The sequence below is a fragment of the Paroedura picta genome, chromosome 2, assembly GCF_049243985.1.
Source record: "Paroedura picta isolate Pp20150507F chromosome 2, Ppicta_v3.0, whole genome shotgun sequence".
Classification (NCBI taxonomy): Eukaryota; Metazoa; Chordata; class Lepidosauria; order Squamata; family Gekkonidae; genus Paroedura; species Paroedura picta.
The window spans coordinates 182,167,758-182,279,338 of record NC_135370.1 but is presented as its reverse complement, the minus strand read 5'-3'; the positions used below and the strand labels follow the sequence as shown (position 1 = coordinate 182,279,338).

The 111,581-nt window shown below is 51.4% G+C and overlaps 4 protein-coding genes and 1 long non-coding RNA gene across 6 annotated transcripts; 3 read left to right on the top strand and 2 right to left on the bottom strand.

Moving 5' to 3' along the window:
* Positions 1–4,611: 4,611 nt before the first annotated feature.
* On the top strand, positions 4,612–17,272 carry GNPNAT1 (glucosamine-phosphate N-acetyltransferase 1). Of its 2 annotated transcripts, none has more exons than XM_077324063.1 (6): positions 4,612–4,776; positions 9,303–9,501; positions 11,031–11,093; positions 13,004–13,131; positions 13,830–13,891; positions 16,035–17,272. In XM_077324063.1, exons 2-6 carry the CDS (start codon positions 9,330–9,332, stop codon positions 16,180–16,182), a joined length of 573 nt encoding a protein of 190 aa, XP_077180178.1. In that variant the 5' UTR covers positions 4,612–4,776; positions 9,303–9,329; the 3' UTR covers positions 16,183–17,272. The 2 variants fall into 2 exon arrangements, with proteins under 2 accessions (XP_077180178.1, XP_077180179.1); XM_077324064.1 differs by lacking the exon at positions 4,612–4,776 and adding an exon at positions 4,783–4,893.
* Positions 17,273–20,576: 3,304 nt separating this feature from the next.
* On the bottom strand, positions 20,577–42,802 carry STYX (serine/threonine/tyrosine interacting protein). The gene is made up of 11 exons (XM_077324062.1): positions 42,369–42,802; positions 33,863–33,895; positions 31,545–31,598; positions 30,726–30,823; positions 28,637–28,697; positions 26,930–26,966; positions 26,305–26,344; positions 26,170–26,220; positions 25,201–25,273; positions 23,660–23,744; positions 20,577–21,095 (listed from the first exon to the last, which is right to left on the bottom strand). Exons 1-11 carry the CDS (start codon positions 42,423–42,425, stop codon positions 21,025–21,027), a joined length of 660 nt encoding a protein of 219 aa, XP_077180177.1. The 5' UTR covers positions 42,426–42,802; the 3' UTR covers positions 20,577–21,024.
* A 309-nt stretch (positions 42,803–43,111) lies between these two features.
* LOC143828864 (uncharacterized) lies at positions 43,112–50,036 on the top strand. Its single transcript, XR_013227945.1, has 3 exons — positions 43,112–43,277; positions 43,652–43,733; positions 49,822–50,036. It is a non-coding gene; the product is annotated as an uncharacterized LOC143828864 (long non-coding RNA).
* Positions 50,037–52,408: 2,372 nt separating this feature from the next.
* PSMC6 (proteasome 26S subunit, ATPase 6) lies at positions 52,409–72,215 on the bottom strand. Its single transcript, XM_077324061.1, has 14 exons — positions 71,992–72,215; positions 69,125–69,204; positions 68,507–68,546; positions 67,940–67,992; positions 66,792–66,859; positions 64,225–64,339; positions 62,761–62,848; positions 61,850–61,911; positions 60,591–60,714; positions 59,808–59,869; positions 58,224–58,344; positions 58,049–58,129; positions 54,559–54,630; positions 52,409–52,920 (listed from the first exon to the last, which is right to left on the bottom strand). The coding sequence occupies exons 1-14, from the start codon at positions 72,074–72,076 to the stop codon at positions 52,802–52,804; spliced, it is 1,170 nt and encodes a 389-aa protein (XP_077180176.1). The 5' UTR covers positions 72,077–72,215; the 3' UTR covers positions 52,409–52,801.
* Positions 72,216–77,251: 5,036 nt separating this feature from the next.
* Positions 77,252–107,320, top strand: ERO1A (endoplasmic reticulum oxidoreductase 1 alpha). The gene is made up of 16 exons (XM_077324060.1): positions 77,252–77,474; positions 84,614–84,733; positions 86,313–86,396; positions 87,578–87,616; positions 94,895–94,971; positions 95,296–95,369; positions 96,538–96,658; positions 97,334–97,380; positions 98,521–98,532; positions 98,852–98,878; positions 100,002–100,094; positions 100,788–101,034; positions 102,084–102,153; positions 103,453–103,539; positions 104,983–105,116; positions 106,835–107,320. The coding sequence occupies exons 1-16, from the start codon at positions 77,370–77,372 to the stop codon at positions 106,893–106,895; spliced, it is 1,398 nt and encodes a 465-aa protein (XP_077180175.1). The 5' UTR covers positions 77,252–77,369; the 3' UTR covers positions 106,896–107,320.
* The last annotated feature ends 4,261 nt before the right edge of the window (positions 107,321–111,581 follow it).

Here is a 111,581-nt window from a genome sequence, read left to right as displayed (position 1 = left end):
GCTTAAAAATCTCCAAAGATGGAGAACCCACCACCTCCCGAGGAAGCCTGTTCCACTGAGAAACCACTCTAACTTTCAGGAACTTCTTCCAGAGGTTTAGATGGAATTTAGAATCATAGAATCATAGAGTTGGAAGGGACCTCCTGGGTCATCTAGTCCAACCCCCTGCACTATGCAGGACACCCACAACCCTCTCACTCCTCCACTGTCACCTGCCACCCCCTTAAACCTTCACAGAATCAGCCTCTCCATCAGATAGCTCTCTTGCCTCTGCTTAAAAATCTCCAAAGATGGAGAACCCACCACCTCCCGAGGAAGCCTGTTCCACTGAGAAACTACTCTAACTTTTAGGAATTTCTTCCGGAGGTTTAGACGGAATTTCTTTTGAATTAATTTCATCCCATTGGTTCTGGTCTTGTCCCTCCAGAATAAATTTTTGTTATATTTGGCCAGGTGTCATGTACACAGGCTGATAGAATTGTAGAGCCGGATCCACAATTCAAACAAAGGGGATTCTTAATATTATTGCTCAGCTTGCAGGAAACGTCCTGCCATCGGACCCATTGAAACGGGCCGATCAGTTCATACCTGAGGAAGTCACGCAGGCCAATCACGGGTTTTGGATGCAATAAGTACCTAGGTTTGGTTGGTGGGCCACGGGGTTCAGTTCCGTGGTTAGGTGTCCTTGCTAAAGAGCTGATGATTCTCGCAGCGAGCGACCCGTGCCTTATTGAACCCACTTTTCGACACCGGGGGAATCATCCTTCAAGCAGAAATGAAACATAATGTTGTTAGTGGGTTGCAGAATAGGAAAAGAGCTGCAGAAGAGGAGGAGAAAATGTACATGTGGAAATGTTTGCTTTTCAAGTTCAAGGCTCACGTTCTAGCGTCCAAACATTTGGGATGATTAATCTTTGCTATCTGTAGCATGTTTTTTTAAATGTTTAAACACTGATTTCCTTGGAGGTACCGATAAATATGTTTAACTTTATCGATATTTTGCGTTTTTATTCCTACAAGGGGTTGGCACAGCTTTACCGGGAGGGCTATCGTGCTGTTAAGGTGGCCGTGTTTGTCGGAAGAGCTGCACGGAAATGTGAGTGAATCTGCACGGTGGAGAAGAATCTGAACAGAAATAAAGGAAGGCTTGAAACCAGAAGGGATCCACGATTTCTGCAAATGCTTTTGCAGAAATCTCGCTGTGAAAATTCACGCGGCGAGATTGAAGTTTTGCAATTTCAAAATATGTGCAAACACAGCCAAACGGAGCCACAGAGTATTCACAAGAGGATCCTCAAAGCCGGTCTCCAAAACAGAACATAAACAGAAAAGGGGGGGACGATTTCCCCTTTGCCTTCAGAAACAGGCCAAGTGAGGCAAATGCTGAGGTCAGTCAAGGAGGGGGGCGTAACTGCCACGGTTGCCAACCGGCCTGGAGAAGAGCACAAGTTCCTGTATAGAAATGGGCAGCCATGAATGTAAATAACAACATCTGCTTGGCAAATCTCTGTAAAAGGGACAGGGCGTTCTTCTCCAGGCCTGTTGGCACCATTTGCAATTGTCTGTCCTCCCTTTCCTCCGGTCATCATGTCCGATGACTCAGGAGCAGGAGACGCCCAGCGGCCAACCAGCCTCCTCCCATGAAGATACTCTTTTAGGTTGCTTAGAGAAAAAGGCCCTTGAATGGAGGGGTTTCATCTCATAGGAATCGCGAGTTGACGCTTTCCATTGCAGAGATGTCAATAACATCCCATGCGGACACAGGAAGCTGCCTACTTCTGAGTCAGGCCACGGGTCCCTCTGGATCAATATTGACTTCACAGACTGGCAGCCACTCTCCAAGGTCTCGTGCGCTCTCAGGGTCTTTCACCAAGCAGCTAAAGATCTCTGGTTCCAAGGAAACAGCCCTGGCCCGTCTGGTGGAATGAAAAGAAAAATAGGATCATAGAATCCCAGAGTGGGAAGGGGCCATGGAGGCCATCCAGTCCCACCCCCTGCTCAGTGCAGGGTCAGCCTCCAGCATCCAGGAGAAGGATCTGTCCAGCCGCTGCTTGAAGACGGCCAGTGAGGGGGAGCTCCCCACCTCCTTAGGCAGCCCCTTCCTCTGCTGAACTAGACTCCTAGAATCCTAGAGTGGGAAGGGGCCATGCAGGCCATCCAGTCCCACCCCCTGCTCAGTGCAGGATCAGCCTCAAGCATCCAGGAGAAGGATCTGTCCAGCCACTGCTTGAAGACGGCCAGTGAGGGGGAGCTCCCCACCTCCTTAGGCAGCCCCTTCCACTGCTGAACTAGACTCCCAGAATCCTAGAGTGGGAAGGGGCCATGCAGGCCATGTAGTCCCACCCACTGCTCAGTGCAGGATCAGCCTCCAGCATCCAGGAGAAGGATCTGTCCAGCTGCTGCTTGAAGACGGCCAGTGAGGGGGAGCTCCAACCTCCTTAGGCAGCCTATCCTACTGCTGAACTAGACTCATAGGAAGGGGCCATGCAGGCCATCTAGTCCCACCCCCTGCTCAGTGCGGGATCAGCCTTAAGTATCCCATGAAATCTTCAAAATCCTCCCTTCCATATTGGGATGGGAAACAAGGTTTTGGACCAGGGTATCAGAAGAACTCTGGTGGACTTAAAGCTGTTCCGGGACTCCACCTTTGTTCAACCACTGCATGGGTTCTTTCCCCCCCTCTGGGTCTACTCTGGTGACAGCCCGAGGGAACCCCTGCGCTCTGCAGCTGACTGATGGCCCTTCTAAGGAGGGAGAATTCCTGACGTGGGTGCCAACCAGAGAGAAACCAGAGAGGGCTTCAAGGACACCATCACCAACGTGACTCTCTGGGTGCGACCAGGATAAATAGTCAGTGTTTGGCCTAACAGTCTGATTTCTCCAGAGCCTCCCCCACGCGTATTAGGTTGTCTGCATTCGAATCTGAGTCATTTTGGTCGTTTCCACAGCGACGGTAGATGAGTCATCAAAGAGAAGGAAAATACTAGAAAGGGAGAAACCGAGCCAAAGACGAATCCTAGATGAGAACAGCATCCGCTTTTCGATTTGGCAGCCGTCTCCGTCTCCGAGCAACTGGATTGTGGTCTGTGAAGAAGAGTTGGTTATATATACCGCTTTTCTCTAACCCAAAGGAGTCTCAAAGCGGCTTTCATTTGCCTTCCCTTTCCCCTCCCTACAACAGACACCCTGTGAGGGAGGGGAGGCTGAGAGAGCCCTGAGATTACTGAAGAAGAAGAAGAGTTGGTTCTTATTTGCTGCTTTTCTTTACCAGAAGGAGTCTCAAAGTGGCTAACATTTGCCTTCCCTTTCCTCTCCCCACAACAGACACCCTGTGAGGAGGGTGAGGCTGAGAGAGCCCTGAGATTACCGAAGAAGAAGGTTGGTTCTTAGATGCCGCTTTTCTCTACCGGAAGGAGTCTCAAAGTGGCTTCCAATCGCCTTCCCTTTCCTCTCCCCACAACAGACACCCTGAGAGGGAGGGGAGGCTGAGAGAGCCCTGAGATTACTGAAGAAGAAGAGTTGGATCTTATATGCCGCTTTTCTCTACCCGAAGGAGTCTCAAAGTGGCTTCCAATCGCCTTCCCTTTCCTCTCCCCACAACAGACTCCCTGTGAGGGAGGGGAGGCTGAGAGAGCCTTGAGATTACTGCTCACCCCCCCCCCCCCCCCGTGAAGTGGTGAGAGCTCAAAAGGCCATGATCCACCGGAAGGGGTCTAAAGGCATCCCACTGAAATGGGTGTGGTGCCTGTGGTTGGCTCCACATTCATTCAACAGGATTTATTTCTATTTATGAATACATTTATGTAGAGGAAGATGTCTTAGCAGAAGGTGCGTGATATGACAAATCTTCCTTCATACTCTCCCAGGTGGAGGGGGCTCCATGCCGTCTACTCAGTCTACTTTGTTGTAAGGACGAGCGTGGGGTAAAATCCTGCTTCCCCTTGACGTGCCCATCCCAGGCCAGGGGGATTAAGTCGGAGGCCGCCCACCTTTTCTGAGCCTGCAGGCCCCTTAGGACCCCTGACACGCCCTGGTGCGTGCGGCCACAAAATGGCTGCCACAAGGCGGTGGAGCCAGCATGCAACTATCAGTTATTATTACAACCATCAGTTATTAATATTATTGTATGGTTATTCATATGTTATAGTTTCATGTATTGTTCATTCGCTGGCAGGGGCTCATGGGACTTGTAGTCCATGGACATCTGGAGGGCCGCAGATTGACTACCCCTGCCTTATACAGTTTGGTGGCCAAATTGGGGCTCTGTAATCCATGGACATCTGGACAAACCCATTTTGGGCACTTGTAGTCCATGAACATCTGGAGAGCCACCGTCTGGCCGCCCTGTTTAGAGAAACCCTGGGGTAAAGAGATAGAAAGAAGCAGCAAACACGCTGCCCACCCGTGGGAAATAAAAGGCACGTGGGAACGGGGCAACAGGTACCTAAGCAGGCACGGCAAGCGAGTGCGCACGCGCACCCACGGCCCAGCTCTTCTCCGGTTGAAGGCGAGCGCAGGCGCGTTGTCGACCAAGGTCGGCCGTTCCTCGGCCGGAGCGGTGGGCGTGGCCGGGAAGAGTGGGCGGTTCCCCTCCGTCTGCATCCCGCGGCCTGCGTGAATGGCCGCGAGGCAACGCCCCCTTCGGACCGGCCACGTCGGTCATGCCGGGCGCATGCGCGGTCGACGCTGCCTCGGGACCGACCGGCGTCGCGAGGGAGAAGCGTTGGGCGTTCGAGCGTGCGCGCGCGCGGGGCCGTGGAAACGCGACCGTTAACGGTGAGTGGCGGGGGGGGGGGGGCGCGCCTCTGAGAAGGGTGCCTCTGAGCATGTGCGGAGCCCCTCGCCGTATCCCAGGCTGCGCCGTTCGTGCCCGCGGCACAACAGCCCTGCCAGGTGGGCTGGCGTGGTTCTCACCGCCTTTTTGCAGCGGGGAGGCTGAGCGCTGCATGTCGGCCTTTGCAGGCGGCAGGAGGAAGAGCTGGTCCGGTTGAGCATCAGGAGAGGTCCGGTTGAGCATCAGGATCAGGCCCAGGCGTGGCCAGACTGTGGCTCTCCAGGGGTCCGGGGACTACAATTCCCATGAGCCCCTGCCAGCACATGCCGGCAGGGGCTCATGGGAATTGTAGTCCCCGGACCCCTGGAGAGCCACAGTCTGGCTGCATCCCTTCTCAAGTTCCTCGGGAGAGCCTTCCCCTGTTGCTGCCTCCTGGCTCTGGGATCCAAAGGTTGACTGCCCCTGAATGTGGAGGTTCTCCTCCTGCACCGTGGCTACTGATCTGCTTTAACCGTGACTCTCTCAAGCGCCCTGGCCACTGCAACAGCCTCTGGCAGAGAAGTCTGTAGTGCAACCACGCTCTGTGTAAAGAAGTTTTCCCTTTTGCCCATCCTGAGCCTGCTGCCCTTCAGCTTCACGGCATGCCCTCGAGTGACCGCATTTTGGAAGAAGGCGAGAAAGTTCTCTGGGTCAGCTCTCTCCGTCCCGCGCATCGTTTTGTAAACCTCTCCCCCCTCCATCGTCTCTTCTCTCCACAGAAAAATCCCAGCGTCTTCCGCCTTTCCTCATGGGGAAGGTGTCCTAACCGCCTCAGCACCTGGGTCGCCCTCCTCCCTTCTTTCCCCAGCTCCGGAGATACGGCGGCCAGAACGGTACCCGGCATGCCAACGGAGGCCGCCCCGCAGGTCTATAGAGGAGGGCACCACAATATCAGCTGTTTCATTCTCCGTCCCTTTCCTAATAACCCCCAGCACAGAGTTTGCCTTTCTCTCTGCTGCAGCACGCTGGGTCGACGCTTTCCTTGGGCTCTCCGCTGTGACCCCAAGATCTCTTCCCCTCTCAGTCTCTGCAGCTTCAGACCCCAGCCCTTGAAGATGGGATTTTTTTGATTCTGTGATGTGCCTTACGTTGCGCATGCCCACAGTGAACTTCGTTTGCCACATTGGTGCCCATTCACCCACTGCCGTTTGGGTGGGGGTCTTGGGACTGGGAGCAGCCTGGCTGCCCACCCGCTTGGCTCTTTCTTCCACACCCACAAGGCTGTGAGGGGAAGCCTGGTGGTTGCCAGACAGAAGGAAAATGCCATTAATCTATCTCAACAAGGGTTCCAAGAGTGCTACAGACCACCGCTGTCTCACAAATGTAATAGAGAATAGTTGTGACTAAGGTGAGATGAGAGGAAGACCAGATAGGAGATGGATGGACTCGAGCAAGGAAGCCACAGTCCTCTGTTTGCAAGATTTCGGAGGATGTTCTGGAGGTCCTGAATCCACAGGGTCACCATAAGTCCAAGCAACTTAACACATGCAATGTTTGACCTGTTAACTGCAGTACGTCTGATTAACTGCAGTACGTTAGCGAGAGCCAGTTTGGTGTAGTGGTTAGGAGTGCGGACTTCTAATCTGGCATGCCGGGTTCGATTCTGCGCTCCCCCACATGCAGCCAGCTGGGTGACCTTGGGCTCGCCACGGTGCTGATAAAACTGTTCTGACCGAGCAGCGATATCAGGGCTCTCTCAGCCTCACCCACCTCACAGGGTGTCTGTTGTGGGGAGAGGAAAGGGAAGGCGACTGTAGGCTGCTTAGAGCCTCCTTTGGGTAGGGAAAAGCGGCATATAAGAACCAACTCTTCTTCTTCAGTAATATCAGGGCTCTCTCAGCCTCACCCATCCCACAGGGTGTCTGTTGTGGGGAGAGGAAAGGGGGTAGGGAAAAGCGGCATATAAGAACCAACTCTTCTTCTCTCTTCTTCTCCTCATTGGAATTTCTTATTCCACTTTATCAAATCCCCTGCTAACTATGTGATCTCAGCTACTGGTAATGGATGTTATCGACATGCATATCCCACTTTTCCGCCTGATGTCTCCAAAGTGGCTTACAAGTAACATTTAAAAATGATGAGGAAGTAGTGTGTCTGGCTCCTGCCTGGTGGAATGAGATCCCGGAAGAACTAAAGGCCCTGACGGAACTTACACAGTTCCGCAGTGCCTGCAAGATGGAGCTCTTCCACCAGGCGTACGGTTGAGGAAGATCTGCTAAGTACCAACTTCTGGCACCAACCCCAAGAAGCACGCCGACTGTAGGGCTTCTGCAGTGGACGGGTGGATTGGTTTGAACTGTTTTAGATGGTTGTGTTTTAACCTTGTGGTTAATTCCTGTGGAATACCTGGCCCAAGAGTGGCGGACTATAAATATCTAAACTTAGGCAGCAGAATTGCTATGCGACGCTAAAAGCAGGGAAATGAAACATCAGTCGAACAATCCATTGGGCAGCAGTCTTAAGGGACTGAAATTGTGAGGATATTAAATGATTACTATTTCTTAAATTTCTGTACCATCCTCCCAAAGAAAGCTTCCATCTGGCGCCTAAAATCTTAGCCAACCGCAGAGGGCATTTCTCTGTAGGACATCATCGCCAGCGCAAATGGTCCTTACTCTCGATGCCACCTGCTTAACTTTGGCAGGCAGGCGGGCACTTAGGCAAGTTTCGGAAGCCTGTATCCCTCTGGCATGAGTGAGGCTCATTTCCGCCCTCATAAAGCGTTATCAGTTGTCTGAATCGGGATTTGGAGGCGGGAGCGAGAAGGACGTGGCCTCCAGCACAGCGGGGAGAGATCCAAGGCACGGTCTAGATCGTTGGCCTTTGCAGCTGGCTAAGCCGGCTGCTTCCTTGTCCGGTTTCTCCACCTCTCCGGGCAAACTGTGCCTCTGGGTTTGTTTGCTCCTGGATTGACTGGCACACTGAGCTTGGCCGTGTGTCAGACAGGAACAGAGAGGCTGGCACCCCAGAGGTAGTATTGTGCGCAGGAGCAATGCAGCATCTCCTGTCCAGTCTCTGGCAGAAGTCCATAGGATGTGACCCGGAGCACATTTTTAGCAAGGGTCACGACAACATCTTGCTTCCCCATATATTGGGTTGAATGCAGAGAGCTTTTGAGGCAAGAGGGTTTGGCCTGCAGAAGGTAAGCTGTGCTGCTCCCCCCTGTGGGGAAGGATTATGCCCCATAGAGAATTTATTTACTTCATTGGTACCCGCCTTTCTCCCTCGTGGGCACCCAACCTGGCCTCTACCATTCTCCTGGCCTCCATTTTGTCTTCACAGATACCTTATGAGGCAGGTCAGGCTGAAAGGGTCACCCCAAAAGCTTCCATAGGCAGACTAAGGCTTCAGACCTAGGCCTCCCAGAGGCCAGATTGACATGCTTAACCACTGCACAACACTGCCTCTCAGTTGGGGAGAGGTCTGAGAAACGGTGGGGAGTGCAGAAGGCTGTGCCAGAGCCGGGTGGAGTGCCACAGAATGACTAGCCAAGGGGCTCGGCAGAAGAGTGGACCAGGGTCTGACTCCAAAGTATGCACCAGTCAATCAATGAAGAGCAAACAATCCCGGAGGCCCTGTTTGCTGTGAGAGGTGGAGAAACCGGACAAGGAAGCAGCCAGCTTAGCACTCCGGTGCCCAAGATCCTAGATGTGCCCATTTGGGGGGATTTAGACTGAGCAGAGAAAATATGCCTGGAAATACATCCCTTCACGAACTCACACCAGCCTCCACAAAGAGCTGGACAGTTCACACTGGATGACCTGCCATCAACTTGACTTCGCCAGCCGCCAACATGGACAAAAGTTCGTCATGAACTTTCATTTGTGAGCCAGATTGTATCCGTCCCTAGTAGGAATACGGGTGTAACTATTAAACTGTGCCAGTTTCATGCTTTCATTGCAGAAACCATGTGTCTGCAATCTTTTGGGGCCTGCAGACACCTTTGGAATTTGGAGAAGGGGTTGAGAAAGTGTACCCCATTTTGTACCCCAAAATGACCATTAGAGGTGGAACCAAATGGAATACCTCCCTCCTGACACCTCCTGGGAAGGAAAAAGGGGAGAGGGCAGAATTGGAGTCACAGGCTAAGGAAAGCCCAGGGACTAACCAGTCCTCTCAATCCTCCAGTGGAAAGCCTTTTCATTTGAATGTGGGCAGCCAATAACGAGCCCTGCCTACTTTCTGGAAAGCTTGGCAGGTCCCAAAGAAAGTACTGATGAGCCCATGTTGCCCACGGGCTCCACTTTGGGGAACTATGATGTAAACTTTTGATTCTGAATGGTGTTCATATATGTTAATGAATTCTCGCATTAGGCCCACAAGCCATTGTGCTTTATGGATTGTTTTACTGAGAATAAAACTTTCTAGTTTTTCCCCCAAAGCAGAGAACAGCATGGTGGATTCAAAAGAAGACAAGCGAGGAAGAATTAATCCTCACAGCATTTCTTGGCGCCAGCCCTTTGACCAAAGATGTGTCCTTGTATTTCAGGAGGCCTCTTGTAGGTGTCCTGCGGCCATGATGCCTGCAGCCCACATCAAGGCGGACAGGGTGCCCCTCTATGACCCCCACCTTCTTCATGAGCTGGACTGGAGCCAGAATATCGTGACGTTCTCTCCTGCCATTTCCCCAGCAGACCCCGGTGATGGTTTGGTTTTGAGACCTCTCTGCTTGGGTGACATCAACCGAGGTATCGTTCCCTTCGAGTTCATTTTCTTTTCCTTGATCAGGTGAACTGAATGAAAACACAGAGACCTGTCGGGCTCTACACGAGGAATTATAGGCCTTCTATGGTAAAAATTCTCCCTGTTGAAACATCAGGAGAGCCCTGCTGGGTCAGACCAGTCGTCCATCTAGCACAGCATCCTGTCTCACACGCCAACCACTTCCTCTGGAGGGCCAATCACAGAGCAGAGAGCCTGAGGCCTGCATTAGAGCATGAGAAGAACTCTGGTGGACCAGACCAGTGGTCCATCTAGGCCAGCCTCCTGCCTCTCACAATGGCAAAAATTCCTCTGAAGATCCAGGAAGAAGGCACAGCGGCCTCATATGGTGAACAACCAGTTCCTTCAGAGGTCCAACAACAGGACATATCAGCCACAGTATTCCCTTGATGTTGCTTCCTTGTCCTGTCATTCAGAGTTTACTGCTTCTGAATGTGGAGGTTCCCATTAGTTACCATGGCTAGGGGACACTTATAGACTTCCTCCAGAAGAAGAAGAGTTGTTTTTTATACCCCTCTTTTCTCTACCAGAAGGAATCTCAAAGTGGCTCACAACTGCCTTCCCTTCCTCTTCTCGCAACAGACACCCTGTGAGGTAGGTGGGGCTGAGAGAGCTCTGACAGGGCTGCTCTGTGAGAACAACACTATCAGGACTGTGGCTAGCCTAAAGTCACCCAGCTGGCAGCATGTGGGGGAGCGGGGAATCAAACCTGACTCACCAGATCAGAAGCTGCCACTCTTAACCAGAACACCACGCTGGCTTTCCCAAGAAACCTTTCCTGTTCCTGTTAGGCAGACATGAGCTAGAAAAAGGGGAATAGGATCCAAAGATGCCATTTCAAGGGGGAGGTCAACATGATCATATGTGATCATATCACGCAATAAATGTTTAACAAATTTAAACAATAGATGATTAATTAATTATATTACACTGTTCAGGAGACCGTTCCAGGGCAGTATAAATGAGATATTGAGCCTTTCTACAGTTCTACACCAGCTTGGTGTAGTGGTTAGGAGTGTGGCCTTCTAATCTGGCAAGCTGCTGGGTGATATTGGGCTATTCACAGCACTGATAAAGCTGTTCTGACCGAGCAGGAATATCAGGGCTCTCTCAGCCTCACCCACTTCACAGGGTGTCTGTTGTGGGGAGAGGAAAGGGAAGGTGACTATAACATGCTTTGTGCCTCCTTCGGGTAGAGAAAAGCGGCATATAAGAATCAACTCTTATTCTTTGGGGAAATGCTTGGAGCTTATGTGGAGGGTGGGCCTTGTGGCTGAAGGGAGGGTGAGTTTCCTCATTGTGCGTGGGGGTCTCATCCCCTTTGCAAGTCCTGGTGGGAATGGCAGGGTCTCCTGGGTCCTCTTCACAAGTCCCTCAATGCACATGCTGCTTCAGACATGCGTCAGAACCCATCCCCGCAACGCTCATGTCCTGGAGTTTGATGCTGACCCCTGTTTGCTAAGGAGGTCTATTAAAAAGTCTTATTCTGTTGCAGGGTTCTTAAAAGTCCTGGGTCAGCTGACAGACACTGGAGTCGTCAGCCTGGAGCAGTTCACCAGTAAGTTGCATTTTGTCTTTTGCTAACTGGGAGGAAGGGAGAGAAAAGCCATGGTGGATTCCACAGGTTCTTCTGGGTTATTCTTATTGCTGCCTGAGTGATGCGAGAGTCTTGTGCCACCTTCCCAACTGTCAGGAACGTCCTCCAGAGAATCCTAGAGTTGGAAGGGACCTCCTGGGTCATCTAGTCCAACCCCCTGCACTGTGCAGGACACTCACAACCCTCTCGCTCACCCACTGTCACCTGCCACCCCCCTGAGCCTTCACAGAATCAGCCTCTCTGAGAGATGGCTCTCCAGCCTCTGCTTAAAAATCTCCAGAGATGGAGAACCCACCACCTCCCGAGGAAGCCTGTCCCACTGAGGAACTGCTCTCTTTTCTGGAGATTTGGATGTAATTTTATTTAAATGTTGCACACCACCCTGAGCTGGCTTTGCAGGGAGGATGGTAAGGTAAAGGTATAAAAGGTAAAGGTATCCCCTGTGCAAGCACCGAGTCATGTCTGACCTTTGGGGTGACGCCCTCTAGCGTTTTCATGGCAGACTCAATACGGGGTGGTTTGCCAGTGCCTTCCCCAGTCATGACCGTTTACCCCCCAGCAAGCAAGCTGGGTACTCATTTTACCAACCTCGGAAGGATGGAAGGCTGAGTCAACCTTGAGCCGGCTGCTGGGATCGAACTCCCAACCTCATGGGCAGACAGATTCAGACAGCATATCGCTGCCTTACCACTCTGCGCCACAAGAGGCTCTGTATGGTATAGAAAACAAATTAATAATACTACTATAATAAGAATAAAACTGCCCTCAATGACAGCCAGGGCCTTCTCCACCGTGGCCCTGGCATGAGTGAGAGCAGAAGCACTGAAGGAAAACACGAAAACAATATAGCAAAGCAAAAGAAACAACAAATTGTGTGTCCCGACTACATCTTAGAATCTGAAGGACAGATGTGCTGCAGGCTGCAGTGCCTCAATCGGATGACTCAAGCAAGACGAGCTAAAACAGCCTCTTTGAGCTGGGCTCCTCCTTGAAGCTGCTTTCTACGCTGTGTAGCCTTTGGCTGCTGCTGCAGTACAATTGAAACAAGGAAAAACTTCTTTACACAGAGCATTCTGCTCAGCTTTCGCCAATAACTCTCATCATTATTCAAAGGAAACACAATCAAGAGGCTACATTTTCATACTTTCTTAATTGCACTCCTAAGGTACAGTCGGCCACATGAATTGCAGTTTCTGTTGCTTTGCTGAGTGAAATCAGGGCATGGTGGGATTTAAAACAGTTTCGCGGGGCCTGTAAGAGAGAGCTGTTCTGCCAGGCCTGTGGCCGAGGCCCATAGAAACATCAACAATAACTACACAGACCAGCCTTTCTCAACCGTTTTACCCCTGAAATGGTCTTCAGGCTTTGAGGAACCCTAGATGTGACGTAACCATGCAGAATATGGTTGGGAAGCAGAGCTGTGGACACGCCCACCTGGGACACCTCCCCTTCCCACCCCCTCCAGGCCCATCATTGGCCATTTTGGGAAAGGGGGAGTTGACTTGTTCATATGTGGTCATATCACCCAATAAAATTAACTCGCACCCATTCAGGAAACCCCTCCAGGGCCATCAAGAAATGTAGACAATAACATCCGGATGCTAATTCCAACTGGATATTTTATTCCCCTCCCTGCCACCAGAGGGAAGGTGGGGAGACAGGAGGCTGGACTGGATGGACCACCGGCCTGACCCAGCAGGGCTCTACTTCTGTTCTTCTGTAAGCTGCATTCCCCAGTTGCTTCATAAGGGCTGTCCGTATCCTTCTGAATTGCAGTGAGAGACCCTCCGACTAGCCAAAGGTGGGTAGGGCTGCCGGGAGGAAGGATGCTGTGCACGTTACCCAGGTTGCCCCTGCCTCTGTTTCCACAGAAACCTTTGAGCACATGAAGAGCTCTGGGGACTACTATGTGACCGTGGTGGAAGACACAAACCTAGGGCAGATTGTGGCTACTGCAACTTTAGTTATAGAGCATAAATTCACCCATTCGTGCGCAAAGGTATGTGTCCATTGGGACGGAAGACAGCTGTTATTGTAAAGGCACTCTGGGACTTACTCTGTGGACTTGAGTTTACAGTGACTTTATGAATGAATGTCCTCTGAAACATCCTGTCCTTGCTCAGGTCTTCCAAACGGAGAGCCGCAGCTTCTTTCATTGAGTCCCTCCATCTCCCTGTTGGGCTGCCTTCCTCTTTTCCAGGGAGTCTTGTCTTCTCATAATGTGAACAGACTTCAACAGTCCCCGTGTAGCCATTTTAGCTTCTAGGGAGAGTTCGATGGGCTCCAGAGCCTGCTGGTGTGTTGTTTTGGCAGTCCACAGTATGCATCAAACTCCCCTCCAATGCTCAGTACTAGACCTAACCAATTTTATGAACTAATGCAAATCAGCTAATGCAATTAACTGCAGTCCTCCACCACCCAGGCAAGGAACAGGCAAAAAACACCACCACTCAAAGAGCCCCCACTCTCCTGCAACCTGCATATCCTCACACATTGTAAGAAAGAAAGCAACATTCACCAGTAGCTCCTGAGCTGGCTCCTCCTCCTTCTCCCTGACCAGCTGCTTGTGCTGGAGTGTATCAGGGAGTGCTGCACACATTGACTCTGAAAAGTGCCCTGAGGTCCATGGAGTGCGGCCACCTTAGGTTTGCTCTTACCGAATGCTGGCTGATGAGAATTTGTTGCCCCTTTCCGCAGAGGGGAAGAATAGAAGACGTGGTTGTGAGCGGGGAATGTCGAGGCAAGCAGCTCGGGAAACTGTAAGTACCTCCTGACAGCTTTCGTTGCTGATCCCCAGGGAGCTCAAGGCCCAGGGGGGCAAATTAAAAGTGGGCTTCTTGGTTCAGAGAACCATTTCACTGCCAGTTTCTCACCCCCAAATAGAATAAATGTTCTTTATGCTTTGCGTGGATGGCCCAAGCGAGCCCCATCTCATGAGATCCCCAAAAGCTAAGCAGCGTCAGCCCCGGTCAGTGCTTGGGAGACCCCCCAGGGGGTCCAGGGTCGCTCTGCAGAGGCAGGCAATGGACAGCCAATTCTGTGTGAGTGCCTGCCCTGACCCAGCCCTGACCATGGGAGCCCCCCGAGGGAGAGCCAGGCAGTGGCAAGCAGCCTGCGTTTGTCTCTTGCTTTACACCACCACCTCCGCTTGGCCCCTCCACATTAACATCTTCCCTCACCTCTGATTTGCTGCTGCAAGCCCTGCACAGGCCATTGGGAGGTCTATGGAACTCCAATTCCAAACAGGATCCCTGTGCAGAGGTGGTCAGGGACAGGCCACTCCGAAGGTTATGTTGGCTGCTGCTTGATGGCCCGCCAATCATGTCTGGCCCTGGCTTGGACAGCCCAGGCTAGCCCAATCCCATCAGTTCTCAGAATCTCAGCACAGCCAGCTCTGCTTCGGACTTGGATGGGAGACCACCCAGGACTGCAGAGGCAGGCACCAGCAAACCAGCTCTATTCCTCTCTTGCCTTGAAAATCCTACGGGTTTGCCATGAGGAGGGGGGCTGGTTTTTTTGGCCAGTTTTTCACTGCTTGAAGGAGTCTCAGAGTGGCTTACTAGCACCTTCCCCTTCCTCTCCCCACAACAGATGTCCTGTGAGGCAGGTGGGGCTGAGAGAGCTCTAAGAGAACTGCTCTGCAAAAACAGCTCTATGAGAAGTATGACAGGCCTGAGGTCCCCCAGGTGGCTGCATGTGGAGGACTGGGGAATCAAACCCGACTCTCCAGATGAGAGGCCACTGCCCTTTAACCCCTCGGCCACGCTGGCTCTTAAGTAGGTTGTGTTTCGTTGTTCTCAGTGCCCCCACCCGCACAGAAACAAGAGGGGTGGTTCCCATTCTATGCTAGGCTTGCTGGTTGTCCGGCTTGTGCCTTTGCTGGTTTCGTGGCAGAAGGGAGGATAGGCTGCTCCCACGTCAGCCTCCTCAAGGCAGGTCTCTGAACACATTTTCAAAGTAAATAAAACCTCACGGTGGCTTCAGGCCAAAATGCTACTCTTGAGCTCCTGAGGCTTACCTGTGTGTCCCTTGGATGGAAGGCAAATTTAAATGGGCATTTCTGCTTTGTGGCCGTTCTGCTGGCAGGGAACCTTCCAGCCCTTTTCAGGGGTCTCCCGCTTGCTTCAGAGTCTTGATCCCCTTCCTGTGCCTGATGGTGTGGATGCCTCTCCAGGGGCTATCGCCACCCCCTTCTCCCTCTCCAGCCACCCACACCTGCCTTCTTGCTGCTCTCCACCTTCCTCAAAGGCAGGTGGGAAACCGAGGGTGTCCCCTCCCCTTCTCCAGCTGAATCAGAAGTATGCCCATTTGGTCAGGTGGCAGAGCTCTCGGCGGGCTCCGGCAATTGGGTGGAGGCCAGATACCTGACAGCAGATCTGACTCGCCTCTCCGCCCACCCGTCAAACTATACTCCTTGACTGGGAATTATAATTCAAATTAGAGATCAGTTTTGCAGTTCGGAACCTCTGTGATTTTACTTGTGCCACCCTGGATAAAAGTTAAATAAAGAAATAAAAAATGAGTACTGTGGGTTCTCCAGGCAACTGAGATTGCTTCCCCTGGAGAAGATGGCTGCCTTGGAGGGTGGAATACGGGTGTGGCCAAACGCTGTGTGGGCCAGTGGTGGCCGCATGGTGACATGCTGGCAGGGGCTCATGGGACTTGCAGTCAGTGGACATCTGGAGAGCCGCTGTTTGGTCACCCCTGGTGTGTGCTTTACAACCCACTCAGATCTGCAGGAGTTTCCCAAATCAGCGTTATAACCTACTGAGGATGGTGCTACAGAGCCGAGAGGCAGAGAGACTGTGGTTTTGCGGCTCCTACCATAAGCCCCTCACAGCCCTCTGGCCAGACGTCCTTTTTCGAGGCCCTAACTCTCTTTTTCCCCCCTCCTCCCTTTAGATTGACATCGACTCTTACACTGCTGAGCAAGCAACTGAATTGTTACAAAATCACGCTGGAGTGTCTCCCCAAAAACGTAGCGTTTTATAAGAAATTTGGCTATTCAGTGTCGGAAGAGAACTACATGTATCAAAGGTTCTTCAACTGAAGGCCTGCCGGCTTTCATCTCTTGCGACAGACTGCTTGGTGGCGGTGGGAGCTCTGCGAGGGTCTTTATTCTCTACAGGAAATATTTGTTATCTACAATCCCCTCCGGAAACGGGACGATGAATATTTAAATGCTGCAAACGGTGAAACCTATTTTTCCTACTGTTCATATTATGTGTTGTTGTTGTTAAAGGGGAATGGAAAAATATTGTGAACGGAGCGGGTTTTCTAAACCAAAGGGTCTATCTATTTTTACCTGATGCATTTTCTTGCCTCGTATTTTTCTAAAGTTCGGTGCCGCTTGTTCTCGGTAGCCAATTAGTTTTGACGGGTTTGGACCGACTTCTGCAGTTTCCCCATTTGCTTAGGAACAGGGAGCACATGTATGGTCACGACTGGTCTCATGAACGTACCTCAACATTTCATGTGCCCCAGAAGAGTCCCAGGGCAACAGCCCAGCTGGGGGAGCTTGTGCAGCTGACTCTGTTTCGGTCAAAAGGAACAGAAATTAGGATACTTGCTCAACACCTCCGGTGACCCCACAGCTGCTGCCGCCAACAGGATGCAGCAACTCTTCTCCCTTCTGGGGAGAGGCCTCCGTGCACCTGTACACACCTGACTTTCGTGAACTCAGTGGAGCTGGTTTGTGGGCGGCCGGATTCTGCCACGGTCCGCACATGGTACATCTCCAAAATCTTGTTCTCAGGGCTTGGTGGGCTCAGGCACTTTACACGCATCATCTTAGCACTTTCTCAGTCATTAGTCAACCGTAAACATATGGCCAGTCCGGCTGCCGTACTGAGTTCAGGGCATTGTGGGTAAGCAAAGGCTTTTGGAGAAACGTTACCGAATTTCATGGAAACACCCAGAGGGCTATTCTGAGCCAGGAGGGTTGTTCCATTTCACTGTGGTACCTTTTCACTTTCTATTTATTCAGTTTAAAAGTCTCGTCAAGCTCAAGGATAGGGACTTAATAAATTTTGTTTTGAATCTGATCGTTGTCACCTCTGTGCGTAAAACGTGCCATGGTGATGCGAGGGTGTTGCTGTTCACTGGGGGAGCTGTGATTAAAGCTACGCTGTTCATTTTAATTCATTTGTATTTCTTTATCTGCTGCCCCTCCCTGTGACGTCTCAGCTTTGTTGGGGTGCCTGCTGTACACTTTGACATGGTCGTTGTAAGCCGTCTCCAAGCCATTCGCTGAAAAGGCCTTTTTGGGTTTACGCCGGTGTTCCCCTTCAAAGGAGTTTATGAAATCTAGCCCATAAAGCTGCTGCACGTAAGGCAGGCTGTCGTTCCAGCACGGTCAGTATTGTCTGCTCGGACTGGAAGGGGCTTTCCAGGGTCACAGGTCTTTCAGGTCACCTGCTGCCCAGTCCTTTTAACTGAAGATGCTGGGATCGAACCTGGGACCCTCTGCAGGTTAAGCAGATGCCCTACCGGTGAACCAGCGACCGCCTCATCTGCTGTTCCTTCTTCAGCCCATAATACTCTTAACTCCGATAGGCTACTAAGATGACATGTCGGCAGAGTTTGCATATGCAGAGGGAGTAGAGCACCAGCCTGCTGGTTAAAGACTAAAATAGAAGCAACTCTGTATAGAGAGAGAGACCTAGCTAGCTAGCTGCAGTCATTCTTCTGTTATTTGACAACTGTTCTGGAGGCAAACAGGGAGGACGCACTCTCAAAATGAAGGAAGCCTCCTGTTGTCCTCATGAGGGCACAGGAGGAGATAATTTGAGAATCATCGGGAAGTTCCTCTCCTATCTTATTAAGTCTATTTATACTGATTTGTTGGCTGCCGCTTTCGACCAGGCCAGCTTGCGGTGGACTACAATCAGCTATGCTAAATATACACTGTCTCCAGTGCCCCCTGCAGGACACGCTTTATATTCTGCTCAATTCTTGCATATTACAACAATATTCACTAGGCTGGAGGTGGGGGGGTGGGTGACTTCTTCCCCGGGCTGCCGTCATTCACCCCAACACCTTCTTTCCAGGCCACAGAGGTCATGGCAGCACCAGATAACAGCTGCCTGTGTCCTCTCCCCTGGCTCAAAGGCTTCCTGTCCTGCCGCTTCTTCCTGCATGCCACCAAGTAAAAGGCTGACTTTTTGGCACAGAGGAAGGACAACGGATGTCGGCGTAGGAAAGCCGCCTGGCAGAGTCTCTCTCCCTAAAGGAAGGCTGGACGGAACAGCAGCAGCTCCTGTTCAGCCGAATCACAGCATACGCCTCTTCTGCATGGGCCTTCCCACTGCCTGCGCCGCATAGCTGAGCAGCATTCAAAACAGAGGTGAATCGCTTAAGGCAGGGGTAGCCAAACTGGCTCTCCAGATGCCCATGGACTACAATTCCCATGGGCCCCTGGCAGGGTCTTGTGGGAATTGTGGTCCATGGACAACTGGTTTGGCCACCCCTGCCTTAAGGGGACTCGTGTGCTTGAACACAGCCTCCCCTGGGGAGCCAATTCCAGGGCAGGCAGAATCATAGAGTTGGAAGGGTGATATGACCCATCATTGGCCATGGGGAGGGGGCAAGTCAACATGACCATACATGGTCATATCACCAGAGAAGAACAAGAAACATGAGTTTTCACAAAACCCTGGTTGAGAAAGCCTGGTCTATTCAGATGAATTCTTTTCACTGCATTCTAGTATTATGAGTCAGAAAGAAAAAGAATTACCTCTTCAGTGTATTGTCAAAGGCTTTTGTGAACATAATCAACTGACATTTGTAGTTTTTCCGGTTGTGGGGCCGTATTCTGGTAGCTTTTTCTCCGGATGTGGTCTGCATCTGAGGCTGGCATCTTCACCGGTCTGTCAGCAAGATGCCACGGAGAAGTGCACATCTTGCTGTGACAGATCTCTGGAGGTGCCAGCCACACATGCAGGAGAAACGTTAGGAGCAAAAACTACCCAAATGTGGCCCCACAGTCTGAGAAAACTACAAAAGCCAGAATTACCTCTTCATTTCCTCTGTCCGCGTGCATAGACTATATCGGGTCTTCCCTCATGATAGCCCTCTTTAAGTATTTGAAAGGTTGTCACTTGGAGGAGGGCAGGATGCTGTTTCTGCTGGCTGCAGAGGAGAGGACACGCAGTAATGGGTTTAAACTTCAAGTACAACGATATAGGCTAGAGATCAGGAAAAAGTTCTTCACAGTCAGAGTAGTTCAGCAGTGGAATAGGCTGCCTAAGGAGGTGGTGAGCTCCCCCTCACTGGCAATCTTCAAGCAAAGGTTGGAGACACACTTTTCTTGGATGCTTTAGGATGCCTTCGGCTGATCCTGCGTTGAGCAGGGGGTTGGACTAGATGGCCTCTATGGCCCCTTCCAACTCTGTGATTTTATGATTTATGATTCATTCATCCTTCCTCAAAACTTTACGGTCCCCAACTCCTTAGGGGAAAGCTCTTCTCAGTGACATGGGCTTCCCCTTTCTTCCCCATTTCTTCCTCCAGGAAGTCATTTCTTTCGAGGCAGGGTGATTAGAACTCACCCCACATTCCAAAGGAAGGACCCATTATACATCTGCACAGCTCCAATACTGAGTCTTATTTTCAGTTCCCGGCATGGAGTTTGCAGCTCATTATGTTGAATTACAACCCCAAGCTCTTTCCCTCACAGCTTTGGTCATCTCTCTCTCACACACACACACACATTTTTAAAAGCGAGGCTCATAAAACCTGATCCCTTCTTGCCACTACGCTCTCCCCCAACTTAGGAGAAAGCAGTTCTTGGATTCTGTCAAAGTCGGTCATATTTTCCTTGTTTGAGGGTCCTTGTTTGAGTGTCTCCTCGCATTCCTATGCCAGTTCTGGTGTGAGGCATTAGGGCCAAATACAAGGTATGATGACCCCCCCCCCCCAACTCCCATGGTGGCCATGGAAATGAGTGGCAGAACTTGCAGAAACTGGATTTCAGGTGAGTAGCTGGGTCGGTCTGAAGCAGCAGGACACAGGTTGAGTCATGGGGCACCTTCAAGACCCACGAAGTTGTATTCCAGGGATGCATTTCTGTGCCTGTGCACACAAAAGCTTATACCTTGAGCCACGCTTATGGGGAAAAAGCAAATGGGAAAGGTGAAGTGGAAAGATCAGGACATATTCTGGTCTGGGTCAAAGATAGCATTCCATGCCAGGAAGAAAGAATGCAGCTACGGGGTCGATTCAGGCCTGAAGTGGGGTCTGTGTTGGTCTGAAGCAGGAGAACGGGGTTGGAGTCCAGGAGCACCTTGAAGACCAACGAAGTCTTTGTGGCTGGCTGGTACCCATCTTGACTGCAAGGTGCCCCAGTTCTTGCAGAAACGGTTTCCCTACTTTTCTGACTCCGGAAAAAGAAATCTTCAGAAGTAAAGCACCATACAAACCACAGTGAATTTTAAGAAGCCGTCGGGATTTTCCATTTGTTTTTTTTTTACTAAAGGCTCTTGTTATAAATTACACAAATAACTTTATAAACAAATCCTCCCCACCCACACTCGCATTTTGTTTAAAGTAATAAGTTTATCAATACAAATAAAGAAATTTCAAGTATGAAAAGTGCATTATTGCAATAATACCTCTTTGCAAGTCCAAAAAGTTCTTGGTTTAGGGTAAAACTATAAAGTGTAAAAAAAAGGAAAGGAAAAAAAAGGAGTAAAACAATCAGTGCCATCTCATTAGTCCAGGAGTCCAATACCTTAAAATCCTGCTCCATGTGCTACTGGAGGGGCAGGTATGCACCAGGAAGTCGGGCCTCGTGTCTCTCCCTCCCCCCAAATATCGGTCCGTCCAACCTGCAGAAATTAGCAGCTGCCGTGAATAGAAATCCCTCGCCCAAAATTCCACAGGGCCCTCGGCGTCAACCGTTCTGTGCCGCTGTTTGCATATTGCCGACTTCTTCATCCTCTTCGTGGGTCCGTTTCAAACTTCCTGTAACAAAAGGCAGATTCGGTTGGGAAACCTGGGTGAGAAGACGCAGAGAAGGTATAACACACTGGAAAGGCCTTGTTGTTGTTGTTAGGTGCGAAGTCATAAGTCCGACCCATTGCGACCCCATGGACAATGATCCTCCAGGCCAGTGGTCCCCAACCCCCGGTCCGGGGACCGGTCCCGGTCCGTGGATCATTTGGTACCAGGCCGAGACTCCTCCTCGTCCTCCTCCCCGGCTGCTGCCTCAGGGGCTGCCCTGCTACTCTGCCACCGGCTCACTTTTGGTGCTCTCCAGTGGCTGCCATGGCCGGGGCTCCCCCTCGGCGTGGCACTGCGCATCTGCTACTGGCAGCGCCCCCCAGCAGGCGGCGGGAAGTCTTGGGCGCTGGCGGGAAAGCAAGTGGAGCAGGGGCTCAGGCGGCGTCCCTCGGCAAAAGACTACCCCCCCACCGGGCCTCATTGTCAAGCGTTGACTGGTCCCGGTGATAGAAAGGTTGGGGACCACTGCTCCAGGCCTTCCTGTCCTCTACCATTCCCCGGAGTCCATTTAAGTTAGCACTGACTGCTTCAGTGACTCCATCCAGCCACCTCATTCTCTGTCGTCCCCTTCTTCTTTTGCCCTCGATCGCTCCCAGCATTAGGCTCTTCTCCAGGGAGTCCTTCCTTCTCATGAGGTGGCCAAAGTATTTGAGTTTCATCTTCAGGATCTGGCCTTCTAAAGGGCACTCAGGGCTGAAAGGCCTCAGGGACAAGCTAATTGTGATAAACAGTCAGGACAAATCAAGATGGGCAGCAGTAGAAAAGAGCGCTATCAAGACTAACACCATTTGTGCCAGGGGATGAGCTTTTGGGAGTCACTGGGTTTTATACTCCACTTTATTCAACACTAAGCAGTCTCCAGGCGCCTTACAATTGCCTTTACCTTCTTCTCCTTGCAACAGGCCCCTTGTGAGGCAGGTCAGGCTGAGAGTTTGGAGAAAACGGTACCTGGCTCAAGGTCATCCAGCGAATTTCAGGTAGAGGAGAAATGGGGGATCCCTCCAGACGAGGGTCCACCGCTCTTAACTAACAACCACGCTGGCTCTGGGGCAGGTGGGAATCACTGGGAAATGAAGATGAGCCTCAAACTCGACCAACTTCAAGGCAATCGTGGCAGTGCAGTGCCAGAGATGAAGGGAATCAGGAAATCCTTTGGCCATTAGAAATGGAAGCAAAGACTGACAGGTCAAGGCAGCACGGACTGGGAGGGCAGAAAACGTTCCTTCCATGACAAAGCAAAAGATGCTTAACAGCTTTCCGGACTTAACAGAGCCAAGATGGTACAGTGGCTTGTTTGCCTGGGCTTTTTCAACTGGGGTTTCTTGACGGCCCTGGAAGGGGTTCGGCAATTGGGTGGAAGTCTATTAAATTTTAATATATTTTTCAATTTATAAAAATATATATTGGTTCCTGTCAACCCCCCACCCCCCAACCAATGATGGGCCTGGAGGGGGTGGGAAAGGGAGGCTCTGGCCATACAAATCCTTGCTGGCCGAGGTTCAACACATGTGGTAGCAACTGGAGTCCAGAGAGGTAAGTACTCCCATTTATAAATGCTGGGAGCAGGGGGAGGGAGCAGCATAGGCCTGCTCCAGCCCCATTTCTGGCATGGGGCGGGGGAGGGACAGAGTGGCACAGGCCTGCCCCAACCTGGATTCTGCCACTGGGTGGGGGAGGGGGATGGTTTCTGTGGGCTCCCACTGCAGGCTCCCTTGGGTGAAGCAGAGCCAACTGGTGGCCAGCCCAGAGAGGAGGGATGGTTCTGTTCAGAATTATTCTGAAAACATTTCTGTGCCATCTCCTCCTGTGCAGTGGGAGTGGCCTGGTGATGTCACATCCGGAGGGAGTGTCTGGGTGATGACACTTCTGGTGACATGTGAATTTCGGGGGCGTGGCAGGAAGCTGTGGCCTGCTGACATCACTTCTGGGGTTTTTGGAAGAGAATGTTTCAGGGGTTTCTCAATGGTAGAAAGGCTGGACTAGTATGTATGACACCCAGGTTCGAATTCCACTTGTGCTAGAGATGCCTGCTGGGAAATCGTGGGCCAGTACACCTTCTTCCCCTCCCCTACCATGCTGAGTAGTTGCTAGGACAGGATCATTTTGTCAGCTCTTTGGGTCCATATTGGGGAGAAAGGCAGCAGAGATGAGGAGGGTCAAAAATGTCCTCTCCTTTACGAAATGAAGCAGAGAGGCAGAGCTTCACCGAGCTACCAAAGAAGGATGGTCAAGCTCCAAGCCTGAACCTGAATGGTGAGTGGACCTCCCATCCAGCACAAGCCACTTCACATTTCTGCTTGAATCCCAGGGGCTGAGATTTTCGCCTTGTCCGGGTTACGCTTCAGTTCAAAATGGCCTGAGCAGTCTCGGGATCCTGTGGCCGGGAGGGCAAAGCTCTCCGCTTAGAACAAATGGAGGTGTGAGCCCTCCTTTCCGTGGAAGTAACCGCAGTGAGTTAAAGCCCCGCCCTGCTAGGATTTCCTTGTGGGGGGTGGGCGGAGGTAGAGCCGCTTGGGAGATCTCACCTGTAGCAACAGACAGCGACCGCTCCAGCTGCCGAGGCGACATCATCTGGATGGTCAGCTTGGCAAGATAGATGGCTTCGTATTCCTACAAAAGGGAGCAGAGGGACCAGTTGTGCAGATGGGGCAGAGTGGGGGGGGGAAAGGGACCCACGACAGGAAGGCTTGAAAGTGCCAGGGACAGCAGTGGATCCCCCTGTGCAGTTATAGAACTATGGGCTCCAGTGTGCCTCTGTGCCCTAGAATACAATTGTGCAGCATTCACACTGTTCTGGCAGCCCTTTGATACATCTGTGAGAGGCAGAACGTGGTCCAGAGACATCACAGCAAGAGAGAATGGGAGCGCGGGAACTGGGGCAATAAGTGGATGCTACTGCCTCACGGCCAGTTGCAAGCTAAGCCACAGGAAGTGCTCGGTGATCCCCAGGAGTTCTAGGTCAAGACCCCGACATCCCGGGCATGTCCACATCACTTCCTGTTAGGTCCGACTGCAAGGCTTAAGGCTCTGCAGACTTGGGGGGGGGGGGGGGGGGCTTGTCTCCAGTTCCTGCTTGGCAAATGCTGGATGCTTGAGGCAGTAAGACTTCCCTGGTAGCTGCCAAGCTTTCCAGATAGGCTTGCAATGGACCCTGTCTCCTGCGACAGCCATTTTAGTATTTGGTTCCAACTCCTGCAGCGGCCCTTTTGGGGTGGTGCTCTCTACTCCCGCTCCAAATGTCTTAGGTACCCACAGGCCCCCAAACCTTGTGCCCCCCCCCCCCTGCAAGCCACTGACTTTCAATGTGTAGCAAGCAGGAATGGTACAAGGCTGATTCTGTGAAGGTTCAAGGGGGTGGTAGGTTACACTGGATGTTATTCTATGATTCTAAATTCCGTCTAAACCGTTCATGACTAGGGTTGTGCGATTCGGCTGGATCGGCGGCCGTTCCCTCCGGGCGCAGCCAGCGCCACTCCGCGCGGGGGGGAGGGCGGTGCCGGCAGCGGCGTGACAGCGGGCGCAACCACACAGCGTGGTTGCGCCCGCTGTCACGCCGCTGCCGGCACCGCCCTCCCCCCCGCGCGGAGTGGCGCTGGCTGCGCCCGGAGGGAACGGCCGCCGAACCAGCCGAATCGCACAACCCTATTCATGACAGTTAGAGTGGTTCCTCAGTAGAACAGGCTTCCTTGGGAGGTGGTGGGTTCTCCATCTTCGGAGATTTTTTAACAGAGGCTGGAGAGCCATCTGACGGAGAGGCTGATTCTGGGAAGGCTCAAGGGGGTGGCAGGTGACAGTGGGTGAGCGAGAGGGCTGGGATGTCCTGCATAGTACAGGGGGTTGGACTAGATGACCCAGGAGGTCCCTTCAAGCTCTATGATTCTAAGGCCCATCACCAAAACTGATAGGAAAAAGGCCAGATTGCAGCACTGTCCCCGTCAACAGCTAAGCCATGGTCAGACAATTAGCAAGGCAAAGGATGAAGGTCTCCATTTGCATTACCAACAAGCAACCCATCTTGGACGTCTGATGGACCGCCCAGACCTCCATTTCTCTCACTCACGCCTACCTGAAGTTGATGAACAAATCCAGCATTGGGATTTATACAGAACCTTCTTTCTTGCACGTATGTGAATGCATCCCTGCGCGAGAAAGAAGACACGTCGTTGGCATTCACTTCCTTACAAGCACTCTCAGCAAGTTCTTTAATTCGGTGGCCGTGCTGCTTGGCATTGCAGCCACCAGGGAAACTCCTGCTGGGCTGATGGCCTCGGGCAGGGGTAGTCCACCTGTGGTCCTCCAGATGTCCATGGACTACAATTCCCATGAGCCCATGCCAGCATTTGCTGGCAGAGGCTCATGGGAATTGTAGTCCATGGACATCTGGAGGACCACAGGTTGACTACCCCTGGCCTGGGGGGCCACTTCTCATAAGCTGGCCAGCAGCAGCCCAGCGAAACTCAACCCCCATTGCTTGCTGGGATGCTGTTCATGGCACTCCTTGGAGGGGCACTCGAGTCAGTCTGTCACTCAGACCAGAACGGGGACACCATTCAGAATTAAGTGCTGTTCTTTGGGCTTCCATGCTCCTCTCCTTTTTCCCGCCCCCCTCCCCCCAGCAGGAGCAGGTCTCAAATTCAACCCTGGTGCCTCGCAGGATCTGGCAGGATCTCAGGCAGCAGGAAAGCAAGGTGGGGGAGCCATCGCCAGCCATGGTGGAGAGCTAGGGCTCTGCTTTGTGTTGGGGAAGAGACAGCAGGCCTGGAACTTCAAAGATCGCTTCTTTGGCTACTGGGGAGCAGCCTGACATTGTGGGGGCCGCCAGTCCAAACGCTGGAGGTGCTGCCGCAGAGGGGCCAAGGAGGGAGCAGGAACAGAAGATCCCTGTCCCTCCCCAAACATCACAAAAGCTCTGGCAAAGGGGGAAATGTGGCTCGTTCGTGAGCCTGGCAATGGTAAGGGATCTCTTGGAAAACCCACGTGGACCACATCATGCTCAGTAGCCCAAGGGAGGAGGCAGCATCAGACAGGCCCCTACCTGTACTTCACCCCAAACGTTTCCATAATATACGCAATCACTAAGGCAGCGCTGCAAGGAGACAGAAAAGGAATAAGATCAGGGGTCCAGCGGCCGCACTTTGGGAATGCTAAAATAAAGAGAAACCGTTGTTACCTTCTGGAAATCCCTGCGTTCCCATGGACAAGAACCTTTCCTGAGAACGGAAATAGTTACTTTACACAAGCGGGCTAGAATCCCGCCCTCCCGCCCCCCAACCCCAGCGGCTTGTCTTGAAGATTGAACAGACGCACTAGAAGAGGCTTCCCACAGGGCAGGAACACGACCGGGACTAGCAGCAAGCCAGCAGGACAAATGGAAGAATCTAATGCACCTTTGAGCAAAAGGTCACAGGGTGTGCACAAGCCCTGGGGTCTGGCCAAGGCAGCTTTGACTCTCAAAAAGGTACTCCTTGGAAACCTGCTCCATCCCCTACTGTGCTCCCGGAAGCAAATTTAATGGTTCCTCATTTCTCTTTGGGCCTCCATGCTTCATGGCAATCGATAACCCAAGGGGTGAAGCCGGGACACAAAGTCTCCCCCAGAAGGCACTATTCACTGAGAACAGCTGCCCTGCAAGCAGGATGGCTCACCTGGTTTGGAAAACACCCATTTGGCCTTGAATCTATTGCTAGTGCCCCCTCCCCAAAAGGCCAAAGTGTGTCACAATGGCAACCACCTATTCAATACTCACTTATATCTGACTAGGGCAAATTAGGCAGGCAAAGAGAAAAACAACATACCTCCAGTTTGTAAACTGCCATCAATAAACTCCTTAGTCTAAAGGGGAAAACACACAGAAATTCCACTCCTATTACAGTCAGCTCAGAAATTCTGACACCCACGGACAGCCCCACATTCTAAAATACCAGAAACATCAGAGAATTCTAAAGCCCTTGCACTCTAGAACAGTGGTCCCCAACCTGCGGGCCGTGGCCCAGTGCCGGGCCGCGAAGGCCATGGTGCCGGGCCACGGCTCCCTCTCCCCGCCCCCCCCCGCAGTAAAAAACTTCCCAGGCCGCAAGCTTATGGCCCGGGAAGCTTCTTACTGAGGGAGGGCGGGGAGAGGGAATCACGGCTGCACCCGTAAAAGTGCCACGCATGCACGATTTTGGCCGCGCATGTGCGATGCGCGGGCAGGGCAGTTACCCTGCCAGTCCCCAGCCTCAGAAAGGTTGGGGACCACTGCTCTAGAAGAGAGACAGCATGGTGGAGTGGTTAGGAGGGCGGACTCCTAATCTGGCAGGCTGGGTTTGATTCCCCACTCCTCCTCCACAACTGCCTACCCACAACAGACACCTTATGTGGTAGGGGAGGCTGAGAGCTCTGTGAAAACAGCTCTAACAGGACTGTGACTGACCCAAGGTCAGTCAGCTGGCTGCATGTGGAAGAAGAGTGGGGGATCAAACCCAGATTAGAGGCGACACTCATACCACTACATCAAGCTGGCTCACTCACTACAGCTATGCAGCAGCAAGATGAGGCAAGAAACCTGTGGCTCCACCCCAGTACTTTTTGAAACACCTGGTACCAGGACCTCTGCACAATATTTAAGGCAGGGGTGGCCAAACTGTGGTTCTCCAGATGTCCATGAACTACAATTCCCACAAAGGGGCTCATTCATTGCATTAAGGTAAGCCAGAGGTCTGGGAAAACCACCCTCCTTGGAGCCACTGGACACCCAGCAGACAGATGCCATGTGACTAAAAAGTGACTCCAAATGTTGTTTAGAATCAAGAGGAGCATGCCCACTGAGGAGACAACAATCACCATACTGTGTGATTTGACCCCATCTAAGAATATGCACAATCCACCAGGAAGGTCTCCTGCACAAACTGCCTCAAAAGCAGCACTCTGGGCATTGTGCTCCATAAGCTGCCCTGAGCTTAGGAGAAAGATGGGCAGCAACATCTCAAAACAAACCAATCGTGGCACAGCTGCCACCGGCACAGGACCTAGTTAGGCTCCTTCCCTGTTGTGAGTGTCCTGCACAGTGCCGGGGGTTGGACTAGATGACCCTGGAGGTCCCTTCCAACTCTAGGATTCTTCTATGCTTCTAAGGAGGGAGGGTCTTTGTGCCAAAAATACAAGCTCAGAAGGTTCTGAATGCCAGTGCAAAACACAAAGCAATACCTTCCCGGGGATGGGCAACCCTTGTCAAGCAGCAATACTAACAGCCAGCGGGAGAATTCAGAAAACTGTAGCTGCACAAATGGCATAGGATTTCATGGTTAAGGGACCTTTCCATGTCAAAAAAGCCTTGCAAGTTGGCCCAGAAAAATGCTTTGTGGGGCGTCAGTGACTGTCACTGCCGGGATCACCACGAGAGAGAGAAAAAGCAACTGAAGAGCTTCTTGCTCTCACGCAATCCCTGAGCCGCATTAACGCAAGTGCAGCACTGCTCCAGAACTGTTTAAGCATGAAACTCACAAGCCAAGATAAACACTTACCATAGGGAAAAATCTTATTATATTTTCAATGGGATTATCTGCAATATCCAAGACTAAATACCTACAATTAAAACAAGCGTGTTAAATTCACAGCCAGGATCGCTCGTCTTGCAGAATGCAAACATTCAGCTTGGAAATAATCAGAAACAGAGATAAAGAAGGCTAGTTAAAATGCAGATGGTGCGGCAGTGGTGTACAATCACAGTCCAACGGCCCGTGGGTAGCCAGCTGCCTTTGGGGCGAGCCCTTTGCAGTGCCAGCCCCGTTCTGCCCCGACCTCCCCCTCCCCGGCTGCCTTTAGTCTCCCCACGGTTCAAACCATGTTCACCTGGCAAACCAGGCCTGGAATCTAATGGGTGCTGGGAAGCTGCAGGGGTCCCCAACAATGTTGAGCCTGTGGGCACCTTTAGAATTCTGACACACTGTGTTGGCCACCAGTGGTGGAGACAGCATACCCCGGCTGCTGCAGGAGGCAGAGTCAACTGCAAAGGGGCTGCCGTGGCTTACGTTCGGTCACAGTGAAAATCCTTGCACTGGGGTGGCAGCTTCTGCTGAAGCAGCGTTTTTTTTAAAAAAATCTGCATTGCCAATTAAATCTCCAGTGGCCAATCAGAAGCCTTGGTGGGCAAAAGCTCCACCAGGCCTGCCCACTTAAATCCAGTTATCCTTAAGTGAAGGCACGGTTCCAAATAATGCTTAGAGGTCTCCCCACCACTTTAGTATGCCCTCCCCCCAAAAGGAAGGACTCTGGGAAGGTCAACACGAAATAGAATAGTTATGAGACGTCGAGGAACTCTCATCATCTCCACATTAAGCCCTTTTGAAGAATGGTTCTTTGAGCATGGGGACTAAACCTATGAACTTCAAAATGTAGCTAGAAATAAACCTGTGCCCTGGCTGTTTGTTTACTGGATTTTTAGACCTCCCTCCCAGCAAACTGGCTGAGGGTGGTATATCCTTATCCATGGTTGCTCTATATACTTATGAAATAGCCTTGGGGGTGGAACGGTCTGGCTGCCGCTACAGCTCCTACCCTCCCTCATCGAGCCCTCACTCCTCGCCTCACAGACGTGCCTGGATGCTACACCCAGCATGTCTGTGAGTCTCTGCACTCCAGGACTCCAGGTAAGAGGCCGCAGGGGGGAGGGAGGGAAGCTGCGGTGTCACAAGGGGGAGGAAGGGGTCGAGCCTCGCCCCCTTGTGGCGGCAGGGGGGTCCTCCCAAAGCCCATTCTTATGAACGGGCTTTGAAGCTAGTAAAGACATAAATAATACACAATAACAGCAGATAAAATTACATTTAAATTTGATTTAAGTGAACAATGACAAGTTAAAACACGAACGATACTGCTGTGAAATATATACTCTGAGCATTGAATTCTCCCAGAAATTCAAGATGATATGGGAGTGGTCAAAACATAAACAGATGGACCGCTGAGTGGGTGGGGCCATAAATAGGTAGGCGGGTAGTAATTAGCTAACCAAGGCAACCCACATGGTCACAAACCCTTTGAAGAAATCATGGCTTCTTATCCACAAGGAGGGGCAGAGACTTGCCTGCTCTGACAGGCTAGGCGTGAAAACCTGCCCTTGTGTTATCCGGAGTGACAAAATAGAAGCCCTTGTCCCTTCAGCATCCTTCTGGGAGCAAACATGGTCTCTGGAAAGCAGCAGAGAGGCCAGTCTGGAGCCACACTGCTGGAGAAAAGCCTGTTTTGATGGGGCTGACCAAAGAGGTGGTCCCCAAACGCAGCACTTGGGCTACATCATAATTGAACCATGGTGCTCTTTCTCTGGCAATCATAATGCAAATGACGAAGAGGCCAATAAACAGGAAGAAACTCCTGCCTCTGCCCTTCCAGCCCTCTGACTGAATCCTGTTCGTCAGTCCCTGTACCTTGGCCCAAGGGTCTGTCCCCTGAGGCCCAACGGGAAAGGCTGCTCCTTGTAAGAAGACCCAATCCAACACTCCCGCCAACTTTTTTTATTTGAGGGACCATCGAAAGAGTCCCATCCTGAGGAATCAACAGAAAAAGCTGCTAATACAGCCACCCTGAACAAATCAGGGCCACGTTGGTCGTGGTGCTTACCTAAACAATTGCTGGAAGTTTGGTTTAATAAAGTTTGCTTCAATATTTTGCCGTATGCATATTACATGGGTAATCCCATGTTTCTGAAGTATAGGTAGCTGCAAGACAAAATGTTGGAAGAGAATGAATGTCCTTTTCAGTTAGCCCGGTCAAAGTAACATTCACTTTTTTTTTGCATTCCCAATAATTAACTAATAGGCATAACATTCAATATTTAGTTCCTTATATTTCAAAGTTCAGCAGGCCCGAGATGGCCCCATACTCTGCTGACCGGCTTATCTACCCATGACTGTATCTAACAGAAATGCGGCCGGTCTTTACGTCGACAACAACTAAAGCCAAACTTGACCACCCAAGATAAGACCAACGTTTGAATAAACACAGGGAACTCCATCCCCAGGGTGTGTGGAAAATATGTTTGTGAATCAATCAAAAAGGGAAAGGAAACTCTCAAAAGTCACCCAATGAGGAATGATCCTGCTCTAGAAAGGGCCATGTGAACAGCAGCTGGGAGTGGCAGAGGTCATCAGCTCAAGGCACCCCTTGGTGCTTGTACAGAAATAACCAGACTCTTGTACAAGTCACAGGGTGTGCGTCAAAAAATCGTCAAATATTGCTGGAGTGAGTCAGTTCTGGACCAACTGGACTTTGGTGGACTTTATTTCAAACAATAAGATGGACCATTAAGCTATGCAATGGGTGCAGTTTTAATTAGCAAATCAAAAGGTGTGCAATTATTATTTTGTGTTCAATAACTGCTACTGCTTGTATAACTCATGTTAATTTACAACATAAAAAGTTGTAAAAAGACCGGCATACCTTGCTTTTCATAGCTGAAGAATATGGGCCTAGGAACAACCCAGGTAAAATTTCCTAAAATGGGAGGGAGAGAAAACAAAACTTCCAATCATATACAAAATTCAGTCTTCCAGATCGTACGTTACAGAAAGAAACAGATTATATGCATTTTAACTGTTCAAGTCTAATGAGCATCTCAGAAGAAGAAAAGTTGTTTTTATACCCCACTTTTCACTATCCGAAGGAGTCTCAAAGTGGCTTCCAGTCACTCCCCCCCCCCCATTCCTCTCCGCACAACAGATACCTTGTGAAGGAGGCCAAGCTGAGAACTCTCTATAAGAACAGCTCTAGCAGAACTGTGAGGAACCCAAGGTCACCCAGCGAGCTGCATGTGGAGGAGTGGAGAATCAAATCTGGCTCACCAGATTACAAGCTGCCATTCTTAACTGCTACACCAAGCTGGCTCTCAATTGCCCAAGTTGGGGAAGGAGGATCTTTGGCCTCAGGATTGTTCGTCACCCCACAAGACATGTCCAAAACCAAAACCCCAAATAAGTTCATACAGTAGCACATGAGCAACACAGTCAACTCAACTGCTGCACTACAGGCACCGTTATTATTGGTGTAGCAACACTAAGAACAGCCACATGCTAGGAAGGTTAAGAACTTATGAAGAGCTCTGCAATCAGACCAGGCAAAACCAACCCTACTCTCATTATCTAACACATTTCAAACCTGCATTAGATGGCATAATGTGGGACCTGGCCAACTACTGCCCAGTCTCACATATTGCGTTTCTGGGTAAGGTGTTTCATGTATTGTTTATATGTTTTATGTAAACCACCCTGAGCCTCCGGGGAGGGCGGTATATAAATATATAATAATAATAATAAATAAAGGGCCACTGCAGACCAGCTCCTGGCATTCTTGGCAGAAACTATGGCGCCTGACCTATATCAGTCGGGCTTCCGTCCTGGCCATGGTGTGGAAACAGTGTTGATTGCCTTGATGGATGATCTCCGTCGCCAGCCGAATCAAAGAAGTTTGGCTATCCTCGTGATGCTCAATCTGTTTCTCCGGCACCGGACACAGAGGGTGGCTGTGGGGGTGGAGTTATCATGGCCCCACCAACTCCCTTGTGGAGTTTCTCAGGGGACGGTCCTCTCTCCCATGCTGTTCAACAACTTTATGTGCCCCCTGGAGAGGCTTGTCCCACATTATGGGCTGGGTTGTCACCAGTATGCGGATGACAGTTCTATCTTCTGATGGACGGCCGCCCGGACTCCCCCGCAGATACATGTGCCAGTTGTTCGGAAGCTGTGGCTGGACGGTTAGAGCAGAGTTGCCTGAAACTCAACCCCTCCAAGACAGAGGTCCTGTGGCTGGGCAAGAAGGCAACAAATCTGGAAGTGCACCTACCCACCCTGGCTGGGGTGCAATTTGCCCTCTCGCCCTTGGCCAGGATTAATCCTAAATGCCTCCCTGTCTATGGAGGCCCAGGAGAGCCGAGAACCCTGATGAAGCTTTTACAGTTCTGCAGGGCCTGTAAAATGGAGCTCTTCCGCCAGGTGCTTGGTTGAGGCCAGGACAAGTTAAATCTGGGTCCCTCCATGAAGCCGGGTCATCAGGCTCCCCATATGCCCTGAGGCGCCAGTCTGAAGCTTGCGGAGCAGGGGTAGGGTTATTGTCATTGCCGTGGGTGAGTGAATTGGCTATCTTAAGGGACTATAAGGGGATACTATTATGGGTTTTTTTCTGGATTGTTAACTGAGCCACTGTGTGGAAGTGGCAGGCTATAAATGAAAAGAATAAATGAATACAATAAAGGTCACTCTTGCTAAATGGAGAATTATGGATGAATGGCCTTGGGCTAGGAGCTGCCTGCAAATCCATAGGTTTGAAAAGAATCAGAGAGGCAAAGCAACCTTCTGGGGTTGTGTCCCTTGGCATGGCAGCGAGAATGCCTAGCTAAATCCAGAAACAAGCTGTGTTGTGTTGCTAGGGCCCTGTCTCTCAAAAACACCACTGCAGCCGCCATTTCTAGGGTGGGAGAGCACTGTGCTTTTTTAATGCACTGACTGGGCAATCGCAACAAATCCAATGAGCTTGGAAACAACACAGATCCAGCAGGGTGGCAGCTCCACTCTACTCACCCGCCCCTTACCCCAGACTTAGCCTTCTTCGGATCAGGGCCCCCCCTAGATAAAGGAGGCTTCCAAACCCTCATCCCTCATTTACCCCTGTAGCACCTCATAGCATCTTAGGGTTCATGAGGATTTTCCTGAGCAGCACCAAGGAGCTAATTAACAACCAGGTTTGATGGGAAGAAAAATCTGTACCTGCATCTCTCTTCTCATTGGATATGTCCAGTCCTGAAGGAGAAAAACAAAAGAAAAACCATTTACACACAATAAAAAACAATTTAGCCAACATAACATTCTTCAGAAATCTGGAAGGCAGGAGGCTGGAAAGAGAACAACTCTGCTCCATTTTGTTGTTGTTAGGTGCGAAGTTGTGTCCGACCCATCGCGACCCCATGGACAATGATCCTCCAGGCCTTCCTGTCCTCTACCATTCTCCGGAGTCCACTTAAGTTTGTACTGACTTCTTCAGTGACTCCATCCAGCCACCTCATTCTCTGTCATTCCCCCTATCATCTGCTCCATATGGCAGCCTTTTAAATACCTGGAAGATGGCTATCAGATCCCCCCCCTCAGTTGTCTCCCCTCCAGGCTAAACAGTCCAAGCTCCTGGCATTTCACCAGTAGCTACGGTTGGCATCCTCAGAAGAAGGACACGGCAAGATGGGAACCTCTCTGTACCAAAGCCCCGTCTAGCCGTGTCCTACCTCTGAAGATGCCACCCACAGTTACTGGTGAAATGTCAGGGATTCAAACTACAGGACCACAGCCACACAGCTCGGAAAACTCACAGAGGCCAGTACAGCGGAGCTGTTTAGGAGGGAATAGGATTGCAGCAAGATGGAATTTCCTATGGAAGTGATATGGGGCATTTTTATAAAGTGAACATATTGAGTGATAAGGATGCTGGCTGAGGTCACTTTTATTATGGCTGAATTTCTGACTTCAGTTTTTTAATTCAAATTGACTGGTGTATCATGACTATTTCGGTTTTCCTTGCTCCTAACTTGTGCTACGCCAATAATGGTATTGTGTATTGTGATAAAGTGAACAAAATTCTGATTTTGATGCCGCAGACTTTCCTGCTCTACATGATGCCTTTTGTACTGGGTTGCCTGCCTTCTTGTTCTGTAATTCAGTTTGCATCTCAATGCAACAAACACCCGATGCTTAGAGAAGGCATTCTGGATGCAGCCTCACGATTCCTTTAATGGATTTCAGTGAGCAGGTGTCGCCTTAGATCAGTTCCCCAGAGGTATGTTTCTTGCCTTTCTTTGGGGCAAGGTGGTTAAAGAGTCCTGCATTTCAAAGACTAAGAGAGCTAGTCCACAAAAGATGGAACATTTGTCAGTCTTTAAGGTGTCACTAGAGGGGTTATTTCACATTTTATCACAGCTTTTTTCCTCCCAAGCCAACAAGTGCCTCCAGCCAGACCAAGATGTGCACTTTGTGAATAAAGTCACAGAATCACAGAATCATAGAGTTGGAAGGGGCCATACAGGCCATCTAGCCCAACCCCCTGCTCAACGCAGGATCAGCCCTACGCATCCTGAAGCATCCAGGAAAAGTGTGTCTCCAACTTTTGCTTGAAGACTGCCAGTGAGTCCAGGGGCTCTAGTGTGTGAAATAAACATATCCTTTCAAAGTGCCACACTCTGCAGTTTTTCTGTAGCAGACTAATACAGTCACCCTTCTGGAACTGGTGACAGAGCATTTACTCCCTAGTGACTGTTCTCCACCTACCTAAGGAAATAAAACAAACCAAGGAGCAGCCCAGGTGTTCATTTCCCTTGATGCTTAAATCTGTTCCACTATATATTTTGGGTAAAGCCTTGGAGGAGGAGCATGTCTCATGGCTTAAGTGCCACTCAGTGCTTAATACCCACTCAGAGCAACTGTCCCGCCCCCGAGTGCCTCCTCCTCCAACTGGCTTGCCTCTCTATCCAGCAACCAGACAACCATCTTCCATCCCCCACCCCTGACCACCCACTCCTACTTCCACTTCCCTCTGAAGCTTGGAGGCTGCAGATCCCTGCCGCTTGAGAGCTGCTCCTGTCAGTGACTTTCCTAACAGCTGCCTGCAGCCTTTCCAGATCCTGGGGAGAGGGGGAGGCCATCTGCAGAGTTCTTCCACCCCACCCTCCTAATCTAGTGCCCACTGTATTCCTGAATGCAACGGGCTTGGCCCCTAGTCATGTATATTACACACTGGAGTCATCACCTACTAAAGTTATTGTTTACAGTGTTGGGGATATAAAACTCCATTCGCTATTCAATCTTTAAATGCCCACTGCGCTTCCAACATACACTAAAGTGTAGTTCATGGACATGATGTGACAAATAAAACAAGCTTGAGGCAGTTTACAGCCTGTTAAAATTCAGTAAAAACAATAAATATGCCGAATGCTCCGTTGTCCTGCGACTTCTCCACGTACTCACGACATGTTTTCACTGGCAACGAACTAATTATTGTTTTCCTAGAGATCCTGATACCTTTTTTTGTTCTTCTGGATTCAAATTTCTCATGGCAAAAGGGGCTTTTTTTTTTTTTAGAGCACAGCTGCATACAACCCATTTCCAACCCTTAAGGAAGTTCAAGTCCTATACTAGCCTGAGTTTCCTTTGAGCGACTGTGTGATCTATTTGGACACTCTCACACACGGAAGTAAGCTCCACAGCAAGTATCAGACTGACTTTTTCCCTAGTAAAAAACGATCAACAGCTAACAGGTATGATCTTTATAGTGTGCATGAATAGGTCTTCAAGCTCCACCATCTATGCTGGACTGGGCGTTTTGGGGCTCAAGCACACCTGAGATATATTCCTCAGGCACCAATGCAGCTCTTTGGTAGGAACAGTATTTGAAGCCCCCCCTCCCCCGCTTTGCCGTGCAAATTTCTTCCACTGTAACTTCTGAATGGCACAACAAGATACACACACTTGCTTGCTTCTGTTATACAATTTTAAATGAACCCTTAAAACCGGCTGAGTGATGCATCAAGATAAGCCATTTGTAATGTACGCAACCGTTGCAACCCATGTGGTCACAAACTGGCAATTTACGAAGCATTTCAAACCATACAACATGAGCCAAAAACTTAAGCATTCCTGAATACGAACAATCCCCACACTGTGACAGCCCAGAAGTGTCTTGCAAATGACTATATTTATGTGCATCAACAAAAAACAAGTCGTTATCCAGTTAATTTCAGAGCCCAGACAGACCCCCAGATCCAAACACAGGAGTATCAACTAGTCCAAAAGATTTACCTATTGATTTCAGTGGAACTGGGTGATAAGAGCGGGTCCTTCCCCATCCTTGTATGATCTGGACCCCTGGAAGGGGGCTCACTATGGCCCCCAGTTTACAATTAATTGTCACAGCTGGGAACAGAAGTCTGGAGTCTAGGGGCCTAATATGGGGTTATGTGTTCACCATCCATGCTGTTTATCTGTTTAATTGCATTTTATAGGTTTTATATTTTATATTTTGTGAGCCGCCATGAGCCAGCTTGTCTGGGAGTGGCGGGGTAAAAGTCTAAACAATCAATCAAGCAATAAGTGTGCTCAAAATCATAGCCTTAAAGCAGACCACCCATTTGCTGAATAACTAGTCACGGGTGTTACTATGCAAAGCAAACAGATTTATTTAAAACTGAAAATGGTTTTCTGAAAGCCCTGTTGCTGCTTTTGATGTTTTTAACAGTGATTTTAGTTTACTGCCATTCACATTTTAACTTCCATATTACTTCACTGTATGGCAGCTTAGAATGGCAAAGGAGCTGCTAGACGCATAGGAAATATTTAATATTTAATATTAGGCTTATCTGAACTTCAGATACTGAGATTTGTTTAACCTGTTTGCAGCCTGAAAGGCAGAAATACATCCACGGCAATACACTTTTCTACAAAACAAAACAAAAAAGATGCTTTCTCAGCTTTGCAAACAGAGCTTAATTATTTGTTTCAATTTTAATATCAACATGACTTCTGCAGTCAGACGTTGATCGAGGATGTCTTGTACCTGTAAAATGTGTGAATCCTACAGCTTCCACAATTGCAGAAGAAAGGAGCAAGAGACACGTGGCACCTTAAAGACTAACAAAATGTAGCAGGGGTGGAACTGCTGTGAGTCACTGAACCTCAAAAAAGAGAATATAGCAATGAAAAAAGCATACAAAAACTCAACTAAAATGATTAAGGGGATGGCACATGAAGAAAGTTTAAAGAGGTTAGGCCTCTTTAGTTTGGAGAAACGACAACCGAGGGAATGACAGAATAGAGAATTACAAATTTGGCACAAGACAGAGAAGGCAAAGAAGTACTTCTCTCCTTTTCTTGCAGTACAAGAACTCATGGGCATGTTGAACAGTAAATGGCTTTTCTAATGAAATTAATCAATAGTAGACTTAGAACAGGTAAAAGGAAGTACTTTTTCACCTAGAGAGTCATTAACACATGGAATTAACTGCTGCATGAAGTGGTGGTGGCTACGAGCATAGACAGCTTCAAGAGGGAACAAGAGAAACATGGAGCATAAGACCATCAGTGGCTATTAGTTACAAGGTATAGATGGAACAGTGATGCTCTGCATTCTGGGTGCTTGGGAGGGCTTCTGGAGTTCTGGCCCTGCTTGGTGGATCTCCTGATGGCACTTGTGTTTTGGTCACTGTGTGACACAGTGTTGGACTGGATTGGTTTGATCTAACATGGCTTCTCTTGAGTTCTTATCTGGGGCAATGATGCACCAGATTGGTATAGTGGTTTATAGTAGTGGCCTCTTATTTGGTGAGCCGTGTTTGATTCCCTGCTCCCCCACATGCAGCCAGCTGGGTGACCTTGGCACTGATAGAGCTGTTCTGACCAAGCAGTAATATCAGGGCTCTCTCAGCCTCCCCCGCCTCAACAGGTGTCTGTTGTGGGGAGAGGAAAGGGAAGGTGATTGGAAGCCGCTTTGAGACTCCTGGTAGAGAAAATTAGCATATAAAAACCAACTCTTCTTCTTGGTGCTTGGGAGGCAACAGTGGGAGGGCTTCTGGAGTTCTGGCTCCACTGGTGGACTTCCTGACGACACCTGGGTTTTGGCCACTGTGTGACAGAGAGCATTGGATTGGTTGAGTCACTGGTCTTATCCAACACAGTATTTCTTATGCTCTTAAGCATGAATGCATGATCTTTGTCAAAGCTACAGCATATTATGATGGGCAGCATAAGGTAAAGGAATAAGTTGGACTGCACAAAATGCATGGTGTCCTAAAAGATACTGTGCAGGATAGCATAGCATTATATTCTAGGTATAATGCGTAATACACTGGGCAGCATAAGGCAGCACAAATTGGCATGATACATTGGAGAGCGTATTGGCAGTATGAGGTGGCCTAATGTGCTGGAAGCATCAGGGGCAAGGTAGAATTCAAGGAGCAGAGGTAAGAAGCAGGCTGCAGTGAAGTTGAGAGGATTCCAGAGAAAACAGAGGCAAGAAGCCTGAAATGTCTGGACTACAGACAGTTTACCAATTATTAATTGACAAGACAATTCTCACAGTGCAATCCCATGCAAAGATACTCCAGCCTCTAAGGCAGGGGTAGTCAATCTGTGGTCCTCCAGATGTCCATGGACTACAATTCCCATGAGCCCCTGCCAGCTGTTGCTTGCAGGGGCTCATGGGAACTGTAGTCCATGAACATATGGAGGACCACAGGTTGACTACCCCTGCTCTAAGGGAGCTACAAGAGACCATGTCTGTGTAGGTCTCTGGTACCCGTGCAAGCAATTCAGCTGCCAAAGTGTCACTGTCTCCAGCCACTCTATCCATGTTGTCAGAGGTTCGGGGACCTAGGCTGATCTGATTTAACAAAGGAAAACTTAGATGCCGTACTTTTAAGGAATGGGCAGCTTAGGTGAAGCTTAACAGGAGATGCGATGCAGCTGTAGCAAAGGCATTCTAATGGACCCTGAGCCAGAAAGGGATAACCTCTCTTAGATGCGTCGGTTAAAACTGTCACTATACAGTGAAACCTTTACTATGTCTCAACATAAATCTCAAGAGGTGCAGTGCACTTCACTTCATGCAGATACTGTACAAGCTACCAAACATTCAGCGGGATAAGGACAAACTTCCAAAAAACATGGGGAGAGAGGGCAAGATTTGAAGCTTGGCTTGTCACGCTTCGGGAGAAAGGCTGCCCACAACCTAGAAATGCCAAAATCAGGACCATGCTCAAGATTACTACAGACTCTGACAGGAAATGGTGAAGCTAAATATAGTAACAAAGTAAATGGAACCAGAGATGGAGGGGGAAAGATATGAAGTGGGGGCATACATAGCAAGACCTTAACAGACATGCAGGAGAGAAGGGTCTAAGAGAGTGAAAAGGAGGCAGTCAAAGATAACTTTTGCCATCAAGCTTGCAAGAGAGCAGACAGAAGTGTTCTTAACGATTGACGTCCAAGGGAAGAATTTTTACCTGGAGATACACCAAAGCTAGGAGCAAACAGTGAAAGATTTTTAACGGTTTCATTGCACTGGGTATGTTTGACTGCGAAAGCTACAAATCAGTAGGGAAGTACCCAGAGGGTATACCCTGGGATGAACTATTATGGCAATATTTACACCTCTACATGATTCAACAGCCAATCCTGCTTGCAGGCAGGTCTGGGATGTGCGAATGGAGAAAGTAGGTGACAGAATGGGTCTATTTTACTGCCATCAATTCCTCAGCATCCTATGCCTGATAAATTGGGTTCCCATGGAAGTAGGGAAGGCTGATAGGACAAGAAAGAGACATATAATACAAGACAGAGGGCGGGAGGAGTGGTAGCTCAGTGGAAGAGCTCCAGTTAAAGGATCTGGCAGTAGGTGATGTGAATGACCTTTCACTGCCTCAGACCCTGGGGACCTGCTGCCAGTCTGCGTAGACAATATGGGCCTTGATGGACCAAAGGTCTTATTCGGTATAAGGCAGTTTCATTTGCTCATGGTACGGCAGGGAGCCAAAGCAGGACACCGAGCAAAATCCCTTTAGCTGAAGTAGGGACAACCAAGATTCTCAGCAGGGTGCACGAAAACTTAACCCACAGTCATTGGTAAGGGAAGGGCTTGATAAGAACAAATCCTGTAACTGTGAACAGGAAAAGGGGACTGAGGATGCCAGGAATGCTGGGAGACACAGTGTGATGCAGTGGTGAGACATGGCAGACTGGCACCCCCACTTGAGCCATGGAAGCTCACTGGGTGACCTAGGGCTAGTCACATGCTCTCAGCTTAATCTAGCTTGCAGGGCTGTTGCGAGGATTGAACTGAGGAGAGCAATGTAAGCCGCTTGGGAAACCCCTTGGGGAGAAAGGTGGCATATAAATGAAGGAAATAAAATCTGCATTTATTTGGACTTCCACTGCTCCAGAGTTCTGCGGAAGCCAAATTCCGACATTCACCCATGCTGACTGAGACTTCGCTGGTGTGCTTTGCCCACACCCAGTGTTGCTTCTCCTTCAGGGAATAGGCAGGTATCTTCTTCCCCCTGCAGCTATTTATGGAGACCCACTAACGCACCACCAAGAAGAACCAACCCCGTTCCCGACAGCTTCCTTCCAGTGTCAGACTTCAGAGGCTGCTTATAAGAAAAACATGAACACTTCCAAGGATCGGTTGTGGAACGGGCACGACATGTGATGCTTTCCGTCAGCCTAACCTACCTACCTCACAGAGCAGTTGTGAGGGCAAAAGGGAGAATGATACAAGCTGCTTCGGGCCACTAATATGGAAGACAAGCGGGGTACAAATTCAACATATCAGCAATAATGCCAAGGAACCTATGTTGGATAGATGGAGGCTGGAGGGCAAAGGGAGCTATGACAGCGGAGCTTAATTACGTAAATGGAAGACCCGTTGAAGAGGGGGACAATTTGCTCCCTGCATCTTTTGAGACCAGGACTAGGGGCAACAGGTTCAAATGATGGGAAAGGAGGTCCCACTTCAATATTAGAAAGCACTTTCTCACAACGAGCTATTCACAGATGGGGTACGCTGCCTCGGAGGGTGGTGGAGTCTCCGTTTGGAGGTCTTTCGGAGAAGATCGGATGAGCACCTGAAAAGGTGGGAGGCTGGACAGGATGGCCCTCAGTGGTACCTTCCATCTCCCTGTGATTCTGGCTCCTATTCCCTAGCTACTCCATAGGGGGGCAGGATGCTGGCTCTGCAGGAGCCCTCTCCCCAAGCCCAGGGAGAGCTGCTGCCCATCAGCCATGCACTGTTTTGCAGAAATGCAACCAGCTATCGAGATCAAGGGGAGCAAACACAGGTATTCCGGGATGAAGGAAGAGGCAGGCAGAGAACACCACAGGCGAAGCCCCTGGATGAGGAGAAGACCCCTGGAGGAGGGGGGATTTTGCACTGCAGAGGAGAAGGTGGCGGGGGGGGAGAGCGCAGAGCAGCCAGACCCTTAGATCCACCTGCAGAAAGGGTGGGGGGAGTGAAAGAGAAGACCCTCCCCCCCCCTATAACTCGGGTGCCAAACCTCCATTTTGGTTGCTTTCGAGGCGGTGGGCGTGCAAGGAGGCCCTCACGCCCTTCACGGGGGGGGGGGGGGGAGGAGGGGGGTCGCCCTGCCCGCCCCCTCCCCCCCAGGAAGAGCAGCATTTCCCCGGGCGGCCGCGTCCTCCCACCCCGCGTGTGCCTGGCCCGGCGGGCGATTGGGGGTCTCACCTCGGAGTCCTCCTTGGGCTGCGGCAGCGCGGGGAAGACCGGCTTGGCGAGCTCCATGGCCGGCCGGCCGGGGGGGTGGGGAGAAGGGGGGGGTCTCCGCGTGTCCCTCTCTCTCGCCGTCCCTCTCTCTCTCGCTCGCCCTCCTTCTCCTCCTCCTCCGTCAAGCCGGCAGGGCGAGGAGGCGGCGGCGGCGGCGGCGGGGGGCGAGCCGCGGCGCTCCCTCAGCGGCGATGGCGGCGGGCGCCTGAGGAGAAGGAGGAGCGGCAGGCGGCGGCGGAGGCTCGCGCCCAGCCGCCATGCTGCTGTTGCTGGCCCGGCCTCGCCTGCCTGCCTGCCCTGCCTGCCCCGGCCGCCCCTCCCCTCAGGCCGCCACGACGGTCACTCCCCTCCCGGCCGCCGCCGCCGCCCGCGGCTCCCTCCCTCCCTCCTCCCGGCCGCCAACCGCCGCGCTGGCCCCGCCCCCGCCCCCGCCCAACCGTCCCCGCCAACCGTCGCCGCGCGAGCCGCCGGCTGGGTGGGTGGGAGGGAGGGGCGTGCCGCGGGACGGGCCGTAAAGGGAGGAGGCGTGGCCCGCGCGGAGGGGCGTGGCCCGGCGGCTGGGTGCCACGGGGGTGTGTCTGGCCAGCGTAAGGGGCGGGGCTGCCCGAGCTGGAGAGCGGCCGCGCCGCTCCCCGGAGTGCGCCTGCGCGGCGGAGGAGGTTGCCAACTGTCGTTGGGGAATGCCTGGAGGTCGGTGGGGGAAGGGGGTTGATTGTGTGGAGAGGATTAACTCGACATTTAACACACACACACACCCTGCCATGGAGTCCCTAAGCCGCCTGCATTCATCTCTTTTTTATTTATTCATTTCATTTATATACCGCCGTCTCGGGATGGTATATAAATCGATTTTCACAGCAACCCCGTGAGGTAGGCTAGGCTTTGGAATGTATGCCTCATTCCACTGGTTATTGCAGTCGTGGTTATGAGCGGCAGCTTCTAATCTGGTGAGCTGGATTTGATTCCCCGCTCCTCCACATACATCCAGCTGGGCTGGTCACAGTTCTGATAGTGCTGTTCTCACGGGGTAGTCCTGTCAGGGCTCTCTCAGCCCCACCTGCCTCCCAAGGTGTCTGTTGTGGGGACAGGAAGGGAAGGAGACTGTAAGCCACTTTGAGACTCTTCGGGTAGTGAAAAGTGGCATGTAGAAACCAATTCACTTTTCTCTCTCATGGTGCCCCAAAGTGGGTCCCCCGTTCTCTTCTCCATTTTGTGCATTATTCTATTGTTTATTTCATTTATAGCCCACTTTTCTCTGGAAGGGAGACCCAAAGCAGCTTCCATTTGTCTCCTCATCCATCCTTATCTTCGCAACACCCTTTTGAGGTAGGTGAGTCCGAGTCTGTATGTGACTGGCTCGAGGTCCATGGCACAAAGACAGGTATTTAGGGGTGAAAGGAAAGACAGAGGCTGACTCCCCCTCCTGGCCCTGGGATTTTGGCCACTGTGCATTGGACCAGATGGGCCACTGGCCTGATCAAACATGGCATCAATTACATTCTCACAGCAGGTGACATAGTCTCAGCCCAACTTTGCTCACAGGATTGCTGTGAGGCAAAAACAGAGAATGACGTGAGCCTGTGCTGCCCCCTTGGCGCACCCACCATGCCGTGCCAAAATTCCAAAGGCGTCCGTCCGCAGGCTCCAAAACACTCAGAGTCTCTGCCTTACAGATATGACTGATACTACAGAATCACAGAATCATAGAGATGGAAGGGGCCATACAGGCCATCTAGTCCAACCCCCTGCTCAACGCAGGATCAGCCCTAAGCATCCTAAAGCATCCAAGAAAAGTGTGTATCCAACCTTTGCTTGAAGACTGCCAGTGAGGGGGAGCTCACCACCTCCTTAGGCAGCCTATTCCACTGCTGAACTACTCGGACTGTGAAAAACTTTTTCCTGATATCTAGCCTATATCGTTGTACTTGAAGTTTAAACCCATTACTGTGTGTCCTCTCCTCTGCAGCCAGCAGAAACAGCATCCTGCCCTCCTCAAAGTGACAACCTTTCAAATACTTAAAGAGGGCTATCATGTCCCCTCTCAACCTCCTTTTCTCCAGGCTAAACATTCCCAAGTCCCTCAACCTATCTTCATAGGGCTTGGTCCCTTGGCCCCAGATCATCCTCGTCACTCTCCTCTGTACCCTTTCAATTTTATCTACGTCCTTCTTGAAGTGAGGCCTCCAGAACTGCACACAGTACTCCAGGTGTGGTCTGACCAGTGCCATACCTCTCCCTTTAGAATTGAGGCAGCTGCGAGAATCCAGCCTCCGCCACAGACTCACTTTGGGCAGGCCAGAGTGGCATGTTTAAGAAAAGCGGCTTCTAATCTGACAACATGGGTTTGATTCCCCGCTCCTCCACATGCAGCCAGCTGGATCAGAGCTCTCTCAGCCTCCCCTCCCACACAAGGTGCCTGTGATGGGGAGAGGAAAGGGAAGGCGAATGGAAGCCGCTTGGAGACTCCTTCGGGTAGAGAAAAGCGGCATCTAAGAACCAACTCTTCTTCTTCTTCAGTAATCTCAGGGCTCTCTCAGCCTCCCCTCCCTCACAGGGTGTCTGTTGGGGGGAGAGGAAAGGGAAGGCGACTGGAAGCCGCTTTGAGCCTCCTTCGGGCAGAGAAAGGCGGCATATAAGAACCAACTCTTCTTCTTCCTCAGTAATCTGAGGGCTCTCTCAGCCTCCCCTCCCTCACAGGGTGCCTGTGATGGGGAGAGGAAAGGGAAGGCGAATGGAAGCCGCTCGGAGACCCCTTTGGATAGTGAAAAGCAGGGTATAAAAACTAACTCTTCTTCCTCTCAGCCGGAGCCGTGAAGCTAGCCCAATAGATTTGCACCGGCATCTTCTCTTTCAGCCTGACTCAGAGCTCCTCACAGCTTGGAGGGTGCAGCCACAAAACGGAAGCCCTGGTGTTCCTTCAGTGACATAGTAAGGATCCTTGACCTGTGTTGACTGCGGCTGCCAAATCAACGTCTAAAAAATCTGCATAGCTAGTTTGGTGTCGTGGTTAGGAGTGCAGACCTCTAATCTGGCATGCCGGGTTCGATTCTGTGCTCCCCCACATGCAGCCAGCTGGGTGACCTTGGGCTCGCCACGGCACTGATAAAACTGTTCTGACCGAGCAGGAATATCAGGGCTCTCTCAGCCTCACCCACCTCACAGGGTGTCTGTTGTGGGGAGAGGAAAGGGAAGGCGAATGGAAGCCGCTTTGAGACTCCTTCGGGTAGGGAAAAGTGGCATATAAGAACCAACTCTTCTTCTAAATCTCCAGCGGTCAATCAGAAGCCTAATTCAGGCCTAAAACAGTGGGTGGGTGTTAAGAAAGGGATTGGCAGGTACCATGGCACCCGTGGGCACCATGCTGGGGACCTCTGGCCTAATCACTCCAAGAGGAGTGTTCTGTATGAAAGACCAAAGGGTGGGATAAAATTGTACAGGAGCAAATCTTTCTTGCATGATTTGTCAGAACAGTGCTGCTGGCACAACAGGTCCTAGGGTCAGCCTGGCCCCATTTCGAAATTAAGCAACATTTAACCTTCCCGTTTTGGCGCTGCGAGCCAAGACGCTTCCCAAATTTCACTTGCCCTTTTCTACATGCGTTCGGAGCAGTAAATATAGGTTGCTCCGCGGCCCACAAGCTGGATCGCAGCCAATCAGCGGGAAGACTTGGCCGCCCAGACCTGCCGATAAGCACAAATTTGTCCCATGCGTTTTCACTACTCTCAGCAGGGCGCTGCTTGAATCCTACACGAGTCCCTGGGCAGAGAGAAAGCTCCCGCCCACACTCTGATGGAAAGGGAGAGCCCAGGCCCAAAGAGACGCTGAGACCCGGGGACGAGAGACGTTTTTGCCTTGCAGCATTCAGAAGCCAGATCAGTTGCAAATGATCTGTGTTGTCACTTAAGTGGAGGGCAGGGAAAGGTTCCTGTGGGCAGCAGGCAAGAAGACCCGCAGAAATGGGTTTAAACTACATGTAGAACGGTACCTTTAAGGTGTCAGGGGGGAAATTCACAGAGTACTTCAGTAGTAGAAGGAGATGGGGGGCTCCCCCTCACTGGCCGTCTTCAAGCAGCAGCTGGACAGATCCTTCTCCTGGATGCTTGAGGCTGACCCTGCACTGAGCAGGGGGTGGGACTAGATGGCCTACATGGCCCCTTCCCACTCTGGGATTCTAGGAGTCTAGTTCAGCAGTGGAAGGGGCTGCCTAAGGAGGTGGGGAGCTCCCCCTCACTGGCCGTCTTCAAGCAGCGGCTGGACAGATCCTTCTGGATGCTGGAGGCTGATTCTGCACAGAGCAGGGGGTGGGGCTAGAAGGCCTGCATGGCCCCTTCCCACTCTGGGATTCCAGGAGTCTAGTTCAGCAGTGGAAGGGGCTGTCTTCCACTGCTGAATCCTGCCCTGAGGCTGATCCTGCCCTGAGGCTGATCCTGCCGGAATCTGTGAGTCTAGTTCAGCAGTGGAAGGGGCTGTCTAAGGAGGTGGGGAGCTCCCCCTCCCTGGGGGTCTTCAAGCAGGGGCTGGACAGATCTTTCTCCTGGATGCTTGAGGCTGATCCTGCACTGAGCAGGGGGTGGGACTAGACGGTCTCTATGGCCCCTTACAACTTTATGATGATAGGTTGAAAGGGGATACTATCGCTGTCTTATAGCTTCTGAAAGGCTGCCACTTAAAGGAGTTTAGGGAGCTGTTCCTATTACTCAGACTAATATGTTCAAATTGTAGGCCAAAAGGTACCAGCTGGTTGGTAGGAAAAATATTTTTACCATCAGTGTAAAAACTGAGCAGTGGAATGGGGTGTTTAGGGAAAGGGTGAGCTCCCCCTTGCTGGCCGTCTTCAAGCAGTGGCTGAAGGAACAATAGTCAGGGATGCTTTAGGCTGATCCTGTGTTGAATGGGATTTTAAAGTACTAGAGATTCTTTTCCTGGAGATTTCAGGAATGGTTTCAGTAACCCGCAGGGGAGGTGAGCTCTCGTTGACTGATCCTTCCAAGGCAGAATGAACTTTTGGAAACCAGCGTGGTGTCGTGATTAAGAACGGCCACCTCTCATCTGGTGAACAGGGTTTGAGTCCCCACTCCTCCTCTACATGCAGCCAGTTGGGTGACCTGAGGCTGGTCAAAGTTCTCTTAGTTATTGGAGAGCTCTCTCAACACCACCTGCCTCACAGGGGGTCTGTTGTGGGGAGAGGAAGGCAAAAGTGCTTGCAAGCTGCATTGATACTCTTTCGAATAGAGAAATGCTGCATATAAGGACCAATTCTTCTTCAGTAGTATCAGGGCTCCCTCAACCTCCCCTCCCTCACAGGGGGTCTGTTGTGGGGAGAGGAAAGGGAAGGCGATTGGAAGCCGCTTTGAGACTCCTTCGGGTAGAGACAAGCAGCCTATAAGAACCAACTCTTCTTCTTCTTCAGTAATCTCAGGGCTCTCTCAGCCTCCCCTCCCTCACAGGGTGTCTGTTGTGGGGAGAGGAAAGGGAAGGCGATTGGAAGCCGCTTTGAGACTCCTTCGGGTAGAGAAAAGCGGCATATAAGAACCAACTCTTCTTCTTCTTCAGTAATATCAGTGCTCTCTCAGCCTCCCCTCCCTCACAGGGTGTCTGTTGTGGGGAGAGGAAAGGGAAGGCGATGGGAAGCCGCTTTGAGACTCCTTCGGGTAGAGAAAAGCGGCATATAAGAACCAACTCTTCTTCTTCTTCAGTAATATCAGTGCTCTCTCAGCCTCCCCTCCCTCACAGGGTGTCTGTTGTGGGGAGAGGAAAGGGAAGGCGATTGGAAGCCGCTTTGAGACTCCTTCGGGTAGAGAAAAGCGGCATATAAGAACCAACTCTTCTTCTTCTTCAGTAATATCAGTGCTCTCTCAGCCTCCCCTCCCTCACAGGGGGTCTGTTGTGGGGAGAGGAAAGGGAAGGCGATTGGAAGCTGCTTTGAGACTCCTTCGGGTAGAGAAAAGCGGCCTATAAGAACCAACTCTTCTTCTTCTTCAGTAATCTCAGGGCTCTCTCAGCCTCCCCTCCCTCACAGGGTGTCTGTTGTGGGGAGAGGAAAGGGAAGGCGATTGGAAGCCGCTTTGAGACTCCTTCGGGTAGAGACAAGCGGCCTATAAGAACCAACTCTTCTTCTTCTTCAGTAATCTCAGGGCTCTCTCAGTCTCCCCTCCCTCACAGGGTGTCTGTTGTGGGGAGAGGAAAGGGAAGGCGATTGGAAGCCGCTTTGAGACTCCTTCGGGTAGAGAAAAGCGGCATATAAGAACCAACTCTTCTTCTTCTTCAGTAATATCAGTGCTCTCTCAGCCTCCCCTCCCTCACAGGGGGTCTGTTGTGGGGAGAGGAAAGGGAAGGCGATTGGAAGCTGCTTTGAGACTCCTTCGGGTAGAGAAAAGCGGCCTATAAGAACCAACTCTTCTTCTTCTTCAGTAATCTCAGGGCTCTCTCAGCCTCCCCTCCCTCACAGGGTGTCTGTTGTGGGGAGAGGAAAGGGAAGGCGATTGGAAGCCGCTTTGAGACTCCTTCGGGTAGAGACAAGCAGCCTATAAGAACCAACTCTTCTTCTTCTTCAGTAATCTCAGGGCTCTCTCAGTCTCCCCTCCCTCACAGGGTGTCTGTTGTGGGGAGAGGAAAGGGAAGGCGATTGGAAGCCGCTTTGAGACTCCTTCGGGTAGAGAAAAGCGGCATATAAGAACCAACTCTTCTTCTTCTTCAGTAATATCAGTGCTCTCTCAGCCTCCCCTCCCTCACAGGGTGTCTGTTGTGGGGAGAGGAAAGGGAAGGCGATGGGAAGCCGCTTTGAGACTCCTTCGGGTAGAGAAAAGCGGCATATAAGAACCAACTCTTCTTCTTCTTCAGTAATATCATTGCTCTCTCAGCCTCTCCTCCCTCACAGGGGGTCTGTTGTGGGGAGAGGAAAGGGAAGGCGATTGGAAGCTGCTTTGAGACTCCTTCGGGTAGAGAAAAGCGGCCTATAAGAACCAACTCTTCTTCTTCTTCAGTAATCTCAGGGCTCTCTCAGCCTCCCCTCCCTCACAGGGTGTCTGTTGTGGGGAGAGGAAAGGGAAGGCGATTGGAAGCCGCTTTGAGACTCCTTCGGGTAGAGAAAAGCGGCATCTAAGAACCAACTCTTCTTCTTCTCCTGTAATCTCAGGGCTCTCTCAGCCTCCCCTCCCTCACAGGGTGTCTGTTGTGGGGAGAGGAAGGGAAGGCGATTGGAAGCCACTTTGAGACTCCTTCGGGTAGAGACAAGCGGCATATAAGAACCAATTCTTCTTCTTCTTCAATAATCTCAGGGCTCTCTCAGCCTCACCCACCTCGCAGGGTGTCTGTTGTGGGGAGAGGAAAGGGAAGGCGATTGGAATCCACTTTGGGGCTCCTTCGGGGAGAGGAAAGCGGCATATAAGAACCGACTCTTCTTCTTTTACACCAGGGCTCCCGCTGAAGGCCACCACGCCGAACAGGCTGCCTGCCCTAAAAAGGCGCCAAGGTAACAGGAAGCCTTCAGAACGCTGTAACTTTGGAGTTCAAGAGCCTCCCTTGGAACGAGATCCACCAGAGCACCGGCAGAGGAACTGCGTGTTTACACGTTTCTTTGAGTCTACGTGTGGGCGGATTTTTTATAAGAATAAATGCTTCCCAATTCAATGCCTGCAGTTGTTCTCTGCACCGCGCAGACTTCCAGCACCCGAATACGCCGTTTAAAACGGGTGCAAGGTGAAGGGGGGGGGGACGACACACAGCCCATCAGCAAGCTGCGAATGCAAGCAATGCCGTCCGTCTGTCCCCCTGGCAACGCTAGCAGCGGGAAACGCCTGCATGAGGCATGGCCATAATGCAGGAACCCACAGAAAGGGCATTAGCCTGTTCTACCGGAGGCTGGCTGAAGACTTCGCTCTAGATCAGGGATGGCCAAAGCGTGGCTCTCCAGATGTCCACGGACTACAATTACCATGAGCCCCTGCTAGGCAGGGGCTCATGGTAATTGTAGTCCGTGGACATCTGGAGAGCCACGTTTGTTGGGCCACCCAGCTGCGTCAATCATGAAAGCCTCTATTTAAAACTCTCTGCTTATAGTTGTAGCTGTTTAGGGCAGTGTGAGACCTTTCCAGGCCTCAGAGCAGAAGCCCTTCCCCTTCGCAATGGCCCTTTTGACTTAATAAGTCTCCGGGTTGCTTGTACGCCTGCCTCCTTTGACCCACGCTCGTGTCGCTGAGACGCTGAACAAGCCGGAGGTTGAATTCCCCCACGGGTGGTTCATAGAAAGAGTCCACGGCTGTTCAGGACAGCCGGTTTAATGCCCTTCATTCGGCAGTGTGGCGTAGGATCTGATCAATAAGGCCCATTTTGCATCTGCTGATTAATAAATGAAGGAGGGGAAGGGGGAAGGGGATGCTCGTAAGAGCTCCGCGCTGCTTTCCCCTTGCTTCCGGCAGTCTGCTTTTACGGAGACAGTTATTGATTCCAAAACGAAGATGGAGTTTCAAACGTTGATACAGGAATCGTGTAGGAATTTTAGCTTAGAGTTGGAAGGGGACTCCAGGGTCATCTAGCCTAACGCCCTGCAGGATGCAGGAAAGTCACAACTACTTGCCCACCCACAATGACCCCAATTCCATGCCCAGATTCCCCCCCCCCCAAAAAAAAGCAGAATCCCTGGCCAGTCCAGCCTGGAGGAAATTTGGCTCCCGGTAGGGCCATCCTAAACAGTTTAACTCCCCCCCCCAATACACCATTCTATGTACATTGGGCTTCAAAAGGTATAACTTTGTTCAGGATGTCATTATAAGGTTGCCATCCTCCAAGTGGGACCTGGAGATCTCTGGAAATCATAACCGGGATGAAATTCATCTCCCGAACCCCAAAGTGGCAATTAGATTTTCCCTGGGCATGCAAGAAAGGGCCACAAGAGCCAAGCATGGACACAATGCCTTTTGCCCGCCCACTCACAATCTTCCTGAATTCATAGAGTCAGCATTTCTGTCCGATGGCTATCTAGCCTCTGCTTAACAACTTCCAAAGGAGAACTCGCCACCTCCCAAGGAAGCCTGGTCGTATTGCTCATCCACTGTCACCTGCCACCCCCTTGAACCTTCACAGAATCAGCCTCTCGGTCAGATGGCTAACCGCGCCGGGCCCAGCATCGGCTGTGGTGGAGCTGAGGACCTTCTGCAGCTGCCTTGGAGACCCACAACCACAGCAACAAAACTACAGTCCAGCAGTCACCGTGAGCAGCAGACTTACAGGGGGCGGGGAGAGGATCCCGTCTCTTTCCCTTTCTTGCCATCATAGCTCCCATTAAAATGGGAGAACGGAGAGTTTCAGCATAAGATTAAGTTTCGGAATCTTAGGAATTTGGGTCCCTGTGGGTGGGCAGGGAGTTGTGAATTTCCTGCATTCTGCAGGGGGTTGGGCTAGATGACCCTGGAGGTACCTTTCAGCTCTATGATTCTAATGAGACCGTCCTTTGTCCTAAAAGCAGTGTTCGATGGGGTAACAATGGAGCCATGGTGAACCTGCTGGCGGCTGCAGGAGACCCACTGGGCTGTAGCAGACCCAGTGAGAAAGATTCCCCACCCCCCAGTGAATCTTGGGGACCCACTTGTGTCCTTTTAAAAAGGTAAAGGTATCCGCTGTGCAAGCACCGAGTCATGTCTGACCCTTGGGGTGACCCCCTCTAGCGTTTTCATGGCAGACTCAATACGGGGTGGTTTGCCAGTGCCTTCCCCAGTCATGACCGTTTACCCCCCAGCAAGCTGGGTACTCATTTTACCGACCTCAGAAGGATGGAAGGCTGAGTCGACCTTAGGCTGGCTGCTGGGATCGAACTCCCAGCCTCATGGGCAGACATCTTCAGACAGCATTTCTGCTGCCATACCACTCTGTGCCACAAGAGGCTAATTTGTGTCCTTTTAGAAATGCCAAAAAGCCTGAATCTTTGCCTAAGAGGCTACCGGGGAAGCAAAAATCTCCTGCCCAGCCTGGCTCCCGCAGAAAGTTCAAGGACATGTGTATATCGGTGAGGGATTAAACAAGTTTTATTTAACTGTTCCAGGGGAGAGGGGAAGAAAGAGTATTAAATGATACAAAACAAGTAACGCGCCCCCCCTTCCGATCTCCCGAAGCAGACCGGGTCGGCGTACAGTCGCAATACGAGAACACGGCGGATCCTGTGTTCACGCGGGGCTCGAGTCCAAGGCCCGACTTTTCCAACCTTCCCCTCCCCCCCGGCCCTGATCGCGACGACACACCCCCCCGTGGCGGATGCTCTGCCGACCGGCTTTCCGCCGTTAAAGCAGACACTTGAGGGGGGAAAGACACAACCATCAAGGGGAATAAGTTTGTTTCTCGCGCCACCCGCTAAGCCCCCAGCAGCCCATGCAGCTCGTCCTCGGTCGGCCGCCCGGTGGCCTTTACACCGGCTTGTAGTCCAGCTTCGACTCCAGTTTCTTGGAATCCGCCACCTTCCTCACTGCCTTCATGAAGTCCTCCTGAACCACGAAGTCGTGGTCGGCTCGGATGGCAAACATACCTGCAAGGACGGAGAACAGCTGATCTGAGTTGAGCCCTCCGTATCCAGGAGCAACGGGGTCGCGGTCCCCGGAAGCACAAGAGTTTTAACGGCATCAGGGTGGCGGGAATCCCGTAGCCTGCCTGGATATTTCCAAAACTGGCTGCTTCCAGAGAGGGCAGCCCTTGGTGGGGTTGCAGGCACGGTTTTCCCCAACAGCCTGGCGATGTACTGACGGGCACCCAGGACTCTGGTACTGGCACCCAGGACTCACGGAGATTCAAGAGGCCGAATCCTACAGATCCAGTCTGCTAGTGAAAGAGCTTCCTTTCTGCAGAATGGCACCCCCCCAAGTGTTTGTGAAATGTACACCGGGCTCTTTCCTCACAGGGCTTCTGACTGGCTACACAAATAACATTACCCAACAGAGCTCCGGATTGAAGACCGGATCAGATTCAAGGGTTTGGTTCTCCCCTTTAAAGGCGTAAACAGGCTGGGATCCTTTTATCTACAAGCCTACCTTCTACATGATCCACCCCTCCCTCCCCCCAGGAACATTCTGTTCCAACGAACAAAATCTGCTCAGGGTCCCCGCCTCCGAAGACGTAAAATTGGCCTCCTCCAGGGACTTTTCAGCCCTGGCCCCAATGGAATACTCTGCAAAAGTAATCAGGGACCTGTGGGACCTTAGAATCATAGAGTTGGAAGGGGCCATACAGGCCATCTAGTCCCACCCCCTGCTCAACGCACGATCAGCCCAAAGCATCCTAGAGCATCCAAGCATCCTTCAACAGTTCTGCCGGGCCTGCAAGACAGAGCCTATGATTGAGGCCTAGAAACAGAACTGCTGGCCTCCCTCTCTACAACCCAGCCAATAAAATGCCGCCTGAATAAGTTTATTATTCCTCCCTCTTTTTGCTTTGTGAAGGAGAGGGTGAGAAACCGATTTTGTTTTTTAAATATTTAATTATTAATTTTAAAGATTTTAAAGACCTAACATTTAATGTCTTATTTATGTATTTTAGCAGTATAAGCCGCCTTGAGCATCTGAGGCGGAGAGGGGTATAAATGTAATAAATTATTGTTATTATTATTATTATTCCTGGCTCCTAGGCATTCTCTCCCAGAACTTCTGAGCCCGGCCTCCTTAAGACAGGCACTCTGTCTCTCTTGGCATCATGACCTTAAGTGGAAGAACCTCCTGCTGTGTTGCCCCGCTAAGCTGTGCGTCATGAAGGATTAATGCTAGAAGAAGAAGAGCTGGCTTTTATACCCTGCCTTTTCACAACTCGAGGGAGTCCCAAAGCAGCTGAGAACCACTTTTCCCTTCCTCTCCTCATAACAGACATCCTTTGGGCTGGTCCTGCATTGAGCAGGGGGTTGGACTAGACGGCCTGTATGGCCCCTTCCAACTCTATGATTCTATTAGGTGAGGCTGAGAGCTCAGAGAGAACTCCTCTGCAAGAACATCCCTGACAGGACTGTGACTAGCCCACGAGCACCCAGCTGGCTGCATGTGGAGGAGCGGGGAATCAAACCCGGCTCCCCGGATCAGAGGCCACCGCTCTTGACCGCTGCACCAGGCTGGCTCTCGCTTCATGAAAGAGGAAGGGCGCGGGAAACAGGGGAGCCGCCTTGGCCTCACCGCCAGTGACTGACCTGCTTCGGTGCAGACATTTCGGAGATCGGCGCCATTGAAACCGTCGGACAGCTTCACGATCGCTTCGTAATCTGTAGAGAAAAGGAACCAACCGACAGTGCCGGTTAATTGCAACGACAAGCTTCACATCGCAAGGGGCCCTCGCCGAAAACTGGCACTTGGGCCCAGCAATCTGTGGGATCGTCTCTCCCCCGTGCTCTGCAGCAACAGCTTTGCTCGTCCCAGCGGGGACCTGCAAGCAGGCAAAACCTACAACTTTCTCCGTTGCGGCTCCCGCTTTTTGGAACACTCTCCCTGAGGAGGTCAGGAAGGGCCCCCCACCCCCCATCCCTCCCGGGCTTTTCGCAAATGAAAAACTGAATTATTGGAGAGGAATTTTCTACACAGGCAATTTTCTACACAGGCCCTGGACAAAAGGGCTTGACCAAGCAACTTAAACAAATGATTATTCTTGCTAAGGGACGGCTGTTCGTCAACACAGCCAGACAGCTGCCCAGCGGCCGTGGCGGAGCAGCCCAATCAGAGCCGGCTGAAGCTTAACCCAACCAAGATGGAGGTCCTTGGCTGGGTTGGCATGCCAAGAGGCAGAGGGTGAGGATCCTGCTCTGGACAGCGTCCAACCAATAGCTCTGACCTCCGCCAGGACCCCGGGCCTGATCCCGCATTCCTTCCTGTCGATGGGAGACCCAGATAACACATGCCGTTTGCCTGGCATTCCTTCCCCTGTCCCAGGTGTGACAACTGCGCCCCCTGCCTTTTGGTACCTGACCTAGCCAGGGTAATCCCGACAACCGTCACCTCCAGGTTAGAATTCTGTAACCTGCTCTAACCTGGCTTTCCTTGAGGCTGACCCCCACTGCTCCAAAACACAAGTTCTTATGGAAATATTTAAATTAGGATCTTGTGTTTTTCAGTCAGTTGGGTGGTTAGGACTATCTTTCTCCTCTCTCTTTACAAAGCTGCTTCTCTTCTCAATCAAGGTTCTCACCCTTTGAGCAGCCGCCCGCCCCACTTCCTTTGCCTACCCCAAGTTTTGCCAAAGCTGGCCTGATCAGACCGCTTTGGGTTGCGTGGAATGGAGTTGGCCAGATTGAGGATACAAAACACGGTCATACAAATTACAGTCAGGTACAGACCACCCAAACCATCGGGGGATAAAGGGCAAGATAAAAGGCCAGGAGATGGAGGCTGAAGCCTCTGGGGAGCCCAGGAAGCAATCCCAGGTAGCCCCAGACTATTTGCATGCACGAGGCCTAACACAGTGGCTCTCAACCTGGGGGTTGGGACCCTTTGGGGTTGACTGACCCTTCTCCCAGAGGTCGCTGAGGCCACCACCGGTGGGTGGGAGCTGAGAGGGAAGGGGCAGGGGTGTGAGAGCCTAGGCACCGTGGGTGGGGAGCCACCTCCATGGGGAGGCAGGGAGGAGGCGGACCCACAGTGCGAGACCTCACTACTGGGTACCTGCCTGCAAATGGCTCACATCCACCTCCAAGCCTCGTACTCAGGTGGGTGCATGGGCAGGCAGGAAGAGGAACAGCCAGGCCTCACCCACACCTTTAAGCCTCCCACTTGGGTGGTTGCGAGCGGGCAGGGAGGACACCCAGGCCTCATCTGTGCCGCCTTCAAGACTCCCACTCAGGTGGCTGCGCCAGCAGGTAGGAGGGGCACCACTGGGCAGAAGGGGGAGAACAGCCCCAGTGTTGCCTACGCCTCCTTCCTTCCTCCCTCCCTCCCAGAATTCAAGTTCTCCTTCCTTCCTTCCTTCCTTCCTTCCTTCCTTCCTTCCTTCCTTCCTTCCTTCCTTCCTTCCTTCCTTCCTTCCTTCCTTCGAGAATTCAAGTTCTCCTTCCTTCCTTCCTTCCTTCCTTCCTTCCTTCCTTCCTTCCTTCCTTCCTTCCTTCCTTCCTTCCTTCCTTCCTTCCTTCCTTCCTTCCTTCCTTCCTTCCTTCCTTCCTTCCTTCCTTCCTTCCTTCCTTCCTTCCTTCCTTCCTTCCTTCGAGAATTCAAGTTCTCCTTCCTTCCTTCCTTCCTTCCTTCCTTCCTTCCTTCCTTCCTTCCTTCCTTCCTTCCTTCCTCCCTCCCTCCCTCCCTCCCTCCCTCCCTCCCCTCTCCGCTTTCCTTTCCTTCCTAATGCCGTGACCCTCTTTGGGCTGCTGCAGCCGTCTCAGTAACGCGAAGGTGGTTGCAGCATCAGGAAGGTTGAGAAGCACTGGCCTAACAGATCTTGTCAGGCGGCCGACAGGGGCCACACGTTAGCCTTTCCGCATTCATCCATTAAGGACGCTTGTTAACGGCTTTGCCGCTGCACCTCACAGTGCTTTCCAAATAGCAAATCAATACAAAAGGCCTTTTAAATGCCGCTGCAAACCTGAAAGAGATCCGCAGAGCAAGCAGAGCGCTTGACTGAACTCGTAAATATGTCAAAAAGCTCTCTGGACAAAACTCCAGACGGCAGAGAGAGCAGCCCCTAACAGGGGAAGGGCCAGTGGCTCCGGTCCATCCCCGGAATCTCCAGTTAAAAGGATGAGGCTGCAAGTAGTGTGGAAGACCTTCACCCGAAACCCTGAGTAGCTGCTGCGAGTCTCAGTAGAAGAAGAAGAAGAGCTGGTTCTTATATGCCGCTTTTCTCTACCCGAAGGAGGCTCAAAGAGGCTTCCAGTCGCCTTCCCTTTCCTCTCCCCACAACAGACCCCCTGTGAGGGAGGGGAGGGCTGAGGGAGCCCTGAGATTACTGAGGAAGAAGAAGAGTTGGTACTTATATGCCGCTTTTCTCTACCCGAAGGAGTCTCAAAGAGGCTTCCAGTCACCTTCCCTTTCCTCTCCCCACAACAGACACCCTGTGAAGGAGGGGAGGGCTGAGAGAGCCCTGACAGGACTGCTCTGCGTGAACAGCTCTATCAAGGACTGTGATGAGCCCAAGGTCAACCAGCTAGCTGTATGGGGAGGAGGAGCGGGGAATCAAGGCCGGCTCGCTAGATTAGAAGCCGGCTCTCTTACCCACAGCACAATGTTGGCTCTCACTACAGACAAGTTTTCACTCAATGGATGCAATTGACCAAAGAATAAAAAGTGGCACATGTGAGTGAGGATCTGCAAAGGCTGGGCACAGGATTATACCCCCAAGGAAGCCTAAGTAAAACTAACAAGAGTTCCCACCTTACTCTGCAGACGGCAATCTATCTGACATGTTAATTGGACAACAGAAGTCGGGGTTTTATGCCCTACTTCTTACTACCCGAAGGCGTCTCAAAGCGGCTTACAATTGCCTTGCCTTCCTCTCCGCAAAACAGACACCCTGTGAGGTCGGTGGGGCTGAGACAGCTCTGACAGAACTGCTCTCCGAGGACAGCTCTAAGAGAACCGATTGGCTACATGCAGAAAAGGAGTGGGGAATCAATCCCAGCTCGCCAGACCTGGGATTACACCCAGATGGCATAATCAGACACTGTTTGCAGTGGGTGGCTTACCTATTTACCCTGGGTGGCTTACCTATTTCGCCATGTTTTGTTATAGGCCCAGCGTGAATCTTCAGTATGTCTAATCTGGCCTGCTCATTTGGCAAGTCAATATCTAAAAGGAGAGAGGGAGAGGGAAAAGCCTGGTCAGTGTGGAACCAGGGGCAGGGGCGTGAGGGGCACAGCGCAGCATCTAGAATTCCACTCACGGATTTTCCTGTCCAGCCTTCCTGGACGCAACAACGCCGGGTCCAGCGTGTCGGGCCGGTTTGTGGCCATGATCATCTTCACTCTGTGCAGGGTGTCAAATCCGTCCATCTGATTCAACAGCTGGAGGGTGTTGCAAAGAAAACAAACCACAACGGCTTTTTACCAGCCTTTCTCAACTTTTTAACACCGAGAAACCCCTGAAACATTCGTCAGGCTTTGAGAAACCCCCTAAGTGGCTAACTGGTGCAGAAGATGGTTGGGAAGCAGAGCTGAGGACACGCCCACCTGGGGCTCCTCCCCTTCCCACCTCCTCCAGGCCCCTCATTGGCCATGGAGGGGGGGGGCAGGTCAACATGACCATATAAGGTCATGTCATGATAAACTTTTTAAAATAACTATAACTATAAATTTATATAAACTTCCATGCAATCATAGAAACTCTTCCATGGCCTTCAAGAAACCTAAGGGTGTCACAAAACCCTGCTTCCAATTCATTCTGACTTTTGTCAGTTTGAGAACCCCCGGTGAAGGACAGGTGGAGAATTACAGCCACCCCGTGGAATCTGAACGCAGATACATCTCGGACAGCCACATCTCTGCTTCAAAAAAGAGGCCATGGGGATTTAGATGTCACACCCATGAAGCTGCCGTATAGACGTTGCTTTATATATGCTGTTTTTCTCTAACCGAAGGAGTCTCAAAATGGCTTACAATCACCTTCCCTTCCTCCACCTGACCTGGTTAGCAAGCCCAATCTTTGTTAAATTTGTGTACCGCTTCACCCAGCGGGCTGGCTGAGGGCGGTGCGCATCATGTAATCCAGCATCAACAGTAAAACATTTAATTAAAATTCAATTACAGCATCTGAAATAAATAAACCGAGTGGCCGTTTAGTTTAACGCCTGATTTCAAAATGGAGTAGCAGCACTAACATCTCAATGCACTTCCTGTCCTTCTGGAACTAGAGTATGCTCTGGGGCATCTTTTTTGACAGGGAGGGCACAGAACATGTTGGATCTCAGAACCCAAGCAGAGTCGGCCCTGGCTAGGACTTTGATGGGCAACCTCCAAGGAAAACCAGGGCCATGACATGGAGGCAGGGACCGGCAAACCGCACTCGATCGTCTCTTGTCCGGCAGACAGACAATCTTAGGATCTTCTGGCTACATGACCCAAGAGCCATGGGATAAATCACAATCCCTTCCTCTCCCCACAACAGACCCCTGTGAGGTAGGTGGGACTGAGAGCTCTGAGAGAACTGTGCTTGCAGAACTCTAAGAGAACTGTAACAGTCCCAGGATCACCCAACTGGGTGGAGGTGTAGGAGTGGGGAATAAAACCCAGTGCTCCAGGTTAGAGCCTGCCCCTCTTAACCACTCCACCACACTGGTACTCATCTTCCCTTTCAAAGCACCCGATACTTTTACCTCTGCTGTCAAAACCAGCCTAGCCGACCCCCTGCCATGGGCATGCTGCCCGCCTTCGATGCCAGGAAGGCGGAACAAGATGCAGACACACCCTGGGAGGGAGAACTTAGCCGGGGAAGGGTGTGACAAGCCAGCCATGAGGCAGGGAAATCTTACCTCCATTAGGGTTCTCTGAATTTCTCTATCGGCTGAAGTGCCCTCGGAAAAACGGCGGCCCCCTGAGAGACAAATCAAAAGGCCATCAGTGGGCTGGAAAGAGTGGATGGAATTGTTCTCCGTCTCCCCAAACAGTAGAATTAAAGGTCAGTCCATAAAGCTGATGGGCAGTAGGTTTAGGACAGACAGCAGGATACACAACTTTACTGCTTTAGAGAAAAAACGATTCAAATGTCAACTTCCCTGCCAGAAATAAGCAGCTTTAAAAGATAGATTCAGGTGGGGAGTTGTGTTGGACGGAAGCACTTCCAGATTGATAATCAGCTACTGCGGTGGTCCCCAACCCCCGGTCCGGAGACCGGTACCAGTCCATAGGTCAGTCAGTACCGGGCTGCGGCTCCTCCTCGTCCTCCTCCCCGGCTGCCGTCTTGAGGGCTGCCCTGCCACTCTGCAGCCAGCTCACCTTTGGTGCTCTCCAGCGGCCGCCATGGCTGGGGCTCCCCTTCGGCATGGCACTGCGCAGCTGCTGCTGGCAGCGCCCCCCAGCGGGCGTCAGGAAGTCAGGGGCACCGGTGGGAAAGCAAGCGGAGCAGGGGCTCACGCAGCGGTGGAGACGTCCCTCGGCAAAAGACTGCCCCCCCCCGGGCCTCAGTAAAATTGTCAATCATTGACCGGTACCAGATGATAAAAAGGTTGGGCACCACTGAGCTACTGAACGAATGAGCCGGTGAAATGCCTCCTTTCTCCTCCCTCCCCTAAGGCAAGTCATCCGGGAGGCCTTACCGATGGCGTCGATTTCATCCATGAAAATGATGCACGGCTGGTGGTCCCTGGCGTAGTTGAACATCTCCCGGATCAGGCGAGCGCTTTCGCCAATGTACTTGTCCACAATGGAACTGGAGACAACCTGTGGGGGGCAATCGGGTCATGTGGACGGCAGCCAATCACGTTTCAGTTCACTTTCTGGCCAAACATTGCTTGTTTTCTTAATCTGAAAACATCTTATGTGGCAGCCACAGGGGGAATCTTTCAAGACAGGGGTAGTCAAACTGCGGCCCTCCAGATGTCCATGGACTACAATTCCCAGGAGCCCCTGCCAGCATTCGCTGGCAGGGGCTCCTGGGAATTGTAGTCCATGGACATCTGGAGGGCCGCAGTTTGACTATCCCTGTTTTAAGATGTGCAACAAAAAATGCAATGGAAATCCATTACGGGAGCAATCCGCCAGGCGTATGGCTGAGGGCAGGGCAGAGTCTCGGGTTTTCCAACTGGATCCCAAGTTCCTCCAGACAGCTCCTGCTCTCACTAGAGTAAGATCACGGCCCCATGCTGAACAAGGTGGGATTAAAATAGACTTATAAAGGATGTCCACCTGCCGCTATTGTATCGTGGTATTGTCCTATTGTTGAACTGGGCAATCTTGGGGTTTTACTGTTTGTAGATTTTTATGATGTAAACCGCTGCGAGACCTATGGGCAGGCGGTGGCATAGAAATTTAATAAATAAATAATCGCCGATCAGCAAAATTTAACCGGCATGGACACATGAATGGTAAGCATCTAGGAGGCCAAGCACAAAATGTGTGCTTCACAAAAAAAGCCATATTCTGTACGGCAGGGGCAGTCAACCTGTGGTCCTCCAGATGTTCATGGACTACAATTCCCATGAGCCCCTGACAGCAAACGCTGGCAGGGGCTCATGGGAATGGTAGTCCATGAACATCTGGAGGACCACAGGTTGACTGCCCCTGCCGTACAGTACAGCCAAAACCACCTTGAGCTGTATGGGCGGGCGGTATAAAAATCTAATAAATAAATAAAAATAAATAAATATTGCACCGCAATATCGCCGTTATTTTGCAGAGAATTTCAAAACTGTTAAAACCAATATTTTCCGCCCGTCGAGATCTTTAAATTTGACATAAAATACCCTGACATAAAAATCTGAAACATTTAAACAACAAAGAAGAATCCCCTGCAGTTCTAATGTTTGATGTTTTCACGTACATCTTACGGGACGACCCCATTCTTGCCACTTTTTACCTTTAGGAAATTGCAGTCTAGTTGGCTGGCAACAGCTCTGGCCAGGAGAGTCTTCCCTGTACCTGGAAGGACGACGCAGAGAAGACAGCCAAGTGAGAAATGAGCAGGAGAACGGGCAGGAGCAAAGATGACTGGGTTCTGGGTTCAAATTTACTTCCTTATTACGACCTTCGTAGGTTTCCTCGAGGTTCAAGGCAGCTTACAATGATAGCTTTTTATAAAATCAGTTAAGACCAAAGATAAAATTGGCAAACCCCAAATCTCTTCCCCCTTAAAAGGTGCCCTTGTGGTGCCTCTTGAAAGTCTCCAAGGAGTCATCCACCTGTTCAGGGAGCCCATTCCACAGAACTGGAGCCACAGGGAATGTTAGAGGACGTAAGAAAAGCCATGTTGGATCAGGCCAATAGCCCATCCAGTCCAATACTCTGTATCAAACAGGAATAAAGACGCCAGGGGCCTTCAGGAGGTCATTAAGTCCAGATATAACATTAGCCATTAAGTCCAGATATAACATTCTGTTTGAAGGAGGGACGCTCTCTCTTCTTGGTGCTTGGGGGGCCACGGTGGGAGGGCTTCTGGAGATCTAGCCCCAATGGTGGACCTCCTGATGGAACCTGGATTTCGGCCACTGCATGACAGAACGTCAGACTGGATGGGCCACTGGCCGAATCCAAGGTGGCTTCTCTTGTATCTTACACCGAGTCAAACCCCTGGCCCAGGAAAGCCGATCCCGGCTGACAGCAGCTTCCCAAAGACCGGGAGGAGGTTTCCCCCAGCCCTTTAACCAAGGTGCCAGGGGACCCAGCCTGAGGTTGCCCGCTTGCCAGACCAGGGCCAACAGGCAGCCCGTACTGAGCAGCTGGGGCATTTCATTGGGGCAAGCAAAGGGACACCTCCTGACGGACACTGACCTGGTGGGCCGTACAGCAAGCAGCCCTTGGGAGGGATGATCCCCACCCGCTGGAACAACTCTGGATTTGTAAGAGGCAATTCTATCACCTGCAAAGCAAAGCAGCAACAAGTCAGGCGGGTTTTAGAACGGGAGATTGCCCACCCCCCTGGAGTCCTTACACAGAACAGTGGAAGGAAAGAAACCGCTTCCTCCCCAGCCCCCCCCGGCCTTGCTCCACCTGAAAGGTGGAAGTTAACTAATTCAAAAGAAGTCTCTGCTAAACATGTGGAAGAATTTCCTGAGAGTCAGAGCGGTTTCTCAGAGCAACAGGCTTCCTTGGGAGGTGGTGGGTTCTCCATCTTTGGGGATTATTAAACAGAGGCTGATTCTGTGAAGGTTCAAGGGGGTGGCAGGTGACAGTGGGTGAGCAAGAGGGTTGGGAGTGACCTGCATAGTGTAGGGGTTGGACTAGATGACCCAGGAGGTCCCTTCCAACTCTGTTATTCTATTATTCTAAATTCTATTATTCTAAATTCCGTCTAAGCCTCCGGAAGAAGTTCCTGACAGAGCGGTTTCTCAGTGGAACCAGCTTTCACGGGAGGTGGTGGGTTCTCCATCTTTGGCAATTTTTAAGCAGAGGCTGGAGAGCCATCTGACGGAAAGGCTGATTCTGTGAAGGTTCAAGGGGGTGGCAGGTGACAGTGGATGAGCGAGAGGGCTGTGAGTGTCCTGCATAGTGCAGAGGGTTGGACTAGATGACCCAGGAGGTCCCTTCCAACTCTATGATTCTAAATTCCGTCTCAACCTCCAGAAGAACTTCCTGACAAGAGTGGTTTCTCAGAGGAACAGGCTTCGTCGGGAGGGGGGTAAGTTTCTCCTTCTTTGGGAGTTTTAAAGCAGAGGCAGGAGAGCCATTTGACAGAAATGCTGATTTTGGGAACTTGGGCAGGTGGTGAGTGGGTGAGCAGAAGGGACTGTGTTGGTGCTTAGTTCTTGTGGCCGTTTCCTGCATGTCCAGGACACTTTGGGGTCGGGAGGTGAATTTGAACTGTGGGTCGGCTTGAACCGCAGGCTAGTTTTGCATATGGCGGTTACATTCCAGCCTTTGACCACCCTCCCCTTCTCCATGACACCCCTAAGCCTCTCTAAAGGTCTAAGGACTCACTCAAATAACCATCAGGACATGTTTTGCTTGATCGACAGGAACACGCAGTGAAGAAAAAAACACCGACTAACACATGATGTGGGAGAGGCCATGAAAAGGGCAGGGGGGGCCACTCGGGAGGGACGGCCTGAGACCTACTTTCAGAGGCTCAGCCGCCCGATTCTGGGTCCTGACCCCCGGGGTAGGAAACACGGGCGGGGAGGATCGATGGCTGAAGCGAGCCAGGCATTAAAACATCTCACTCTGCTATCCTGACGTGAACGAACTTCCCACCACCTCAGAGCCGTCCCCAAAACCCAGAACGCAGCAGACGCATACCTCTCTTAGTTCCCGGATTTGTTCCGACAGTCCTCCGATCTCGGAGTAAGAGACGTTCCCGGGATCTTCGTGAGACATGTTGTAGACCAGCGGGTCCACTTCCCTTGGCAGATATCTAAGTGGGAGAAGGGAGGCACAATCTATTCATAGAACCATAGAATCATAGAGTTGGAAGGGGCCATACAGGCCATCTAGTCCAACCCCCTACTCAACACAGGATCATAGAATCATAGAATCCTAGAGTTGGAAGGGGCCATACAGGCCATCTAGTCCAACCCCCTGCTCAACGCAGGATTAGCCCTAAGCATCCTAAAGCATCCAAGAAAAGTGTGTGTCCAACCTTTGCTTGAAGACTGCCAGTGAGGGGGAGCTCACCACCTCCCTAGGCAGCCTATTCCACTGCTGAACTACTCTGACTGTGAAAAACTTTTTCCTGATATCTAGCCTATATCGTTGTACTTGAAGTTTAAACCCATTACTGCGCGTCCTCTCCTCTGCAGCCAACAGAAACAGCATCCTGCCCTCCTCCAAGTGCATTCTATTAAGGCATCCTGGCTCAACCAGTTTTTTAAGTTTCTTAGGTGCTTTTCTACAAACACCTGTAAACCCTCCCAGGGGAAACAACACAGACTATACCTGCATTTGTTCTGATGTTTCTATCTAGCAGGGGGTCCCCATCCTCACTTTTGATTTCTGAGGCCAGGCGGTGGGAGACAGCCAGAAAAGGGCTACCCTCTTTCTAAAAACACTGGACAGGTGTCAGCGGGCCCCACAGGGGTCATGTTGGGGACCCCTGGTCAATAAAGCGCCTTTCCTTAATTTTCAAAACACTTCATCAGAGACTGGGGTGAGGGTGAAGGCGGAATGGGAAATTTTCCTTTGGGAAATCTTCAAGTGATTCAGGGCTTTATTCCGTTGGACAATTTTTTTCATTGCAAAACAGCCAGTTTCATAGAATTTAACAAGGATGCCGAGTCAACGACATTTTAGACAAAGCTTATCCACTTCCAAAGTTGTAATTGATTTTTCCCCCAAATGATTATTTATGTGAATTGTGTTTTAGTGTTTTGTAAAGCGGTGTGCGTGTAGTGGGGGAGGGGGGAGAGTGTGTGTGTTAAAACTCATATAATCCAAATAGTAAAACACTTAAATAGTAAAACACTTAAATAGTAAAACACTTGATGGGCAGTGCAGGTCAAATTGAAACTAAAACTAAAATTCTTATTTGTACATTATCTTCTGACCGTTCCTGACAGAGCGGTTTCTCAGTGGAACAGGCGTCCCCCTTGTGTGTGTGTGTGTGTCTCCTTTGGAAGTTTTTAAGCAGAGGCTAGATAGTCATCAGACAGAAATGCTGATTCTGTGAACTTAGGCAGATGGTGAGTGGGTGGACAGAAGGGATTGTGTCCCTGCTTGGTTTGTGTGGACTTTTCTTGCCTGCCCATTGCCACTTTGGGATCAGGAAGCTAATTTCCTCCAAGCCAAACTGGGCAGGGGTTCTGTGTTGTTGTTGTTGTTTTTTTGGGGCGGGGTGCATCATCTGGGCATGGAATTGGGGTCACTGTGAGTGAGCAGGTAGTTGTGAATTTCTTGCATTCTGTAGGGGGTTGAGACTAGATCACTCAGGAGGTCCCTTCCAACTCTAGGATTCTTTGATTCTCGCACAGTGGAACAATTTGATTAAGAATTCTTCCAACAGGAAAAAATGGGAAATGTGGGGGGGCAGCTCTGAAAATAAAAGTCACATGGCCATTTCCTGTTTGGGGGTTAACAAAATGCTTTTCAAGTTTTTTAATGCAAGGTAATATACAGCATTCAGTATCAAAAGCTACGTCCGCTTCGGATGCATGCAAGATATTTTCAAGGATATGTTTTTGGCCAATTAATACGCTGCCACATGTGAATTAACTATACACGACCGAATGTGTAATAAGGTTTCACTGGAAATCCAAATATGCTCCCTATCTATCGGGACAATAAAATCAGAGTCCAGGGGCACCTTTAAGACCAATGAAGATTTATTCAGGGCGTGAGCTTTCGAGTGCAAGCACTCTTCTTCAGACTAAAAACTGACCATCATAACAGAAGGAATATACTTTTCCTTATATATACTTTTGCTTATATATTCCTACTGTTATGATGGTCAGTTCTTAGTCTGACGAAGAGTGCTTGCCCTCGAAAGCTCATGCCCTGAATCAATCTTTATTGGTCTTAAAGGTGCTACCGGACTCTGATTTTATTCTGCTACTTTAGACCAAAACGGCTACGCACTTGTATCTTTTGGGACTCTACAAGGGCTGATTATATGGGCAGAAACACACTTGTTTACTACACTCGAATTTCCCAGTTTCAACTTTTATTTCCCCTGGGACTTTCGGAGAGCAAAAACGACATGTGCACTAAGGCAGCATAAAGAGTGCTTTCTTTTTCTTTTCTTTTTTTGAATATGCTCAATTTTGTGAATATACTCCAGTTTGCTTGTGCAAAACTCAAGCATTCATACTCTTGAATTCTGTCCAATTGACCTCCCCCACGCCCCCTTCCCCCCATTGAGGGCAAGACCTTACCTCATTATAGTCAGGGTGGTCATGTCCAGGGCGACTCTGGTCCCCGGCTTCAGCTTACTTTTATCCAGCTGGAAGCAGGAAAAGAAACAGCCCCCAAAGCCCAACGATTAAATGAGTGCCCAAACCGAGGAGAATCACAGAATCATAGAGTTGGAAGGGGCCATACAGACCATCTAGTCCAACCCCCTGCTCAACGCAGGATCAGCCCAGAGCATCCTAAAGCATCCAAGAAAAGTGTGTCTCCAACCTTTGCTTGAAAACTGCCACTCTCCCACAGAGGTGGAAGGGACTGGCTGGCTTTGAGGTTAGGCCATCCTCATTCGGCAGGATCATTAGTAAGAAGCCCCCATCCCCAATAGAGAGAGCTCAAAACATCCCTCTCCCCACACACGCTCACACACACACACAGCCCATTTCAGTTTTTAAAAGCAATATATAGAAAAAAAGCAAAGTGACTTAGAATCATAGAATCACAGAGTTGGAAGGGGCCTCCTGGGTCATCTAGTCCAACCCCCGGCACTAAAACAATCCCCAAAGATGGAGAACCCACCACCTCCCGAGGAAGCCTGTTCCACTGAGAAACCGCTCTAACTGTCAGGAACTCCTTCCAGATGTTGAGATGGAATTTAGAATCATAGAATAACAGAGTTGGTCCAACAACCCCCCCCCCCCTGAATTATGCAGGACACCCACAATCCTATCGGTCATCCACTTGTAGTCCCTCAAAGACTAACAAAATCTGTGGCCGGGAAGGAACTTTCGTGAGTTACGGCCCGCTTCCACAGAGTCCAGCAGCACTGTAAAGATAATTTCTTGCCGGGGAGGAGCTTGCGTGAGTCCTGGCTCACTTCTTTAGATATATTCTAGCACAACCATACAGCCCCCAGGCACATTTGAAGGGGGCCACAGACTGAAAAATTGGAGAAGGGGAGTTCAAAGGTTTTTATTGGGACGGAGTACTTTGTGTTTTGAGCAAAACTCTATGGTAGAATTTGCAATAAGCCAGAGGTTTATTTTTTAAAAAGCTTGCTCGCTTTTTTAAACCCCGTGGCAGACACGAAGCTGGTGCACCCTGGTTTACAGCCTCAAACACAAGCACCGAAGGGGCAGTTTCAGACCTTGACTTGCAAATTCCAGAGAACACTCACCTGACGCCGACAACCAACAACGTATCTTGGTCCATTCGTGGCTTTGACAATGACTAGACACAGCAAAGGGAAGACACAAAAATTACGTCAGCAGGGAAGCCGCTCTCTGGGACTGGGTGGTGCTGCTCTTTGTGCGACCAAAAGGGGAGGCAGGCGTTGGACAGCAGGCCCCGCTCCCCTGTGCCTGCACTCGGCACCCTCGACCTACTTCTGCCTGATCCCAGATCTCTGAAGCTACGCAGGGCTGACCCTGACTAGTATTTGGATGGGAGACCTCCAGGGATTAGGGTGGCAGTTCCTCCAGGGAACACCAGGGGTCACCATGACCCAGAGGCAGGCAACGGAAACCACCTCCAAACGTCCCTTGCTGGGCGGCCAAGATCGTCCTCGGAGCTCTTGCCGTACAATGAATAATATTATTACTTCTTCCAGATTGAAGAGAGCAGCTTGCACCTTCTGCTTGCGGCACGGCCATCCTCCCGCCCAAAAGGTTCACGCCAGAGGGAGGCACCGTTGGAATAAGGCCCGGGTTATATAAGCCAGCCACTTCCCGCCCAGAATACTTACACTTCTCTTCTGTTAACTGCTTAAGAACCTCCCCAACGATCTGTTAAATGAGAAAGAAAGAAAAATTAGGTACGCGCATTGAAGATTTCCTCTTGGCTGCCATCTTGAATGCACCCTAGGGCAGGGGCGGCCGAACTGTGGCTCCCCAGATGTCCATGGTCTATAAATCCCATGAGCCCCTGACAGCACTGCCACGGGCTCATGGGAAACGTAGTCCATGGACATCTTTATTTACATGACGTCCAAAGCCCCACCCCCCAGGGACCGCGCCAGTAGATGGGCAGCGGCACCAGAGCACTGAGGCACATTCAGTGCTCTGGTGTCGCCGCTGCTGGTCTTCCAAGGCTGCTCTGACCCTTCGGAGGGCGGGGGCAGCCGTGGGAGATGGGCAGGGGTGGGGCCAGTCCAGCGAGACACAGCAGTAAGGGGGGGGGGACAAAGATTCGTGCCTCTTATGTGGATATTCCACATAAGGCGATAGAATCCTTGTCGCCGATTTATTTTATCTTCACACGTTTCCAGCGTCCGTTCTCTCTCCCAACCCATGATAAAATGTCGTCCACGTATTAGGCACCTGCTCCGCTACCGGACACTCCCCAGCATCCCCTGAACGCTCACCTGGCCGACGCTCTGCAGAGCCTTGAGGTCGTTCTCGGATTTTTCATACTGCTTGGTCAGCTCCTTCAGCTGCTCCCTCACTGCAAAGAGAAACAGAGTGAGGATGGGGGGGGGGGAATGGGGACGTCAGGCCACCATTCTACAAAAGGTAACAGCTGAGCAAATGCAAGGTGTGATCAGAGCAGCAGTTAAAACAGATAATTCAACTTATTTGTCTGTGTCTCTTAGAGAGGGACTGTGGCTTAGCGGCAGAGCCTCTGCTTGGCATGCAGAAGGTCCCAGGTTCGATCCCCGGCATCTCTAGTTGAAAGAATCAGGGAGCACGCCATGCAAAAAGACCTCCAACTGAGATCCTGGAGCAGCCTTTTCCAACCTTTGGACCATGGAGGAACCCCTGTAATAATGTTGAGGCTTCGAGGACTCCCGAAAGTGAGGTCAGCTGGCCACACATACCAGAAATGACATCACCGCCCTCTTTTCACTCCTGCCCCTGCACCTTTACTACTACTATGGAGGCTCCACCACAAACGGCAGAAAGAGTGACAGGAATGGAGAAGACAGCCTGTACCACCCACCCTACACCACAACTGACTCCTTCCCTCTGACAGTCAGAGCGTTTCCTCAGTGGAACAGGCTTCCTCGGGAGGTGGTGGGTTCTCCTTCTTTGGAAGTTTTAAAGCAGAGGCTAGATAGCCATTGGACAGAAATGCTGATTTTATGAACTGACCCCATCCCGATCCTGTGCTAGGGGTCACGCACGACTCAAGGATTCAGACCGAGGCCTTTGAAGACATGGATTCTGCATCTGGCAGCCAACCAGTGCTCCACATCGGCCCAGCGTCCTCCCCCTTGTGATGCACAGATACCAGTGGGCCCTTCTAGCCTCTGTGGTGCCAGTTGAAGCATTTCTGTGTCATGTGCAAAGATGAGACAGCAGAATCCCACCAGATGACATCTCCAATGATGGCATTTCCTTTCAGAGGCTGCCTTGGCGCAGAGCATAAGAGAAGAGGTCAAGAGATGGAGAGAGAAGGGAGGTAATGAAACCGGGTCCCTTTTCTGCCTCGGCCAATCAGTGGTGCCTGTTTCAACAGCCAGCCAGTGTGGCATAGTGGTTAAGAGCAGCGGCTTCCAATCTGGCGCTGTTTCCCAAGTCATAGAATCCTAGAGTGGGAAGGGGCCATACAGGCCATCTAGTCCAACCCCCTGCTCAGGGCAGGATCAGCCCTAAGCATCCTAAAGCACCCAAGAAAAGTGTGTATCCAACCTTTGCTTGAAGACTGCCAGTGAGGGGGAGCTCACCACCTCCTTAGGCAGCCTATTCCACTGCTGAACTACTCTGACTGTGAAAATTTTCCCCCTGATATCTAGCCTATATCGTTGTACTTGTAGTTTAAACCCATTACTGCACGTCCTTTCCTCTGCAGCCAACGGGAACAGCATCCTGCCCTCCTCCAAATGACAAAAACGTCTAAGGAAGTAGAACCCCCCACCTCCCGAGGAAGCCTGTTCCACTGAGGAACCGCTCTAACTGGCAAGAACTTCTTCCGGATGTTTAGCCGAAATTTCTTTTGAATTAATTTCAACCCATTGGTTTTGGTCCAACTCTTTGAGGCCACAGCAAACAACTCTGCTCCATCTTCTATGACAGCCCTTCGAGTATTTGAAGATGGTTATCGTATCACCTCTCAGTCGTCTCCTCTCCAGATTAAACAGACCAAGCTCCCCCAACCTTTGCTCATACTTCTTGGTCTCCAAACCTCTCATCATCTTCGTAGACCTCCGGATGTGCACCAGTCTGTCTATATCCTTCTTTAATTATGGTGCCCAAAACTGAACACTGTATTCTAAGTGAGGTCTATCAGAGTAGAGTAAAGTGGTATCATCCCCTTACACAATCTTGACACTATACATCTTTTGATACAGCCCAAAATTCCATTTGCCTTTTTTCCTGACCCAATCACAAGATCCTCCCATCTCCTCTTTCCCTGTGGAGCTTCCCCCATACAGAAGCAGGGGGCCCAACCAGCCAACCTTCCTGTTTGCTTCCTACATGCAAAGCCTCCCCATAGACAGGCAGCCTATTTCTGGACCCTGAGAAGTGGAACCTCCTTGTAAAAAGGCAGCCTATATCTGGGCCCAATCAAAAACACAAAGAGCAGATTGCCTGTTCATGCTGCCAAGAAACATGGTGCATGAAGGATTCTTTGGGCTGATCCTGCGTTGAGCAGGGGGCTGGACTAGATAGCCTGTGTGGCCCCTTCCATGATTCTGATTCTATGTAACCTCTTTTTGTTCCATATAAATGCTGATGAAGAAACTTCAAAACAGCGGCATTTGCTCTGGGGTTGTGATTTAATTAAATAAGAACTTACACAAAGACTACAGGCTGCGTTGGTCGATTTCCATTCAGCCTTTTTTGCCTGCTTCCTTTCTGGCCCCAGCCAGGAAACCTTCCCATTCGCCCCTTAGATGTGGAGCCTCCTCGTACAGAAGCAGGCTACCTGTGGGCCCAGTCAGCCAACCTCCCATTTGCTTCCTACTTGTACAACCTCCCCGTATACAAGCCGTCTACCTGCGGGCCCACCCAGGCGACCCTCCCATCTGCCCCTTATCTGTGGAGCCTCCTTGTGCAGAAGCAGCCTACCTGTGCGCCCAGCCAGCCAACCCTCCCCTGCGCTCCCTACCTATCGAGCAGCTCTGTCCACAAGCGGCCTGCCTGTGGGCGCAGTCAGCCAACCCTCCCCTGTGCTCCCTCCATGCAGAGCCTCCCTGTACAGAGGCAGTCTACCTCTGGGCCCAGCCAGGCGAGCCTCTCCCCCCCTCCCCGGCACTAGGACCCCGCGGGAACCGAGAGGGCCACTCACGCTCCTTGAGGCGCCCGTCGATCTCCTTGTGCTCCAGCAGCTTCTTGCGGTAGTCCTGCAGCGCCTTCTCTCGCGGCTCCGCCATGATGATGCTGCCGAAGCTGAGCCGGCACGGGCCAACGCGCAGGCGCGGCGCGAGGCACGCCGGGAAAGGAAGCGGGCCTCGGGCAGCGCCGTATCACTTTGGCCTAGACGCGCCCGGCGGCCCGCGCGCATGCGCTCGTTCCCGGCGAGGCTTGGCCAGCGCCCCCGCCGGCGCGGGGAGGAACTGCAGGGGCGCTCGCACCAGACTAGAGACGAGAACGGCTGGCCGGATTTAAATAGTGCAATTAATTAGTCTGACCCTAGGGGCAAATTCTAGCAGGCCAGGTGGGCTGCAGCAGGAGGAGGGAGAGGGGGAATCCTGCTCCATAAAGTTGGTTGGACCCATGCAACTTGGCTCCGCGTTGGCTGACGCACAGGGCTGACAATTGCAGATTTGGAAATTTATTTATTACATTTATGATGATGATATACCACCCTCCTGTACGATTCACGTTTACCACATGTTCCAGGACAAAATCCGAAAATACAATCCATACTGGAAGTTAGTCTCAATAAAACTGCATCCATGTTATTCATCGCCTAAAGCAGCTTTTTTCAACCAGGCTTTTGTGAAACCCTGGGGTTTCTTGACAGCCCTCAAAGCGTTTCCCGAATGGGTGGGAGACAATTAATTTTTCATGTACTTTTAAATTTTGTTAAACATTTTCCAGGTGATATGACCATATATGGTCATGTCAACCTGTTTCCCCCCCCTAAAAAAATTGTCCAGGTGATTCCCAATCTTGCTACTTCTGGGGCTTCTCAGAGCCTGAAGAATGTTTCAGGGGTTTTTCAGTTGTCAAAAAGTTGATAAAGGCTGGTTGAAAACATTTAAAACCATTGCAAACACTTCAATCCATAAATTTACAGGTCACCCGGACCTTAATAGGCTCACCTGCAATGTACCCATTGGGCATTTTCTGGTGGGGAGTTCTGAGGGGCCCAGTAAAGTTTTGGGGTCACAGCATGGGGAGGGCATGGTTTGGGGAGGCACTTGAGCATGTGGGTAGAGTTTAAATACGCAAAGAAGGTGGCAAAGCACCAACTGCTTAAAGAATACATAGTTTTACTGAGAAGAGAAGCAACTTCGTGAAGAAGAAGATTTGGTTCTTATATGCCGCTTTTCCCTACCCGAAGGAGTCTCAAAGCGGCTGACATTCGCCTTCCCTTTCCTCTCCCCACAACAGACACCCTGTGAGGTGGGTGAGGCTGAGAGAGCCCTGATATCACTGAAGAAGAAGAGTTGGTTCTTATATGCTGCTTTTCCATACCCGAAGGAGGCTCAAAGCAGCTTACAGTCGCCTTCCCATTCCTCTCCCCACAACAGACACCCTGTGGGGTGGGTGAGGCTGAGAGAGCCCTGAGATTCCTGCTCGGTCAGAACAGCTTTATCAGTGCCATGGCGAGCCCAAGGTCACCCAGCTGGCTGCATGTGGGGGGGTGCAGAATCGAACCTGGCATGCCAGATTAGAAGTCCGCACTCCTGACCACTACACCAAACTGGCTCTCCAGTTTGAATAGAAAGAGTTAGAAAGAATAGAAAGAGATTCCGGTATAAGTGTTGCAATCAGGGAGAAGGTGTGCTCAAAGGAAGTCTCTGGTTGAGCCAATCAGGATACAGGAAAAATTATTGGAAAATTATTGGAAAATGCCAGTGGAGCAAGGTACAAAGCCATAGAGCGGGGATTCCCAGCAAGCGGCCCATGGACTCCTGGGGGGTCCGCGACTCTTCCCCTCCCACCTTAACGGACTTGGACACAAGCTAGAGAATGGGCTGCCCCAATCAAAAGTGGGGGAGTCGGTTGTGGTGTGGTATGGGGGTGGGTCTGGGCTGTCTTCTCAGCTCCTGCCCTTCTTTCCAGCCTAAATGAAGCAGAGCTGCTGTAAGAGGAGTAAAGGTGGAGGAAGGAAGTGAAAGAAGGGCAAAGGGTGCGTGCGGTGGTGTCACTTCCAGTGACACGGCAGTTTCGGGGGGTGTGGCCAGCTGACATCACTTCCGGGGGTCCTCAAAGCCTGAAAATTTATTTCAGAGGCTTCTTCACTGTCCAAAGGTTGGCATAGGCTGCCCTAGAGCAGGGGTAGTCAACCTGTGGTCCTTCAGATGTTCATGGACTACAATTCCCATGAGCCCCTGCCAGCGAATGCTGGCAGGGGCTCATGGGAATTGTAGTCCATGAACATCTGGAGGACCACAGGTTGACTACCTCTGCCATAGAGTCAACCCTACAAAGCCGCCATGTTCCGCCATGTCATTCTGAGTGGTCTCCAGGCCACACCTGAATGTTGGCAACCCTGATGAAGCCCTGGGGCAGGGTCCTTTTCTTTTTGGGCGTCTGCTTCAGTGCCTGCCTCTTTGTAGGAATGCCTCTTGGCTGCCACCTGAGTTCAGTGACGCATATCATGATGATGCTCCCTATCCCTCCCTGTTTCCTTCTCAAATGAGCAAGTTGCCTCTAAAGCCAAGAATGAAGAGAGCTATAAGACTGCTTTATACCAACATCTCCCCACTCTGTTGCCCCAGAGGGTCGGACCAGAACCAATGAGTTGAATGAATTCAAAAGAATTTTCATCTAAACCTCCGGAAGAAGTTCCTGACAGTCAGAGTGGTTCCTCAGTGGAACAGGCTTCCTTGGGAGGTGGTGGTTTCTGCAACTTTGAGATTTTTAAGCAGAGGCTGGAGAGCCATCTGACGGAGAGGCTGATTCTGTGAAGGTTCAAGGGGGTGGCAGGTGACAGTGGGTGAGCGAGACGGTTGGGAGTGTCCTGCATAGTGCAAGGGGTTGGACTAGATGACCCAGGAGGTCCCTTCCAACTCTATTATTCTGTCATTCTAAATTCTGTCTCAATATCCGGAAGGAGTTTCTGACAGAGCAGTTTCTCAGTGGAACAAGCTTCCTGGGGAGGTGGTGGGTTCTCCATCTTTGGAGATTTTTAAACAGAGGCTGGAGAGCCATCTGACAGAGAGGCTGATTCTGTGAAGGCTCAAGGGGGTGGCAGGTGACAGTGGGTGAACGAGAGTGTTGTGAGTGTCCTGCGTAGTGCAGGGGGTTGGACTAGATGACCCTGAAGATCCCTTCCTACTCTATGATTCTATGAAACGCCATTCACTGTTCCCGCAAAAGTGCCCCATTCCTGACCTTTCTCCAACCCACGATGCAGCTTGTCAGCACATCTCCTGTCGCCTCCTCATCGAAGGACATGAATCCCATAAATTGCGGCCTTTCAGGGTGTGGTCCCCCAGCCCATCCTGCTCCCTGCCCTGTGACGGTGCTTTCGTATTCATGTATCCTGGATGGAAAAGCAAGCCAAAGACAAAATGGCTCATCAGCGCAGGAGATGCCAAGAGCACACCCAGAGGCACTGCATGTGCTCTCCCCACAGGCGATGCCAGCACACCTGGCTTCTGCAGCAGGTGTCAAGCACTCTAATGTCCCACACAGCTGGGATCGTGACAAATTTCTGAGACTGCCTAGGTTCCTCAAACCCCAGATCTGAGATGTATCAGACACGAGTAGCTGATTCACTGATGCGCACTGTTACTGTGGAGACACAGACATGCGTGGACACAGTTGACCAATGCCGAATGAGTCCTGTGGTCCATTGAGTTCGATCTTGTCTACTCAGGCTGGCAGCTGCTCTCCAGGGTCTCCGGTGGAGATCTTTCCAATCACCTACTACTGCCTGGTCCTTCTAACTGGAGGTGCCGGGGATTGAACCAGGGACCTTCTGCATGCCAAGCAAAGGCTCTGCCACTGAGCCACAGGAATGGGTAGCACTTGAATACAGAATCCAAATTCAGAGGCTGCTTATTATAAAGTTACAAATAGTGAACTGGCCAACAATGGCAAAATTAACATTGCATCTGAAACATCAAATTATTGAAACATATGAGGGGAGATGGTGAGTTTATTATGTAAGCAGGAGATAAATGGAGAATGAGAAGCAATTTAAAATCAAATATCTATAATGCCTTACAATGTTAAATCAGGATAAGAATGGCACTTGAATATAAATGCCTAAAGACCTGGAATTTGAATAATAATTTTTCTATTATTGATTTCCTTCTTTTATCGTCAACTGGTCATAGTTAATGCATTGTGACATGTAGAGGTAATGTGGGAATACGTAGTAAGGATGCAAATGAATAATATAGTGGTGACGTAGTTATACAATTTGTTATATGTAAGTTTTTCTCTAATTTTCTCCCTTTTATATGTCTGTTTTTCCGAATCTGGGACTTCCTGCCTGCCAAGGAGAGGCTTTTCCACTGAGCCACGCCCATTCCCTAATCAATATGAACACAGGAAGTGCCTTCTACTAAGATTCTTGGTCTATCCAGGTCAGTCTCTCCCATCCCCTCCTGCCGGGACCTTTCAAGACATCCTCTCCCTAGTCAATATGAACACAGGAAGCTGCTCATACTGAGTGAGACCCCTGGTCTACCCAGGCCAGCCTTCCCCATCAAGCAGGTGTTCTGCCACTGAGCCCAGACACGAACTCTTGGCTTAGCCTACCCTGCAGGGCTGTGATGAGGATACAGAAAGAGCGCACAGAAAGAGAATGGTATTGACTCTGTGCTTGTTTTAACAATTCAGCTGCCATCCGTTCAAGAAACATTCCTTGTATTTTTCACCTGCGAGTGGAAGTAAGGAGCACAAGCGATTCAAAGAAACGGAAAGGTTATTTCAGGAAGTGGAAGAACCGCTCAAGTGACCAACAAGCTGATCTTAATGGATACAGCAACATTGTCTCCAAGCACCTTTTCCTCGCTTACCCCGCGGGGGAGTCCCCAAGTGGCTTCCAAATCGCCTTCCCTTTCCTCTCCCCACCACAAGACACCCTGTCAGGGAGCTGAGAGAGCTCTGAGGGAACTGCACACAAACAGCTCTATCAGAACCGTGAGTGGCGCAAGTTCACCCTACTGGCTGCAGGCGGAGGCGCGGGGAATCCAACCCGGTTCTCCAAATGAGAAGCAGCCGCTCTACACGAGGTGACCAGGCTGGCTCCGGAAGCGATCCCATCCAAGAAGGCATCCCGAACCCGGCTCCCCATTCCCTTCTCCCAACATGAGCCCCTCCCCGTTCCCGGGTCCGCCCCTGACTCTCCAGCGATGTCCCTCCCGGAGCCGGCAGCCCGGGCGCTCTGCACACGCCCAGAGACGCTCTTGCAGCCGGCCGGCGGCTCCTCCCCGCGGGCGGTCCGGGAAGGGCGCAGGCGGCGCCTGCGGGCTGCGCTGCACGTCCGCCCCGCGAGGGAGGCGGTGCCGGGCCCTGGGCTCCGGAGTCGGACTCGCCATGCCGCGCCCGCCGCTGCTCCTGCTCGTCCTCCCGCTCCTGGCCGCCCAAGAGCCGCCGCCTGGCCCGGCCGCCGCCTCCGCCGAGCGACGCTGCTTCTGCCAGGTGAGCAACTAGCCGCGCCAGGTCGTGGGAAGGCGGCGGACTCGTGTTGGCTCCAGGCGGCGTGTTTCCACGTGCAGGGCTCCTGGCTCGCTTCCCGGGCCCGCGGACTGGGGGACGAGACGCTGGGCGCGACCTGCGAGACCTGGCGTTTCTCCGGGCATGGGTTGGATGGACACGTGTCTCAGCGTTCGCACGCGCAGCGGGAAGAGACAAGTGAAATGTCGGGCGAAGGTCCGGGGAAGCCCGGTTCGGATCCCCGTGGGGGGGGGGGGAGGCGACGGAGTTGGGCCCGCCCTACGCTGGCCGCCTAGCCTCCCTCGCAGGGGTGTTGTGAGGACAACTGGGAGGAGAGGCGGAGAAGGACGTCGGCAGCCTGGGTGCCCGTTGGGGAGGGGGGTCGTGTGAAAAGGCGGCCTGCTTGGAAAGGGCGGGGTTGGCTGACCAGGCACTGGTTTGGCGTTCTTGCAGGAAAGCGCCACGGGGAGATCTAAATTCATTGGAGGGCCAGGCGTCATGGCTGGCAGGAGAGGAGGCTTGCTCCAGAGTAGGTTTGGGGTTGTCTCTCAGGTAAGCACCCCTGGCGCTACTTCACATGTGCAGGCCACTTGCTCACTGTCTGTGTGAAAACTGGCCCCAGGAGGAGAAGAAGAGAAGAGCTGGATTTTATACTCCACTTTTCATTACCCAAAGTACTTGCAAAGCAGCATCCAATCACCTTCTGTTCCTCTCCCCATAACAGACACCCTGTGAGGTAGGTGGGGCCGAGAGAGCTCTGAAATAACTGTGATAGGCCCAAGGTCAACCAACAGGCCACATGTGGCTCACAGTAACCTTCCCTTCCTCTCCCCACAAAAGGTCAACTGAAGTAGGTGTAGCTGAGAGAGCTGTGAGAGAACTGCTCTGTGAGAACAGCACTAAAAGGACTGTGACTGGCCCAAGGTCACCCAACTGGCTGCATGTGGAAGAGGAGTGGGGAATCAGACCCAGCTCCCCAGATCAGAGGCCGCGGTTCTTAACTGCTTCACCACACTGGCTCTCATGCAGGATCCTAGAGGGAGTTTATTTGCCTTCCTCCGGGCATAGAGCAGGGGTCACTGGTAGGGATGCCAGCCTCCAGGTGGGACCTGGGGATCCCCTGGAATGACAGGTCCTCTCCAGGACACAGGGACCAGTTCCCCTGGAGAAAGGGGCTGCTTGGGAGGGGGGACTCCACTGAGTCCTGCCCTGCCCTCCAATCCCCCCCTCCCAGCTCTACCCCCAAAATCTCCAGATATTTTCCCACCCAGAGCTGACAACTGTGGCCACAGGAGGGGGAGTTTTGCAATTGTTGTGTATTCCCTGCATTGTGGGTTGGACTAGATGACCTTTGAGATACCCTCCTGTTCTTGTGTCTCTAAAATTGCTTGGCTGCTGGGGCTGTTGGTGAATTCACTGGGACCAATCCAAAGAGACCTGGTCAGGATCAGGGCAAGGGGTTCTCAGCTCTGCTCCAAGATTAAGAGGCCTTTTGCTTCTCTTGATCAAGGCCAGGGCACTATTTCCTTCTTGTTGCCTTAAACTTGTTTGCCGGAGAGACAGTGCAGAATATTCTGAACAGTTCTCCCTTGCTAAGGTCGTAGGGCAGCTTTTCTCAACTTTTTTTTCCTGTTGAGAACCCCCTGAAACCTCCTTCAGGCTTCAAGAAACCCCCAAAGTGGCACAATCCAACGGAATATGGCTGGGAAGCAGAGCTGTGGACACGCCCACCTGGGGCCCCTCCCTTCCCACCTCCTCCAGGCCCCTCATTGGCCATTCTGGGAGAGTGGGGAGGGTGGCATGACCATATATGGTCATATCACCCGATAAATGTTTAACAAATAAAAAAAATATATTAAAAGTTAATTAATTCCCACCCATTTGGGAAACCGTTCTAGGGCCGTCAAGAAACGCCAGAAGCTTGCATTTGAGGTATACTGCTCCTGAAAGTGGAGGCTCTCATGCTTACTGTAAGCTGGACAGCTGCTTCTCTTCTGCGCCTTAGGCCAGTTTTTGTATGGGACTGAGTCCCTCCTTCATGGGCTGTTTGTACAATCAGATAATATTTACATTTTGCATCTGAGTGGTGCTATTGTACGGTTCTATTATGATTGGTGAGTCACGGTCATGAGGGAATGCCAGGGCAAAGCATTTGAATAAATAAGACCGGGAAAGGCTTTCGGCATTATTAAGCAGTTGTTATCAATGCAAATGTCAACGAGGCACAGCGGTTAGAGTGTTGGACGAGGATCTGGGTTCGAATTCCTACTCATGCCGCAGTTGCTTGCTGTGGGTGACTTTGGCCCAGTCACAGCATCTCAGCCTACTCACAGGGTTGTTGTGATGACAAAACCATGGAGGAGAAGAGAACAATGTAACCCACCTTGATTCCCCGTTAGGGAGAAAGGTGGTGCATAAATTGATCGATAAGAATTGAATTTAGTCAGTGGGTTAATGGGAGCACATTAAGTCACCCTTTTATTTTTCTCCTAGAGTCAGCTCGGTGTTGTGGTTAATACCGGTGGGCTCTAATCTGGAGAACTGGGTGTGATTCCCTGCTCCTCCCCCCACATGCAGCCAGTGCGGTGACCTTGGGCTAGTCACAGTTCTCTTGGAGCTGTTCTCCCAGAGCAGCTCTATCAGACATCTCTAAAACCCACAGAGAAAAGGTGTTTCTAAGCCACTTGGAGGCTCCTTTGGATAGTAAAAAGCAGGGTTCAAAAAGCCAGCTTCTTCTTCTTCCTACCTCCGGCCTTAGAAGAAGAAGGAGAGAAGCAGGTGGCGGAAATAGGATGCGGGAGCCAGACAAACAATCGTGCTGCCAAAGAGGCAAGTCAGCAGTGGGTCAAAATAATGACTAGCCTCTTCAGCAGTCCAGCTCTGTATGTGGAGCATTTCCTGGTTGGTTCTTTTCTGTTGCTTCCACCCCACCCTTCTCCAGTCCTTGTATGTGATGAAAATTGGGTGGTGTCCCTATTAAATACTAGACAGGACATGGAAGGGACATTTTACCCCTTTTTCTTTTTTCTTTTTGAACGCCTAATGAAGTTGAATGTCTTTGGATACAAAGACATTCACTGACCCAGAAAAGATGAACGTTCAGTTGAAACCAGAGGCTTGGGACTAATGTCTCTTGGGACAGCGAGGAAAAGATTTATGGAACTTTGTTTTCGGATATGACCTCAGCAGTGAGAGCATTGCATGCGCAAAAAGTGGAAAGATGCGACATTACTCAGGTGGGCGAAGATGGTGGGATTTTCACAGGTAAAACAGTATCTCTATTTGTGACTGGCCGGAAACCCTCTAAAGGTTTTTGCATGAAACGGGGAAAAAACGAACTGATGGTTTGTGGATTTGACGACTAAGAGAGGAAAAAATAATCAGGAAATAGAAAAACAGAGGGCTTTTGCTTCTTTGTAACTTTGTAATTGGTAAGTCTGTGATTTTACATTTGCCGCGGAAAAAATTGAAAGCGTCTTCTTTATATTTTTCCACTTTTCTATTTTCTTTTTTCTTTTCTACTTTTGCTTGCTTTGTCGTTTGTTAGCTTTTACATTTGTTTGTACTGAAAAAAACTTTAATAAGAATGCCATCAAATGAATAAAATGCCATCAAATGAATAAAATCAGTCTTCAGCTGATCAATTTCTGGGGCGCTCTGCCTTGCTTTCTTCAGAAGACCCCCGTTTCAAATCCCCCTTTGTCTGAAAAGTTCACTGAGTGAGCCTGGGGCCTCTTGGATATATTAGGCCAGCCCGGCCTACCTAATAGGGATGTTGTAAATAAAATGGGATGGTGCCCTGGGAGGATGCTTCGCGGAGAAGCGATAAACAATGCAAATGTGATTCAAATATGCGTGTTTATTTGATAAGGAGGCAAACGATTAGCCGATTCATTGTTTCCTCATTGGCTGTGCTGGCCAAGAACCGCCTTGCTTGGTGAGACCAGAATTATTTTCCGCCTTGTTTTCTGTTTATACGCATTGCCAGCCGGATGCGTCTCGGGAGGTTCACAAATTGGGCATTATGCCGGTATCCTGCTGTCTGTCTGTTTTGGCACTCAGGACCTGACCGTAATAAACTCAGTACTGCTACTACTTCTGGTGGTCTCTAAAGTGCTACTGGGCTCCAATCAAATAAAATGAAAAACCCTGGGCCCTTCTATCCCAGTTTCACGGTGGGAGGGACGTTACGTAGAAGAGTCTGGTACAATGCGAAATGTAATCAGCTGGGTTACTGCAAAGCAGAAATAATTAAGGTAAAGGTAAAGGTATCCCCTGTGCAAGCACCGTGTCATGCCTGACCCTTGGGGTGACGCCCTCTAGCGTTTTCATGGCAGACTCAATGCGGGGTGGTTTGCCAGTGCCTTCCCCAGTCATTACCATTTACCCCCCAGCAAGCAAGCTGGGTACTCATTTTACCGACCTCGGAAGGATGGAAGGCTGAGTCAACCTTGAGCCGGCTGCTGGGATCGAACTCCCAGCCTCATGGTCAGAGCTTTGAGATTGCATGTCGGCTGCCTTACCACCCTGCGCCACAAGAGGCTCTCAGAAATACTTAGGGGCAGACAATTGACCTTTGTAATAAGATATGTCCATATTTAGCCCTAGAAGGTTCCAGTGTTCCGAATCTGGGAACAAGGATATAGCTGGCAGCTGGAAAAGTCAATGCCTGAGTTCGAAATCCGCCCTTCTCCGCTGAGGGCTCCAGAACCGGCCAGCTGTCTTCCAGCAGTGCTTGTCTCTCCTCCCTGCAGGAGCGTAAATGCGCCAAATGACCAGCATTTGACTAAGAGGTCCGTTGGGCGAGTCAGGATTTGCATTTCTCAGCCATCTGGCAACGAACTTCCTCCTGCCTACGTGCTCACGGCCAGGTGCCCCGTTGCTTCTGGAAGGATTGCGAAGTTCCAGAATTTTGCAACTCTGCCTTGGTAACAGGATGAGCCATGAGTTGGCCAGAATGGCCAGTCAGATAACGGCGAAGGCCTCCAGGCGTTCTTAGAAAGGGGGGGGACTTGAACAGGTTTGACATGCTGAAATCCAATTCCCAAAACGAATGTGCCATACTGCTGTTGAGAAGCAGCAGAACTGACTTGGAAAATGTGTCAGCCTGGAGAAGAGGAGGCAGAGAGGGGACAGGAGGGCTCTCTGGAAGGATTGGAAAGGGGGTCACTTAGAGGAGGGCGGGGAGAGGTTCCTGCGGGCAGCAGAAGGGAGAGCCTGCAGGAATGGCTTTAAATTACACATGGAACGGCTAGATATCAGGAAGGAATTTTCACAGTCTGGGTAGTTCAGCAGTGGAAGGGGAGGAGCCTCAGGAGGTGGGGAGCTCCCCCTCACTGGCAGTCGGATGGACAGATCCTTCTCCTGGATGCTGGAGGCTGATCCTGCACTGAGCAGGGGGTTGGACTAGATGGCCTGCATGGCCCCTTCCCACTCTAGGATTCTGTGAGTCTAGTTCAGCAGTGGAAGGGGAGGAGCCTCAGGAGGTGGGGAGCTCCCCCTCACTGGCAGTCGGATGGACAGATCCTTCTCCTGGATGCTGGAGGCTGATCCTGCACTGAGCAGGGGGTTGGACTAGATGGCCTGCATGGCCCCTTCCCACTCTAGGATTCTGTGAGTCTAGTTCAGCAGTGGAAGGGGAGGAGCCTCAGGAGGTGGGGAGCTCCCCCTCACTGGCCGTCTTCAAGCAGCGGCTGGACAGATCCTTCTCCTGGATGCTGGAGGCTGATCCTGCACTGAGCAGGGGGTGGGACTGGATGGCCTGCATGGCCCCTTCCCACTCTAGGATTCTAGGAGTCTAGTTCAGCAGTGGAAGGGGCTGCCTAAGGAGGTGGGGAGCTCCCCCTCACTGGCCGTCTTCAAGCAGCGGCTGGACAGATCCTTCTCCTGGATGCTGGAGGCTGATCCTGCACTGAGCAGGGGGTGGGACTAGATGGCCTGCATGCCCCCTTCCCACTCTGGGATTCTAGGAGTCTAGTTCAGCAGTGGAAGGGGCTGCCTAAGAAGGTGGGGAGCTCCCCCTCACTGGGGGTCTTCAAGCAGCAGCTGGACAGATCCTTCTCCTGGATGCTTAAGGCTGATCCTGCACTGAGCATCGGGTGGGACTAGATGGCCTGCATGGCCCCTTCCCACTCTAGGATTCTAGGAGTCTAGTTCAGCAGTGGAAGGGGCTGCCTAAGGAGGTGGGGAGCTCCCCCTCACTGGCCGTCTTCAAGCAGCGGCTGGACAGATCCTTCTCCTGGATGCTGGAGGCTGATCCTGCACTGAGCAGGGGGTGGGACTAGATGGCCTGCATGCCCCCTTCCCACTCTGGGATTCTAGGAGTCTAGTTCAGCAGTGGAAGGGGCTGCCTAAGAAGGTGGGGAGCTCCCCCTCACTGGGGGTCTTCAAGCAGCAGCTGGACAGATCCTTCTCCTGGATGCTTAAGGCTGATCCTGCACTGAGCATCGGGTGGGACTAGATGGCCTGCATGGCCCCTTCCCACTCTAGGATTCTAGGAGTCTAGTTCAGCAGTGGAAGGGGCTGCCTAAGGAGGTGGGGAGCTCCCCCTCACCGGCCATCTTCAAGCAGCGGCTGGACAGATCCTTCTCCTGGAGGCTGATCCTGCACTGAGCAGGGGGTGGGACTAGATGGCCGGGATGGCCCCTTCCCACGATTCTCTGATTCTAACCCTGTGTGGTTGGTTAAGCTGTGAGAGAGACAGGCCCCCAAATGCCTAGCAAACTTCCATGGCAGACTGGGGACTCAATCTTGAGCCCTGCTTCACTTTTGAGCTTACGCATGAGGGCATATGTATGCTCACAGAAATCTGCCACTTGAGAATTGCCGAGTCTTGGGAGGAGTTGTGCGTCCTCACTCAAGATCACGGTTTCCAGATGAGACTGTTGTTGTTGTTGTTGATTTAATGGTATTTTGACCCTGCATTACATGCTTCAGTGTGCAACGTATAATTTCCCTCTTCTTCGATTAAGTCAGGTTATTGGGAAGACAGCTGAGATGATGGGTGCAGAGAGGGCTCTGAACCCTTCCCAATGTTAGCCGTTGCTAATTTCAAACCGATCAGGTTGGGCATTCCCTGATCGGTTTGCTCACTTCTGAATCCTAATGGCCTCTCCCTTCCCCAGGTCACTGGTCACTTGGACGATTGTACGTGCGACATTGAGACATTAGATGCCTTCAACAATTACCGGGTTTTCCCCAGACTCCAAACCCTTCTGGAAAACGACTATTTCAGATATTACAAGGTAATTTCCACGCAGGACGTTTGTCCCTCGGCCTTTCATTTCTACACAAGCAAGTTGCTTTTATGACAGGTTATTGTTTTTCTATTGATTTTTTATGCCCTTTTTTTCTTCCTAGCAGGGACCACAAGCTGCTTACAACTCTTCCACTTTAGCCTCACAACGTCCCTGTGAGGTAGGCTAGACTGAGAGCCAGTGACTGGCCCATGATCCCCCCAGTGGGGGATTTAGAACCTGGCTCTCCCAGACTCCCATTTTATTTTATTAAATTTATATATATTTATTAAATTTACAGACTGCCCCTCTCTGCAGGACACTCCAGCCTCTACATAACACAGAGTTACATTTTATTATAAAAGTTAGCCAATATGGGAGGAGGCTGTGACACAGCAACAGAAGAAGAAGAAGAGTTGGTTCTTATATGCCGCTTTTCCCTACCCGTAGGAGGCTCAAAGCGGCTTACAGTCGCCTTCCCATTCCTCTCCCCACGACAGACACCCTGTGGGGTGGGTGGGGCTGAGAGAGCCCTGAGATTCCTGCTCGGTCAGAACAGTTTTATCAGTGCTGTGGCGAGCCCACGGTCACCCAGCTGGTTGCATGTGGGGGAGTGCAGAATCGAACACGGCATGCCAGATTAGAAGTCCATACTCCTAACCACGACACCAAACTGGCTCTCTGCTTGGCATGCAGGAAGTCTCCCATTCAATCCCTGGCATCTCCAGTTTAAAAAGGACCAGGCAGGAGGGGATGGGAGGCCTTGGAGAGAGCAGCTGCCAGCCAGAATATGCAATACTTAACATGCTGAAACCCTGGTCTAACCCAGCAGGGCTGTTCTTATGAGAAAATTCAGGGGTTAGAAAGGGGTCGTGGCTCAGCAAAAGAGCCTCTGCTTGTCACGCAGGAGGTCACAGGTTCAATCCCCGGCATCTCCAGTTAAAAGGAGCAGGCAGGAGGGGATGGGAAAGACCTCAGCCTGGGAATTCTGAGAGAGCAGCTGTAGCGTCTCAGCCTCGGTTCTCCGGATCAGAGGCCACCAGCCCAATAGTTCTAAAAGTCAGCAAAAGTCTTGTCCTAAAAGGCAGCAAAAGTATTTCCTGGGTCATGTAGCTCTTCCCCTCTGCGTTTTCTTTTGTCTGAAATCAGTAACAGTAAAAAAAAAAAAATGGGGGTGGGGTAGTGGTGTTGGTCCACAGCGGCAGGACCAAGTTTGCGTTGGAGTCCAGTGGCCTTTGGAAAGCCAACATAGTTTTAAGTAAAGGTAAAGGTATCCCCTGTGCAAGTACCAAGTCATGTCTGACCCTCGGGGTGACGCCCTCCAGCGTTTTCACGGCAGACTCAATACGGGGTGGTTTGCCAGTGCCTTCCCCAGTCATTACCATTTACCCCCCAGCAGCAAGCTGGGTACTCATTTTACCGAGCTCGGAAGGATGGAAGGCTGAGTCCACCTTGAGCCGGCTGCTGGGATCGAACTCCCTTTATGCAGGGTTAAAAAAATTCTTGAAAATTAAAAGTACTTAATTTGCAGAATTTCTTTTACATTGCAGTAAAAAAAAAAAACCCTTTCCCTGCTGCTTGTTTCCAGGTGAACCTAAAGAGGAAGTGTCCTTTCTGGGACGTCCTCAGTCACTGCGGGATCAGAGATTGTGCCGTGGAGCCATGCCAATCCGTAAGCGTGGGGGGAAATTTTCTGACATTCTCCCCCCCCCTCCAGTTCCAGGACTCCTTCTGGGCAGCTGAGAGAATTGGGTGACTCCTCATGTGTATGTGTGTGGGGGGGTGTCCTGGATTCTCAGAGAGCACTTCCAACCCCTGCATGTCCCTCTGGGATTGCTTTACTTACGTTGGTCCCAGTGATTTTGATGGATGTTGGACTTGACCATCGAGAACATGGTAGAGGCGGAATGCCTTTTTCTTTGGGGTGTTTTTTGCCCCTAGTGGTCAATTCCATATTGCACCGGTTTACGTCTGGCATACATCCAGCACAAAACCCTACAGATTATTTGGCTATTCTGAATTTGAATTATGGGTTTTAGTGGGGATTTTATCATGTTATTGTGACCCACCATGAGCCATTTGTGAGTGGCAGGATATAAATCCCCAAATAAATAAATAAAACTGTAGGGTTTTGCGCTGGGCGTGAGCCCGTGAACTAATGGATGGACCACTTGAGCTCTTTCCCTGGGACTTCTTAGAGAAGGAAGAGGGGCACAGCATCAGGGCGGGAGAGCATCCACGGGGGGTCCCAGGTAGAGGGGCTTGGCCACCGAGTGCCACTCACAGTTCAATCCGATCTAGCAGAGCTGCACATCCCAAATGCGACATCTGTCTCTTTCAAAACTTTCAACCGGACTTGTTTCCTAGTTGTCAAAGAGAGGCAAAGTAGATATGAAGAAGAAGAGCTGGCTTTTATGCCCCGCTTTTCACTGCCTGAAAGAGTCTCCAAGTGGCTTCCAATCCCCTTCCCTTCCTCTCCCCACAATAGACACCCTGTGAAGTAATTGGGGCTGAGAGAGCTCCTTTGTGAGAACAGCTCTAACAGGACTGTGACTAGCCCTAGGTCACCCAGCGGGCTGCATGTGGACGAATGGTGACTCAAGCCCAGTTCTTCAGATTGGGTGACCGTATGCGGCTGAGCTTATTGGTGTGTGTGTGTGTGTGTGTGTGTGTGTGTGTGTGTGTGTGTGTGTGTGTGTGTGTGTGGGGTGGGGTTGAAAGACCACGACCCATCCCCCTGCCCACTTCAGGTTTAACCTGACACCCCTCCCAGCCTGCAAAATTTGAGAGCCTGTTTTGTGTGGAGGTTTTAATACAGCGAATGAGGCTCTGATCGGTCCTCTCTGTTTCCAGAACAAGATCCCTGATGGAATTAAATCCGCTGGCTACAAGGTAAGGGGCAACAGGCACGGTGGGGATGAAGCCAAACTGAGATAGCTACAGTCCAGATTGTAGCCTGGTTCCGGCACAACCAGGAAAAGGGCATCTGGACCAAACTGTTTTGTGAACCGAACTATTTTGAGAGATGAGGAATTCGTTACCCTTCCTCGCCATTCCCCAGCCCAGACCCCACAATTATATTAAAATTCAACTTTAAAAAAAGTTTAAAGTAGAAGAGGCATAAATAACAACAACAACAACAAAAACACCGGAGAAAAAGACTTGGTTTTTATACCCTCCTTGTCTCTGCATGAAGGAGTCTCAAAGCCGCTTATAACTGCCTTCCCTTCCTCTCCCCACAACAGACACCCTGTGAGGGAGGTGGGGCTGAGAGAGCTCTGACAGGACTGCTCTGCAAGAACAGCTCTTAACGGGGCTGTGACTAGCCGAAGGTCACCCAGCTGGCTGCTTGTGGACGAGCGGGGAATCAAACCCGGCTCGCCAGATTAGAAAGCCACCTCTTTTAACCACCATGGCTCTCTGTTTCCACCCCCCCCTTCCCATGGTGCCCTGAGTGTGCACTTGTTGTCGTGGTTCGGTCCTTGGTGGCTTGGGAACGGGACCGAACCCCGCCATCAGAGGCGCCCGCGATCACGGAGGTAGGGCATGGTGATCATAGGCAAGCCGGCAGCTGGGCGCCCCACCCGATCGTTGAGGTGGCAATGGCCGCTAAAGAACCTCAATGTCCCCCTCCACCTTTTGACAAGGGCCCGGAGATGGCCCTTTGTTCCAGGAAAATGGGCCATCAGGAACCCCGGAAAACCTCGCATATGTGCATGAGTCATGATTGTATCAGCATGTTCCCTCCGCAAGTACTGGGTGGGGCAATACAGCCTAAGGAGGTGGGTTTTGTATAAAAGGGAGCTTCCACCTGGAGTTCGGTGGAAGCTCTTACTCCATACCAGCGGACTCCACGTTGCTGAAATAAAGCTTGTTCCTGTTGTATCGTTCACCAGGCCTGGCATGACGTTTTCTTCAAAGGGGCACCCTGTTTTTCAGTTAGCAAGCGGGTTCCCGACATCGTAAGAGCTTCCCCCGAACTCCAGGGTCGGCATCGCCTCCGAGCGCTTATCGGGACGGATCCAGAGATGGCGTTTTCAAGCAACGGGGCGGTCTCGACCCCCACGAACCCCGGGAACATGAGTTTAATGTCCCCGGGAGATTTCCTCCGAAAATCGGGGGGCCAGGAGCAGCTGTCCGGGACCCCGAGACCCTCGGCAGCGGCGGCCAAGGGGAGGCACCGGGCCATGGGCTTCCCAAGCACGGCGGGGAGCGCGCCGAGGTCTGGGGGGTTGGCCCCAACCTGGGACACCCAGCTGAGGCAGGCGCTTCGCCCGGTAGGACCTGAGGAATCCCTAGAGGACCTGCGGCGGGCCATGGCGGACTTGGCCAGGCGCTTGCAGGCAGCTGAAGCCCGTGAGCAAGCTCGGGCCGGGCCCGGGGGGACTGGTAATACAACGGCGGAGGGGATCGCGTCGAGTGAGGACGTCTCCAGCGACGAGGACGAGCCCGGTACTGGTGAGCGGGCCCCGGACCCCGACCCGGAGCAGTTTTCAGTCCCGAGTAGGCGAGACGGCCAGCGGAGAGGCGAGATAGCAGAGGATCTCGGGGGAGCGGGTGAGCCGACGGGGCGGCGAGAGCCGGACCAACGCAGGAGCGACGTGCAAGGCAGGGAGCGGCACGGCGTCGTTGGGCAAGTTGGTAGCCGGTGGAGCGGAGCAGGACGAGACGGCGGACGCCGAGAATCCCGGATCCGGAGGGGGTCGGACTACTCTCCAAAACGTTCCCCCCCAGAGCTTAAGGCGCGTTTCGACGGGACGCCGGACGACCTCCCGCAGTTCCTCCTCCACGCGCTGACGCATGCCCGGAGGTATGGAGACCGGTATGAGGACTCCGAGGACTTGGTCTGGGGGGTGGCATCGTGTCTCCAGGGCAAGGCGGGTCAGTGGTACCTAGGGTTGGCCGAGCGCGGCGACCCGGCAACTCGGGACCTGCAGGACTTCGTGGTCGCGCTCCGCCGACGATTCCAGGACCCCCAGGCTGAGGACAAGGCAAAGAGTCGGATCAAGGGACTTCGACAGGGTACTAGGGGGGTTATGGACTATATAGACATTTTCCGGAGGGAAGCAGGCAAGGTGTTCTCCTGGAACGAGGAGACCCAAATCGAGTACTTCCGGGAGGGCCTTAACCCGAAGCTCAGGGAATGGGCCGTGATCAAGGGGACGGAAGAAGATCTGTCTACACTGGAGGGGTGGTGTTTTGTGGTCGCCAAGCTGGAAGCCAGCCTGGGTTGGGCCGCCGCACCCCCCCGGGAGGCCAAAGGCGGGTCAGCCGAGGCGCCGAGACCGGGCCCCGACAACTCTCGCCCCAAACGACCCCCGAACCCCGAGCGGGAAAAGGAGACGCCGGGAAGGTCTGTGCCTGAAATGCGGGGGGTCAGGACATTTCGCAGCAGCGTGCCAACGGCAAGGGGGGGAGGACCGCGGGCTCTCCCAGGGGGGAGGTGCGACACGCCCCCAGCAGGCACGCCGGGCGGAGGACCTCCGCAACGAACCGGGAAGCGCCCAGGCGACGGGAAACGGCCAGGACCTGCTGTAGACGGCGCCGGGCAGCAGGTCCCGCGGTGCGAGGGAAAACCCCTGCAGCATGAGGCGCGACCTCCGAACGTGGTAATTTTAGAGCTCCGGAACCCGGAGAACGGACTAAGTTGGGTGGGGGAGGCTCTTTTGGACTCTGGATGCGACCACAGCATGGTCCACCCCCAGATAGCCCGGGCTTTGGGGCTACCGAAGCGCATTCGGAAGGTTCCCCTGGTTTTCGTCCAGATGGACGGCAGCCCGATTCAGGGGGGACCTTTCGGGGAAGAGGTGGGTCCTATCGCCATCCACATAGGGGACCACCAAGAGCTGCGGTGGCTGATCCAGGTCCCCGTAGCGGGATATCGGGCGGTGTTGGGCCTGGATTGGCTGAAGGAACACAACCCCGTGGTGGACTGGCGGGCGGGGACCCTGAAGTTCGACTTGACGGTGGGTGCACGGCATCGGGTCCCCCACGAGAATTCCAGCCACAAGAGGACGGCGGCGCGTCCCAGGGGAGCGGCGGCGGCGCAGCAGGAGAAACCAGAGCCCGAGGTCCCGCCAGAGTACCGAGACCTCGCAGCCGTTTTCAGCGAGCGGGAAGCGGACGAGCTACCCCCACACCGCCGCACGGACTGCGCTATCAACATCCCAGAGGGGGCGGTACTACCCAAAGGGCGCATCTACAAGATGAGTGAGGGTGAGCTCAAGGACCTCCGGGAGTTTTTGGATAAAAATCTGGCCCGAGGTTTCATCCGGCCCGCTTCCAGTCCCATGGGAGCTCCAGTCTTGTTCGTCCGGAAAAAGGATGGGTCCCGACGGCTGTGCCAGGACTACCGGGGCCTCAACGCCATCGCAGCGGGGAACGCTTACCCCCTCCCGCTGATCCCGGATTTGCTGGCCCGGCTGGGCAAAGGGACTCTGTTCACTAAACTGGACCTAAGGGAGGCGTACTACCGGGTACGCATCCGGGAGGGGGATGAGTGGAAAACAGCGTTTAACTGTCAGTTGGGACAATTCGAATTTAAAGTGATGCCGTTCGGCTTAAGCGGGGCACCTGGGGTTTTCATGAGTCTAATTAATGAGGTGTTGCAGGACCTTCTGTTTCAGGGGGTGGTGGTTTATTTGGATGACGTCCTGATCTACAGCCAAGATCCCCAAGAGCACGTGACCCTGGTGAGGGAGGTGTTAAAGCGCCTGCTGGCAAACCACCTATACGTGAAGCTGGCTAAGTGCGAATTCCACCGTCCCTCCCTGGACTATTTGGGCTACCGCATCTCAGCCCAGGGCATAGCTATGGACCCCGAGAAGGTGCAGGCGGTGCTGGCCTGGGAAAGGCCCCGCACCCGGAAACAGCTACAAAGCTTCCTGGGGTTTGCTAACTTTTTTAGAGGCTTCATCCCCAGATACTCCTCCGTAGTGGCTCCCCTCACGGACTTGCTAGGTACCAAGGGGAGAGGTCCTCGCGCCACGCGGCCCAGCGCAGCGCTCGGCTGGAATGAGAAATCGGAGGCAGCGTTCCTGGCCCTCAAGCAAGCTTTCGCGTCTGAGCCCACGCTACTGCACGTCGACCCAACCCAGCCGATGGTGGTACAAGTCGACGCCAGCGACGCAGCAGCCGGGGCGGTTCTCCTGCAGCGAGACAAGGCGGGACAGCTGAGGCCGGCGGCCTACCTCTCACGAAAATTCGCCGAAACGGAGCGGAACTGGTCTACCTGGGAGAAGGAGGCGTTTGCGATTAAGTTCGCCCTCACCGAATGGCGGCATTGGCTGGAGGAAACAGAGGAGCCGTTCGAGGTCTGGACAGATCACAAGAATCTGGAGGCGCTCCGGCAACCGCGATCCCTGAACGCCAAGCAGATGAGGTGGGCGGAGTTCTTTTCGCGGTACAATTTCAAGCTTGGTCACATCCCCGGCAAAGAGAATTTCCTCGCGGACGCCCTCTCCCGTCTGCCGCATTATGGGGAGGGGTACGCTCCCTGCACCAGGTCCGTGTTTGGCGAGGAGCAGCTGGGACGGGGGGTCGTCACTAGGCGGCGGGCCAGGGAGGAATGGGAGCCCGACCCGGCGACCGCCCCGCTCCGAGACCGCCTAGTGGCAGCCTATGGGGCAGACGAGGAGCTGGCTGAGCTCCGGGACTCTTTGATTTTGGACTCCGGTCTCTGGCGGAGGGGGGAGGCTGTCTACGTCCCGGAAGGGCTACGACGGGAAGCCCTCAGCCTCTGCCACGATGCTAAGACCGCCGGGCACTTCGGTTTCGTAAAATCCTGGAAGTTGGCCCGGCGGCGGTTTTGGTGGCCCAGTCTGCGGCGGGACACAAAAGCTTACGTCAGTGGTTGTCCTGTCTGCCTGACCTGCAAGCCGGGGGTTGGCAAGCCGAAAGGTCTGCTGCACCCGCTCGAGGTCCCGACCCGGCCGTGGTCAGTGATCTCCATGGACTTTATAACAGACTTGCCTCCCAGCAAGGGGAAAACGGTGATCTGGGTGGTGGTAGATCTATTTTCCAAACAGGCCCATTTCATTCCTTGCGCCAGTGTCCCCAGTGCTTCACAGTTGGCTCGGATGTTCCTGGATCACGTGTTCCGACTGCACGGGCTGCCGGACAAGGTGATTTCCGATCGGGGCTCACAATTCGTGTCCCGGTTTTGGCAAGCTTTCCTGCGCCTGTTAGACATCGAGCAAGGGCTGAGCTCCGCTTACCACCCCCAGACGGACGGGCAGACCGAGCGGGTTAATCAAGTACTGGAGCAGTACTTGCGGTGTTTCGGTTCCTATCATCAAGACACCTGGGTGCCCCTGCTCCCCCTGGCCGAGTTCGCGTACAACAACGCAGACCACAGCAGCACGGAGATGTCGCCTTTTGCCGTCGTCTACGGGACAGACCTGAGACACTTCCCGGAGCTTGGAGAGGTCCCCGCCCGGGAATCGGCCGACCTTCGCGAGTGGGGGGAGCGTGCCGGGAGCTGCTGGAAGTCGCTGCAGGAGCAGCTCCACAAAGTCAAGGCAGCGCAGAAAGAGGACGCCGACCGGAAGAGACGACCAGCTGAGGAGATCCGACCGGGGGATCGAGTTTACCTTTCCACCCGGAACCTACGGTTGAATTTGCCCAGCAAGAAGCTAGGCCCTCGGTTTTTGGGGCCTTTCGAGGTCTTGGCCCCGATCAACGAAGTTTCGGTCAAGCTCAAGCTCCCCAAGAACCTCCGGCACATCCATCCCGTCTTTCACGTGAGCCTTCTAAAAAAAACTCCGGACGGTGACGTTTGGCACCCCGTGTTTTCCCCGCCAGCGCCCGAGGTCCTGCCGGGGGGGGAGCACCACGAGGTGGCGGATATCCTGGACTCTAGACTCCACAGGGGGAAGTTGCAGTACCTCGTGGAATGGAAGGACTTCGCTTTGGGGGACCGGGAATGGGTCTGGGCAGCGGACGTCCTTGCGCCCCGACTCACTGAACGTTTCCACAAGCGGTATCCTGGCCGCCCCGGGGGGTTGGAGAATGGACCTTCGGGGGGGCAGAATGTCGTGGTTCGGTCCTTGGTGGCTTGGGAACGGGACCGAACCCCGCCATCAGAGGCGCCCGCGATCACGGAGGTAGGGCATGGTGATCATAGGCAAGCCGGCAGCTGGGCGCCCCACCCGATCGTTGAGGTGGCAATGGCCGCTAAAGAACCTCAATGTCCCCCTCCACCTTTTGACAAGGGCCCGGAGATGGCCCTTTGTTCCAGGAAAATGGGCCATCAGGAACCCCGGAAAACCTCGCATATGTGCATGAGTCATGATTGTATCAGCATGTTCCCTCCGCAAGTACTGGGTGGGGCAATACAGCCTAAGGAGGTGGGTTTTGTATAAAAGGGAGCTTCCACCTGGAGTTCGGTGGAAGCTCTTACTCCATACCAGCGGACTCCACGTTGCTGAAATAAAGCTTGTTCCTGTTGTATCGTTCACCAGGCCTGGCATGACGTTTTCTTCAAAGGGGCACCCTGTTTTTCAGTTAGCAAGCGGGTTCCCGACACTTGTTTAATGGTTAATCTAGGACTGTTTGCGTGTGCTTGTATAAAACTATGAAGGCAATTTCATTCATCTTTATGGGGCTATTAGAATTCATTCAGCTGCTTCAGGCCAACATGGCTATACATGCAAATCTATGTTCATGGTTTTGCGTGTTTGTGTGTGTGTGTGTGTGTGTGTGTGTGGGGATCATATGGTCATGTGCACTGTCCACCTTTCCTTTTCCTGCTGTACTCATTCTGCAAACAGGAGGAAACTGTTGTCACCAGTCCTGGTTGGTCTCCTCCAGAGAGAACAAAAACCTGTCCCTACTTCAGAGGTCCTCAACATGGTGCCCGGGGGCGCCTGCTGACTGGCTTCCTGCCCCCCATCAAGTCTTTTTAGAAAGTGGGCGGGGCTGATTGGCCATCAGAGTTCTGATTGGCGGTGCTGATTTTTAAGACGTGGCTTAGGCGGTTTTGCTGTGTGATTGAAGGGAAGCAGTGGCAGCCATTCTGGGGCTGGCTCGACCTCCCACACCCAAGTCGCTCACTGTTCCCGGGTGGATGGCAGGGTGCGTCTGAGGGCCCAGCCACCTAGTCTGACCACGGCAGGGGCAAGACACCCATCTGTATGTTGCTGGGCTACACCCTCTGGTCTTCCTTTCTAGTATTCCCAAGAAGCCAACACCTCTGATCAGGACTGTGAAGAAGCGGAGAGGCTGGGAGCCGTTGATGAATCTTTAAGGTGCACATTCTTCTTCTGGGTATATTCGGGAGGGGTGTCTGTGCGTGCAGAGCTGGCATCGTCTCCCAGGGTCAAGAGGTCCGTGTTCCCCCCTGTAGTCGGACCTCATTTGTCCAGTTGAGCAAGCATGAGGCTGCCATCTACTGGAGTCTTCAAGAGCAGTTTACACAGCCAGCTGCCAGGGATGGGTTGGTTTTCCTGTACTAAGTGGCGTGGGTTGGACTAGATGACCTTGAAGGTCCCTTCTAACAGTAAGACTCTGTGATTACGCACATCTGGCCCAGGGACATTGTAGCAACCGGTATTTTCTTCTTCCCTCGGCAGCGAGAAAACCGTGGAGGCCGTGCGGAAGTGGACCCAGCATGACGATTCTGCGGACAGCTTTTGTGAAGTCGATGGTATTGTTGCGGGTTCATTTGTGTTTAGTGTGGTTGCGACAATCAAGGCAGGGTTCAGGAATGAAAACTCTCCCGGAGCCCCGCATGCAGCTGTGAGAGAGCAGGCACCTTGTCTGCTTGGCTTTTGGCATGAGGCCATTGAGGGTTGTGTTGGAAAATGCAAGATTGATTGATTTGTAATTGGATTGATTTGTATAACGCCCCTCTTGGACTAGCCGTCTCAGGGTGATGAACATCAAAAAGGTACATGACATTTAAGCAGTTTTTAAAAACGAAGTTGTTGTTGTTGTTAGGTGCGAAGTCTTAAGTCCGACCCATCGCGACCCCCTGGGCAATGATCCTCCAGGCCTTCCTGTCCTCTACCATTCCCCAGAGTCCATTTAAGTTTGCACCGACTGCTTCAGTGACTCCATCCAGCCACCTCATTCTCTGTCGTCCCCTTCTTCTTTTGCCCTCGATCGCTCCCAGCATTAGGCTCTTCTCCAGGGAGTCCTTCCTTCTCATGAGGTGGCCAAAGTATTTGAGTTTCATCTTCAGGATCTGGCCTTCTAAGGAGCATTCAGGGCTGATCTCCTCTAGGACTGACCGGTTTGTTCGCCTTGCAGTCCAAGGGACTCGCAAGAGTCTTCTCCAGCACCAGAGTTCAAAAGCCTCAATTCTTTGACGCTCGGCCTTCCTTATGGTCCAACTTTCACAGCCATACATTGCAACTGGGAAGACCATAGCCTTGACTAAACGCACTTTTGTTGGCAGGGTGATGTCTCTGCTTTTTAGGATGCTGTCTAGATTTGCCATAGGTTTCCTCCCCAGGAGCAAGCGTCTTTTAATTTCTTTGCTGCAGTCCCCATCTGCAGTGATCTTGGAGCCCAGGAAAATAAAATCTGTCACTATCTCCATTTCTTCCCCATCTATTTGCCAGGAATTGAGAGGGCAGGATGCCATGATCTTTGATTCAAAAACGATTCAGAAACGCAGTAAAGATCTACAGTGTGCATAATTGAACAGAATATAGAGGGGAGCTGATGATGTAGGCCTCACAGTTCTTCCTCTTCTTCTTCCTCTTCCTCCTCTTCCTTTTGGCCAGAGTTTTCCAAGTGGATAGTCTTATTTATTCCCAAATCCCCAAAGCCAGCCAAAGCCACAACAATCTCCTCTCTTTCCTTCCTAGATATCCAGTCTCCCGAGGCTGAGTATGTAGACCTCCTTCTTAATCCTGAGCGCTACACGGGTTACAAAGGGTCCGATGCCTGGAAGATCTGGAACAGCATTTATGAAGAAAACTGCTTCAAGTACGTGGGTAGCACTTGGCCGGATCTGGCTCTTCACTGCAGGCACTCTATGAACACCCTTCCCCTCCCATGCTGGTTTAGCTGCGTCTCTTGGGCAATTATATTCATGACCCCCATTGAAGAGCCGTTCCAGAGGGCAGCCATGCTGGTTTTGCAGCAGAACAGGTTGACTCGAGTTCAGCGGCATCTTAATTGGGAGAACTGAGTTCGATTCCCAGCTCCTCCCCTTGAAACCAGCTGAGTGGGGCCAGTCACAGTTCTCTTAAGAGCTCTCTCAGACTCATAGAATCATAGAATAATAGAGTTGGAAGGGACCTCATGGGTCATCTAGTCCAACTCCCTGCACTATGCAGGACACTCCCAACCCTCTCGCTCATCCACTGTCACCTGCCACACCCTTGAACCTTCACAGAATCAGCCTCTCCGTCTGATGGCTCTCCAGCCTCTGTTTAAACATTTCCAAAGATGGAGAACCCACCACCTCCCAAGGAAGCCCGTTCCACTGAGGAACCGCTCTCACTGTCAGGAACTTCTTCCGGATATTTAGATGGAATTTCTTTTGAATTAATTTCATTGCTCCTGGTCCGTCCCTCTGGGGCAAGAGAGAACAATTCTCTCTACCTACATTCATCTACCTACATTCAAATAAATAAATGTTTTTCTTTATCCCCCTAGACCTCAGTCTGTAAAAAGGCCTTTGAATCCTTTGGCTTCTGGCAGAGGTAACGATCCTGTTTGGAATTCTGGGAGCTGCTGATATTCTCAATGGATAGAAAGCTTTACGGCAGGGCCGACCAAACTGTAGCTCTCCAGAATACCATGGACTACAATTCCCATGAGGCTCTGTTAGCAAGCTGGCAGGGGCTCATGGGAACTGTAGTCTGTGGACATCTGGAGAGCCACAGTTTGGCCAGCTCTGCTGTATGGGGTAGATGGGGGGGGGGTGAGATTGCTCTATGCCAAAAACAGGTGTTGTCTAAAATTAAGCTGTTCTGGAATACACCGGTGTGTCTTGGTATACACAAAAAGGGGATTTTTAAAAAGAGTTTTGAATTTGGGGCAAAATAATGAGAGCGACGGAGACGGGGATTATGACTGACCTTAGAGAAGGCTAGATGCCTGGTGAGGTTTTTTGGGAGTGCCAGAAAAAAACACCCGAGACTATGCTCCAAAATCAGCAGCACGGAGTATATTTAAGGTGCTCTTAGACCAGGGGTGGTCAAACTGCGGCCCTCCAGATGTCCATGGACTACAATTCCCAGGAGCCCCCTGCCAGCGAACGCTGGCAGGGGGCTCCTGGGAATTGTAGTCCATGGACATCTGAAGGGCCGCAGTTTGACTACCCCTGTCTTAGACTCTTGCGCTTTTCTGCTGTTGAAAACAGACTAACACAATGACCCGCCTTGGCCTGTCTGAGTAAAGATCTGGTTCTCCAGATTGCTAAAAAGGTGCAGAGGGAATTGCCTGACGACACTGCAGAAGCCCAAAAGAAGGGGCACCATCAGTCGGGTGGAAATGGGCTTCTGTGTCCAGAATAATTCCTTGCCCTCCCCTTGATTTGCTAAACCTAATTACTTTGTGCAAAGAAAGAGATGTTTGCATAGATCACCCTGGTTGCAGCATCCAGCTTGAAGTAAAACTTGATTTGCCTGGGCAGAGAATTTGTCAGGTGGGAGGCAAAAAGTCCTGGGCCTAGCCTGATTGAGAGATGTTCAGGAAATAAAGTACAAAGAGGCATGGCTGTTGATTTGAGTGCTCTGTAACATTTCGTTTCTCTCTCTCTCTCTCTCTCTCTCTCTCTCTCTCTCTCTCTCTCTCTCTCTCTCTCTCTCTCTCTCTCTCTCAATTTACCTTGGCTCCAGGAGAAAATGAAGGTAAGTGTATTTTTTTATTTGGACAGCAGAAAAGAGAAGCAGTCCAGTAGCGCTTTTAAAACGAACAACATTTGGGGCAGGAGAGAAACTTTCGGGAGTCGCGCTCCCTTCCCCAGAGTTCAGAAACACCTGAAGGACTAACCAAATTTGTGGCAGGGGAGGAGATTTCATGAATCATATTTCAGGTCTCCAAACAGGGAAGACATCTGTCCATGCAGGGGGAGAGGTGTGTGGAAAGCTATTAGCTGTGATTTCTTGGGGGGGGGGGTAGTAATTTTGGGAATTGCTTGATCCTCATGATTTTTCTCTTTATTTACAGGGAACATGTTTTACAACTGGCTGGAAGGTAACTCCATTTTCTGTGTGATTCTGCTTTTGCTGACTGACTGCAGAAGTACCAGGCTCTTGTTAGAGCTAGCAAGGTGTTGTGGTTACGAGGGGGAGCCTCTGATTTGGAGCACCAGGTTTGATTCCCCATTCTTCCAATTCAAGCCTGCTGGGTGACCTTGGGACAGTCACAGTTCTCTGAGAACTCTCTCAGCCCAACCTGCCTTAAAGGGTGCCTGTTGTGGGGAGAGGAAGGGAAGGCGACTGGAAGCCACTTTGAGCCTCCTTCGGGTAGAGAAAAGCGGCATCTAAGAACCAACTCTTCTTCTTCTTCTTCAGTAATCTCAGGGCTCTCTCAGCCTCCCCTCCCTCACAGGGTGTCTGTTGTGGGGAGAGGAAAGGGAAGGCGACTGGAAGCCGCTTTGAGCCTCCTTCGGGTAGAGAAAAGCGGCATATAAGAACCAACTCTTCTTCTTCTTCTTCAGTAATCTCAGGGCTCTCTCAGCCTCCCCTCCCTCACAGGGTGTCTGTTGTGGGGAGAGGAAAGGGAAGGCGACTGGAAGCCACTGAGCCTCCTTCGGGTAGAGAAAAGCGGCATATAAGAACCAACTCTTCTTCTTCTTCAGTAATCTCAGGGCTCTCTCAGCCTCCCCTCCCTCACAGGGTGTCTGTTGTGAGGAGAGGAAGGGAAGGCGATTGGAAGCCACTTTGAGACTCCTTCAGGTAGAGAAAAGCGGCATATAAGAACCAACTCTTCTTTGTCAGTGTATTGTCTGAAGAAGAACTGAGCTAGCTTCTTGTCACCACACTGCAACTGGAGACTGTAACTGAAATTTAGAATATTGAAACTGAAGCTAAAGGAATAAAGAATATCTAAGCTGACAAATGCTCTTCAAGATTCCTTTCCATTGTTGTGTATAGCCAGCAATACACAGATGCTGTTTTTTTTTCCTGCTGCTTGTTTCTGTGTAACCTTTTTTGTATCTTGTTGGTAGCAGCCAGGTCATCAGGGTGGTTCCTGGTCTCCCCTCCTAAGAACTGACAGGCCTGTTTTTCATATGTCCCAACCATCAGCTCCCTTGCCAGAATTGCACGTGCTCTTTTAAAACATAAACCCATAAAGCTCTCCCCCTTCCTTGCAGGCCTCTGTGTGGAGAAACGGGCCTTCTACAAGCTCATCTCCGGTCTCCATGCGAGTATCAACATTCACCTCAGCGCCAGGTACCTTCTTCAAGGTTGGTACCTCTTGCTGCTTATAACGCTGAGCGTACAACTCCATGGTTGGCAGACAGAGGTGCAGGACAGAGAAACACTGTGCTCGCTTGAAGGATGCTGGGCCTGGAGGCACGAACGTCCTTGCGATGCATTCCTCATTCTCCGTGAAGTTTTTTGTCCATCAAGTCCTGGGTGTAGTCTGCATGGGGCTTTTTACCCAGTCCCAGTACAAATGAATCCCTCCCATCTACACTGAATTTGGTTTCCATTTTGATTTTGGGTACTTTAAATTTTCCCTCTGCAACAAGCATAATTGATTCGTGGTGACCCTACCTTTCCTCCGCGATATCCTGGAGTGGATATAAGCCTCGATATTTCAAAAAACGCCATCAGTAAATGTGCTGCTCTCTGCTTTTTGCAAATTAACTCCCCTCTCCATGCCTCACAGTAAAGCAGTCTTCCCTGATTGGCCAGGGCATCAGTTCAAAGACTTCCTGGTTCCTGGTTAGCCAGGTGTAAAAGGGCCCAGCTTCTCCTTTTTTTCCCTTTCTTTGTTGGCTGTTCATGAACATGCAGCCTGAAGAAGAACTCTGGAGAACTCAAAAGCTTCCATCTTTTAATGCTGTCTTAAATTCCCCCCGGTCTCCATAAAAAGGTATTCCACGCGTCTTTTGTCCTATATCTGGCCCTAATCCCTTTTGTCTCTTTTCCAGACACATGGTCAAAGAAGCAGTGGGGTCACAATGCAACCGAGTTTCAGCAGCGGTTCGACGAAATCCTGACCCAAGGAGAGGGTCCCCGGAGGCTGAAGAACCTCTACTTTATCTATTTGATTGAACTGCGTGCCCTCTCCAAAGTCTTGCCTTTCTTCGAGCGACCGGATTTCCAGCTGTTCACGGGCGACAAAGACAGAGATGGAGAAGTCAAGAGTCTCTTGTTGGAGATCCTTCATTTAATCAAGTATGTCCAGCCATGGTTGACATCTGGGGGGAATGTTGAGGGACGGTGGACAATGATGATATCAGAGAACTGTGAATTTCCTGCGTTCTGTAGCAGGTTGGACTAGAGGACCCTGGAGGTAACTTCCAGCTCTGTGATTCTGTGAAGGCCAGAGAGCTAAAGCGATCTGTAATGGTTTGGTCAGATTGCAGCAACCTTTACCATTCTTCCAAATAACCTGTATACAAAGTTGTTTCAGTCCAAGGTTCAAGATTTCGGAGGCCAGGCAAGCACAATAGGCTGGTCCAAGATGTCAAGGCTTTCAGGATTCAAGCAAGAAGGTGTTGGCTTGTCACCATATAGCTTGCGTCCACGCCCCCACAAAGCCTTTCAAGAGGCTTTATAGTTAAATGTCACACTGCTCAGACTCAATCCTGCAATGACTCATCATCACTTTCAGCAGGAAGCTGATGTCTAGCCATAAGGCGGGCACTTCTCCTTTTAGCCTGCTGCATTGCACTAAGCCTTTACCTCTTTAATGTTGCAGGTGATCCCAGAGGGCTGGAAACAGGGAGCTGTCTTACTTCTGTTGGAACAGAGCTTAGTGTGGGTGGGTGCAGGTGACTCTGTACAAGCTCTTGGCAATTAGGACCCCCAGTCAGGACCCAAAGTGGTTCACTGTGAGGTGGGTTAGAGCAGGGATAGTCAACTTGTGGTCCTCCAGATGTTCATGGACTACAATTCCCATGAGCCCCTGCCAGCATTTGCTGGCAGGGGCTCATGGGAATTGTAGTCCATGAACATCTGGAGGACCACAGGTTGACTACCCCTGGGTTAGAGAGTGCCTTGCCTAAAGTCACCCAGCAAGTAGGGATTTAGACCTGACTCTTCCAGATCCTAATAATTCATGGCCTTGGTTAAATCTTGAGTAAGCGCTTTCCAGAAATCTGTTGCGAAATCAGATATACGTTAAATTATCTTAACTGTGTTATTTAAAACTGGAAATCCTTGAGTTTTTTTTTTTTCGTAGAAAGGCTCCAACCTGGAGTTATCCTTTCCTTCCCCTTCAGATCTTTCCCTCTGCACTTTGACGAAAATTCTTTTTTTGCGGGAAGCCGGAGAGAGGCCGCCAAGTTAAAGGTAAGTTTTTCTGCAGGGAGTTCTTTCTAGCAAGCGGAAAACATTTTTCTCCGTTCGTAGAACAGGTGTACGATCTACCTGGTGTTCTCGTGACAAATAAAACCTTCCATAGTGATTGGCCAAAGCTTGAAGGACGTTATCAGGTGTCTGGAAAATGTTCCAGCTGCCAAAGGAGTCAAAAGCTTGGGAGTGTGTTTGTAGTCCATCTTCTTGAGGAAAGGGTAATGGTCATTCTGGCTGGACTTGAAACATCAGGGAGGCCCTGCAGAAGGAGGAGCTGGGAGGGCCAGCCAGAGGTCTGGTAAAGTGTCTAGGAAAGTAGAAACCTAAGTGGCAGAAATCTTTACGGACGTGGGAGGGAGGGACAAAGCAGGCAGCGGAGGAAGAAGCAGAACCCCGAAGGAAGACAGGTGGGGAGGGTCAAGAGACATTCAGAAATTTATTTGTATGTTGTTTGTTTGTTCAGTGTTGCAAGCCACCCTGAGATGGCAGGTCCTATAGGGCAGGGGTAGTCAACCTGTGGTCCTCCAGATGTTCATGGACTACAATTCCCATGAGCCCCTGCCAGCATTTGCTGGCAGGGGCTCATGGGAATTGTAGTCCACGAACATCTGGAGGACCACAGGTTGACTACCCTGCTATAGGGGCAGTCTATAATAAAATAAATAAATAAAATTCAAATGTAGGAGAGACCAGAGGGGAATGCAGGAATCCAAGGAATGAGGCTCAACTGTGTATTGAAGAATCCAAAAAAGAAGGCCTAGGGTGATGGTAAAAATGGCTGCCACACAGGCAGGTTTGGGATAATCTGACATTCCCTAGCAGCAGGAGAGCCACACGGACTTCCCTGAGATCACCTTTAAACCTGTGGAGCGCAGCAGGTTTGGGAAAGATTGAAGAAAAGCCAGGTAGTGCACAAACACGCCACGAAACTGTCAGGAAGCAGGAAAAAAAAACCCAACTTTCTACCAGCATTGAGACTGGGACAAATAGGGATGCCAACTTCCAGCCTGGGGATCCCCCAGAATCACAGCTTGTGTCCAGGCCGCAGAAATCAGTTCCCCTGGAGGACGCGGCTGCTTATAAAGTGGGCTGCATGGCATTATAGCCCGCTGAAGCCCCTCCCCTTTCCAAAGCCCGCCCCCTGCAGGCTCCACCCCTTGAAATCTCCCGGTTTCCCCCGACTCGGAACTGACAACCCTACACGGAAATACCCAAAGTCTCGGGTTTGCAGTTAACGAACAGAGAAGGAGCAGACCTCTTCCCCCCCCTGACCTTTCTTCACTTCCCTCCCTCCAGGAGGAGTTCAGGCTCCATTTCAGGAACATTTCGAGGATCATGGACTGCGTGGGATGCATAAAATGCCGCCTCTGGGGGAAGCTACAAGTAAGGAAGCCGTTTTGCCCTTTCTCTCTGCAAAGAGTTTTGGATGTGAGCCTTGAAGATCCTCCACCCTAACCTGGTTGAGGCGGAAATGGGGTTTGATCCGTTTAGGAAAGGCTTGAGTCTACTAATCCGTCTGAAATGCCCACCGGATTTGATACAGGAGGACACCCCCCTACATACACACACACCGCACCCCTCCACACACTAGAAACCCAGTTAGGCTGGGGGTCAGTCACCAGAAGCGTTTTCCGCACAGATAAGGCTGAATCGCCATGCATTCGCTTGGGCAGTTCTCAGGCGTTCGTTGTCAGGGAATCTTCCTGGCTAGATATAACCAGTACATAGCATAATGAAGATATGTTCAGATACAAGGGCCTTACAGAAATAACAAGCTAAGTTTATCATTCAGGTTCAGTTCGGGGGAGGGGGGGGACAGTATAGGAAATAAAAATGTCAAGATGAAAGATTAACAGATGGATGCACTCCCAGTTAGAATGATAAGAGTTGGGATCTCCTGGGTCATCTAGTCCAACCCCCTGCACTATGCAAGACACAACCCTCTCACTCATCCACTGTCACCTGCCAGCCCCTTGAGCCTTCCCAGAATCAGCCTCTCCGTCAGATGGCTCTCCAGCCTCCAAAGATGGAGAACCCACCACCTCCCGAGGAAGCCTGTTCCACTGAGAAACCACTCTAATTGTCAGGAACTTCTTCCAGATGTTTAGACGGAATTTCTTTTGAATTAATTTCATCCCACTGGTTCTGGTCCTTCCCTCCGGGGCAAGAGAGAACAACTCTGCTCCATCCTCTACATGGCAGCCTTCTAAATACTTGAATATGGTTATCAGATCCCCTCTCAGTCATCTCCTCTCCAGGCTAAACAGACCGAACTCCCCCAACCTTTCCTCATACATCTTGGTCTCCAAACCCCTCACCATCTTTGTTGCCCTCCTCTGGACACGCTCCAGTTTGCCCAAAACTGAACACAGGACTCCCAAGAGAGGCCGAACCAGAGCAGAGTCAAATTACTCCCAGGTTCCACACAAATGATGACTTGATACACTTAGCTTGTTTTTTCTCTAATGCCCTTGTCTCTGGGAAACATCTTTGTTATGCTTTCTACGAATCCCTGACCCCCTCTCTGCTTAGAGAGGTGGTCTTATATCTCCTGTTTTTTTGTGAACGATGGAGTCAGCTGTGTACATGAATGAAGTTTTCACCTTGAATGAAGCTTGGTTGGTCAAACTTTGCTCAGGTAACTTAAATGTGGGACAAAATAACCCTCTTCTTTTTTTGCCTGACAAAGAGTTGAGTTGTGGGGCAGCACCAGAATGCCAGCAGGTGGGCACTGGGCAGGCCTCAAGAGAAGGGCATTCTGGATCCTTTTGGCGTTCGCCCTGTACAGGGAGACGTAAAGCCACCTTTTGCTTATGCCACCTGTAGACTCAGGGTTTGGGAACTGCGCTGAAGATCCTGTTTTCCGAAAGCCAAATTTTAAGCCTGCCGGAGAGAGGCCCCTCGCCCTCGTTTCACCTAACAAGACAGGAAATCGTAGCCCTCTTCAACGCTTTTGGAAGGTGAGTGGTCGCTTTTTCTCTAGTCGGAAGGAATTTCAAGTAATATCCCCCCCCATACTTTGAAGAAGAGTTCATGTATATACTCTGCTTTTCACTGCCCGAAGGAGTCTCAAAGCGGGTTCCAATTGCGTTCACTTCCCCGCCCCACAACAGACACCCTGGAAGGTTGGTGGGGCTAAGAGAGCTCTGAGAGAACTGCTTTGCAAGAACAGCTCTAACAGGACTGTGGCTGGCCCAAGGCCACCCTGCAGGCTGCATGTGGAGGAGTGGGGAATCAAACCCGGCTCGCCAGATTAGACGCTGCCCCTCTTAACCGTGACATCACGCTGGCTCTCAGTTCAGGCATTGTGTGCGTTAACAATAAACTGGAACCGATACTGCAGGCCAAGCCGTGATTTTGCTTCTTTTATGTTCTTAAGAGCACACCAGAAGGACCCTGCTGGATCAGATCGGTGGTCCATTTAGTCCGGCATCCTGTCTCACACTGTGGCCAAACACTACACTTGATCTTAACCAGAAGGCTGATTTAGCTTTTCTAGCATTTTTACAAATTATTGCATTTGTTGTTACTCGCACGGGCCAGCCAGTTCCTCTGGATGGGCAAGGACAGCACATAGAGGCTGAGGCCTTCCCCTCCTGGCTCTGGGTTTTAGAGGGTTAGTGCCTCTGAATGTGAGGTTCCCTTCCATCCCCATGGGTAGTAGCCATGAATAGATTTCCCCTCCATGAATCTTTGTCTAATCTCCTTTGAAACCTATTTATTTCTGTGGCCATCACTCTATCCTCTGGCAGTGAATTTTAATCTGTCTATGTCAGGGGTGTCCAAACGGTGGCTCTCCAGATGGCACGGGATCGTGGTAATTGTAGTCCACAGACATCTGGAGAACCACCATTAGGACACCCCTGGCCTGTGATCAATCAATCTGATTAATCATATTTTAATCACCCTCTGTGTAAAGTTGTATTTCCTTTTGTCTGTCCTCAACCTACTGCCCATCAGCTTCTTCGGATGCCTTCAACATCTCATAGAATCACAGAACCATAGAGTTGGAAGGGGCCATACAGGCCATCAACCCTCTGCTCAACGCAGGATCAGCCCTAAGCATCCTAAAGCATCCAAGAAAAGTGTGTATCCAACCTTTGCTTGAAGACTGCCAGTGAGGGGGAGCTCACCACCTCCTTAGGCAGCCTATTCCACTGCTGAACTACTCTGAGTGTGAAAATCTTCTTCCTGATATCTAGCCTATATCGTTGTACTTGTAGTTTAAACCCATTACTGCGTGTCCTTTGCAGCCAATGGGAACAGCATCCTGCCCTCCTCCCAGTGACAACCTTTCAAATACCTTGGTGGCCTTCGTAAAGGACGTTTTTGTGAATTTTGTAAATCAAATCTCTGTGAAGCTACAGAACGGCTCACTTATTCACACCAGATTTTAGCGGTACCAGTAGCACCTTTAAGACCAACCAAGATTTATTCAAGGCGTGAGCTTTCGAGGGCAAGCAGCCTTCCTCAGACCTTCTTCTCGTCAAGCTCGCACCCTGAATAAATCTTTGTTGGTCCTCAAGGTGCCACTGGATTCTGATTTTATTGTGCTACTTCAGACCAACAGGGCTACCCATTTGAATCAGATTTTAGGTATTCGCTGCCATTCAGTAGTCGTTTGCCTCTCACCAAATCTTCTTTCTGGTTCTTTCTTCTCCTCCTGTTTCCGATGCAGGATTTCAACCAGCGTCAAGGAGCTCGAAAACTTCCGGAACCTCCTACAAACCGTGCAGTGAGGATGGTGCTTGTTCACATGGCTGCCACCGACTCTGCAAGACTCCCATGGGATTGCAACGCCTACTGAGGGCTCTGGAGGGTCCCCCTCCCTGCAGTTCTGATTGATCCCCAGACTTCTGAAACCAGACCCCTTGGACTACAGGGCTGCTTCGTAGGGGGCTCGGTGCCATTAGCGGGAATAAGGTTCCTCCCTAAATCTCCTACACCTGGCGTCAGCTGTGTGCATGGGGGGTGGGTGGGCATCCCATACTGCTTAAGGCCTTTGTCGAACAGCCTTGCTGGATCTAAACAAGAATGCAGGTAACCAGCAGGTGCCAGGAGGGGGGTAGGACACAATGACTCAGTGGCAGACCACCATCTGCCTCCAACCCCAATCTAGGAGGTCTCTGGAGCAGGGGTAGTCAAACTGCGGCTCTCCAGATGTCCATGGACTACAATTCCCAGGAGCCCCTGCCAGCATTTGCTGGCAGGGGCTCCTGGGAACTGTAGTCCATGGACAACTGGAGGGCCGCAGTTTGACTACCCCTGCTCTGGAGTGTCCTAAGGGGATTTGGGATTGTTTCTTTTGTCCAAGACGAGTCACTTTTCTTTCATCCGTCCATCATTTGGAATTCAGCTCAGAGGAAGCCTGGGGACCATGAACAGCTCTAAAATATGGACCAGACTCAGACCCTACAGAAGGAACACCGGTTTGCTTCCCAGCATTTCATACTTGTTTTCTGTGGTTTTCTGTGGCAGTTCTCTGGCCCAGCTCCCCAAGGGGAGCACGAGGAAGAAGGTGCCGATGCACTTGGGAACTCTGCTTCCAATTGCCTTTCGTTGGGAGGAATAGCTCAGGCCCAGGAAGGGAACTGCCTACCTTGCATGGACAGGACCAGGGACTTCCTGCAAGGGCCGTCTCGGCTGCTTGGACCAGGGACTTCCTGCAAGGGCCGTCTCGGCTGCTTTCTCCTGCCGTTCCCTTCAGGTTTAGAATCAGCTCTAACGTTCAGCAGGATGCTTCTTCCTTTGGCCAGATATTTCCCCCCTGCTGCTCCTCGCCTGTTTTTCAGCCCTAGAGGTTTGCAATGACTTCAGTGCGCCCATGTCTCGTTTTTGGAAGCTCGCAAAGGTGTTGTGCGTGGCTCCGAGGACGGGGTGAAAATATGCGCTCATGCCTGCGAAAATCAAGATTTCTGAAAAGGGAAAGAACGCTGTCCAGACACTGGTTTTAACTGAAACTTGATCTTTCTAAAAAAAACAAACAAACACACACACTTGTAATGTTTTCTTTCTCCCCAATCCTGACCCCCCACCCCCTCCCCATTAAGTCCTTAAAGCTCAGAGCACCATTTTAGCGGGTGACCCCCGAATCTTTTCTAGCACCAACCCTTTGCATTTCACACATCCAGGGCGAGACGTTTCTCTTCCTTTCCTACCCCCAATCCTGCCAGCGTAGTATTCATTGGAAGATCACTTTTCTATCCCAACCGTTAGTTAATAATTTATGTATAGGACAGGGAGAAAAAAAAAACGTCCAGGCAGGTAAAAACAAAAACACTTTTTATTTTCAAAGCGTTCAAAAGTTATTTTGTTACAATTTCACGGGAGTAGGACAGCTCAGGTACATTCATCTACCACGTCTCCCCTGGGGGGGCCGGCTGGCTGGCTGGTGGGCAACAGAGCCCAGGCCTGAGACTAAAGCCAGAGAGACACTGGTCGCTCCCCCTCCCCTTCAAGGCAAATGGAAAAATCATTCGGATACCAGTCAAATCCAGGGCTGGCCGCCTTTTGTCCAGCTGCAAGTTCGGAATCCAGGGGCTACCCAGGTGAAGGGAGTGGGCACAGGGCAATTCCAGATGCTGGCAGCAAGAACAGCTCAGAAGTCCCTGTCATCCAGGGCGGTCAGCGCAATAAACGGACCAGGCACTGACAGCCCTTTCTGCCACCCCACCCCTCCGGAAACAAAAACTTAAAGTGCTTTGAGTGCATTGTGGAATATTCCTAAGGAAATAAACTTTTCTTTGGCGCTTTATGGGCAAATGGGAAGGCAAGGGGTTGAAGTTTGGGTGCCAGTTTTTCCAGGAGGAATCGAGCTAAGTGGGGGGGGGGGGCAGTTTACACGAGAGAGGGATTAGCAGGGGTGGCTCCCCAGACATCCAATGGGCTTCAGTTCCCAGGGCTCAGGAGAATTGTAGTCCGTGGATGTCCGGGGAGCTGCGGTTTGGCCACCCCTGGATTAGAGGCCGGGTGACGGTTAGTTTGGCTGGGGGTCCAGGAGAGATCGAGGCAGGTGGCCAACCCTGCCCCCCAGCCCCACCTGAAAAAAGCAGGACGTCTTTACAGTAGGAGTCCCAGATTTGGCAACAGGGGGCAATTCACACCAAGGCTGACGCAATTCGCAACAGATGGGGACATGAGGTCGGCCTTCACACCAGAGCACAACCCCTCAGCTGCTTTAAGGTTCAATTTAAACAGACGGGTGACTTAATCTGTGTGGTTGGGATTCTGTGCCTCTCTGCCTAGAGGTTAAGGGGCAGCAGGTCCATGCATTTGGCCGGGTGCTTCCACGGAATGCAGGATTGGAGCGGTGCAAGCAATGCGACCCTGTGGCTGGAGGGGGGGGGAAATGGGACTGAAGAACAGCATTTGCTAGATGCATGGTTGAAGTTGCAAAAGGAAACAGCTCTGTGAGCAAGACTCTGTCCGCTGACTTATTTCAGGGCAAAAGCTAGGACCTATGGGCCGAACCAGAGGGAATGCAGCCCTGTAGGCATGGCAGACAGGGAATGCTCTCTGGGACCCTGGGAACAAGCCCCCCCCCCCAGCTAAACACCACCACATCACAGGAACTCCCCAAGAAAGTGCGTGCTAGAGGCGCTTGTTTTTTTGCAATTTGTGGGAGAGGGGGACAATGTCCAACAATTACCCAGGGAACGGAATGCCCCTACACCCCTACAACTTAACAGCCGCTTCCACAAATCTACCCCCCCCCAAAAAAATGCACACCACTAGAAAAGGGACAGTGGTGGCCCCATAAGCTCTTTCCTCCCACTCCTTGTGGGTCATCACATTGGGAAGAGATAAATCCATATAGACCAGGGGTAGTCAAACTGCGGCCCTCCAGAGGTCCATGGACTCCAATTCCCAGGAGCCCCTGCCAGCATTCGCTGGACCTCTGGAGGGCCGCAGTTTGACTACCCCTGATATAGACACACCTCCTCAAGGGAGCAGCCCTTAGATTTGGGGAGGGGATAAAACCTGGGCAGCTCATCCATTCAGTGAGCAGCTCCCCCCCCCCACAAGAGAATAGCACTTAAAAGCCAATTCAAAGGGGGAAAAAGGTTTAAGAGCAGCTGCGGCCTACACCTGTGAAACAAGGCCACTTCGGAGTAGACTCTCCTGAAAGGGAACCGCAGAGTAACTGGTCGCTTGTGTGTGTTGACCTGCAAAAAGGCTGTTCAGCGGAGACTTGAGCTTCTTGGAGGCATCCTCTGGGTTCCGAAACACCCATGCAAGGCTGTTTCCCTTTCTGTTCAAGGCTTTGCAGATTGTTCCTGGAGAACGGTTCCTGCCTGTCCACGTTCCTCACTGCACTTCCCTGGACTGCTGTGGGGCGGAACTGTGGAAATTCACAGCCTTTTCTTGGGGGGGCCAAGAATGGAGTGCCCCCTCCCCCACTGAGAATAGCCTCGGACCGCAGAGTTGACAATTGGGGTTCTGCTGCCCTCAGCCCACGCAGCCACCCACCCACCTTCAGCTGCTTAACAGAAAAGATATGTGGACAACTCTTAAAGGCTTTTCCGCACATGGTTAAAAATAGCGTTACGCCAGCTGAATGGCGTAATGCTAAATATAATCACACCTCCCAGCCATTCCTCACCTTGCCATCTCCCTCTTCTCTGCCGTCTTTTTGTGCTTCTTAAGCTTCTTACACTCCACAAGTGCTGTTGGAAATGGCGGAAGAGCAATGCAGTTTATATGCAACTCTCTGCCACTTGTCAATCAAGCCAGGCAGCCAATACCCTTTCTCCATGCTTTAAAGGGCCTGCGATGACCGCTAATTTTTTTTTTAACTCAATACTTCTCTGTTGATACACCTATGCATCTAATCATAGATGCATAATGCTCCTGTATTGCCACCCCTTATGGAATCACGAGTCTTGCTCCTTTCAGAAATGAACCTTGTTCCTGATTGGGAGGTGGGGGGGCTTAGAGCGCTATGTTCCTGCATTGAGCAGGGGCTTTGGGCTGATCCTGCGTTGAGTAGGGGGTTGGACTAGATGGCCTGTATGGCGCCTTCCAACTCTATGATTCTATGTTTTGTGCCACTCATGGGCCATTTGGGGAGATGGGAAAGAAGGTCAACATGACGACACACGGGCATATCACCTGATAAGTGTCTAACAAATTTTCAAAAATATACAAGAATTAATTAACTCCCACCCGTTTGGGAAACCCTTCCAGGGCTGTCAGAAAACTCCAGGGTTTCAGGAAACCCCTGTTGAGCAAACATGTTCCAGAGAACAAGAGACGTTGTGGCTACAGATCCAAAGCTGTTTGCTTTGTTCTCTCCTGGAACAGGTGACTAACCTTCCCTTATAGATCCACTCCCCTCCCCCCCAAAAAAAGTATTGTAAGATTGCACGTTATCTATCGTTAAATCAAAAAACTGGATGCTAAAAACAGGCCAGCAAAACAGTCAT

Excerpts from the sequence above, each read along its gene's own strand:
- STYX (XM_077324062.1), bottom strand. The coding sequence starts at position 42,425 with ATGGAGCTCGCCAAGCCGGTCTTCCCCGCGCTGCCGCAGCCCAAGGAG. Across the intron at positions 31,599-33,862 it reads CAATGAGAAGAGAGATGCAG|GAAATTTTACCTGGGTTGTT; the intron begins GTACAGATTTTT and ends CTCCCATTTTAG. Across the intron at positions 28,698-30,725 it reads AACTTCCAGCAATTGTTTAG|GTATTTAGTCTTGGATATTG; the intron begins GTAAGCACCACG and ends TTTTAATTGTAG.
- GNPNAT1 (XM_077324063.1), top strand. The coding sequence starts at position 9,330 with ATGATGCCTGCAGCCCACATCAAGGCGGACAGGGTGCCCCTCTATGAC. Across the intron at positions 9,502-11,030 it reads CTTGGGTGACATCAACCGAG|GGTTCTTAAAAGTCCTGGGT; the intron begins GTATCGTTCCCT and ends ATTCTGTTGCAG. Across the intron at positions 11,094-13,003 it reads CAGCCTGGAGCAGTTCACCA|AAACCTTTGAGCACATGAAG; the intron begins GTAAGTTGCATT and ends CTGTTTCCACAG.
- ERO1A (XM_077324060.1), top strand. The coding sequence starts at position 77,370 with ATGCCGCGCCCGCCGCTGCTCCTGCTCGTCCTCCCGCTCCTGGCCGCC. Across the intron at positions 77,475-84,613 it reads AGCGACGCTGCTTCTGCCAG|GTCACTGGTCACTTGGACGA; the intron begins GTGAGCAACTAG and ends TCCCTTCCCCAG. Across the intron at positions 95,370-96,537 it reads CAGCTTTTGTGAAGTCGATG|ATATCCAGTCTCCCGAGGCT; the intron begins GTATTGTTGCGG and ends TTTCCTTCCTAG.
- PSMC6 (XM_077324061.1), bottom strand. The coding sequence starts at position 72,076 with ATGGCGGAGCCGCGAGAGAAGGCGCTGCAGGACTACCGCAAGAAGCTG. Across the intron at positions 69,205-71,991 it reads CGACGGGCGCCTCAAGGAGC|TGAGGGAGCAGCTGAAGGAG; the intron begins GTGAGTGGCCCT and ends TTCTCTTTGCAG. Across the intron at positions 58,130-58,223 it reads AAGGCTGGACAGGAAAATCC|ATATTGACTTGCCAAATGAG; the intron begins GTGAGTGGAATT and ends CTCTCCTTTTAG.